This window comes from Anolis carolinensis, chromosome 3 (assembly GCF_035594765.1).
Source record: "Anolis carolinensis isolate JA03-04 chromosome 3, rAnoCar3.1.pri, whole genome shotgun sequence".
NCBI lineage: Eukaryota > Metazoa > Chordata > Lepidosauria > Squamata > Dactyloidae > Anolis > Anolis carolinensis.
Genome location: NC_085843.1, coordinates 257,804,332 through 257,948,510, shown reverse-complemented (window position 1 = coordinate 257,948,510; position 144,179 = coordinate 257,804,332). Strand labels below are relative to the sequence as shown.

Here is a 144,179-nt window from a genome sequence, read left to right as displayed (position 1 = left end):
GGCAGCCATAGGCCAGCAGGATGCTGAAATATTTGAAACAGTGGAAATGATATAGGGAGAAAATAAATCAAAATATTATGTCAAATTCATAAAATATACATATCCTTTATTTTATTTAACACATTTCTTAGATGCTGTCTTTCCAGATTATCATCTTAAAATGTAAATATCAGTATAACAAGTGAATAGTCATAAATCAAACAAAAGCAAGCCAAATCCAAATGGTGCATGCAACTAAAAGAAATGTATATCATAAAAACCTTTAAATTAAAAGCAACCCCCCCTCCCCCCAAAAAAAAAGTTTTGGGGAGAAAATCTCTTATAAAGAGTAATAGATAGAACTACCCCTGGGATGGAAATTTAGTCTGGTGGGCCCAGCACAGCTTAGAATTTATCAATTGCACACAAGAGCTGTCTACAACCATCTATTTTCTATGATAAAAAGAGTGTAATAAAATCATGTCCTAAAAAGTAACGCAACCACTTGGAACAACACTATTTTACTAATATAATAAACCTAGGCTGGCATCCTATTGAGCAATTATGAATACTAGGATATATTCATTACTGTTTGGTTTCACATTTATGATCGTAGCATTATTGCCATCACCACAAATGCCCCCCTACCTACCTTAACAGCCAGCGACTGCACCAGTGTAGGACGTCTGATTTGCTGGTGATTTGGGTGCAGCAGGATGACATTTCCAGCCCCTCCTGCCAGTGAATTGTGGTGCGACTCTCAGAAGCAGGCCTCTGTCACAACAGCTGTTACTCTGCAGATTGCTGGTGGGAGTGGGCTGGAAACCTCATCCTTCTGTGCCTCAGTCACCAGCAGAACAGGTCTATGTTGTTCAGTGTGACTACTGGGTGTTAGGGCATGTTTATCTATGATGTAGAATCTCAGCCAGTGTTTTTAGTTACCTTTAAAGGTGACATTTAAAGGTCTTTTTAGAGGCATTTATAATGGAATTGTTATATCTATATATACAGTATATCCACAGTAAAACCACTGTATCTGTGGGGATGTGTTCCAAGACCCCTGTGGATGCCTGAAATTGTAGATAATGCTTTAGGGCACTTCTCTATCATCTCCTCAGTTTTTTGCATTTTGATTTCCAGTGTCTGTCCAGGTGTGACTTTCTCAATTTCAAGGCATTATTGCTTATATCAAGTACCTTTTCTGCCATGTGAACTTAATTCTCACCATATTTCTTCCGTAATGGGTGTCTGTTTAGTACATATCATAAATAACAATACTTTTGCACAGCAGGAGTGTAGCGAACAGCTAGCTTTAATGATGCAGGTCAGAAGAAATCCTGCATCATTAAAGCAATCCTTAGTTTCCATTGTGTTTGGTGACAAAGGGTGTATAAGGGAAGTGACCCGTCCTCCAAGTATATATCTTAAATCAGGAAAAGCAAATACAAATCTCAGCATACACGCACAAAGCAGATAACAGAATGTTATTTTCCTAAGTGATTCAGCCAGCCATTGAATCAGAAAGAACACAGTATGATTTCTACATGCGTAGCTAAATACACAGGATATTTTGAATGATCTGTTAGTACTGACGTTTGTTGCTGTGTTGGCACTTAGTGGTATAAGGTAGGCACAGGAAGAATACTTTTGACTGCTTTGGATTCTGTGGGTTTAAATTTATGCTAGCCTCAAAGTTGCATAGGAATGTTAATCAGGTAGAATGGAAAACAAGTTTGTTCTCAGCTGTATAACAAAATAGGAAGAGCCTGGCTTGACCAGACTAAGGACCTGCCTTGTCTAACATCCTGTTTTGCATGCAGTCAGCCAGATACTTATGGGGATCACAAAGCTCCCCTACTTAACATGAAAATGTTATAGTCATAATGGGCACAATCTGTCAAAAGAATACACATTTTTCAATTTAAACATTGATCTAGCACATACTTAATGCTCTTGTTGAAGTCAACATTAAAAAGCAACAATCAGCATTAAAACTTTCATTCTTATGTGCATTTGCTTGGTAGTAAATCTGAATGAAACTACAGACTCATGTATAAATCAACTTCACATATAATTGAAGGGCAGGTTTGGGGGCCAAAATTATAGATTTTGATATGATCCATGTATAAGTTGATTTCTTAATGTTTTGATATGATCCATGGATAAGTTGATTTCTTAATGTGTTGATATGATCCATGGATAAGTTGAGGGTCATTCTATGAAGAGAGGAAAGCACCGGTTCCACCTGACGGAGGCAGTCACCGTCATAAATGACACCCATGCATTCAAAAAGAACATCAGCAGCACCATGGTGGAGACCTTTAGGAGTTGATGCTTCTTTTAGATTCTCCATAGATGGACCAATCTATTGCCTTTTTGCCACTCTACTCAGAGAAGGGAATGGTTTCTTTTAAATATATATAAAGACTTAAGGTACATTACTCACATTAACCTGTGGATAAGTCAATACAGTTTTTCAGGTTGACTTTTTGACTAATATTTCTAGAGGTATAGATGACTATATAGGTCACCTTCAGCACTGATGGGGAGCTCCAAATGTTGCTGAACTACAACTCCCATAATTTTTTACTTTGCTGCCTATGCTGCATAGGACTAATAGGAAATGAACTCCAAGAGCATCTTAACACCTGCTCCACATCTAGTGGGATGTTATTACCTTCTTTCTGGAGACATTATAATGGAGACTGGAGAACTGTCAGTTGAGAATTCTCTAGCTCTTGATTTTCTGTTTCAAGCAGGGTTTTGGACTGAATTGTTTATAACAGTCTGTGAAGGGGAAATTTACAAGTGAAGATGCATAGAGCCAGACTGGATTATGCTTCATTTCCCTCTGGTTATTAAATGGGTTAATGTGGTCTAAGGGGCATGCATAAAATACCTAAGTACAAAGGTCTTTTACAATGAAAGAGGAGAAAGAATGAAGACCCTTCTGAAATCTGTTATTAGGAGAAATTGTTTGCATCTTGTTCATTTATTTGAAAAAAATTGAAAGATTTTATTTCACCTTGGAATCAATGTAAGTGTTCTCAGTGAATCCAAAAAGACCCCTCTTGTGTCACAGTAAGAACACGGCTATAAAGAGCAGGTAGGAAATAAAATGTCTCATAAAGATACAATAAAACAAGCTCCATCATTCTCCACCCTACTTTGTATATGTTATTTGCAAAAGGTCAGGGTAATCTTAACACTCTGGCTGCGAAATAGCTAGGATTATATATAAAGAGGAAGGATACAGTCTTCACACACCAGATAATAGTATGTTTGTGTTGGCAGTTATACATACGCAAATATGCGTGTTTATCAGCAATGTACATTATGACTAATTCATTTCTTCTCATAAGTAGTTTCACTGTGATCTCTGTAGTACAGGATTTTTTTTTGGCATGCCTTCAGCAGCAAATCATGCTGCATAATTTATAGATGACTTCATCACTGCAACAGAAGGTTAGATTTTAAAAAAAGAAAAGAAAAATAAATGGACTTCCTGAGTTTCTAACACTTTAGCCCTCGAAATTGTCACTTGCATTATGATGAATCTATTGAAGATAATGCTTAGCGTCTCTTTGTAATGAAGAAAATAACTCTGTGATGATTCAGGATTGAGGCTGGGAAGAGAAAGAAAAAAAAAGAAACGGGGTAAATGTAGATGATCATGTATCATCATTTATCAAGAAATTATCCAGCATAAAGGGACATTAAAGCACTGCGTAAGCCAGAGAGATGTAGAGCTGGGAAGTGTTATTTCTTTGGACTAGAACTCATACGACTTCATCAGACGGTGTGACTTTCAGCAGCATACACTGCTTCCTCTACAGTTTTATGACAGAGCCTGCCGGCTCCCATCCCACAACATTGAACTACTGTACTTCCAGCGGGGCTCCAACATAAGACTGCCACCACAGCAACATGGGAGGACTCCTGTGTTCAATGGCGATCAATGGGGGAAGCCAGGCAGCTGCTGCTCCCCCCCCTTGGGATGGGGCAACAAATGAGGTGTGGAGTGCAACAATGTGAGGTGTGGAGCGCCAGGTTCCCCCACCAGGCAGTGCCTGTTTCACCACAATGCGTGGCAATTCCGTCTGATGAGACCCTTGGAATCCCTTCCAGCCATCATGGCCACATAAAGTTTTTGTAATCCAGCAAAACTTTTCCAAGCTCCTGCCAAAAGTAATATCCCACCACATTTTGCCATATACACAGCTACATCCCAGCAGAAATCTAGAGTAGCGGGTCACGGGGGCACAACAGATTAAACCGCTATGCTGCAGGACTTGCTGACCAGAAAGCCAATGGTTCGAATCCACAGAATGGTGTAAGCTCTCGCTGTTAGCCCCAGCTTCTGCCAACCTAGCAGTTGAAAACATGCAAATGTGAGTAGATCAATAGGTACTGCCTTGATGGAAAGGTAACGGTGCTCCATACAATCATGCCAGTCACTTGACCTAGGAGGTGTCTATAGACAATGCAAGCTTTTCAGCTTAGAAATGGAGATGAGAACCACTCCATAGAGCTGGAAGGGGAAGTCTTTACCTTTATCTGTGTTATGGTTGTTTCTAGGCATTGAATGTCTGCCTTTGTGTTTGTGTATGCTGGAATCCGCCTTAAGTCCCCTCAGGTAGATAGGGCAGAATACAAATAAAGTGTTGTTGTTGTGAAGTCATGAAATCAGTTCCTTTCAAGGGAGTGCATTAGAGCTTTCTTGCTGGATATTCTACACAACTCACCAAACAATGGACCCCAGAATTCTGTAAGGTAGAACTGTGACAGAATCATATAAAATCGCCATTTCATGGACTTTCAGTGACTCTGTGCAGGGTGGTTTATCCCAGCATGTGTTCAATGAACATCTTCACCACTAGGCTGAATGCTGCATGCTGTATGTCACGATCTTATCAGATGCTTACCCCTATACATAATGTGGCAGGTAACAAGGTGGTAAACGCTTATTATAGCCACACCAGTTTCCTGCTGCCTTTTGAAAATTAAAATGTTGCCTTATTTTTTGGGCATCATAGTATATCAAATTAAAACATCAAACACTAAGTGGAACAATATTATCTCAATTTAATTTATTGCTTCCTTTTTAAATTGTGTCTGTATTCTGAACAACAAGCCACAGAAGTTGATTTGAGCTTGAAACTGGTTTGCTTTGATTACTAGCATGTTGACTGGAAGATTTTGGAAGACGCAGTACAGAAATGTAATTTTGCGACATCCTGCCCTGAAGTGCAAAAGATATTCAGCACCCATTGCTAATCATCTTAACTGAGCTTAACTGGCTATACACTCTTTCTAAAAAGTGCAGACAGTAGTTATCCATTATTTAGCTAAGACAATTAGGGTGGTAGAATTTGTGCAGCCATCCAAATGTCACTCTTCTCTGACTTGCTCTATATTCATTAAGACACTTATAGCTTCTAAGGCAAACTCTACTTCCTAAAACGAGTGCTTAAAGACAGTGTGAATTCCAGGGGCTTCTTACAACACTGCACAATTATAGCAGTTTGGTATTAATTGCTATGGCTACATCCTATGGAATCCTAGAAAACATAGTTTCAAAAATTTTCCAAATATTGGGATTCTATACAATAGATCCGCAGCAATAAAAATAGTGTCAAAGTGCTATGATTGTTATTGTGTGAAGGAGGACACATCTCGGCTGGGGAATCTGAGAGCTATAGGCCAAAACGAAGTTTGCCAAACATCTCTCAATTTTTGAGTAGAAGGCACAAATATATGTAGTTCACTAGATATTTTGTGTCCTTGACTCATAACACGAGAGAGGAACTAGATCTCAAATAAGCAAATTAGTCAACTGCTTAGATTGCCAAATTTCCAGAATATTGCCAGAATAAATAATGTTCCCATTGGTTACTTTTGGTGTGCAGTGTTCAGAACCTTTTGGCAGCTTAGATAAAGGAGCTACATTAGTTATGATGTGTAAATTCCATGACTGGGAGTGCCAAGTGCCATTTTCTGTTCCAAGAATGACTGCAAAGCTCGTGGTCCATATACCATTTTTCATTGTGCTGTTTTCCAGTTAACAATCACCAGTTAATCTGCTATTTGCTGCAAAAATATACCACGGTGGCCTGTATAGCTGGGGAAAATAAACTAATCCAGATACATGGAATCACTGTTCCAGGCCTCCTATTTCCATTTTACAGCAGCTAACACTAAGTCATCTTTGAAACTACTTGCTCAGGATCCTACACTGATTCAGAGGTGAGTTGTTTTAGACCATGGGTGTTCCTTTGAGCTTAACTACCGAGATTCATTGTGTAATGAACCATATCAGTTAGTCTTCAAGGTGCAATATATTGTAAAAGATTGATAGGTCTATCTCATTATAATTTGTTAACATGTTATATCAGCTTCTATCATAGGAATGGAATTTTTTTAAATATATAGTAAGAAATGTTTTGTTTCTTCATCTGAAGAAACAGCCTATAGGATGTTCATAGCATCTTAGTTTCATTCTAGAGAAGCATGCTTAGCTGCTAAAAGAGAAAGAAACAAAATATGCACCTACACTGCAGAATTAATGTAGTTTGATGCCACTTTAACTTCCATGACTCAATGTATGAAATCTTGTGAGTTGTACTTTAGTAAGGCACAAGCACTCTTTGACAGAGAGGGCTAAAAACTGTGTAAAATTACAGCTCCCATGATTCTATATGATTGATCTATAGCAGTGAAAGTGATGTCCACCTGCATTAATTTTACAGAATAGATGCAATCTGAAACATATTGAGGATGTTATCACATCTACCTATAATCTGTCTCTGACAGTCCTTGCCAACTGCTTTCTATGGGTCTTATTACATGGCATAAGATCTATTTCATCAGGCACGCATGGGCAAAGAATCTGCTGCAAGTATTTTTTGGAAAACAGGAAACAATCGACTTCAATTGTCCCTTATTTTGCTACGCACATCAGAAGTGGATTTGTGTGTGAGAGAGATGGGTAGACCCACCTGCACTTCATCCTCTGTGACAGTCATGTGTCTTTTGAGGCAGTCTTTCCATCCCACTCAAATTGGTCTGCACAAAAGGTTAAAAATGGCATATGAAAGGTTAAAAATGGCAGCCACAAAAATGAAGTTTTTGGAGCATGACAACTACTTTCAAAGTAAGTACTGCAAAATTAAACAGGAAATACCACTTTCAAACTAGGAACCATTTTTTTTTTCAAATTTTGTTATATAGTGTAATTGATGACTCTAGGACAGCATACATTCTCCACCTTAGTTTTCAGATATTTATACACAGGTATATGTTTTAAATGAATTTTTAATTAATTCTATAAAGAGTTGAATTACATTTTTGGTAACTCTTTATGGTTTTGTGTAAGATTTATCCCTTTTAATTGCTGTAAGTTTCCCTGAGTCTCAGATTTTGATATAAAGCAAGAACTCAATAAATAAATAAGGTAGGAAAGGGCTCGTAATGTGATGACGATCTTAACAGTGATCAATTGGTTGGTTCATTGAAAGACCTCCCAGTTCACAGCTATTGTTATAAAATGAAGTGTACCATGAAATCTTTAGTGTTATTTTTGTGTGGGTGAGCGGGTGGAGATCTTGAATGTCACCCAGTTCATCCACTGTTACTTGTGCAATGCCCTTTTTGTAGCAAAGGGTGAGCTCACTTGCAGAGAGTGCAGTTTTCACCACTTATGGCCACTTTCCCACTGCTGATAGAGATCCTGTTGTACAAGCTCAGACACTACAGCTCTGAGTAATCTCGAAAGAGCATGTCCTTCTTCACATTCATTTGTTCCAGAAGCAATGTGGTTCGGTGAGAATGCAGAGGCACCGAGTCAGATGTATGTATGAGACTGCTTCCAAATGGAGAGTTTGCAGCTTTGTGCCTAAACTCAGACATAAATGCACCAGAAGATTGTAAACAATGCATTAACATGCCCTAAACTATTGTTGTTTGATGATATTCCTATTATAGAGTTTTCATGGCAAGATGGAGATTTGAGTCCTGGTCTCCCATAGTCTCAGGTAGAATCTCATAACTCTGTCCATATCCCACTGTGGGGTAACCCTGTTGGACTTCAACTCCGTTACAGTAATACACTAACCAAAATTGGGAAGGAAAGTCAAACATGAACCTCCATCATGCAACTACATAGGGTCAAAGGGATGTATCTACTGTGGCCATGCGTTGTCTGTATGTCTATCGATGTTTCTGTGATGGCTACACATTATTGTGATGGATTTACCTTTGTCTTTCTCAGGCCCTAAGAGAGCATAACTAGCCCAAGGTCACCCAGTGTGTTCCCATGGCTGAACAGGAATTTGAAGTCTGATTGCTACAATACTAGTCCAACACTCAGACCACTACACCACACCACATTGGCACTTGTAAAGAGAGGGCTACACTAAGTCTGGATCTACACTGCTTATATACCAGGATCTCATCCCAGATTATCTGATTTGAATTGGATTAGATGAGTCTCCACTGCCAGATAATCCAGATTAAAAAGATAATCTGGGATCAGATACTGGGATATAGGGCAGTGTAAGGAGCCTAAATTAAAAGCCCTCTGTAGCGACCAGGACTTTGCTTCTTGTGCAGGTTTGTAGATTGTCTGTGATACATATTCATTCCGTGCAATGATGGCACAACTAAAAACTATGGTGTAGTGATGCAGGTATTCATGAAAGCCCCCCTGACCATGTCATCTTTCAGCTGCAAGTAAAATGCATTCAGTTGTATAGATCCATCTCAACAAACCTTCAGATGTTTGCAGGTAAACAGCTCCATCCCACTGAAGAAAAAAATTCAATTACCAGTCCAGTCAGTTTCCGTTTATTCCTCTCCCCAAGCTCACTCCCCATTTTATTTTGCCCTCCAACTTCAGGTAGTCTTGGATATCACACACTTCCTTGACCAATTTCAAACCAGCTTTAGAGCAGGATACAGAGCTGAGATTGTTATGATCGCCTTAGTGGATGATCTCTTGTTTTAACACTGACAAGAGGTTTATGTCTCTGTTGGTGCTTTCAGATTTTTCAGCAGCTTTCAACACCATCATCCATGGTATCCTTCTGGAACACCTGGGGGGTTTGGGAATCGGAGGCACTGTGTGTTCCGGTCACACATCTCAGTCCAACAGAGATTACATAGGGATGAGAACCACGCTTATGCTGACTGAGCAAAAATCTTATAACATCAGTAATTGGACTCTGGCTAGCATGATCCCAAGAGTTGGAACATTCTCTAGAAGAGAGCTGTAAACGCCTGTCCAAATAACAGCTCTCTATAAATTCTGGCAGTGATGATGTCAGAGAGTTTCAACACAACTGGCCCTATGGGTCTTTCTGTATTTTACTTTTACTGCAATTCATACTTCCCTGGGGTTGGCTCAAACTTGGCTTAATTCTCTTTTGTATAGGATTATCTAAAATTGCAGCTGAATAATAGGGAAACCATGGGCTAAATCCATCATTTGGAGTGTGTGTGTTTGTGTAATAACCAGGTTATGAGGATAGCCTCATCCCAGTTCTGCTATTACTTATCATTTCATCAGCCATTGTTAGCTACTACCCCATGTTAACAAAGTTATGGGACTGTCCATAAATATAATTTCTTTGGGTTACCCAAGCTTTGGCTTGCTTGTAAAAACAGTACAGTCACCCCTCCATATGCATGGTTTCTACATCCATGGATTGAACCATGGCTCAAAAATATTTGAAAAACAAAATCCCAAAATCAAACCTTGATTTTGCTGCATGCCAAGCAATAAACTGATGTGTCATGCTGTAGCCTTCCACCATCTTAGAGGCTCTCTCTGGCATTCATTTCAATTGTTTGCCATTTTATGTAAGTGATGCCATTTTACTATGCCATCGTATGTAATGGGACTTGAACAGTCCTGTATGTTGGTATCCCCAAGGAGTCTTGGAATCAAACCCCAAAGGATAATGGAGGCACACTCTATATAAATGTAGAATGCCTCCAAAATGGGATAGGATGAGCAGATAAATGTAATGATAGCTGGTAGCCTCCTATTGTCAGTGAAAGTTGCATGTGTGAATCCACTTTGGGTTTTAGCCCAAACTTTAAGGTGCTATCCAAAATGATGAGCTCTATCTTCTCCAATAGGTTGAGAACCTTGGATAGCTCCTCCAAACAAACTCTGTTTCCTGCGGACATGGAAGCTACCAGTTCCCACTGGGTAGAAGGGCCTGTGATGTGTTTTGTCTCCTCTTAAATTTAACCAATTTTCTAATTGTCAGGGTTTTTAATGCAGGGTGGACTAACTACAGGGTTGCAATTTCATTTTGTTTAGTTTTCTCTTTTCTTTGGATACATCCCAATGACTGTGTAGAATAAAATATGGGCTTATGAGATCCAGCTATGAAATTTTGAAATCTTCAAGAGTCTACTCCTGAGCAACTTCCATTTTTTATTAAATACTTTCAACATAGTATCCAAAAAAACAACACGAACATTTAATGAAGTATTTCAATCCATGATGAAACATAGTGATACATTATCAAATATAGAGCCAAATAATGATTGCAGAATCACAAAAGAGCATTGGGATAGACAGAGGTTGAAATACCTTTTTATTTTATTTTACTTGCATGTTTAGTTATTTGCTGTTGTATGATATGATATTATCTTTTTAATCTAATGAATTACAAACATTGTCTAGGTGGATTTAGAAATATGGCTGTAGTCATATCAGTTCTGGCGGCCAAGTCTAGGAGTTTACGTGTATAGACACATGTTAGGGGACATACCATATAAAACAAATCATATGTACATTGTGAAATGCTTCTGTCCAATGAACCATGAGCTTTAGGGCATTTCAAGACATATGTTGAGTATTCCTCAGCTGGAAATCCAAAATCTAAAATACTCCAAAATCAAAAATTATCCACACAGGTAGCTGAGATAGTGATACCTTTGCTTTTTGGTGGTTCGGTGTACAGAAACTTAGTTTCATGCACAACATTTATATAAGTTATATATACCATAAATGAAATTTGTAGATTTGGGTCCCATCTCCAAGATATCTTATTATGTCCATGCAAAATCTGGGAAAAAAAGTCTTACATTTTCGATGAGAGATATTCAACCTGTTTTAACTTTAAAATCCAATCCATAAAATTGATGTTCAGTTGCAGACAGGAAAGCTGTTGCAATATTGTTTACTCACACCTGAACTGTATTACTACTCCCTACTTGAATCAATAGGATTTACTAGTTGACTCACTTGTTAACAATTGGTTCAGTAGTCTACTCTTGTCAAGAGTAACCAGTAGGATTTAGGGCTCCGAATCTTTAGTAGACAGGTATGCAGTTGAGCTGCGGTAAGGAAGTTCCCAAACTGGTAAGAATCAGTCAGGCACTGCCTACTTTGCTTTGGCCTGCATACTTCACCCTGCCATGTTTGTTAACCACTATTGAAATGCACTCATTGAGACCTTTCTGCAATTGGAGTTTAATTCTTGGGCCAAAAACGTCCTCCATGGCTGATGTGTAGGTCTATAGTCTCAATAAAATAACTTGCTCTGTGTCTTCAGCACAATCCTGTCTTACGGCAAACTTATTACAAGGTTTTCTTGATAAGATTTCTTCAATTGAGGTTTGCCATTGCTTTCCTTTGAGGCTAAGGGAGAGCATGACTTGCCCAAGACCATCCAGTGGATTTCCATGGCTGAGCAGGGATCTGAATCCTAGTCCAATGCCCAAACCATTACACCACACTGACTCCTCTAAAGGATAGCTGCACTAACTAAATATACTATGATTAACAGGTACTATATTCTAAATAGCTAGATTTGTTTAAATTACTGGTAAGTTGAATATGATGGTGTAGACCATGTCATAAATCTTTTTTTTCTTATTTAACTTGGGCTGTGACTTTTAAAAGCAAGAATTTTACATACCGTTCTGAAAAAATGGAAAACAGATAAAATTATGATGTTCACAAATTATATTGCAACCAGAAGAGGACAATTATAGAGAAAGAGAACAAGAAAAAGGCAAGTGGTTTGTTTCTTGGCAGCTGTTAACGAGAAACATGTAACATATGAAGAAGTGGGTTATAGTCCACAAAAGCTTGTGCTAAAATAAACTGAGATTCCCAGTAGTTGTAAAAAAAAAAAACCCTTTCCCCCTTCCTCTTTTTGCAGTGAAACAGATTTGTGGAGAATTTCTCGCTTGCAATTGGAGTGTGTGAAATCACAAACAAATGTACATTTTGTGTCCAGAATTGTGCTTTGCAAGGAATAACTTCTCAAACCACAAGGGTTGCGGCAATGCCAACCTAGCAAGGGTTATAATAAACTCTTCCTACTTTCACCATTCAGCACGATTCTTTGAACTCTACTCTTGATGTGTCACTCGTTCCATGTGACAGGAAATATGACTGTGAAGTTGGCAGGGCTTTTCTCTCTGTGTTAATACTCACTGCGGCTGCAAGGAAGGATAATCTGCTCGCTGGCACACGTCTCGGGCAACAGTCATCGCTGGAATGAAAGACATTCTTTCATTTCCTGTGTCTGTATGATAAGAAACAGAGACAGTTCAGATACTAGCAGACACGCCTACTTTCTGCTGTCATGACTTTTAAAGTACACCTGCATGCTTCAAATCCCCTACAGGGCAACCACATAGATGGGAGCAAACGCAATTGGTTCTCTGCTGTTCCAGAAGGCAGAGCTAGATCTAATGGAAGACAGATTTAGGTTGAGAATTAGGAGAAACATGTTAATTATAAGAGCCGTACAACAACAGAACCAATTACCTAGACTGTAGGTAATTAGTTCTAGGTAATTTAGGCCCTAGGGGGATGGTGAGCAACTTGTAACACTTCAAATGCTGTGGGACAGGACTTCAAGGGATTATGGGAGCTGCATTCCAACAATATTTGTTGCTTATTCATGACCTAGAGTAATGATTCCCAACCTCAGGTTTTGCAAAAAAATTGGATTTCAACTCCTAGAATGCTTCATTATTGACCAAACTCACTGGGGCTTCTGGAAGTTGAAGTCCAAAACATCTGGAGGGCCAAAGGTTGGCAATCATTGCCTTCATGCAAAATTTGAGCACGTTGTTCTTAAGGAAGTACATTTCCAAAAATTTCCCAGTTAGTATGGCAACTAGCCACACTGGCTGGGAGATTCTGGAAATTTTCAGCCAGAAAAGTATAGTAACCAGCATAAAGGAGGGATGGGTTAATAATATTAATAACAACATAATAGTAATAATAATTTTATTTCTTACCTGCCTCTCCTCATGGTTCGAAGCAGGTCACAGTACAGTCAAAACACGCAACCATTGCAAAAATTCTATAAACACACATATTAAAATGTAGTATCCCTCACTGGATAACATGCTAGACATCTGCTGATGACATTCTATCTGAGAATTACCTACATCAAGAGGAATTCAAACTAGAGGGAGCCTAAATTCCTCCAAGGTGGCTCTAAGATGATATGATTCAATGGTGATGAATATGAATGAATTAAAATGATAGCTTTAATAATATGAATATTTACACTTTAAAGAAATAATCAGAATTCCTATTGATTTAGTTATGCATTTAACACATTTTACTATCTTCTTCAGCAAAGTATGGCTCCCAGAGTAGCATTCTATGACTAATTGTTGAATCATAGACCGGGAAGAAATCTATTGGTATACCAAGTATTGTTCCCTGCTCAATGCAGGATCTCTAGCTAGACCAGTGGTTCTCAACCTGTGGGACCCAGGTGTTTTCACCTTCAACTCCCAGAAATCTAATAGCTGGTAAACTGGCTGGGATTTTTAGGAGTTGTTGGCCAAAACACCTGGGGAACCACAGGTGTTTTGAGAACCACTGAGTTAGACCATCCCTAGCAGGCAGCTGTTAGCTGTCCAGCCTCCTTGTGAAGTTGTCCAGAGAAGAAGACCCTACCATCTCTGGCAATTGGTTTCATTGCTGAACTGCTCTCAATGTGACAGCATTTTTTTTCTAATGTTCAATCAAAAGTTACCCTCTTATAACTTAAAACTATTAGACCTAGTTCTCCCCTCTGAGGCAGCAGAGAAAAACCCTGCACCCCTGTTTTTGTAGGAGGCCTTAAAGTATTTAAAGTGTGTGTTCATGTCACCCTCAGCCTTCTCTTCATCAAGTGGAACATGCCCAGCTCCTTCAACTTCTCCTCATGTTTTGTCATTCATACTTTTGCAAGACCTTGTTAGTGGACGGAAGCTTTGCCAATAGACAGCCTCCAACTGTCCCAGTGGCCTTGTTCTGACTGTATAAAATTCAGTTTTGGCACCATGCAGGATGCACTGAATTAGGGAATTACAAGAGATAGAAGGATGGAAGTGGCTTTTGATCTGTGGAATCCAAAGTCTTACAGCATATTGTTCAACATTTTGTAGATAAAAATCAGGCCACGCTACTTCAGACTATGATCAACATAGCTGACTATATTAATGAGGAAGGACGCACAAGCTAGGAGAGGCTGCAGCTGTTTGAGTTTTCCTAAGTCTTCAGGGAAGGGCAAGGTTCTGCCCTTTCTCTCTGTTTTTCCTGCGGAGGTAATCGAGTATAAACTTATTTTGCACTTCGAACTCAGTTTGAAGCATTTGACACTGGGGACAAAAAGGGAAAGGGTTGGGAGGAGGAGAAGAGGGAAACTGGGATATTTTAAAAGTATCTGAAAAGTGGTATGATAAAGGGTTAATTGAGACTATCCTTGTTGGAAATTTTGCTATGTATCTCCTGAGAGTACTTGAAACTGGCATCACAAATAAACATCCCTCCCCTTGGAAGATTTGCCTTTTTGGATTACATCTTCCCAAATTTTCCACCCACATTAGGGCTCTGCTGCTTCCTAATTCACATTGGGTTGCTATGTCATGTTTTGTTTCTACTTCTTGGCAAATAAGAATGAATACTGGGTGTGCTTGCTTGTTAAAGGTATATCCACATCCTTCCTTCATACAGTCAAGTCAAGTTTTGACCCTCAGATGAAAGTTAGTGACACATACAAATTGGGCACTTTCACTCCAGGTCAATGAAGGAAGCACAATGTCTGCTATTATGAAGAGCAACCAAGGAAACTGCAGATTTTGTGCATTATATGAAGTTTGTCAGTAAGCTTAAGGGAACACAGGCAGAGCCCATTTTTGGCTGGTGTCAGTCCATCTCCACTGGCAAAAAAAGCTTTCTGGCAAGTCTCTGCCTCATTATTTTCTGATGCATCTTGGGAGGAGAAGTGACCAAATTGGCCTTTTGTAGCTAAAGGCAGAGGAATTAAACTGGGAAGCAGGGAGGGGAAGGGACTGTGATTCAGCTGGTGTGTGGCTTCGACCGAAGGCAGTAGCAGTATGATTAATTTCATATTGCTAGTACAAATCCATTCATCTGGATTCAATCTGTTTACTCATGCACTGATGCACAACATTCATGGAAGGAAGAACCATATTTTGTTATTTTTTTTCTTTCCTCCACCCCCATTTTGTCTAAATATAGAGAATTTATTAATTAGCCATGTGGCCAAGACTGCAGGGAACAAGAACTCAAATGTGTCAGTACCATACCCTCCAGCTGTCCCAATTTCACATGGACAGTGCCAGTTAATCCTCTGCCATCTCAAGAGTTCAGCTGCTTTTAAAATGTCCCAGCTTCTCACTCCTCCTCCCACCCTTCTTCTTCTTCGTGCTTGGGGACAGGGGCGGATGACACACATAATCTTGCTCTTCCCTGTAAATGTAGGCACAAGCAAACTATTGTGGCCTCTCCTAACATTTCCTAAACTGACTTCCCCAGCCCACCTTAAAAGCCAGCAGCTGGATCTGATGAAGGAGGTTCATTCAGCTTTCAACAGGATGCAAGGATGTCATTTCCACCTCTCAAACTAGTGAGTGAGGCTGCAACAAGAACTTGAAACAGAGCTACTGCTTTTGATTGTTGTAGTTTTGCTCACCAGTGGTAAAGCAAAGTAAAAGCCCTATTCTCTCACCTGATCCAGTTGCTGACTCTGAAGGTGAACTGGAGTGGCATATACATAGTCTTACTGAATACTGATCAGTTATGAATCTGTAACTTTGCACTATGAATTTGAAACTGCAAGACTGAAATACGTAGCAGGGTTTTTGAATGTTAGACCTGTACCTTGTGATCCACAATGTATTTTAAAAATGAATTACAGCTTGTGGGAGATTCTAGGAGAGACAATTCACATCTCTCACTTATTTTAACCAGAAAAAGGGTGGTCCAGAGAGTAAGCAGGGATAATTGACTGCAAAAACCCACCGGAAATTATTTCACCCAATGCTGACATGGATAGGTATACTTCACACTTATAAAACGGTAAAGGAAAAAATTCTTGCAAAATGTCTAGTGTGAGTGAGGTTGAAGCAGTGCTAAAAAGATGTTCACCAGGCATGGACCCCTGGTTCTGGAGCTGAGAAGTGTGTTGGACCCTGGTAGCTAGAGCCAATGTTGTATGTTGGCACTGGGTCCTCTTGAAGACTTCAGTTGTGAGCAGTGGCCTGACAGTACCAATCCTTGATTTCAGGCATGATTTCACACATCCTGGGACATATAGTGCACCAAGTACCCAATTTGGTAACACATGGGGATTGGCAGTTTAGGGCAGAGTCAAGTCTCATGTTCTCTGTACAATTATAGCATTATAAGTCCAATGTTAACAACTACCATGGTTCAATTGAATTGAATCCTTGGAATTATAGTTTGGTGAGGCACTAGAGCAGTGGTTCTTAACCTGGGGTCCCCAGATGTTTTTGGCTTACAACTCCCAGAAATCCCAACCAGTTTACCGGCGTTTAGGATTTCTGGGAGTTGAAGGCCAGGTTGAGGACCCCAGGTTGAGAACGACTGCAGTAGAGCTCTCTGGCAGGGAATTCTAAATACTTCATGAAACTACAAATTGAAGGATTCTGTAGAATGGAGCCTTCGATGTTAAAATGGAATTGAGGCACTACAATTGCACAGGGTGAAAACCCTCTGCTACATCCTCCCAGAGAGAAGTGGAGCTTGCCGGATGACTTCCTTGCAATCTCTTTCCATTCCAATTCATCTTCAGGCACTAGCTGTGCTGCAGTTTCCCAGCTCAGGTGAGGCCAACATCTGGTTCACTGGGTACACTGACATCCGAGAGTGACTTCGTTTACTTGTCCTTGATGTATCTACACTCCCTTTTCACTAAAAACTCCTATGGTGTCATAGAATACAATTATAAACATAGTAAATCTATAAAACATGACAAGAAGAAAAGAGCAGAAGCAGCAGTTAAAACAAGCCCATAAAATTCAGTGGATCAGATAAAACCATAATCAAAGCAGTTGACACTATATGATGAATTGCCTCCCCAGGTTTAGCTGTGCAAACCTTTGAACAGGGACCAGGCTCATGCTCCCTTTCACTTTAGCCTAAGCAAAGGAGAACTAAGTCCTCCCTGAAATTGTATGGCAAAATTGGAGAGCAAGACCCCTATGTAATTGAGCCCTTCCAGGCATTACAAATCAGAAGCACACCAAATGATCAAGCAGTAGGAAATATTACATAAACTATTGTCATGGAGTTCTCTCAGGAATAGTAGAGTTTGTTTGCAATCTGTCCTATGCACACTTGCTTGAAGAGTAACTTACACTGGCTGAGCTGGTGTGATGCTGGTTTTTAGTGTGAACTGGTTTGAACAAACGGTATGTCTACATGGGCAAAAATATTAAACATATCTTGTATCTGGATGGCATAACATACAACCTCCTTGAATATTAGAATCTAAAACAGTCTTTCTCCCTTCCTGTTTAAATTATTGACTCTTACCCACACTTTTCTAGAAATATTTCCTCACTGGAGAGTTGGGGGGATTTAAGGCAAAATACAGGGAGCTTTGGATGAAAGGGGGAATCGTCCCAAATCAGACTTGGATTAGAAGAAAGTTTCTTAATTCTGCAAATATGCATATACACACTGATGTGCAAGCAGAACTGAGGGAAAATTCCAGTGAAAGAAATGAAGATATTGCATAAACAAGAGAATATGCAGTATTTTGGAATATACAGGAGACAGAGCTCTGATTAGATGGAAGCCACAAGTAAGAAATTACTGGATATATCCTGCTCTTCAGTCATAAGATGAAGAGTTGTAAAACTAAGGAACAGGAAGTCATCTTTTCAAATGTCAACAAATATGTAAAGGCAGCTCAGAACAATCAATAAAACAAAAGTAAAAATACAATTTAAAAACCCAACTGCACAAATCAAGAGCAGAAGAGGAAATCCAGATGCATCCGATAAAACAAGAGAGGGAAATCTATTTGTATCTAAAAGTTCAATTTCAGATTACTTTTCAGGAACTATATTCCAAAGGTGGTTTGGGAAATGGGGAAGTAAAGATACTGCCATGCTTTAGTTCATAACTCTTCCTATCACAAACTAAGCCCTGGGACAGGCATTTCAACCATGTATGTATGGAATTGATATTCCACTTTTCTCCCTGCACAGTAATCAAGGCAGTTTACAACTATTTAAAACAAAGCATAACTAACAACTCTTAATGTTTATGTGGGTGTGGGTGTGTGACTTCAACTCACTTCTTGACTTATGGCAATCGTATGAATTTCATAGGGTTTTCTTACATGGCTTGGTGATCCTTGGAAGTCTGCCACCCAAGTACTAACTGGGGCTGATCCTGTTTAGCTTCCAAGATCAGAAGAGATCTTGTGCCTTTAGACAAGACTAACAACTATAATACAAAATTTGAAAAACAAACCACAACTGAGAGGGACATGATAGCCATGTATAAATTTGTGAAAGGGTGTCATAAGGAAGAGGGAGCAGACCCGTTTTCTGTTGCCCTTGAAACTAGAACAATGGTTCAAATTACAGGAAAGGGTATTCCACCTGAACATTAGGAAGAACTTCCTGACCGTATGAGCTGTTCAACAGTGGAACTCTCTGCCTCGGAGTGTGGTAAGGCTCCTCCTGCCTTACATAGCAGGAGGTTGGGCTGGATGGCCCCTTTTCCGACTCTATGGTTCTATTTAAAAATATAAACACAGTTTAAAAACACAGACACAAACACACACCCATTAAAAGCACTGCAACAGAGTTAAATATCAGAAGCCAGTTGAAAAAAACAGATCCTTGCCTGCTGGGAAGGTGCTAACCAGATTTCCCAAAGAAGCCATTTCCATAATTTGGGAGCAACCATCAAGATGGCTGTCTCTCATGTCACACTCAAATGTGTAATAGTGGGACTAAAAGCCTTCTCCTGAAGAGCTCAAAATGTGGACAGGCTCATATAAAGAGATACAGTTTTTCAGATAATCTTTCAAAAACCCAGGCAAAAGAAGAGAAACTATCCAAAGATGATGTCATGGGAAACCCAGAAGACCAGATTCAGCATCAGAGCCTGAAGGTCTCTGCACCTTCAATGCAGCAATTGAAACCACTTTCAGAAGAATTAAAAGCATCCCTTCCTAAAACAAAAGCTCTTTAGAATGTATCAAAAGGCCATTAAAAAAGAAGCAAGATGAAATTCCAATCTGAAGGAATTCAAAGCCTGAGTTCTCATCAGATGTATTTTAGAAGTTGTGGAAACATACAAAAATACCTCTTTTGATCATTATATCATGCATAACAGGCTTATTTGGAAATGGAGCAACCTCACATATTCTGGAGGGACATTTGATTTACTGGTCTGCCTTAGACAGTAAACTGCTTTTGGTTGGTCCCATGGAGCCCCCGGTGGCACTGTGGGTTAAACCCTTGTGCCGGCAAGACTGATGACTTGAAGCTTGGGTCGCTGACCTGAAGGTTGCCGGTTCAAATCCAACCTGGGGAGAGCGCGGATGAGCTCCCTCTATCAGCTCCAGCTCCATGCAGAGACATGAGAGAAGCCTCCCACAAGGATGGTAAAAACACCTGGGCATCCCCTGGGCAACGTCCTTGCAGACAGCCAATTCTCACACACCAGAAGCGACTTGCAATTTCTCAAGTCGCTCCTGTCACGAAAAAAAGGGAGAATATGCTGTCTATTGTGCGTATACTTCTATGACAGCAGAAGTACAGGTAAAATAGTCTAACATAATATTTTCTGGGAATATCCACTGATTTCTGTTTCCAAAGAAGCTTTATTGTCCTATCATGCTTTATTTACATTTCTACAGTTGAAGAATATTAATTAGATTTTTTACATTATTAATAGCCATAACTATCTATTTAGCTAATCTCTTTTCCTTTGGGCTGCAAACCTCAGAAGGAAGTCAAATCATGGTGAAGTTCATTTCCAGAAAAGAATCATTTGATGCGTTTGTTCCACTACATAAGAATACACAATTATTTTATAAAGTATGCAGGATACAGCTGTGCTGTACGGAAAGGAGGAGTCAGATATTTCTATTATAGTAACACAGCTCCCCCTTCCCCTCCATGAACCTGTGAGCTCTGCTTCTATGGATTTTACCATTGTGCTGATCAGGCCCTTGGAAAGAGAAAGAGGGAGAGGAGAAATTAAACATTTATATTTCAGAGATAATAAAGAACGCCGAGGAAGCAAGCATACATTGAGTAAAAAATAAAATATAACAAGGACCAAAGTAAACAATTGTTCCATTGGGGATATATTGTATTAGCTCATTCAGAATTGAAGCCACTTTGTTTCCAGGTGTCTTGAAATCCAGGAGAAAACATATTGAGTCCATTACAATAAAACATTATTGGACAAGGAACTGTTGCACACTATACAGGCATAAACATGCTTTTTTATGTATGCCTGGGCTATGTTATACATAATTTATTTTTAATTCTTAGATGCTTAATGGCTTTCATTTTTCTCTGAATCAGCATCCTGAAGCAGCTGTAATGAGAGAAAATGTTTGAATGTTCTTAGTTCTTACACTGGATGTGAAGGGCTTGAGGTCTACAACAGCAGCAAATAAAGTTAGCTTGCACACTACTCTGGGAAAGCCACTCAAAGATGACGAGAACGGAGAGAAAATTCTAATCATTTGAAATAAATACCGGCTGTGCATTTCTCCTTCTAAGTGTGTTATCTGGACTTGAAAATTTACTGCTGGCTGCAAGCATTTCTGGAATCTATTAAGAGAAAATGTTATTTATCTGTGTTGCACACAGTCTGGATGAATTCACAGCTGTGTATAAAAGCTGCCAATTCTGCCCAAGCAAGAATTTTTTCAAATTCAACATACACCCACATCCCATATTCATGTTTGGTAATAACACTAATTTGATACAATGAGGGTACCAGCAGGAATACGGGGCATGAGAAATAAAATAAAACAAAAATATGTAGCTCTTTAAAAACATAACACTGTCCTGGAAAGTAAGCAATGGCACCTCTTCCTCATTTTACAGTGTGGTTTTTATGCACAATATTTGTAACAAGACCAGGGGATTTATCACTCCAATCTGTTGTCTTGCAGCAATTGAGTTGTTTAAGCAAACAGAAACATGGAAACAATCCAGTGATTGTATGGAAATAATCACTTCCAAACCTTCTTTCCAATACTACTATGGTGCCACTTGATGATGCACATTTTCACAATCAGTCTTCCACACTGCCTCACTTGGTCCCACCTCCCTACCCACATATGCTCTCTGTTTAACTTTTTTAATGCTGCAAATTAGTAATTGCACAGTTTTGAGGCATCCTGCAAATGTAATTGCCCATTCACAGCATTACTGCTGAGATATTGGAATTGCATTGGAATGAAATCATCACAATAGAAATAATAGTTGAAAAGTAGTGATAGTGTCCCCTTGGTGCAACAGGTTAAACTGTTGAGCTGCTGAACTTGCTGAACAAAAAGTCAATGGTTCAAATCCGAGGAGCGGAGTGAGCTCCAGCTGTTAGCCCCAGCTTCTGCCAACCTAGCAGTTTGAAAACATGCAAATGTGAGTAGATCAATAGGTACCACTCCAGTAGGAAGGTAACAGCGCTCCATGCAGTCATGCCGGCCACATGACCTTGGAGGTGTCTATGGACAACACCAGCTCTTCGGCTTAGAAATGAAGATGAGCACCAACTCCCAGAGTCGGACACAACTAGACTTAATGTCAGGGGAAAACCTTTACTTTTACCTAGTGATATTGGAGCCGTAAATTATTTTTTTACCCTCAGTGAAAAATAATGACTGAAATGTAATGTGACCGCAGTAAAGCCACAATATCATGTGATGAGGAAAAGTCAAATATGGAACTATTGTGTAAGTTCTAAGATGCAAAGCATGACTTATTCAGAGATCTTGTTGCTATCCTTAGCAATAAGAATCAACTGTGGTCACAGATTTAATACTCATATGAAGGCAGAGTGGACATAGGTATAAATATTGAAGTATGAGTATTCATTCTTGCACGATCTACTTTGTTTTGAACTAGAACGCTGAGCTCCAACTAGTATAAAAGACACACCCCATTTAGGATTGCAGAGAAGGAATAATTTTGTTGTGCATGTTGTTAAATTAGAAATCCTTGCTAGTTTATTGCAGATCATTCCCCTTGAATAAATCTTGCCAAGAATGTTCCAGATAGGATTGCCTTAGGGTTATCATAAGTTGGAAACAACCGAAAGGCACATAACTAAGCAAGTCAGGAGGAGATCAGAAGAAGATCAAATCCTGGAAATGCACATATGAATGAACTAGATAAGATCCTCACAAGGAAAAATATATCTCTTAATAGGCAGAAACATCAGTGCCATTGTATTTCTTTTCTCTACAGTGAAGAAAGCTAACAGGAAGATCAACCCATAGAGTTCTACAAGATGCCATGGACAGTGGATAAGATAAATAAGTCCAAAAGCAAATCATGCCCAAATTCCCTCTAAAAGTCATAATGACTAAACTGAGCCTATCCTAATTTGGACAAATCATAAGTCAACATGTCAATGGGGCTATGCATCTGTTTGGATTCAGCTCCTTTGGTAAGACTCATAAATCCCAAAGCAGATTTTACACACCCGGTAACGTACAAGCAATTGCCACAATTCCCGTTCCAAAGAATAAAAAGACTCACTTTGGAAACTGGGATCCATTTATGAAAACAATGCAGAGAATTTTAGGAAGTTACTAGCTGTGCCCAGCCACGCGTTGCTGTGGCAAAGTGGTGGTGGTATTGGTTAAAAATTGTTGTGGAATTTTTATTTGATGTTATTTGTATTTTTTAATTAATTTTATTGTAACTTATCTTTTTTATTTAATATATTTTATTATTTTCTTGTATTATTGTTAGTTATTTTGTGTTATTATAGTATTTTATTGTATTATTTTTTAGTGTTTTTAATTATTTTTTAGTGTTTTTTATTATTATTGTACTATTTGTATTTATTTTATTTTTATTCTTTCATTATTATTTGTGTTTTTATTATTTTATTTTATTATTTGTATGTATTATATTTTATTATTTGATTATATTATTTTTATTTATGTTTTTTTAATTGTATTATTTTATTTTGTTTTTTGTATTTATTTTATTATTTTTGTTTCTCTTTGTATTGGGTTGCTCTGAGTTCTGTGGTCTGCCTGGTCATGTTCCAAACGTATTCTCTCCCAATGTTTCGCAGGCATCCTCAGAGGTTGTGAAATGTGTTGTAACGAAAGGAAGTGGGGTTTATATATCTGGAATGACCAGGGTGGAAGAATGAGCTGTTGTCTGCTTTGGGCAAGTGTGAATGTTGGAATTGGCACTGGATAGCCTTGTAGCTTCAAAGCCTGGATGGTTCCTGCCTGCCTGGAATGAACAAAATGTGGCTCCCAGTATTAAAAAAATCTGTGAAATCAGGACAGTTAACTAAAGAACAGCACTGAGCAATCAGGGAATTCCAGACATGATGCACTGAGGGCCAGCTAACATCTCCCAACAAAGGATTCCTCTCTGAAGCAGGAAGCAGGCAGGCCTTGAAGGTGCAAGGGCATTCAATGGTAATCAAGGTGGCCAAGGGGAATATTCACAGTCGCCTGAGACAGATCAGAGTTGTCCCATCCTGGATATCATTGCTGAGATAGAAATAAACATCCCACTTGTCTGTTTTCAAACAGATCTTATAATCTCTGAGGATGCCTGGCATAGACATGGATGGCCGTTTGGCAGCAGATAGGGTCATGAGGGAATGGGAGGTTTAATAGGCTTTTCCTGAATCCCTTCTTATTATCCAACATATTCAGTTATCCAATGTTCTGCCAGGGTGTTTATGTTGGATAAGTTAGACTCTACTGTATATTTATAATCTTATATTATCTGCTTAGAACTGGATTATATGAGGCTCTTTCTACAGAGCTGAATAAAATGCACACTGAAGTGGATTATATGGCAGTGTGGACCCAAGATAATCCAGTTCAAAGCAGATAATATAAGATTATAAATTGGTTATATAGCTGTGTGGAAGGGCCTTGAGTCTACAATGCCATATAATCCAGTGCAAATTAGATAATCTGTATTTTATAGGCAGTGTGGAAGAGAGAGTGAGGCCTGAGTAGGTTGCTAGGAGACCAAGTGGGCGGGGCTTAGTCTTCTAACTGGCAGCAATTGGCTAAAGACAATTATTCCTCCTGAGCTCCTGAGTTCTCCAAATCAAAATAAATATAAATGAGAAAAGAATAACTTGTTATGCAAAAGATGAAAGGTTCAATTCCTACAATGACCCTACCATTTTCAGTATCAGACTAGTGATAACCTTACAATTCCTGGCTCTTATATGGATCTTATAAGGTTATTGATTTAATTTAAACTTTGTTTCATACTTGCATGGCCATTTTTTCACTACATTTATTACATTTAACATTTTAATTTTAAATGTTTTAAATAACATTTTAAAACAAAGCGAACTTCTGAAGAGAGGAATGGACCTTCACTTGCCAGGGAAACATCTGGATATTGAAGGGAAAGGTCAAAGGTAGACTATAATGTTCAAGTAAAGTATTCTTAATCAAGGAAGAACGTAGAACCTGTAGAGTTAATAAGTTTTTGGAAATAAGAGTCCTTTACAAGCTGCTTACGGCATTCAGTCTTTGTTCCAAGAACAACTAGGTAGGACTCCCATGAGATGTTCATTCATGTTTGCTGTATTCCAAAGGTACTTTGTGAAATTCATGCCTGTTTCTTGAAAGGGATGTAGCCATTTTCAGAAAGCTGTCATGAAATCATATCAAACCATCTTGTGTAGGTGGTGCGACTAAAAGTGAAAAACAGCTTTAGAAGTATGCATTTTCATATCACTGTCAAAAGTAGCAATACATAGAGAAGGGCTATACTGAGGATTCTGGTTTAGGTTTGATATGCAGAAGTTACCTATGCTGAAACAGACTATTGATCCACTTACTCAATTTTGTCAATTGAGAGTGGTTATCCAAGATTTCATCCAGATTTCCCATTCCTAGTCCTATCTAGGCTAACTATCCCTATGATGCCTTGTGAAAATCAGTCCTTTTTCTTGAGGAAGGATCCCAAGTATTATCTTGCCTCCAATCCAGGTATGAATCAGGCTTTGGCCACCCATTGAAGTACTCTTGTTTAGTTCTGAAATAAAAAATCAAATATGTTCATGACATTATGGTGGTATACAAGTCTTTAGACATCCCTTATAGATCATGGCCTCTGACTACAAAGTGACTTGGGATCCATTTCAAGTCTGTAACTCTTGGGTCATATGATTTCCTAAAACACAGCTGAGATAAAGATCTGAGAACAGACAGTTTATGGCCAATGACATTCTGATGATATGTATCAATGGGTACTGAGAGAATGGCCCAATAAGGCATACGTGATAGGCAGACATGACTCACCTTTTCTCCCCAATCCCTATGGAATGTGATAATTGAACTGGGAGTGAGAGTAATAGAAGCAGAATGGAACTGGGATTGGAAGAGCAGACAGATGAACTTTGGTCTCCATAAATCATGTTATACTATAGATGTCCTCTATACATCTCATGGAAAACAGGAGTCTGTCCAAATGCTGATGCTGTGAAGCCCCATCTTGCGTTCAGTCTCTATATTTGTGTATCATGATTGTATTAGAGATATGGCATGAGTCTCCAAAGACCTAATTCCAAAGAAACTCCATCTGCTCTTGAAAAGTCCTGATGCTAGGAAGTGGTGTGCACACATTTCACAATATTATACACAACATTATACATTTCTAAACAAAGAGGTTTTTAACCATTTAAATAATTACTTTTTTCAGTAATTACTTTTTATGATAAGGTATATGTAAATCTGTCTCTCTCACACAGACACCTAATAAAAACACTAAATAAAAAGAAAGAAAACAGCATTGTAAAACTATGCCAGAAAACAAGCAATAAAAGTTATCATCACTCTAATTTTAAAATGCCTGCCAGAATGAAACAGTCTCGAAATAATTTTGAAGCAGAAAAAGTGTAAGGCATTCCACAAGCAGGGCATCACCACAGTGAAAATCCAGCCCCATGTCCTTTCACAGTCTTTTCCCATCTTAAATGCACCAGATTCTATCAGATCATGGAAGCTAAGCAAAGTCAGGCTGGGTTAATACTAGGATGGGAGAACACAAATGATATTGATGTGCGGTGGATTATATTTCAGAGGAAGGAACTAACGAAACCAACTCTGAGTATTCCTTGGCTAGAGAATGCTATAAAATCAATGGAGTCTCAATCACTTGACAGTGCTTTTATTTCCTTGACCAAGTTCCAGGTTTGTTTACTTGAACAAGTTTAGTTTGTAGAAAAGAAGACTGAGAGGGGTGCATGATAGTCATGTTTAAATATTTAAAAGGATGTGACATTGAGGAGGGGGCAAGCTTGTTTTCTGTTGTTCTAGAGACTACGACTCAAGGCAATGGATTCAAACTGCAGAAAAAGAGATTTCACCAGAACATTAGGAAGAAGTTCCTGACAGTTAATACTGTCCAGAAGTGGAACATGCTGTCTTGGAATGTGGTAGAGTCTCCTTCTCTGAAGGCTTTTAAGCAGAGGTTGGGTGGCCATCTGTCAGGGGGAGCTTTGATTCTGTGTCCCTGCATGGTTGGGGGTTGGACTGGTGGCCCTTGTGGTCTCTTCTAACTCTAGGATTCTATGACTTGATGTACACATACATAAGTATTTCTGTGCTGTAAAATAACATTTCAGTTACTTCTGTTTGGTGTCATGATATTCTTTTGTTTTTTAAACTATGACTAGTTCTTTGGATTCTTCTCTTTGGGATTTCCTAGCTAGCATTTGATTCTACTTGGACTGCTTTTGGTCTTTAGACCTAGATGGGTTTGACCATGTTTCTTCTCACATGGCACCTCTATGTATGACCCTGGACTGGCTTGGTTTCTCTACTGTTTCCTTGAATAAGAAACACTTAATTCAGACCTTCTTATCCTGAAATAGAACAGGCCGGACAAATGTCATGTCTCTCAAGATCTAATGGATATCCCCCTTTTATGCTTCGTTTTGCATTAGGATCTAGAACAGTGGTTCCCAACCTTTGGTCCTCCAGTTGTTTTGTATTTCTGGTCCCAATAATCCCAACCAGTTTACCAGCTGTTAGGAATTGTGGGAGCTGAAGTTTAAAACAGCTGGAGGACCAAGGTTTGGGAACCACTGATCTAAATGAATCCTAGTGGATTGTCCCCACATCCATACAGAGAACATTCCTTCCCCCAATTTTTTTTTTATATTTTAAAAAATCAGAAGTGGGTGTGATATGGTGTCTGTCTCTCCAATATCCATGGAGGTGGGGGAATGCCAACTAGTGATGCCAGGTTTTCAAAATGATAAAAAGTCAGAGTATAAATTAATGCCATGTAGGGTTGACAATTAGAAAACAAATGTTAAAAATGTTATATTGAAACACCAAGTGAAAAGTGTTGATTTCCTATTTATATGTTCATCTCTATGTCTATATGGACAAATTACATGATGCAAACATTTCTGTCTTTATGAATAACCCACACCACAACATTGTAGGTGGTTTTGGTATCTTGTTCAGTCCATATAAAAACTTTCCAAGCATCAGATATAGGACATTTCTTCTAATAAAGGACCTAACAGTCCTATTAGGGACGAATTTTCTCACCCTCAAACAAGGAGAACCCTTCATAATCAGGACACCTGGCAACCCTAGTCATATCCCCTGACCACTCCACAGCCTGCTATAAAATACACAGTAGATACAAGTCCTACTCTTCTACTAAATAGCAAACTGAAGTGACACAAGTGAGTTCTGTAAAAGCTTGGAAAAGTTGTGTGGTTTTTTGTTTGTTTTTTTGGACTAGGGCTCCTAAAAGTCCAATCAACACATCTGGGAAATGTCTAGGCAGGCACCTTCCCTCATTGTCTACATATTGATCCTGTCTCCAGGTAAGGTCCGGCCCAGTTATGCCTTCGATATGCTTGAGATGTTTTTAAAGGTTTTGGTACTTAGGTTATGCCAACAAGATCGTTGCTTGGATACCCAAATTGAATGACAACCAAAAGCAACGTACAGAAACCCATGCCTCACAACCTCTGAGGATGCCTGCCATAGATGTGGGCGAAACGTCAGGAGAGAATACTTCTGGAACATGGCCAAACAGACCGAAAGACATACAACAACCCTCCAATCAATGACCTGTTTGGAAGCCTTTGGTCATTTGGAGAAAATTGCCCAAACAGGCCAGCTATGATATCTGGTTTGGATTTGAGTTGTCCGGGTCATCCAGTTTACAACGATAGGTGTGGAAACAGCATTTATGCATGTCACAGACAGAGTAAATTGAGTATAGCATCTCACCCACTCAAATTCTCTTTGTAATGTGGGTTATTTTGCAACCTTGTCTACTGCTATCCTCAGACGTCATGGTGACATTTGCCATCTCATATAATATGTATGTTTCTTAACGTTAACCCAGATAACAAGGGTGTGTCTCCAACTAATTTAATGAATATATTAAACAACTATTTATAGTCTCTAGATTAGGTTCATGGAAGACACATCCCTGTTATTTGTATTGGTCCTAAGGAACATACTGAATCATTTCAGATTGTCTACCTCATATCCACTGATCTTGAATACTTTTGAAGGTTTTGTTCTGAGGATGCCAACCCAATGTCAGTCCTATCTAGAGTAGGACCATTTTAAATAAATGGGACTTGCTAGTTACAGATAAATTAAGTGTCATTGATTTCAATGGGTCTACCCTAGCTCAGGCTAATGTTGGATTTAGCCCCAGGAAAGGAATTATTTCCTAAAACTAAAACATGTGAAGTTCATAAATAACGTTATAACTGTGCAGTGAATGGAACAAGATTAAAAAAGAGATGCCCTTTTAAAATATTTATATCCCGATCACTATTTGCTTTTGAACTTTTTGGGTATATATGCCAGCAGAGTTCTTGATAATTCAATTCTTCCAAGCAGCTCCTCATAACACCATACAACAGGTTTTTTAAAAAAAAAACAACAACAAAAAAACGATAGTCATTTCAAAGTAAGTTGAGACAACTTTTTAATATTGCGCATGTATAGGAAATCATGAAATTGCTGACATTCACTGATCAAAACAGCGTTGCAAATGTCTTACCAAGGTAGTAATTTAGAGGAAGGTATTTCAGATGCATCCAAAGTGATTCAGGGAAAAATAATGACTCATCAGACAGGGAACTAGCCAAATACCTGAGAGTTCATTCTGAGGAGCACAGAGACGGTGGCTCCACCACTGAATCATCACCATCTATCATAACCACGCAATGAGTGTGGACCACTCAAACTATTATCATTCATTTTATTTGAAAAACTGATCATCCCTCCTGCTTTTTGGAAACACATCATTGGTTCAAGTGGGCTTTGCCTAAGAATAAAATGAAATTTCAAAAACCAATTATAAAATCCTTAAAAGGTAATGAAATAACAGCAAGCAAGCAAGAAAAATGAAAGCCTGTTTCCTATGATGGCGTGGGCAATGTGTAGTCCTCTAGAAGTGTTGTTGGACTGCAATTCCCATAAACTCTAGCCAACATATCCAATAACAAGAGTTCATAGAAGTTACAGTCTAACAAGTCTGGAGGACTACCATATATACTCAGTATAAGTTGACCAAATATAAGTTTGGGGTAGATTCTGGCGACAGTATTGTGGATTTTGATATAACCCATGGATAAGTCGAGAATCATTCTATTGTGAGAAGAAAGCGTCAAGGTCAGCTGTCCTGCCTGCTACAGCCATTTCCCTGTGTAGACATCAAAAGGCCAGAAGCAAAACCATGTTGGAGAGAGTAGGAGGAAATTGGTATTTCTTTTTGGTTCTCCTAGGATGGACTGAGCTTTTGCCTTTCACTACTCTACTCAAAGAAGGGAATGATTTCTTTTTCGGTAAGAGTTAAGGTACAATACTACTTACACTGACCCATAGATACATCACTTCAGAGTGTTTTGGGTCAATTTTTTGACCAAAATTTTTAGACTTGTCCATGACGATACATATTTTTCTTCCCCATTACTATGCAACCTCTTCCATTTATGACCATCAAAAGCATTCATCAAAAACAATTGAAGGAGATGGAAAATGATTTTTTTTAATTATCCATCCCACAACTTCAATATTTAACCAGGAAATGTGACTGTATGTACTTTTGAAGTTATTTGAATTATCAGATAACCAGTGTCCAATTTTGTGCAATTTTAGGGCCAAAACATGAGACTAGGGCATGGCCCCTCATTATGTCCTTGGGAAGCTCATTGTCAATCAATAGGGAGTTTGTTTCCAGGCTTTGTTTTGCTGCTAGCACTTGTGAAACAAGAAGATTAATTAAGACTGGCATCCTGTTGGTGCCTTACATATGCATAAACTCCCATGTTGTTATACTTTTTTGCCAATGCATATTGTCTATATTCAGTTGAAGGTTATGAAAGTGGAGTTATGCATGTCGTATCATTGTACTTCATTATTTTTGCATGCTAAACTTTACACAATATTATGAAGTGATTGCATAGCTAGACACTGGTTTGCATAACATTGCGATTCTCTAACAAGGTGGTCTAGAGTAGTGATCCCCAGCCTTTGATGCTTCAGGTGGTAAGGAACTGAATCACTGGTCTAAAGCAGCAGCTCTTGAACTGTGCTCCACGGAGCCCTTAGGGCTTTGTGAAGAAAATTGAGGGGTTCTGCACTTCTCCCTTCTGACCTCCAAGCACGCCCAGTTGATAGTCCCTACCACCAAAGCCCCAGTTGCTGAAAGTGACAGGTGCATTGTGTCTCCATGCACCTTCATGAAGACTGCAGTCTTCATGAAGGTGCATGGAGACACAGTGTTTTGGCAGCACGGAGAGGGTTAAGTCCCAGAAGGGTGGCTTGTCGCTAGACCCTTTTCCCTTTGCCCCCATGCCACCAGGCCCTATTTCCTTCACCCACACGCCACTCATACCTCTCTTTCCCTTTGCCCCACAATGCCCAGACTCCTTTCCCTTCGCTCCCCATGCTGTCCAGACCCTTTTCCCTGCACCTCACACCACACAGACCCATAGCTCCTGGCTTTTCAGGGTGCCAATATACTCATAAAAACACCCTAATCCTAAGCAAAACAACTAGTAAGGTGTAGCCAGGTTTTAAAACCACTTTATATACAAAACTAAAGAGTGCTCCTTTTCCAGCATTGCTCACCCTGAGATTTGTACATTTGCCTAGTGATTTTGGCTCATGCTCTAAAAGCCAACCGTACATTCTTCTTTCTGAAACAGAAGAACTCACTACAAGTTCGCATATTCAATAGGATCAAAGTTTATAGGGGAAACATGGTCACATCAAGCATCCAGGACACAGAATAGGTTAGGACGTATATCTAAAGAACTGCTTTGAAACATTTTTAAGACCTTAGTTTCTAGAAGCCTTCAGTTAGTCTCTACTGGGAGCCTAATTTTTTTTGTACTTCAGAAATTGTAACTTTCCCAAATGCTAATTTCAAGTGAAACTAGTCTTACCATGAAGCAATGTTGTGGCTCCTTCCAGATGGCTTGGATTATAACGACTATATTATGTTGTTATTAGCTATACTGTTCCATAGTCCAGAACATCTGGAGACGACTGGTCTAAATGAAAATATATCTCTATTTTAAGAGATTTTTTCCTGAGCCAATTTTTGCAAAGTTTCAAACTGATGCAATAGAAAGTCATTTTTTGTTTTCGAATAAAAAATTATAAAACTGGCACTTGTGTTGAGAGAAGTGAAAGTAATGAAGTGTTAGTTCTGAGTCTACAAGGAACAGGGGATCACCCCAATGTATAAGAAATACAAGCATGAACACAAGCAGAAGGAAATGGGAAATAAAATACCAAGTGAATGAGGTAAAATAAATTAAAATTGCATCTACAAAAATATTTGTCCAAGTGAAATTTGGAAAGCCTTACTAAAGATACAATTTAGCATTAGTAACAGGCTGATTATGTGATTTTAGCTCAAGCAGGGTATGAGAGAGAGCAAGAGAATGGATATACACTTGACATGTATATGGTAGTGAGTATTGGATTAAGATTAGTGGGTCAGTGATGGTGCATCTGCACTGTAGAACGAATGCAGTCTGACACCACTTTGCCTCAGTTCAATGCTGTGGATTCACAGTTTTAGATTTTCAAGGTCTTGAGCCTTCTCTGCCAAAGCATGTTGGTTCCTCACCAAACTACAACTCCCATGATTCCATAGCATTGAGCCATGGCAGTTTTTTTCATGTCAGAAGTGACTTGAGAAACTGAAAGTCGCTTCTGGTGTGAGAGAATTGGCCATCTGCAAGGACGTTGCCCAGGGGACACCCAGATGTTTTACTATCCTGTGGGAGGCTTCTCTCATGTCCCTGCATGGGAAATTGGAGCTGACAGATGGGAGCTCACCCCACTCCCTGGATTCAAACCACCAACCTTTCAGTCAGCAGTCCTGCCGGCACAAAAGTTTAACTCATTACGTCATCGGGGGGTGGGATATAAATGCATTGCAGCACTGCAATCCTGAGCTCAGAAAAGAGTTTATGATGAGCTCATCAGAGGTGTCAAGCCGTAGCAGCTAAAATGGTGTCAAAGTGCACTAATTTTGCATCGTAGATGCACCCTGAGTGGTTCTAGGTCAGCCACTATAGATGCCTGTGAAGCTTCTGAGGATGAGGATGGGGGTTTTCTGGTTGAGCCTGGTGTTTCTGTGGGGGAAAGCGAAAGTGTTTTTCGAGACGATGGGAATGTTTTGGGTAGATCCGATGTCAGGGAAATAGACAGTGATTGTCATGAGAATCGGCCTGGGATTGATTCTGAAAGGAATGTGAAGGAGACAGGTGGGTTACTGATAACCCAGTGGTTACAGATCCAAAGGGATAGAGCGAAACAGAGACAAATCCTGTGTTCCCAGAAACTAAAAGATAAACAAAGGGAACCCAGGTGTGAGAAAGAGTGATGTTATGGGCAAGAGGCAGTATTAATAAGGAACTGGAGTCAATGTTTGGTGGGGAGATCAACGTTGGATTTTCATGTGTCAAGTTGCTTGTCTTGGGAGCTCCGAGTTAGGAGTTCTGTTCTTGGGTCTGGATCTTGTTTTCCTGCTTAAATTCAATGCCTTCTGTTTGGATTACAAATCTTGTTTCAAGTTTCAAGCCTTTGGGATTATAGTCAAGTTCAAGTAGCAAGCCTTTGGATTATGATCATGTTCATGCTTTCAAGTTTTTGGATATAATTCTAGTTTAAGTGCAACAACCCTTGGGTTTCAGTTTCTTGCTTTTGCCTTAAGTGATTTTTGATTTCTATTCAGAGTAGGTCATTGCTTGCTGGAAACTAGCTCATGGATTTATTTTGAAACTGTTTATATAGATACTCTTTTCTTAATAAGCGTACTCTTCTTGTTCATCTGTGTGATGTTTGGGTGAAAAGGGGCTCAAGTAGGCGGCTGGGCTGCAACAGCCACATACTTTCAATCTAACCTACTTCATAAGATTGATGTGAGAGCAGAATGAGATAGGACCATGTAAGATGTCTTAAGCTCCTTGAAACGAAAGTAGGATATTTAATCACTTCCTGGAAAATTTTTACTATTTGGATTGTAGTTTCTAGTGACTATACTTGCTGGGTAATTCTGACTATAGTTGTCACAAAGGTAATATTTCCAAATTCTTATAATTATATCCACAACAAGCATTAAAAGTATCTTAATCCAGAGTAAGAAACCAATTGTAATGACAAACAAGTCTAATTTGGTGCATAAATCTACACAGTACTTGAAGGTGACCCCTCAATATTATGTAGTAATAGTACTTATTCAGGGCCGTAGTCAGAGGTGGAGAGTTTAAGGGTTCAACACACACACACCCCGAAATGTGTCAGGATAAAAAAAAAACTGGTTTACTTATGAATTGGTTAACCAGTAAAATTCATGAGTAAACCAGGGGTTTTTTTTTTAACTTGACACATTTTGGGGGTGGGGGTGTTGAACCCTTAACCCCCCCCCCTCTCCCCACCCCGTCTACACCCTTGTACTATTTGCATGTGGGTGACTGGCCTAAGGTCACCCAATTGATCTGCTATAATAAGTAAAGGTAAAGGTTTCCTCTTGACATTCAGTCTAGTCGAGTCCGACTCTGGGGGTTGGTGCTCATCTCCATTTCTAAGCCGAAGAGCCAGCGTTGTCCGTAGACACCTCCAAGGTCATGTGGCCGGCATGACTGCATGGAGCACTGTTACCTCACATTTACATGTTTTCAAACTGCTAGGTTGGCAGAAGCTGAGGCTAACTACCAGAGCTCACCCCAACCCGTGGATTCAAACTGCTGACTTTCTGGTCTGCTAAGCTGAAAAACTTGGGCCAGTTCTGCAGCTTAGCAGTTTAACTTGCTGCGCCACTGCGTCCCCAGTGTCATAATAAATATCAATTATCATAATGGGAAGGATCAAAAGTTCTGGAAAGATGCAGTAGCAGGTTATGTGAGGGTTTGGGGTGAGTCCCCCCTTGAAGATGCTGGGTACATCAGTTTTTAATGATATAAAACACGTCTGTAAACAAGGTAACTAAAATACCCTGCTGGTATGCTAATAGCCTTCTGTTTCCCTCTCTTTGTATTCAGTAAAAGTGAATGCTGGATATAGTAGAAGTCACTTGTACTCACCTTGCCTCCAAGGAGCCCAAAGTGATGTATACTAGAGACAGATGAGAAGATAGATCAGGTTTTGCTGGTAGATCACTGGATAATTAGCATTAGATCACCAAGGTTTTTCTCACTTTCTATTTTGTAACAATAGCAGCAACAAAAAGGCCCTTTCCTCTACAGAAAGTTTGGCATTAGAATCACTGATCTGTAATTAATTATAGATTTATATAGACACTCATTATGGTTATCTCAGCATATGGCTCATGAGGCATGGTATGCAATAGGCACCACACATGATAAACAATTTTGCCTCTGGCTCTAGCTGGTGGATCTCAGAGTACTCATAAAAATCAAAGTAGATCTTGCATGTCTGAAGTCAAACTGGAGCCTGGGCTCATTAAAATTGTTATTATCACTAATTTGGGTGAGTAAGAAGGGGCAACTGTATTAACCTTTTTACAGACCTCTGAGTGGAATAAGAGCAGCTATTTCTTGGTTATTAACCATATGTGTTCTGTTCATTAAAAATTATGCTACATCTGGAATATTCCTGGGCTGGAATATCTTATTAAGAGATTAGAAAGATACTATAGGCTCTTCAGATAGTATGTACCAATTGTTTCCATATTCCTGGACTGTTGTAGTGTTTTGGGAGGAAAGATACAGGGTCCTACTTCTCCCTGAGTGATGTGGGACCTTTATTTTCAAATTAAAAATAGAACAGAGCACACACAGTGCACCTTAAATAAGTAAAGGTAATTGACAACAACAGAACCTTTTAATGAGAAGCATGGCAATGTAAAGAGGTATTTCTGGAATACAGAGAATGGTATTGACTGAAGCAGAAAATGAGTAGTGCACAAAGTCACTTTTGAAAATGAATGTTCCATGTACTAAATCTGCTCCTGGTGTACATAATTTTCTCCTCCACTTTGTTTTATATGAACAGTTTTGAGAGGTAAGAAAGGGGGAATCTACATTGTAACATTAATGCGGTTTGACAGCACTTTAAGTTAATGCCATGGAATCATGGGAGCTAAACTTTTACGGTCTTTAGCCATCTCTAACTAATAGTGTTGGTGCCTCACTTAACTACAAATCCAAAGAATCCATAGAATTGAGCCATGGTAGTTAAAGGGATGTCAAACTGCATTCATTCCTCAGTGTAGAAGAATCTGAAGCATCTTCATTTCTGTATAACATATTCTTGACACAGATTAGACTTGAAATATGATCAAATGAACCTATTGGCGACTCCAAATCAAAGCTGATTCAGTGAATCAACTGAGTCTACTAATGGCAAATCACTTGATAGGTCAATCCCATTGATTCAATTGTCTTCTCTACAGTATTTGGGGATTAAGAATAGGATTGAGGCAGTTGCTTATTTGATATATATATGAGCCCCCCGGTGGCACAGTGGCTTAAACCACTGAGCTGCTGAACTTGCTGACTTGCGGGGTTCATGATGAGCTGCCGCTGTTAGCTCCAACTTCTGCCAACCTGGCAGTTCAAAAACATGCAAATGTGAGTAGACCAATAGGTACCCCTCCAGCAGGAAGGTAATGGCACTCCATGCAGTCATGCCAGCCACATGACCTTAGAGGTGTCTACGGACAACGCCAGCTCTTCAGCTAAGAAATGGAGATAAGCACTCCCGCCCAAGAGTCGGACAGGACTAGACTTAAAGTCAGGGGAAAACCTTTACATATTTGATTGCAATAAGGTCTATTTGACTGTGTGTCATCTTTCCTCAAAGTGTCAATTCTTGCAGTGTTTCAGAATGTTCTACTTTCTTGTAATAAAAGTGAAGCAATAATTGTGATTTATTTATCTGAAAGTGGTACAATTGCTCCCTGTTGGTTTGATTCATATGTCTAACTCATTGAAAGTGAGTGGGAAGGAAAACTGGGTGGTAGTTCCATTTTATAAATAAGCAGCTTAATCTAAAGCCAGACAAGTTAAATTTCAGAATGTAAAAATAGCTCTGTACAAATAATCTAGAAACTATAGAAAAGAAGGTGGTGACATTGTACTTGTCTGTTAGTGGAAATCCACAATGCATTTAACAGCAATAGTTATGTTTTCATGGTCTCGTAATTTACTATAGTCCTGAAATGAGATGTGCCAGACCTTCTTTTCCTTACTAGTGGCTTTCCTAGCAGTCTTCTGGGACCCAGTTTAGCCTACAGCAAGACTTTTGGGATATATCTACATCACATGGTGGATAACAAAGTTTGATACAACTTTGTCATAATTCTGTCCAATTGAATTCATGAATTTGTAGTTTGGTGAGGGACCTAAAATCCTCTCTCTGTGTAGACAGACATTTGAGTGCTCTAGAAGAGTTCTTGAAATCCCTTATAAGGCCACAAATCACATGATTCAATTGCGTAATGCACCTGCACCTTTTGTTGCATGAAACAAAGGATAAAATGCCCATTCTTCATTCTGATACAGAAATTACTGGAATTTGAATCTAACTTCAGTTAGAACATTTCCTACACGATACATATAGACAACAAGTAGTTCAGTGGTGCAGAAATAATATGAGACTCAGTAGACCTTGAACCTTGATGGTCTAGAGTACTCATGGGGGACAGCTGTAGCATTGCCCACAATGCATTTACAACTACAGTAGAGTCTCACTTATCCAAGCTTCTGGATTATCCAAGCCATTTTTGTAGTCAATGTTTTCAATATATCATGATATTTTGGTGCTAAATTCGTAAATACAGTAATTACAACATAACATTACTGCGTATTGAACTACTTTTTCTGTCAAATTTGTTGTATAACATGATGTTTTGGTGCTTAATTTGTAAAATCATAACCTAATTTGATGTTTAATAGGCTTTTCCTTAATCCCTCCTTATTATCCAAGATATTCGCTTATCCAAACATCTGCCGGCCTGTTTAGCTTGGATAAGTGAGACTCTCCTGTACTTGAGATAATTTCCTCATTCTGCCTAATGGTAAGTCAGATCTGGTTCATCTCCCTGATTGCTCACTGGAAGGAAGGCTGTTAGAGGCAAAGATGAAGTACTTTGGCCATATAATGAGAACACAGGAAAGCTTGGAGAAGATAATGATGCTGGGGAAAATGGAAGGAAAAAGGAAGAGGGGCCAACCAAGGACAAGATGGATGGGTGGTATCCTTGAAGTGACTGGCTTCACCTTGAAGGAGCTGGGCGTGGTGACGGCCGACAGGGAGCTCTGATATGGGTTGGTCCATGAGGCCAGAAGCAACTGAATGAATAAACAACAACACGATTAGTTTCATTTTTGCACTCTTCTATCTCAGCTGTGTGGCATGAGTTACTGTACACAAAAATAAAGCCTTCAGATCCTCAACCACTCCCACCATAATCTTCCATTTTGCTTGCGTTTTGGACCCAGTCCAAAATTTCATAATAGCAGTGATAAATATTTAAGGTGGACCATTTTCAAGTTCAAATCTAGGACTCTATCTCATCAAAAGTGGCTTTGGCAATAATTTAGTTTGCATGGAATCATTTTAATTTTGTAAAAAATGTTAATTACTGTTATTCAATTTGTCAGTTCAATGTTTGGTTAGCAGTACTATCATATGCACATTTGCTCAGAAAAAAGACAGTTCAATGATTTACTCCCATGTACGTTTATATTAATGCCTGAAAACAATCCTTTACAAATTTACTGAGAGTTAAGTCTAAATTATCCAATATGGTATAGTGGTTTGACTGATGGACTATGATTCTGAAGCCTGATATCCTACTTGACCGTGGAAACTCATTAGTTGACGTTGGATGAGCTACATATTCTCAGTCCCAGGGATCCTCTCCCTTAGTAGTATCACCTTAGGGTCACCATAAGTCAGAAAGGTCCTGAAGGCACATAACAATAACAAATACTTTAATACTTGTCTGATATTGGGAAGCTAAGCAGGATCACTCCTGGTTAGTACTTGGATGGGGGACCACCAATGTATATGAAGTGCTGGTAGGCTATATTTCAGAGGAAGACACTAGCAAAACCATCTCCATAAGACATCAGAGAACTTGAAGGCATATACACATGATGAGCTTCACTGCAAACAATACAACTTACTTCCAAGTAGACATGTATAGATTGTACTTAGATGTATTTACTTTTACAATTGGATAATAATTATCCATATGAATGGAATCATATATTTTTCCTTCATCAAATATTGGAAATAACATTTAATAGAATTTGATGAAGTAGACATAAATCTAAAAGAGCTTAATGCTACCCACCTCTCAGTGAGCGTCAAAGGTGATCCAAGATCCCTTGGAAGATAATAGCAAAGGAAGACTATTTTTCACATGTAAAGTATGTTAGTATCACAGTGGACATGCTGTGCAAAATATAGTATCTTTTTTTCTTTTGCCTGCTCCTAATATTCAAATTTTATTTTTTATGCTGATGATGCTTTTTTTCAAATTATTTTCAAGAGCTGTTAATCTGTTTCACACAGATTTACATTTTTACTTTTTAAAACTATACATTCATTATGACTTCATTATAACAGTAGTGATTTCAATGCATAATAATTAATAATCTATATTCATCAAATAATGAGGTAACTACTTTATTACCGCCTGGCATAGTTTAGAAAACTGTGCAATATTACTGATTTGTTATTGATAAAGAGTTAATTTAGCTAATAATATTGTGCCCCTTATCTTTATGAGCCAGTCTATTTTCCTGTGTCTTGTATTAAATTTCCATTGCCTTCAAAATTGATTCTTGCCATAATTTGTGCAGTTGTTAAATACATAATGGGTATTTGAAGTTAACATTTTTCCATAATTTGATAGACATAATTTTGATTGAAACTTTGAATTGTGGTTTGTGTGTTTCATTTGTAATAGTTATAAATACCATATCTCCATTTTTCTTACTGGTTTGCTAATCCAACACGTACAGATAAATTCTATTTTTTCTACTGTGCAGTGCCAACAATCACTTTCCATTTGTCCATATATTTTACTAATTTTCAATGGTAAAAGACATCATTGAATGAATATGTCTCATGCCTCACTGTTTTCATCTTGCTTAATAAAACAGAGAATCATTCTTCAGATTATAAATTCAGAAAAAGTCTAGCTTCTGGAATCTTTCTTTGGTGATGCTGGTTCTATTTGTTATAACAAAATGCAAAATATTATAAATTACTTGGAAAAAAACTTGGAAAGGAAAAGGATTCTTGGGACTGCCGTTTTTATTGTTAGAGTGTTCTCACAGTACGATACTTCAATTTTTGGAGGCAACTTTGTGCCATCAAGTCCATAAACATGCTAAAACAGAATAGTAGCTTTTAAGAACACAAATACATAATAATGGAAAGCATGTTTCATCAAGAATGTGTTGTGAAGTTGTCTGTATTTACACAACATCTTTGCCTAGACTTGTGTGTCTGTATTTGTTACATGGAAATTGCTGACAGAACTGGAATCTTGTCTAGATGATGTACAAAGACAGGGCGAGTTGATGAAAAGAAATCTTCTCCGGGAAAAAATCACAGGAGTCTAACTCCTAAATAATAGTAGCTAAATAAATACCCACAGGACATTAAGCATTAGAACTGTGCAGTTAATGAGTTGTGTCTCCCAACATGTCATCCTGGAGTTGGCAAACAATGCTTTGTAGACAAGGAAATCTAACTGATAGGGAAGGTCACCTTTGGGGCAGAAACGCAGCTCAAAGTTTTTCTTTTATTAGATGAAACATGGCCATAATTCTTCCCATCTTGACTAGATTGCAAGATTATCAGTGATGCAAGATTATCAGACAATGCAATTGTGAAATATGCTAACTTGAGGAAGGTGAACAAGGTTAAGGGTTCTGTCTGTGTCCATCACATAACTCCAAAGCTATTTTGTTCTGGAAGGAAGAGAGTGCAGATATGTGTGTTGCTTTTATTTTTTACAAAAAGCTTTTGTCACCAAACTACAAACCCCATGATTCCATAGAACTGAGCCATGCCAGTTAAATTGGTGTCAAACTGCAGCAGTTCTGCAGTATAGATGCACTTTAGGTTTACTTGAAACTGCTATTTGGACCCTCCAAAATCCAGGATTTTAGCACAAACACCTTGGGCCCCTTCTACACAGAGGCATAAAATCCACATTATCTGCTTTGAACTGGAATATATGGCAATGTAAACTAAGATAATCCAGTTCAAATCAGATAATGTGGATTTTCTGTGTGGATAACCTGGATTATCAGGCAGTGTTGCAGGAGCCTTGCTAGGCCCCTTCCACACAGCTGTATACAATCCACACTGAACAGAATTATAAGGTAGTGTGAATTCAGATAATCCAGTTTAAAGCAGATATTGTGGATTATCCATCTTGATATGCTGGGTTATATGGAAGGGCCCATAATAAGTATTTCTATTCTAAAGAGTACAATGTTTCCCAGGAAACACTAGGAGTGGGACTGCTCAGTGTGTAATTTTTGCTCTCCTCCACCTCCCAACTACTCTGTGGGATGCACCAGGCTTGTTGGGTGCACGAGAAGTGGCATTGCATCATTTCTGGACCCTCTGAAAGTAGGACAAAAGTTTTGGACGTGTACTTAAACACAGAAATATGGCATTAAATATAGTTTTCAAATCTTCAGAAAGGAAATGACATGGAATAAATATTGGAGCCTGGTTCATAGACCCCCTCAAACTGTTACCCATTTGAGTTCACTCTTTGGAAAGATCAAGCTGGTTCACACTGCCAACAACCCAAAGCCTCGTGTGTACTACATTGTACACACTGTACTGATTGTGTTTCTATTTTAATAATCCCTCATAAGTTAAAGTCACCCAAATATATGCTAAGATTATTTTCCAATTTTTTTTTGTAGAATTTATGTTCTTCCACTGCCAAGCACATACCTTTAAAATTCTGTTTAAAACTTGTTTGTTGTGGCATGCTTATGGAAGGTTTCAATATGTTTTGTACTTCAGGTTTAGTAAGGGTTTTTTAAAAATCACATATTTTATTATTTTAGGGCAGAAAATAAGTCTATACAGAGTTCCCTCGCTTACCGCTGGGGTTAGGTTCCAGGAAAATCCGTGAAGTAGGGATGCTATATTTATTTTAATATTTATACATTATTTTAGTAGTTACACACTATTTTAAGTCTTTATCAACCAATTGTGTGTTGATAAATCGCCTCTTTCTCCTCTCGTTGCCGTTGGGCTCCTTTTCCCTCCCATTGGCTTCTCCTTCCTCCCTTCCTTAGGCTGTAAATTGTAATTTTAATGATTTATAATAGTCTTCTAGAATTAATTGAAAAACCGCGAAACAGCAAACCCGCGAAAAGTAAACCACGAAGTAATGAGGGAACACTGTTGTTGTAAGGTGACTACAGTGATGGATGTGTTATCTGAAAATACACCCAGGACAAGATGAGGCATCTTTGCTGGTCCCAGGACTCCCATCTGGATTTGGGCTTCAAAGGGTGTGGGTTCATGAAAGATGGATTATATACACTATATCAAGGCCCCCATTACTAGCCCTTAAAATGCAATTAATCTCTTCAGTGTTGTTGCAATAGACAAATTCATCTACACTTCTGGAACCTTTTAAATTATGACAGCATGTGCATGGCATATATCAATGGTCACATGGGTAAACTTGTGTATGAAACGTGAGTATGACTGATAGGTTTTTTGGATTTCTAGCCCTGTGATCTGGTCACAATACTCTCCTTCCTTCCTTGTACTAATTGCAATAATGGGAATATAAGGAAGACATGTTTTGCATTTTTGAATGTAGAACCATTTTGAATTCATCATCTGTGTCATCATCAGCAATTCTAGAGTAACAAAGCTTCCAGTAAATAATTTGATTCACACTGTTATTCCAGGAATCATTACTGAAATGTACTTCTCTTTTACATCTCACACTAGAAGGGCGGGGGGGGGGGGGGGGAGTGAGATACCAGTATATACATATAGTCAGATGCACACTTACATACATGCATTGAGATAGTACCCTCCTTAGCAAACAATGAATAAGCTAACAGACATTACATTCTACTCTTTCCAAATATATGGGAATATCCTTGAAGTCATGAGACAGGTAAAGGTTTGCCAGCCTGGCTTACCTGCCCAACAGGTAGGGCATGATTATAAATAGTTGACATTTTGACAGGCAAGAGTCATGGGGCTTTGGCATCAGCATGTTCTCCTTTTCCAAAGGCTGATTAAAGTATCATTACCTGTCATACTTCCTCAAAAGTGACCAAGGTCATGACTAGGGTGGCTAAAGTCCAGCCCTCCGGGAGGCCCTTTCACGCCACCCATTTAGAGTGCTATGATTCCATTTTAACTGTATGGCTACATCCTGTGGTATCCTAAGGCTTGTAGTTTTGTGAAACATGAGAACTTCATGGCTGAGAGTTGTAAATAGCCTTCTCTTGGTACTGCAGATCCCAAGTTTCATAGGATGTTATGACAGTTAAAATGGAATCATAGTGCTATAACTATGCAGGGTGAAAGATACTGCTGAATTGCTTCTCTCCGCAGCCCTAACACAACCTCTGATCACAGCCAGTGGTAAGATACGAACAGAGTTGTAACTCTAGCAGTATCTGTAATGCTTTACTATTCCCTTCCTTGGATAATGTCAGTTGGGTATTTCCAAGTGAAAATTCAGATATTAGGCTCTAAACTGGAATGGTAAAATAAAGCAAACAGAAAACCTCTTGTGCAGCAATCTAGTATGCACATGCAAAGATGCCAAAGTAAATGCTAAGATGGCGATAGATAAGGCACAGAGAAATCTATTTTTAGATCTGTTTCTTTTCCTCCTAAATACCCTAAATACACATTTATATATGTAAAGTGTCACCCCGCAAGTTCTTTTCAAAACTTGCACAACTGTCGTGGCTTCCCTCAAAAACTTCTGGAAATTGTATAAGGAGTAAGGTAAAAATGATCTGTTCATTGCTTAGGCGTTTTAGCTCCATATTTCTGATTTCTATGCATGGTTTAGGAAATTGGAGAGTGAAGAAAGCCGACAAGATGTGAATCAGCTCATTTGAAATGCGGCACTGGAGGAGAGTTCTACAAATACCAAACGTTTAATACATATTTCTGAAAATGGATCAAGGCTAAACTATCCTCAGAAGCTAAAATGACTAAATTGAGGCCGTAGTAATTTGGACATATCAGAAGGCAACATAACTTGTTAGAAAAGGCATAAATGCTTGGTCAAGTGGCAGGTAGTAAGAAAAGAGGAAGACTGCATTACAAGGAAATAGATTCAACGAAGGAAGTCACATTCAAGAATTTGAAAAAAGTCATGAGTTGAGCAGCAGAATTTATGACAAGGGGTCTTGGAGCTCTCTAGGATCACCACAAGTCAAAACTGTCTTGATGGCAATTAACAACAAACAATACCAAAAAGTGATATTTCCAAGTTCTGGAAACCCTTTACCTAGTCCATCTGTAGAGAAGAAATAACTATTACGTATTTCTAAGGCTTCTGTGTACAAATGTCTGTACTGTAGCTTCCACTGAAGTTATTGTTTCATTCCATATTTTGTGTCTTAGAATGAATCCAACTTCCATGTTGTCTAATGCCTTCCATCTGGAAATAAATGTGCTCACTGTGATAAACCATGCGGATCCAGAATAGGTCTCTACAGTCTCTTACAGACCCACTGCCAAGACTCTACTTCTGGAAGACAATAAATCTTGGCCATGAGGGATTGCCTAAGATGATGACGACACCACTTTAGCTGTCATAGCTCAATACTATGGAATTTTAGGACTGTAGTTTGGTGAGATACCAGCTCTATTGGCAGAGAGTCTAAAAACGTTGTAAAAAGGGTTTTAGACTCTCTGCCAATAGTGCTGTTATCTCACCAAACTACAGCTCCCTGGATTCCAAAGCTTTGAGCCATGGCAGTTTAAATGGTATCAAACTGCATTAATTCTATAGTGTTGATACACCCTTCGTCTGTGTGGGTATAATAGCATTACTTTATGTGAAAATGTTACCATAGATGAAACCCAATTTATGCATTGTGTCATATGCATGCTGTCAAAGTAGGACTGTGAGGTTTGAGTTTTGTTTAAATGTTGAATCTTACATTTATCTCTGTTGAATTTCTCTTTGTTGATTGCTGATCACTACTAGCCCAATGACTGGTGGATGTAAAAGCTAAGAAACTGCCTGCCTAATGAATCAGGAAGTTTCTCCTTTGATCTTGCCTCTGCTTTGCATCTCACTTGAGGTCCTTAGACCAATCTTTCATATCCTCAATAGAAGGGAATGATATTACTGACCTACTTTGTAAGACTAAGCAACCTATGATTTCCCAAAAGCTGACAAGCTACCATTTCCTCATTCCCTAGCCCTGTTGTAAGGATTACAAATAGGCAATGCATGTGAAGTGCCTTGGACACTTGGAAGCTCTTCTCAAACATTAAACATTCCTATTGCTCAATGGCACAAAATAACGAAAGAAACCAGAACAAGTGGGACAAATCAAAGAGAAATAGAGACTATTGTAGGAGGAGGGAATGTAGTTCTTCCTTTCATCTCCTTAATTTTTGTCCTTTCTTAGTCCACAGATTTGGATTAATTTTGATATGAAAAAATCAATCATGTGAAAATATTTCATCTTTGTCAGTGGTTCTCAACCTGGGGTCCCCAGATGCTTTTGGCCTACAACTCCCATGGGAGTTGAAGGCCAAAAACATCTGGGGACCCCAGGTTGAGAACCACTAATCTGGGTGGACCTTAGGATGTGGATAAATTGAACCTACAGCTTATAAAATGGGACCATGACTTGGGATTGTTTTATTGAAAAGGCATCACACTATTTTAGTCTTTGTTTTTCAAAGATGACATCTGAGTAATGAGTAGCTTTGCAATTTAGTCACATGATACTCATTATTATTTTCTTTTTGTGGAAAATGCAGCTTATCTCCCCAAATACTACAGTAACATATGATGAGAAAACATGACTCATTGCTCAAAAATTCTAACATTAATGGCCTTGTCGTCAAAACACTAAAAGCAATGATGTTGCCCTTTGACATACAAAAAAGAACAGTAACAAGCAATGGTGTTACTTTGACATACTCTCCAACTACCCCAATATGGGAGCTAAAGTCCCAGTTAATCCCATGTTGGTCCACTTTTTCAGTTGCTTTTAAAATGTCCTAGCTTCTTTCTCTTCCTCCTTTATTTCCCACTATGTCCTCGGTTTACTTCCAAGTGCCCAAATCCTTTTAACTATCATATTAATAACTTTTGTTATTTTGACCACACACTAATCTCAGTTGGCTCAGTTTTCATCTGGGAAGTCACGTTTTCAGTGTGTTACAGTAGAGTCTCACTTATCCAACATAAATGGGCCGGCAGAATGTTGGATAAGCGAATACGTTGGATAATGAGGAGAATTTAAGAAGAAGCCTATTAAACACCAAATTAGGTTATGATTTTACAAATTAAGCACCAAAACATCATGTTATACAACAAATTTGACAGAAAAAGTAGTTCAATACACAGTAATGCTATGTAGTAATTACTATATTTACGAATTTAGCACCAAAATATCATGATGTATTGAAAACATTGACTACAAAAATGCATTGGATAATCCAGAACGTTGGATAAGCGAGTGTTGGATAAGTGAGACTCTACTGTACTTCTAAGCTCTGAATTGGGGGGGGGGGGAGCAACACCAATTGTCATGAGTGGTCTTAAAAAGCATTTCCCCTGATTCGGACTTAGTTGAACTAATTCCAGTCTTTTCATTGCACGTTCCCCTATAATTTAAGTGTGGTATTAGTAGAGCTGACCCGTGATATTTTGTTGCCTGAAGCAGAACATGAAGTGCTTTCCTTTATATCACCCTCTAAGTCAAAATGCACAATAGTCTTAGCTGGTCAAATTAGATTATGCAACAAAAATTGAAAAAAATCTATTCCTGGTTTGAAAGTGTTATTCCTGTTTAATTATGCAGTACCTTGAAAGTAGTTGTTATACTCCAGAAACTTTGTTTTGTGGTTGCCAGATTATGTTGAATTCGTTGAGCCTTGGTGAGATATTCATTGAAAAACGATAGCAAAATGTACTGCAGGATGTCCCACAAAAACAATGTTTTTGCAGTTTAATAAATTTTTTCCATGTTTTTTATGATAGAACCAATTAGGAAATGACATTTATGACCCAGGAACAAAAATTATGTTACACAGTGTTATTTTTGCATCAGAGGCAGAAATTTTTACAAGCACCTCTTCATTTCCTGACATTATGATCTCAGTAAGTAATAAATGTGCTCTCTTTTTTCCCTCATGCAGTATCTGCTACTGGAGGCAGCCACCTCACTCTCCCTAATGGTAGAGCTGGCCCTGGGTACGAGGCCAGGCAGGAAGGCCAAACTGTCGAAAGCTTCCAACAGGTTGCTCTTGCCCTTGTTCTTCATCCTTCAGAAGCCTATGTTCAGAGTTCCTTACAAGGAATCAAACATTCATTTCATATTCTATAGATAATCAAATCCAAATGTGCCATGCACCAAATGTATGTTTGACAGGGATTCGCAACCATTTCTGGAAACTGTAGCTGTGCAATAATAATAATAATAATAATAATAATAATAATAATAATAATAACAACAACAACAACAACAACAACAACTTTATTTTTATACCCCGCCCCATCTCCCCGGAGGGACTCGGAGCGGCTTACATGGGGCCTTGCCCTACACAACAATATAATAACAGCAATAAAACAACAAAACAAACATCCCAACAATAAAACATCAGCATCAATAAAACAGTCATAAAAATCAACATACAGCATAAAATGTTAAAAACAGGAGACTAAAACACAGATCTGGGCCAAAGTGCAGAGTATTTCAAAATGGGAAAGGTAGTTTCACAGCTAAAATAGTCAATAAAGTGCAAGGTAATAATGGCACAGCATCCTATTGTTGATAACACTATATAACACTATATAACATGATTTCTGTTCCTGGGTTATAAGTGTCATCTCCTAATCAGTTCTATCATAAAAAAACATGGAAAGGTTTATTAAACTGCAAAAACATTGTTTTTGTTTTGTTTTGTTTTTTCGGGAGGGACATTTTGCAACACATTTTGCAATAGTTTTTCAATGAATATCTGATAGAGACTCAACTAATTCAACATGTTCGTGGCAGCCACAGAAACAAAGTTTCTGGGATATAACAACTACTTTCAAAGTAAGTACTGCCCAAATAAACAGGAAATAATACTTTCAAACCAGGAACAGATTTTTTTTTCCAAGTTTTGTTACATGCTATTTGACATTTATAAATTTCACGGTATATCTGAACACTACATGTTGTGAATGCACCTTTTGACACTACATGTGCAAAAGAGCTTCCAAACACCTACAATATACTGCATTTCAAACTTTTCTTTTAAACAGATTTTCATATCAGCTAGCTTGAACTCCCCTGTCACCTCCAGTCCTATTTCTTTTTCCACAAGCAAAGTAACATTGAAGCCATGCACATCCCAATTCACATGGTAAAGTACAAGTAAAGGAGCTTATAGTCGAAGAGCCAACTAAACTAACATCCTAATCTTATATTTTTCTCCAAGTCAAAACCAAGGTATTGCAGCCATGAGACTTTTAAATGTCATTTTAAGATATAAGTAGTCAGTTTATAATTGTTACAGCAATGACTAAGCTGTGACACTTGCTAACACTTTACTAAGAAGGACCAAAGAAGAATTAAAAGATTTACATGGTATTTCTGAAACATTATACATAATTAAGTATAAAAGTATATATATACTTTTACGGCAACACCAGAACTTAATGCACTAGATGACTGTAAAGGGTCACTACTGAAATCAAATTGGCCTACTTACAATGTGAGCTGTAAGTATAAATAAATCTTGCTTGGTACCAGGGTTAAGAATATGATTCCTGACATATAATATAAGGCTGACTAATTGATCTGAGGTACTATTTAAAGCAGCGTTAATCCTTTTCAGCATAAAAAAAGCTATAACTGCATTCTGGAGCACCTCTACAGCCAAGAAAAACAAATTTCTAGCATAAGTTTTATGGACTCCAATCAGCACACTTCATAATCAATGTTATTGCTGTAAGGACAGAAAAGAAAGTGCCAATATGATGTAATGTTAGAACAGGATTCTGCAGACCAAGATTCAAATTCCTGCTTGGTCATGAAACCCATTGGCTGATCTTGGGCGAGTCACACTCTCTCAGCCTCAGAGGAATGTAAACTCCTCTGAACTAATCTTGCCAAGAAAACCGTATGATAGGTTTACCTTAGGTTCATCATAAATCCAGCACAACTTGAAGGAACATAACAACCACAAATCCTCTTACCTATTCCAGGTATGTAGAGGTAGCTTGGTACAGTGGTTTGAGTGTTGGACCAGGATTTCAGGGAGAGCAAGTTTCAAATCCTCATATCCACGGAAACCCATTGGGGGCACTCTTTTATCTTCAGAGGAAAGTGATGGCAAACTCTTATCTGAACAAATTCTCCAAGAAAAACCCATGAAACCCACTTTAGAGTTTCCATAGACATCCACATACAGATATGGATGTAGAATATCCACTGATGTAGAGCCCTGGTGGCGAAGTGTGTTAAAGCACTGAGCTGCTGAACTTGCAGACCGAAAGGTCCCAGGTTCAAATGCCAGGAGCGGAGTGAGTGCCCACTGTTAGCTCCAGCTTCTGCCAACCTAGCAGTTCGAAAACATGCCAATGTGAGTAGATCAATAGGTACCGCTCCGGCAGGAAGGTAACGGCGCTCCATGCAGTCATGCCGGCCACATGACCTTGGAGGTGTCTACGGACAACGCCGGCTCTTCGGCTTAGAAATTGAGATGCTTTAACACACTTCGCCACCGGGGCTCCAATGTTGTAATTAATCATCTTGATTAGCATTAATGGCCTTGCCAGCTTCATGTCCTGGCTTCTTCCTGCCTGGGAGAATCCTTTGTTCCCCCAGGCAAGGAACATGGCCACACAGCCTGGAAAACTCACAACAACCCTGTGATTCCGGCCATGAAAGCCTTCGACAAGACAAGATAACCATGGATGAGAGATAGCTGTCTCTCCTCTAAATTTCACCATTGTTGAAAGGAGGAGGAAGGACTGAGATGGATTTTTTTCTTTTTTTGGAAACCAGATTCTTCAAGCTGAAAGCTTTATTTAAAGGTTAGTAGCACGCATCATAAAACCGGACCTTGGGGAGTTACCTTTTTCTGTTTTACTGCAGCTCCCATCATCCCCTTGCAAGCACGCCGGAGGTTCACATCTTAAGAGAAGTCTGAACAGGGGATTGTGGGAGCTGCAATGCCTAGGAAGCTCTGATGCTCGCCAGGGAGCAAAGGGAAGGTGGGGTGTGTTTATCCTCCATGCGCCTTCCTTATTGCGAATTCAAGAGCCGTCCCTTGCAAGGCTGCAGCCCGCGGCTACCCTACCGCTCTGCTCTCCGGTTACCATAGAAATAGTGGCTGAACTAGCGCGGGATTGGTCCGTGCGGACAGTCCAGGAGGGACAGAGAGTCAAGGAGGGGGGAATGTATTCATTACAGGGAGGAAGGGAGCAAGAGCAGATCTGGGCTGCAGCCGAAACAAAGGAAAAAGCGGCACTAATCACCCTTTAGGACCCCGCCTCCTCTCCGGGAGACGAAAGCTTCCTTTAAAAAGTCCTTTTGGAAATTTCGACTGAGTCTGCCTTGGGTTTAACTCCAGCTTTCCCGCTGCACTGATAAGGTCTCCGCTACTCGACACCTAGCGACAGGTTGAGGTATTGCACCCTGCTCTGAGTAGAATGGAAGAGGGGAAAGGCGAAGGGTTTCACACTAAGGGTTCATGTAGAATTAATGCAGTTAGACATATGTGAGTGTGGAAAAGAGCAAACCACAGACCACCTATTACAATGCAGTCTGAGCCCTGCCACATGCACAATGGAGGACCTCCTTATAGAGGCACTCCAAGTGGCTAGCTACTGGTCAAGGGACATTTAGTATAATGCCAAGTTTTTAACATTGTTTGTCTTTTCAAATACATTACAACTATACCCTCGGTTTACTTCTGACACGATAAATAAATAAATGCAGTTAGACTCCACTTTGGCCCGTTCCACACAGCTGAATAAAATCTCACATTATCTGCTTTGAACTGGAATGTATGGCAGTATGGAATCAAATAACCCAGTTCAAAGCAGATATTGTGAATTATTTGCCTTGATATTCTGGGTTATATGGCTGTGTGGAAGGGCCCTTTGACTGCCATGGCTCAATGTGTTGGAATACTGGTATTTGTCATTTGGTGAAGCACTGGTATAATTGACTAAAGGCCTTGCAAAACTGCAGTTCCCTATTATTCTGTAGCACCAAGCCAACTAAATTAAAGCTGTGTCAAACTGCATTAATTCTACAGTGTAGACAAGGCATGGGTAAACTTTGGCCCTCCAGGTGTTTTGGACTTCAACTCCCACAATTCCTAACACCAGGCATGGGTAAACTTTGGCCCTCCAGGTGTTTTGGACTTCAACTCCCACAATTCCTAACAGCCTACCGGCTGTGTTGTCGAAGGCTTTCATGGCCGGGATCCCAGGGTTGTTGTATGTCTTTCGGGCTGTGTGGCCATGTTCCAGAAGCATTCTCTCCTGACGTTTCGCCCACATCTATGGCAGGCATCCTCAGAGGAACATCCTACCGGCTGTTAGGAATTGTGGGAGTTGAAGTCCAAAACACCTGGAGGGCCAAAGTTTACCCATGCCTGGTGTAGAAGTATTTTAAGAGCCAGGAGCAGAGCTTAGCCACGTTACTTTTTGGACTACAACTCCCAGAAGCCCCAATGCAAGGATATGGCAGCAGGGTTGTGTGCAAAAATGTGGCCATTGCCCCTCTCAAATAAAAAATTTGCCCTACCCCCTGTAATTTACTTCAGACACCAAATTTCATGAATTGCAGAGAGGGAGACATTTATTAAGAGCCAGGAAAGTTCTTCGAGTGGCTTCAAAAGGTTCATTTGACATTTCCTTGTCCCAAGGTTTCCAATCTAACTAAGGCACAAAGAGGAAAAGAGGGTGTCAGTGCGAAAGGGAATTAAGTCCAGCAGATGTAGTAAGACCTCTGTATCCACAGATTCTGCATCCATGGATTCAACCATCCATAGCTAGAAAATATTCCACCACCACCACCAAGCAAATCTTGATTTTCTCATTGGATATAATGGGCGCCATTTTACTATGCCCTTGCTTGTGTATAATGGAGTGGTTCTCAACCTGTGAGTCCCCAGATGTTTTGGCCTACAACTCCCAGAAATCACAGCCAGTTTACCAGCTGTTGGGATTTTTGGGAGTTGAAGGCCAAAACATCTGGGGCTCCACAGGTTGAGAACTACTGATATAATGGGATTTCAGTATCCATAGGATTCCTAGATACCAAAGGACTACTGTGCTACTGCTTCTCTCTTTTCCTCCAAGGCCAGGGCAGTGGCAGTTGGGATGGAGGGAGGATCTTTCATCCGCTTCTGGACATTGACATGATCCACTGCAAATATTCACACCCAGAAATGTGACATCTGCTGTGCTCACAGTCCCCAGGTAGCTTTGCCCCTTGTTGCTTTTTGTGTGCCTTCAGGTTGTTTCCAACATATGGTGACCTTAAAGCTGCATTTCAAAGGAAGGCACAGGCAAAACCACTTCTAAGTATCCCTTGCCTAAGAAAACCCTAACAAATTTATTGGGTTGCCACAAATCAACATGAAGATATGTCAACACAATGTCCTTATTTTGCTTTCCCTCCATATCCACAAGGCATTTTCAACAAAGGATGCTCAGTTATCCCCTGCAAAAAATTTTTTCCAAGCTACTTATCAGTCTTTGTGTTCAGGGGTGGATGGGAGATTTATATCTCTGGAAATGTCGAACTGCAAGTCCTAGCAACCGAAGCCAATGGTGAAGAATGTTTTGAACTGCAATGAAACAACAATTCAGTGGGCCTTCTCAGTGGCTACGCCCATACTCTGAGGCTAGCTTCTTCTTTCTTATCCTTCAAGTTGTTCGCAAAAATGAGAAGGTATCAGCTTGCTTATCCTGATGGAGTAGTGAGTAACACTTGTTGGAAGCAGGCCAATTAAAATGGCAGCAAAGGGAGAGCCTCCTTCCCTCCTCCTCCTCCTCCTCCGGTTGATCCCAAGGGCCATCTAGTCTAACCCCCTTCTTTCTGCCATATAGCAAAAGCACAATCAAAGCACCCTCAACAGTTGGCCATCCTGCCTCTGAATAACAACAACAACAACAACAACAACAACAAACTACAAACTAGAGCTGACAGCTGACACAAATTGAAGGAAAAGCTGATAAGAAGACCTGACTATGGCTCACGAATGGGACACTGAAGAAGGAGACAGAAGGCCTGATCTTTGTAGCCCAGGAGCAAGCCATCAGAACAAATGCAACTAAGGCCAAGATCAAAAAATCCGCTGATGACCCAAAATGCAGACTATGCAAGGAAACGACAAAACCATTGATCATATCCTCAGCTGCTGTAAGAAAATCGCACAGACAGACTACAAACAGAGGCATAACTATGTGGCCCAAATGATTCATTGGAACTTATGCCTCAAGTACCACCTTCCAGCAGCAAAGAACTGGTGGGATCACAAACCTGCAAAAGTATTGGAAAATGAGCACACAAAGATACTGTGGGACTTCCGAATCCAGACTGACAAAGTTCTGGAACACAACACACCAGACAGCACAGTTGTGGAAAAGAAAAAGGTTTGGATCATTGATGTTGCCATCCCAGGTGACAGTCGCATTGACGAAAAATAACAGGAAGAACTCAGCCGCTATCAGGACCTCAAAATTGAACTTCAAAGACTCTGGCAGAAACCAGTACAGGTGGTCCCGGTGGTGATAGGCACACTGGGTGCCGTGCCAAAAGATCTCAGCTGGCGTTTGGAAACAATAGACATTGACAAAATTACGATCTGCCAACTGCAAAAGGCCACCCTACTGGGATTTGCACGCATCATCCGAAAATACACCACACAGTCCTAGACACTTGGAAAGTGTTCAACTTGTGATTTTATGAAACGAAATCCAGCATATCTATCTTGTTTGCTGTGTCATAATAAAATAATAATTTTTAAACTTTGCGTTTTCAGATACATTACAACTTTCACTCTCGGTTTGCTTCTGACACAATAAATAAAATAATATGGATAATTTGTGAAAAAGTCACTTGCCAACCAGCTTAGATAGCATCTGAAAAGATAACCCTTTTCAACCCTTTTTAAACCCTACACTTGAAGCTTACGTCATGTGATGAACACAGTAGGTTGCTGTTTCTTAAGTGGGTGGCTCGGTAGTATTTAATGAATGTGATGAAGTGGCAAGTCTAATGGGACTATATCTATGATGAGATGCTACTAGTAGGCAGTGAATTGAAATTAGGTGGCATTTCATTTGCTCAAGAAAAGACCAGGGTGGAGGAGGCATAGTGAATCTCAGTTTGGCTGGTTTGAGAAGATCTTCTGGTAGTTTGATCATCTAGTTCTCTTGCCCTTAATGGTTGTAGATAGACTCCTTCTCAACCTTCTCACCACCTAGAGAAGAGACTTCAAACAGGGAAAGCAAAATGACAGACTTAATGCATTTAAATTTCTTCTAGAAATCTGTTTTTCTACATGGAATAGTTAGCCATGTAAGCTTCAATCTACATGATGAAATAAAAAGCCTGAGACAGCCTCAGTGACAAAGAAGTTGTAGCATATATATTATTTCCCCCCAAAATATACTGATTAACCTTCAATCACATGAACCAGAATCATAGAATAATAGAATCATAGAATCATAGAATAGTAGAGTTGGAAGAGACCTCATGGGCCATCCAGTCCAACCCCACGCCAAGAAGCAGGAAATCGCATTCAAAGCACCCCCGACAGATGGCCATCCAGCCTCTGCTTAAAAGCCTCCAAAGAAGGAGCCTCCACCACAGTCTGGAGGAGAGAGTTCCACTGCCGAACAGCTCTCACAGTCAGGAAGTTCTTCCTGATGTTCAGGTGGAATCTCCTTTCCTGTAGTTTGAAGCCATTGTTCCGCATCCTAGTCTGCAGGGCAGCAGAAAACAAGCTTGCTCCCTCCTCCCTATGACTTCCCTTCACATATTTGTACATGGCTATCATGTCTCCTCTCAGCCTTCTCTTCTGCAGGCTAAACATGCTCAGTTCTTTAAACCTCTCCTCATAGGGCTTGTTCTCCAGACCTTTGATAATTTTAATTGCCCTCCTCTGGACGCTTTCCAGCTTGTCAACATCTCCCTTCAACTGTGGTGCCCAGAATGGGACACAGTATTCCAGGTGTGGTCTGACCAAGGCAGAATAGAGGGGGAGCAGGACTTCCCTGGATCTAGACGCTATACCCCTATTGATGCAGGCCAAAATCCCATTGGCTTTCTTAGCAGCCGCATCACATTGCTGGCTCATGTTTAACTTGTTGTCCACAAGGACTCCAAGATCTTTTTCTCATGTACTGCTGTCAAGCCAGGCGTCCCCCATTCTGAATTAGAATCTTCACTAATACAACAAGATACAGCGTAATCATCTCAGATTCAGATTCAACGCATTTGCACCAACTTGTTTTAGTCAGAAGGTCCCATTTTGGAATGAATCAGTCTCCCACAACATGCTTATCTATCTTTTTTCAAATTATGCCAGCTTTTCTTAAAACTATCCTGTAACATTCATATACTTGTATACTTTAATGTCACCTGTCAACTTATGGAGAGGAGCCCCCAGTGGTGCAATGGGTTAAGCCCTTGTGCTGGCAGGACTGCTGACTGACAAGTTGGTAGTTCTAATCTGGGGAGAGTGAGTGAGCTCCCTCTGTTAGCTCCAGCTCCCCATGCGGGGACATGAGAGAAGCCTCCCACAAGGGTGGTAAAACATCAAACATCTGGGCGTCCCCTGAGCAATGTTCTTGCAGACGGACAATTCTCTCACACCGGAAGTGACTTACAGTTTCTCAAGTCACTCTTGACACAGGAAGAAAAACGTATGTCAACCCCATGAATTTTACCAAATGTTGTCAGGTAAGGAATACTCAGAGGTAGTTTTGCTAGTTCCGTCTTCTGAAATATAGCCCGTAGTACCTGTGATTCATTGGTGATCTCCCAAATGACTCTCCTTAGTTCCAAGATCAGATAGGCTGAGAAGCCTGCAGAGTGTTTAGGTCCTTTCTTCACATGCCTACCTGAACCAATTAGCACTTGCTGGCCATGAATCACACTGAGAGATATAGGTAACCACAGATGATGTTCTCTGCATGTAGCAGCAGCCATTTTCACTTTTTCTGCCTAGAGTTGCCTGTGGCAAACCTCTCTGTTCTGTTGTAGCTCAGTACTGCCTCTTAGAGCAGCTGACAAATTGGATCTCTGAAGGGAAGCCTGAACAGTTCACATCCAATGTTTTATCTCTGAATATGTGTATGTGTATGTGACAGACTTGACGCTGTCTGTCAATCCTATGCAGTTCTGAGATTTTTTTTTAGACAAGGAGTACTTGGAGTTGCTTTGCCGGTTCATTCCCCTGAAATTCATCACCTGGTATTCTATACATCCAGAATTAAAGCTATTTTTCCCCTCAAGAAGAGTAAAACTGATTGGGGAAATGCTGCTCTTTTGAGATGGAAATGTATACTCATTAAGAAGGTAGGCTCTGTCACAAAGTGAATTTCTGGTTTTCTGGGTCGATTGCTCGTCTTAGAAAAAGAACATATTTTCAAAGCAACAATCAGTCTGCACAAAGGAGATGGCTCTCACTAATTTCAGATTCCTAGAAATATAGGATGCTTCTAGGATGCTTCATTTCCCATTTGTCTCCTGAAATCATCTGAATTGAGAGTGAAAGGCACTCCTCAGCTGATTGTCTGGTTCTTCAAAACTAAACTGTAGTTAACCAATGCTACCCTGCACCTGGATTGAAGACAGAAAGGAGAAGCCTGGAATGCATGAACCCAAGGATCCTATGCTTATTTCCTCCATGATTTATTCCTCCATGATATCCAAAAACAGCCAGTGTATGCTGTGGAATCTGCAGAGATCAGAGTCCAAAGAAAAAGCATGCAAACATCCCCTCCTATTTTAAGTGGGTGGCTCGTAACTACCTTAAGTATAAGAAACTCTTAAAAGCAACCGTTAAATAAGTGGTATGCCATCTACTCTTCAAATATTTGTTTTAAAACTATGGTCTCTTGAAAACATATTCTGTGCATTAAATTTACAGCTCTGTCTCACTTTAATTTTATTGGGGGAGGGAGTAGGAAAACCACTGCAGAATGGCTGCTTTTTATGCAAGGATAAACTAAAAAGCATATTTGGCAGTAATCCATACTGTAGCTTCTGTTAGCATTGTCCTTCTCAAAAGCTAGGGCAACACCAGAGTTTCAAAAAGTTAATGCTTAGGAAATAAAACTTCCACAACCTCCAGCCAACTTGGCCAAGTAGCCAGCAATTATATTAGTTGGCCGTGGATTCTGGATACTAATGGTGTGGGATAAAGGTCTATGTATATATTCCCTTGTCAGAAATATAGCAAGTACTTAAAATTTTTGTTACAGATCTTGTCCATAGTCTATCCAAGATATGTCTACATAGTTGATGCAAACATGTTAATTAATCAGTGATCATTTACACTGTTTCTGTTTAAAAAGTTGATAACTTTGTTTTCAGTCATCATAATCCCCAACCCCAAATATCATTCCTATCTTTCTTTTTCAGGCTTCATTATTTCATCTCTTTTTCTCTCTCCATGCAATTGCCAATTTAGGAAGTGCCTACAGAGGACAGTAAACCTCCTACACCCTTAGTGTAAGCTTCTGATATTTTGACAGAACTTTAGAATGAGGAAGATCAAAATATTGACTGCAGTGCACTGTAGGAGGATGAAACATGGCACAGTTTTTGTGTGCTTTTGGAAGAAACACTGAAAGGCAGAGTCTATTTTTGGTTACAGCTGAAATTAATAGGATAAATTTAATATTTCTCTGCGTATGTAATTTTCCTTGAAATCTTAGCTCATTCCTCTGTTACTGTAAATGCAGCACAGGGATTATTTGGAGACAAAGTTGAAATCTCAACCCTGTTCATTATGATCCATGGAAGATTTCCTTCATAGCTGCTCTATTGTGTGATATTCTCTCTGTGTGAATGTTTTATCACACATATAAGATTTCATGGGAACCCTCTTCATGGGAACCCATTCATCCCTTGAAAGCACTCTGCCACCAATTGTTAAGTTGGGTGAGTCCCATTGTCTTATTTTGGCCAGGCAGGAATGGAGTCATTAGCACCCATTATCTCAAACTCTACCACATTCCTTTCCTCCTGCACCCAAATGGGGAAATGACAATGTATTAAAGTTCCTGCCAGACCAAGAAACCAATCAGCGATAATATGCCTTAGCCAACCAACGCATGGATCCTAGCTGGCCCAGGGTTGGGCCAATCAACACTCAGGGCAGCAAAAGTCCTTTGTTTCAAACTTCTGTCAAAGTCCTATAAATATTGCTATAGATTTGCCTTGGGGTATGTCAATTTTTAGAGTGCAGACTGTGCTGGCATCAGCTTTGGCCAAGGTGAATAAAGCCTCTCTTCCTTTGCCTTTAACCCATCCATGTTTCATTTGATCTTTGGAGCTTGACATGCTGGGTCCCAAGCCCACGGTTCTTGTGGTAGTTGAAATCACTCAACACAATCATCCCAATTTGCTCTCAAATGTATGTTAAGCATCCCATAGTTTACCTGAGCTGAATGAAAACTGCTTCTTTCCTAGTTAATGCACCTAGCCAGCCACGCAAATGCTAACAATTTTCTATGCTGACCTAATTCTGTGGCATACGTCTTGCGACCCTTTGAAACAAACAGCCAGATTAAATTGCCCTATCTAATTCTTCTGTCTTTTCTTATATTTAGGTTAAACTTCTTTTAACATTAATTAAGTTCTTGTTGCTATGGATGTATGAAAAATCACTGCCTAAGGCTATGTCTGCATGGATTTTTCCTCAAAAGCAAGATGTGTCTTCAGTCTGCATTAGCTCACCTGCACTTTAAAACAGTTGCTGTGCAGTGCAGATGTCTGAGAGAGAAAGGGAAGCAGTTGGACTAACTTGGAAGCATGAACACATCATGATAAATATTCCTTAGGTCACATGTGTCAAACTCAAGGCCCACGAGCCGAATCTATCCCTCCATGTCGTTTTATGTGGGCATCCAAATGGTGGACTACAACTGCTGTATTCCTCATCATGAGACATAATGACCAAAGTTGATGGGAGTTGTGATACAGTGAGATCTGTTCTGTCTCATCGGGAGAGTGGGGTTTTAATTTAGATACAATGCTTGTGGTTATGATGCCTGACTTTAAAATGTTCTTTAGCCTTCCCCCAACCTCAGAGCCACAAGTGCTGCTAGGTTGCAATTACCACTATACCCAGATAGTTAAAAGTGATGAGATTTGTTGTTCCATAACATCTGGGGATCCAAACCAGATAAAAACTAAAGAGCAAATTATAGTTCTCTCTCTGTCTCCAAGGATTTTCTTTACATGGACTGAACGGCCCTTTGAAGGCAACCATAAGGTTGATATGGCCCTTGATGAAAATGAGTTTGATATCCCTTCCTTGGGTATATCTGATCTAGTTTACTGTGATAAATTGTTAACTGCATTTTATGGCAGTGTATGGGGCCACAAGCTGGTCATAGGGTGGACATGACTCCCTTGTGACAATAGCTCCACTAGGCACCAATCTGTTCCCAAGCACAATTCAGAGTGCTGGTGAAGACCTACAAAATCCTATATAGTTTGAGTCCCTATATCCAAAGCAACATGCAATACAACCCCCATATCTGCAGAACCAATATGTGGAGTTTTACTTATTCACTTCTTTACATAGGGCTTCCTGCACAAACTGCTCTCTTCTCAATACCTACTTTGTTCATCCCCTTAAAAACAATATGTCTTCCAAATATCTGCCAAATGAAATCTGGTAACATATTCTCCCATGGGTGCGGGGGTCATTCTGTATTCTCCCATATCTGTCTGGACCATTCTTGTAAAAAGCCCTTCTCTCGCCACCCTACCACCTTTTCAGGCACACCTGATGGGAGCTCAGAAGATGCCTTTTCATGCATATTTTGAAATGGCTTCAATTTTATTGAATGAAAGGGCTTTTTACTCCTTTTGAACTATTTTTAAATATTACTTTATCTACTTGTGTTTTCTTTGTCCTTATTTGACAAATAATACTTCCATTCCACTTTTGAGGGAATATTAAAATGATCAATCAGTCTGGACACTGAGAGAAATCATGGTGACTAATATGGAATTCCTCATTGCCACATTGTTCTCGCATTTTGAGTGGGAAATGGCTTCACTTAAGTGTGTTGGGTAGGAACGTAAGTGTCCTTGCCATATGCTCTTTAATTCACTGCATTCTCTTAGTTTTCCAGGTGCTTTGTGTTGTTGCAAAAGAGTGATCAATAGGTGCTACAGACGGATGGCATCAATGGGATTTTTTAGTATTGGAATTTGATCTTGAATATTTTCCCTCTGAGGCTGAAAATGTGCAAATTGTATGTTTGTGTTTCTCTGTCTGTGTAAGTGTGAATGGATGGATGGATGGCGAGTGCCTTCTCCTCCAGAATCCATCTGTTCAGCACATGCTCTTTTCGGAGAGAAATGCAGGGAATGCATTGCTGCAGAGTCAGCCTCCTGTCCTTCTGTCATCTCCTTCTCAGGATCAGCTGTCAAATTGACGGTGTGCTCCAAAAAAGAAACAGCTTTATCTGGTAAGTTGAAAACTCCATCTGTGCCACATAATTAACACTTTGTGACTGCTGGTTTGCTGTGAACTTTGTACAGACAGGCATGAATTCAGGGCAATGTTAAGGCAAGTTGCTATGCATATGAATGGTCTGTTGCTGCTGCTGCCAAGGGCTGTTGCTTAAAACAGTTTGTAATTGCTTGGTGGGCAAATCAGTTACATCAACTTCCTTGAAATTCAGGATATATTCAAGCACACGGATGAATCAAGACATTCACCTCATTTAGGCAAAACACTAAAATACGGCTTAGCATTACCTGAATGAGCCTTGGGAGAATGTGATCCCTGCCCACCCCGGCTGCAAGGAAAAGACTGGAAGTTTTCATTTCCACTTGTAGCTAATCACAGTTTAGCATTACAATCATACCAATGTATTAACTGTGGTTAGGTGCACAGGACCCCTTTAAAAGTGGGGAAAATGTGAATAAAAAGCACTATATTTAAATTGAGAAAATACCATTCTAGGAACCTCTAGGTCAGTAGTTCTCAACCTGGGCTCCCCACATGTTTTTGGCCTACAAATCCCAGAAATCCCAGCCAGTTTACCAGCTGTCAGGAGTTCTGGGAGTTGAAGGCCAAATCATTCTGGGGACCCACAGGTTAAGAACCACTGCTCTAGGTCCTCCATCTCTAGGTCCCTTGGTCAACTTCTGACTGTGTTTACCATAGAGTCATGTTAGAGGATATACAAATGCCTAGAGAAGTGCTCTCTCTCTCTCTTATAGCATCACTCTGTAATGGAAAGTGACTTGCTTGAGAATCTGCAAATTTTAATCAAATCCATGAATAAACACATCTGCAAAAGTGAAACCCACAAATGTACAGGGTCGACTTTATAACTTACACAACCTGTGGTCAAGCCTCTCTCTGATTTAGAGCAAATCAGCTTCAAACCATTTTTTTAAAAAATGAAGCTGTCTTCTTTTAATAAGTGTTCATTAAGACTATCATTCATTAAAACAAGCCAGTTTGATTGAAAATAATAAGAAAATAATAGTAATAATAATAAATGATAGTTAAGACTAATCATCGTGAGACAGTGTGAAGTAGTGGTCTAAGCATTGGACTATGGTTCTGGAGACTAGGATTTGAGTTCCTGCTTAGCCTTAGAAACCCTTGGAGAGCCTTGAGCAAAGCACATTATCTCAGCTTCAGATAATGGCAAAGGCACCCCCCTCTAAACAAATCTTGCCAAGAAAACCCCAAGATAGGGTTGCCTTAGGGTTACCATCAATCAGAAGTGACATGAAGGCTCAGAATATTAAGCTATAGAGCAGTGGTTCTCAACCTGGGATCCCCAGAAATCCTAACAGTTGGTAAACTGGCTGGGATTTCTGGGAGTTGTGGGCCAAAAATATCTGGGGACCCCAGGTTGAGAACCACTGCTGTAAAGGTTCACACTATAATGTACTGGAAAGAGGAATGGGATAGGAGACTGTGTAGGCACCTTTGCATTCATTTTATATGGCCTTATATAATTCTCCCTTCCTTGATATATTAATTGCATTTTTTATTTAGTTTGATAACATTGCATTTAAAATGCCATTATATTCATGGTAGTCCTATTCCCTTCTTGAGTTGGTTGTTGTTTTTTCAATGCAAGGCATTCTGTGTTTAACTGATTTATTAAAAGGCACCTAGCAATAGGCCAAATTAATTAACAACTGCTTGGCAATGTTCAGCTGCCACACCTTTAAAAATAGTTCGAGGTCCCTTACTGAAACATCTGAAAGGCCTCTGTAGGTCCACCCCTGGTTTAGTGTAAGAACAGATTGTATCAATTCTTATCTAGGATCAAACTCAAAAGAAACCAGTTTTTCCAGCTTCCTACAGAAGATAGTCATGAATGGTATTGCCTAGTTAGTGTAAGTAAGGCAGGGTTGTGAATCATGTGTTCCCCAGATGTTGTTAGACTGTTTCTCCTCACCACTAAGAGTCCCAATTTGGAATCGTCCCAAGTTTGAGGCCAAAATCTGAGACCCCTCATGACTCAGGCCTCATCTACACTGCCACAGAATGCAGTTTAACTGCATTGAACTGCATTATATGGTAGATTACTCATATAATCCAGTTCATTTCAGTTTAACTGCATTCTGAAACTACATTCTATAGGAGGGTAGATGGGCCCATAGTTAAGCATTAAGTGCCAACCACAGTGTCTCACAGCTTGTCATTCAAAAACACAGAAAATATATTTTCCTTCCTGGAAATCAAGATATTTCCTAGCTAAAGAAGCTGTTCCCAGATCAAGATAAAATGATAATATTATTCCTTCTACTTACATAGGGAGATGGAATTTGTTGTTGCCAACTACCTTCAAGTCATCCTATCCTCTTTCAAACCCAGGGCTGTGGCTTTCTTGATTGAGTCTATCCATCTGAGCGTGATTTTCCTCTTTTCCTACTGCCCTCTACTTTACAAAGTATGATCGCCTTTTATAGAGAGGCCTTCTCATGATATGGCCAAAGCACAACAGCCTCTGACTAGTCAATTTGGTTTCTAGATAGAGGTCAGGCCTGATTTGTTCTAGGACCCATTTATTTGCCTGTTAATAGTTCATTGTCTTAGCAGAACCAGCCTCCACCACCACATCTCAAATGAGTTGGTTTTTTCCCTATTAGCTTTTGTCATTGACCAGCCTTTACAACCATACAAAGAAATGGGAAATATGATGGCATGGACTGTCCTGACTTCAGTATTCAATGACATATTTTTCCTCATCAAGATCTTCTCTAGTATCTTCACAGATGCCCTTGCAAATCCAAGTCTTCTTCTGATTTCTTGACTGCAGTCTACACTCTGGTTAATGATTGAAGCAAGGTATGGGAAACTATTTCAATGCGTTCCTCACCCACTTTAAAGTTATGTAAATTGATTGTGGTCATTATTACATTTATTCTAGCCTACGGGCTTGTTGCTAGAAGGTGGACACAAAACAGTAGAGTGTGAACCTTGACACTACAATGACTGGGAGGAAGAGACCTGTCCCCTAAAAGGTCTTGGTAGCACCAACAAAATTCAAGCTTTACAAACTGTTGCAGATCTGGCAATCTGCCATCTGGAAATGAACCTATACAAACTGGAGAATTTGCATCTCCATCTCCTGCTGGAGAGGATTCAAAAGAGGTAGACACTCAAGGCCAGGCTTTGTGCTTCATTGAAACCGCTGGATGAGATGAGCTGTGGTGGAGCAGGGGGTCCTCAAAAGGCAATCTGAGGCACTTGAAAGGAATCCTTCTATTAATGATAGGCAAATTCTGGATCCAATCCATGGTCTTTTGGAAATCTTTAATCAAAGACTGGAATGTGACACACTTAACTATTCAATATCTGATAATATTTTCCTCCGCTTCCCTTCTATAAAACCTTTAAACCCAAACAGGTTGTCTCTGCTCAGAAGTGATTGTGACACATCTGGAAATCCTGAACCATCATTTGAAGACACAGTACTGGGTCCAGTATTTAATGTCTCAGCCTGTGCTGGAGATGAGATTTTAATTGGAAAACAGCTTGTGTAGCAGACACATCAAAGTGTCAGAGTAGCTCTGGAGTAATTCTAAATAATTCAAAACCCAGCATAGGTCATAGAATATAATTCCCCATCTGTAAGAGTGTACCTATGAGATCCTAAATAATGCAACTTGACACCTGACTGCTGCCTAATTAGAATTAATTTTAATGTTGTTTAAAAGTAAAAGAGGCTTCACGCTTGCAAGAGGGAACAGGTTTTCACCGGTAAATTTGATTTAATATTCACAGTTAAAACATCTGACATGACTTGCAACTACTTCATTTGCAAGTGGCATTTCATAAGTTTCTTTTGCTTTCTTTTTATGTTACAGCACTAAGTGCCCTGCTGGAAAGGGGCAAGTTATTTGTCCTTGAAACAAAAAAATCTCTAGTTTATGTTCCTCTCCCTTCTAATGTTCCTCCTCTCAATTGCCCTCCAGTTTACAATCTCTAACCCTTTTCTGCATGGTTGAACTTGGAAAATCATTTAGAATGGAAATTGGCTGAACCAGTTAGCAAACATCAGGTAATTATACCTTGGAGGCTTGTTGGTAGATCAGATATTTGAGAGTAATGTTTCAGGCTAGTTTCTCAAGGTTTGTAACCATTAAAACTTAAATATCTTGCTCTGCAAAGGAATGTGAGAGAGGCACAAAAGGTGGTTGTTCAAAAGATTGAAGGAGAGGGGATGGGGTTCAAAAAGGAAAAGATACAACTAAGGAACAAGAGCGATCCTCTCTTAGGGTGAGGGGCTATAAACTGAGGAAAGAGACTTCCTTGGGCATGATACAGAATAAGGGTGTCAACGGTAAGTCAAGCTAAATAAAGAATGGGATGGATTTAGACAGTGGTTCCTAACCTATGGCCCTCTAAATGTTTGGATCTCACCTTCTAGAATTTCTAGCAGTTGACCAAATTGGCTGAAGCTTCCGTGATTTAAAATCCAAATCATCTGGAGGATCAAAGATTGGGAATTATTGATTTAGACACTAAGAACAAAAATACTTTGGTTGCGTTTGTACCAGTATATCTTGCATAATATGCTGAGATAGAGACCAATATTCTGTTCTGCAGCTCCTCTAATTCTCCTGTGAAGTAAAAAATAATGCAGGACGTTTTTAACATGTCTTATATTTTTATATGAATTGGAGGACTATTCAGACTGGAATAAAACAAGGATTTCAAACAACTGTTTGAATTTGGTTTAATATCTTTGCTTTTCCCAAAGCTGACATGCATAGTTCCAGGTACAGATAAAAAGAGGAACCATGGCTAATTAGATACTTCCTGCTTGGTTGGTCTGTGTTGTAGAGAGGAAACCAACAAGCAATGTATACACACAAAGGATACATTTCTGTCTTAATATAAAAAATTGAGATATCATCACCTGAACTGGCTATGATTTTTTGTATTTTCTGATGTTTGAGTTTCTTTCCATTTTGTTCTTTTTTTAAAGTTCAGAGGTGGTTAAAGTGTGGCCTTTCATATAGTTATATGGCCTTACCATAACTTTGAATCACCATAGCCAAGAGTGAGAAATGTTGGGAGTTGCAATCAGAAAACTTCTGTATATCAACTCTTTGCCCAGTTCTGGTCTCATTAGATTGGAAACGTGAGAGAACAAAAATCTTACCTTTACATAAAAGGCATGGCTAAAAATGAGGTGTATATCTATTTTGTGCAGGTAACTGAGCTTTTTGGATGACAAGTTAATTGTCCAGAAATATTAGTGTTTAGATCTTCTACAATTATATGTTTGGTGGGAGGAAATGACACAATGGACTCTGCCTATAAAGTAGGTAAAAAGCAACCTCCCTTTTTCCCTAAAACTAGAACATCAGGTGGCCTTAGGTTAATGTATTTCTCATATCATGCTAGAACTCTATAGGTGGAGAGAGTTTAATGTAAACATACTTTCAAATATTTGGAGCTGAGCAACTTGTGGAAAGGTAGATGGTTGAAGCCAAGTTTTCTTCCTCATGAGCAACTTTTCTGCATTATTTCAGAGCTGCGGTCATTAATATTATTGGGGTCTAGTGACTAATATTCAGTATTCTGTATGTATTTTACAAAGTTAGTAATATGTACAGGCTGAAATGTTGTATGCCTCCTGGTGAAAACTTAACATACACATACTTACTATCATGGTTTTCTATAAAATTTCCTACAGGATGAAAGTACCATTAATATATTTTACTGCAAAATATCTGTTTTTAAACTATTTCTACATGAAATAATGGCTTGATGGATAAGAAGAGGAAAGAAATGTGGCCCTGTGTAATCTTGTTTGTAATGGTATGTCGTTCTGGAGTAACTTCACCTACATACTTAGCTCATGTTTACACTGGTTAAATAAAGGTGACCCTCTTGCTTGCAGGCTTTCAGCTAGTTTTTAAAAATCCAGTTCATCCACATTGCTCCAAGTTACCTGCAAAACCACAAATGGAGTGGTTGATGATATCGCGGTTCTTAAACCTCAAGAAATTTGTACAGGCTGGAATAGGCAGTATTTAGCAGCCAAAATATACTGTTGGAATTGCTTGGGAGGAGTTCTGTTCTTCTTATCTTTGTTGTTTTGGAGTAATTCAAAAGGTTGCTTGTTTGGGTTCTCATGGAGAAAAATCTGGAAAAAGTCCTTGGTGTATAAACAGCATTTTCAGTATATTGGTTTAATTCTCTTCTTCTGCTGACTAACCGTCCTGATTTGGCAAGAATATCCCAGTTAGTTTTCTGTCGCCTCATATTTTACGCTGGTTTCTAAATGTCCTTTTCTCTCCTCTTCCCTTTATCCTTAGCTTGTTCCAGCTGCTCAAAATGAGCTAAAATACAAAATTAGTCAGTATCCCATTGCATCCAATTAACTCAAGATGGAGGGAGTGGAAGGGACTGAATGTTGCCTTCCTCGTAGACTGATGCAATCTCTCTTAGCTTGTATTCTTCCTCATTAATAACTTTTGCCAACCACACTTTGCTGTTGCTTGGTTATATGTAACCCAGTTTTCACCTGTAAAAAGTTGGAATGTATTTGTACCTATTGGGGGTCTTCAGCATCATCTGATCCATTATTCTTTTCCAATGAAAAAGGATGCAGAGGGTGAAACCAAGAAATTTGTGCCAAGTTGCCAACACAATATTTGCTCTATTACTGATCTATATCCAGAGTGCCTCTGGTGTTACTATAAGAAGGTCCTCCATTGTGCATGTGGCAAGACTCAGACTACATTGCAGTAGATGGTCTGTGGTTTGCTCTTCTCCACATTCGCATTTCATAGACTCCACTTTATAGTCTTATTTCTTAAGATTAGCTCTGCATCTCGTGGTGTCAGAACACAGTCTGTTTAGCGTTTTCCAAGTCGCCCAGTCTTCTGTGTGTCCAGGAGGGAGTCTCTCATTTCAGCCACTGATTGAGGTTCCAGGTTCTAACCTGCCACTTTTGGACTCTCCTTTGCTGTGGTGTTGCTGCGAGTATCTCTGTAGATCTTAGAAAACTGTTCCTTGATTTAAGGCATTGGCATGCTGGCTGATATGTGAACAGAGGATGGGCCGGAGATGTCACTGCCTTGGTCCTTTCATTATTGGCTGCTGCTTCCCGCAGATGTCAGGTGGAGCAGTACCAGCTAAACAGTATAATTTCTACTGCCCTCATCCTCCGCCAGTCTGAGTCAGGAGCTGAAAGGAAAGAAAAGGAAAGGAAAGAAAAGAGATTAGGAAGGAGATAGGCAGTGACATTGGGCAGCTGCACTCTGCCTTGGTGCTTATGTGTACTTGGCAATGGAGGGAAAGGCCAAAATATCAATTCACTAGACATTTTTGAACAGAATGTGAAGTTTTACTTCACTCTAAGGAATAGTTTGCCACATCCATTTATATTTGTTTCATTTGCATATGTATAAACAGAGTATCGTGGAACCACCTCTCTGACAGTCACAACTTCATCTATGAAAACAACTCTCTGACAGTCACTACCAAAACTGTTAACCCTACATCTGATTTCCCTAGAGAACTCTAAAGTTTTTCTACTGTTATACAACTGAAAGTTTTAGATAGATGTAGGCATCTCACTTCAAACTGTAAACCTGGCTGTAAACTCTCTGTCTGTCCTTTCCCAATTGCTAAATTCTGTATTACAGGCCATCAGAAAAAGATTGTCCGTAGGCATAATAGACCATTAAAATTAGTTTGTTGGCCTCTCTGTTTGCATTCACAAAGAACAAGCTAGCCAAACTGGTCACACTAAATGCCTCTCTTGGCTTCCCTAACAAGTTCTTCATAATATGTAGCAGCTTTTGCTGAAAAAGGCCAACAAATAGACATGTTAACAAAATATCAACATTTTAAAAAACCTCAAAAAGGTATGTTAGCTCCTTTTAAATGTATTTTTTTTCTTCTTTCAGTGATGTATTTCACTGCAACCCATTTCTGAGCACCAACCACATTTCTCCTCTAGGCAAACTTATTAGATGATATTCATTGTTAACAAAAATAAGAAGAATAGACCTGTTTTCTGTTATTGAAATAATATTTAGATTTTGACTTTGATCATTATGCCTTCATATGGCAATACCTGGCTGTTGCCACATGAAGACAAGTGGTCATGTGATTTCTGGCTCTAGCTTGGGGAAACTGTGAAGTTTTATTTCCTGGTTTGGACATTATGGAAAATAATGGTTGAAGCAAACCACAATATTAGCTCCAAGGCCAGATGTTCAGGGGGCAAAGTGAAGATGGAGCATGAAATGGCTTATTCCAGGGTCAATAAATTATCAGGTCAAGATAGGAACAGCTATCAGAGTAGTGTTTTTTATCCTTCTGTAGTAGTAGTATTCCTCTTCCACATTGTGGATCTACCTTCCCAGTCCAGCAAATTCCATTTGGTTACTCTGCACAAAGCCTTCGAAGCTACTTTTCCTCTTAAAGCAAAACTTTGACCACTTGGTATTAAGAATCTTGGGTCAGCAGGAGCTTTGTTTTGTGGCAGTGAATGAAGAAAGAGCTGGAAATTCCTGTTGTATGAAGCACTGAGAACCAAATGTGCATTTTCTCCCCTTTCCCAATTACAGCCTGCTTTCAGGTTCGTTCAGAATTCTTTCAAGTCCTTCTCGATAAGGTCATTCCAACTTCTACTACGAACTTAACTGCTATTCCTTTTATCATGGGTCAGTTGCATCAGCTCACACTTTCTGTTCAAGGCATCAATATTTCAGTATTAATGACACTTCTGGACAAAGGCACAGCAACCCTGTAGAATTAATGCAGTCTCTCACCACTCTAACTGCCATGGCTCAAGGCTATGGACTCCTGGGAATTGTAGTTTTGCAAGTTCTTTATTTAACCTTCTCTGCCAAAGAGTTCTGGTGCCTCACTTAACTACTATTCCAATAATTTCATAGCATTGAGTCATAGCAGTTAAAGTATTGTTAAATTACATGAATTCTATGAACACAAAGAACCTCTTCACATGGCCCTTTTGGTCCATGCCATTGCACTGCCAATCACAGACAAAAGGGAAGGTGTGTGGAGAGCCCTGCGGATCCTCCCTCCTCCCCTCATTATACGGTGGGGGTGGGAGAAGGTATTTTGGCAGATGACAGAAAGTATGGCAATGAGTATTGCCCCGCCGCCCTTTCTGCCATCAGGGTAAAAAGGGGAGGAAAGTGCAGGTAGCTACATCGTAGCTATCCAAACTACACTTTCCTCCCTGTAGTGGAGGAGAAAACACCTTTCTCTGCTTTGGGAGGAATGGGGGGGGTCTGCCATATGTCGTGTGATGGTGCATGACAGGCCCTGTCCTTGCCATGCATAAAAATGGCAAAACAGAGCAAAATGCCCCATGTGAAGAGGTCCTAAGAGAGAAGTGGTGGAACTGCACTGATTCCCATATACAGGCTCTGCACTTTGAAGTGCTTCACTTTCAGCCATCTCGTGCCTTTCTGCTTCCAACTCAGATCAAACTATAAATCTGTGCCCTGTTTCCCTGTCCCTGGAAGTATCAGTTCTGTTGTTAGATCCCTACCCATTAAGAAAAGCACCTCCCAGTCATTTAGGACCAGTATGATTCCTTTAATAAAATCCCTCTGCCTGGCCTCTTAATCACCATGATCAAATCGTCCAGATTCATGATGGTATCATTAGTTTTTCATAAACACAGCAAAACACATGCGGGGAAAGAAGCCGAATTCAGTCAAAGTTCTGCTTATTGTGAAAAAGAAGCTGAGGTCATATGAAAAGCCATGTTTCAGATTATGAAATTCTGTCCATAATTGCCATGAAATGTATTTCTAGCCTGTTCCTGCCCTTAATTAGAAGCAGTAGAATGGGCTCATTACATTTTTAATAATGCCACTATGTTTTGCTATGGACCTAAGATGTTGCAATGCTTTCACTACAGCACAAACAAGCTGTGCTTTATTTGTATTTTTGAAACACTATGTTGCATGATCTCATGGTCTCTGTTTTCTTCAGGCCTTTTTATTTGCTGAGGTAATACAACAACCCCTTTTAATTGCAGTATTAATTTAGGCAGTAATGATGCATGTGAGGGATGGTGGGATTTATGGCCATCCAGATGTTTTTGGTATACAAGGCCAAAACTTCTATGCCACATAAGCAGTGGTGATAACATATGGAAATGAAGTCCAAAACCCTCTGGAGGGCTACAATTGACCACCCCAACATAAACAGATCTCCTTAAAACTTATATGGACCTCAAATCATCTCCATATGCATTGCTTCACATGGGATGATTTCCCTACAGATATCAAAGCCATGTACTAGGAAACAGCATGCAATATACTGGTAATCATTATATTTCATGTGTACGTATATGCTTAATCATTTGTACATGATCTGTGAAACCACAGTTAGATAGAGGCTACAACCACTTGTAGTCATGCTGCATGTTGTAACCCCAACAGTCACTTTCTTGAGCTCTGCATGGCTTCCAAACACATTCATTCATGATGCCCATACTGTTTCCTATACAAGAGAGATATCCATGTGAAGGAATCGATCTGTGTACAGTGTCCCTTATAAGTTAAGAATCATTGAATTGTTGGGTAAGAAAAGACCACAAGGGAAATTCAATCCAAATCCACAACCAGATCACTGCTGACAGGTGGCCATTCTGTCTCTGTTTTAGAGAAGGACAAACCACCACACTCTGCAGCAGCATATTCCACTGTCAAACAGCTTTTACTAAGTGAGCGAAGTAGTAATTTAATGAAATTGGATAGACCTCTTTGGTGGCTTCAATTTTGCAAAATGTGAAGGTTTTGGATATGTATATGGCTCCCTCCTTGGCAGGCCTTAAAATCCTGGTAACAATTTAATTTAGTGGCAAAATGTCACAGAGTTGTAAAGAAACTACACAGTAGTGCCAAGCTCCTCACCATAGTGAATGTTGAACAAAATTGAAGAAAAAAGGGGGGGGGGGGGGCGGTCCTTAGGTTTGAAGTTTTCCTCCCACAAAGTTTGCTGTTTGTTAATCCTTGCATGGAATGCAACAATATGTATGCAGATGAATTTATATGGAGATAAGATTGACTAGATACTAATGACTTCAAAAGCATTATTGGGAGACAGAAATGCAAATACTTGCCCCACTCCAATTTTTCAAACATATAAAAGAGACTATTCACTTCTTTTTCTTCACCGTTCTAAAACAAGTTCTTGTGTCCAGAGAAGGGTAACCAAAACGATTAAAGTTTTGGACTCCAAGCCGTATAAAAAACGGCTGAGAGAGCTGTTTAGCCTGGATAAAGGAAGGCTAAGAAGGAACATGATAGTAAATATTTGAAAGGATGTCACATTGAGGAGGGGGCAGGTTTGTCCTCTACTGCTCTGGAGACTAGGACATGGAGAATGGATTCAAATTTCAGGAAAAGGAATTCCTCCTAAACATTAGGAAGAACTTCCTGGTGGCAAGAGCTGTTTGGCAGTGGAATATGCTGCCTCGGAGCCTCCTTCTCTGGAGGTTTTTAAGCAGAGGCTGGATGGCCATCTGTCGAGGTGCTTTGATTGTTTTTTCCTGCCTGGCAGGAGTTGGACTGGATGGCCCCTGTGGTCTCTTCCTATTATGCTAGATAAACAAAAGAACCAATTCCCTTGACAGGTGCCTTGGTCTCCTTGGTTTTGGACATCTTGGTTTTGGACATCTTCAGAAAGCGTCTGGACAGCTATCCAAATATCCTACTCTGTGCAGAAGACTGGATAGCCCAAGAGTCTTCTTCCAGCTTGGTGATTTGATTTTTCTGTAAAAATAACATCTTGGCTACATTAATAAATTACTTAATGCATATATTTCCATCTTTTTGAAGGAAGCACACACAAAATACATGGTATTTTGTTCAGTTTGTACAAAAGGAAATTTGCCAGCCCCCAAATAGGGGAAATCTTTTATAAGAAACACCTGCCAATTGGGTAAGAGAAGAGTTTCCTGTCTTTCCAATGAGGGACATTCCTTATAATTAGTTTCACCTGACAACCCTATTCATGGACTGACCAAAATCTTTAGGATTTTGTAACAAAGAATCTTGTTTTCCTTGAAATTCCCCAGTTATATAATGGATGTTTAAAAAACCCCTTATAAATAATGACATTACACTAACAAAAAAGACAAAAAGTTATGCAATATAGTTTCAATGTCTGCCATCCACACTCCATTAATTGTCCCTGCAGCTCTTTGTAAGCCCATAAATCTAATACAAGTTATTATCTGGAATGCCTGAGATCAGAAGTGTTTTGGATTTTGGAATACCTGGATTGGCATATACTGTATTTGCATAATGAGATCTCTTGCAAATAGGACCCAAGTCTAAACACAAAAATCATTTGTGTTTTGTATAGGTTTTATAGGAGCCCCCGATGGCGCAGTGTGTTAAAGCGCTGAACTGCTGAACTTGCAGACCGAACGGTCATATGTTCGAATCCGGGCAGCGGAGTGAGCGCCCGCTGTTAGCTCCAGCTTCTGCCAACCTAGCAGTTCGAAAACATGCAAATTTGAGTAGAAGGTAATGGCACTCCATGCAGTCATGCCGGCCACATGACCTTGGAGGTGTCTATGGACAACGCCGACTCTTCGGCTTAGAAATGGAGATGAGCACCAACCCCCAGAGTCGGACACGACTGGATTTAACGTCAAGGGGAACCTTTATCTCTACCTATAGGCTTTATACACACAGTCTGAAAGTATTTTATAAACAATTATTTTTAATAATGTTATGCATGAAACAAAGTTTATGTGCACTAAATCACTAAAAACAAAGGTGTTATTACCTCCACCACTCATTGGAAAATTGCAGATTTTGGAATTGCAGATCAGGAATGATCGTCTTGTACAGTATAACATTTCTCTATTGATTCTCTGGCACATTCTCCAACACTGTCTGAGCCCCTCTTTTTATGATTCTGTGTCCCTTTGAAAGGGTTTAGCAGTGAGTAGCATTTTTTTTCTTTTCAGAAGACAAGTTTGCTTTTATTTTATTTCTTTCTAGCTTTGTATTTTATGCCTTTCAACTTAGCAATCTAAAAATACTTTTATCTAAAAGATGAGAAGCAGATATTTAAATCAAATAGGAACCTGAAGTGAAATAAAAGGCTACAGATTTTCCCACTGTGCTCTGATATTTCAGAAGCTGCTTACCAAGGTACTAGAAGGGCACATCTGAAAAACAAAACCCGTGATGTGTATCTGTTTTTTGCACAGCTTCAGCAGCAGCCTTAGATTATGGTGCTTGGGGCATATTTTAACCTCATTAGATCCTTTTGCACAGAGTCTGCATTCCTCTTGTATTTAGATAAAATGTGAAACAAGAGTTCCTGTTGGAGATCTAAAATTCTGGGCAAGTTCATGCAGGAGGTGGTCTTTGAGACTTGTCTTAGCCCCTAGTTGTTTAGTGCTTTGAATGTTAAAACCAGCATCCTGGATTGAGCTCAGAAATCAAATCATAGGCCAGTACAGTTGATCCAAGCTCAGTAATATGTGATCTCTAAAGCATCCAGCAGCCAAATGTTGCCTTCTGGGCCAGCTATTGCTTTGAAACACTTTCTGAGGACAATCCCACATAAAATCGAAACACAGTGGTGGATGTGATTATGCTGTGTGTCACTGTAGCCTAATATATTTTATTTGTCTTTCTGCACCACTTAGCAGAGGGTCTGAACTATACTTAACTGTGCCAGGAAGTGCCTGGCATGTGCCTAAAACATAAATGGTTCTCCACCCAATACAACAAGAAGCCTTGGATTTGTGAACCCAAAAGTTAAGCTAAGAAGGATTTCTTGCACTGTTTGTCAGATTACTGCTTTATTGGATCTGTCTCTTTGTTATCCAGTTAGGTCAAAAGTGGCTGCACGTGGAATTGAAACCCAAAGCAATAGCACACATCTGAGATCCTACATCAGGACTGTATAGCAGAAACCTTTGCATGTGTTATGTACCCTTTGAGCAGAATGCCAATCTGGCACACGTGTAATGTGCAACCAAATGAGTACTACACTTGATCTTAGCCAAAAGGCCGAGAAGCGATATGAGTACATACATCTGCATGCACAGTGGCAACATTGGCACACATCCACTGCTGCAAACTTGAATTAAATACAGATGTTTTGCATTACAGTACCTAACCACTTCAGTTTGGGAACTAATACGTTTATATGATACTTATAGGATTTCAGGCCATATGTCTAGTTGGTTCCTATCTACTCTTTTATAACATCTAGTCAACTTAGTAATGTACATGATAAAAAAAAAAGATTTTACTGAAGATGTGGAAATTGTGTGATCCTGCTGATATTGTTGACCTTTACTTCCCATTATTCCTCACAATTGCTAGCAATGGCTAGGGCCATTGGGAGTTGTAGTTTACCAACACATAATAGTCACACAGCTGTCACCTGTAGGCTTATTCCTCTTACCACCATCCAACCCCATCCCGCAGACCTCCCTCTAAGGCAGGCATGGGCAAACTTTGGCTCTCCAGGTGTTTTGGACCTCAGCTCCCACAATTCCTATGAGTCTGTAAGATGGCTGGGATTTCTGGGAATTGAACACCTGGAAGGGCTGAAGTTTGCCCATGCCTGTTCCAAGGAGTAGTTAGCTCTTTGAGTTACACTATTTTAAAATGTTTTAAATTACTTTTAATGTTTTTCCTTTATTGGTCATCCTTAGGTGATTTTTAATGCTTCTTTGACACTTTTGTTTCTACACGGTGTGAAAGTGTGTTTCTAGGCCTTTGCATTTTGTATTTTAGCATTTTGTTATAATGTTATTATATTTTTGCATTTATGCTTGTACAGGCTGAGTATCCCTTGGAATCAGAAGTTTTTTGGATTTTGGAATATCTATATTTGCATATACAGACATGATGAGCTATCTTGGAAATGGGACCCAAGTGTAAAGAAAAAATCAATTTAGGTTACAAAGCATAAAGGCAATTTTATACTTTTCATAATTTTATGCATGAAGCAAGGTTTGTGTACATTGAAGCATCTGAAAACAAAGGTGTCACTAAGTATCTCAGACACCCATGTGGGCAATTTCAAATGTTGGAGTCTTTTGGATTTTTAAATTCTAGTTAAGGAATTCTCAACCTGCATTTTGATTGCCATGTTATGGAAATGTAGATGAGGAAGGTGGTTTATAAACACTGAAATAAACAAATGTATTTATTTATTTATTTATTTATTTACAGCATTTATATTCCGCCCTTCTCACCCCGAAGGGGACTCAGGGCGGATCACATTACACATATAGGCAAACATTCAATGCCTTTTAACATAGAACAAAGACAAACAAACATAGGCTCCGAGCGGGCCTCGAACTCATGACCTCCTGGTCAGAGTGATTCATTGCAGTTAATTGCAGCTGGCTTGCTCTCCCGCCTGCGCCACAGCCCGGGCCTGTGGATTAACACCACGTCACATAATCTGTCCACCTTTCCCATGTTGTCTACTCTGGCTGGCAGGATTTCTGGCAGTGGTCTTTCCCATCCTTTGCTATCTGATCTTTGGCATGGAGAAGCCAGGCACTGAATCAGGGAACTTCAGTAATTGGAGTATATGCCTCACTATTGTTCCATGATTGTGCCTGTGATGCTGTTTTCATGATCTAAAACAGCTTTTCCCCCACCATGAGTCCTCCAGGTGGATCACATTGTAACTCCCATCATCCACAGCAAACAGCTCCTTTTATCTGGTTTCGCAACCATGGGGTTCCTAAGGACCTGATGTTTCTGCAGTTTTCTCAGGCTACATCTCTGTGTCTCTGTTCCCTTTTGACGCAACAGTCTTTGTCATCAGACTCTGAATTCCATCATACACACACACACACACACACACACACACACACACACACACACATACAGGCTGCTGCCTCCTACCACACTGAGAATGAATAATGCATGACATAACTCTATGCTAATACCATAATTTGAATAATTTATTCAGAGCAGCATATTTGCTTTTTCTCTGCACAGAATTGGGATGCACAGCGCATTCCAGGTCTGATTAGAGTTTGCAGTCAAGGTGATTGTGGGAAAGGCACTGACTGGGAAAATAGACCTCTTCTGAGATTCCCCCTTTAATGTGCATGATTAGGATGAGATTTTTTTTAAAAAATAGATAAAGCAAGGAGAAAGAAGATATTGCACCTGTAGCAGAGCCCAATCAGGAGACAGATAGTACATAAATTATGCTTCTGTAAATTGGCAATGTGATAACAGAAGGGAGTTATGATCTGTTGCAGAGCATTCCAGCTCTTTCATTTGGGTTTTCCCCTCCCAAAATAGCTCAGCTGAAAATCTAATAAAGGCAGTAAATTCTGTCTACTACTTCAGTCTCTTTTAGTCTGGCAAGGCATGACAGTGTAAACATGAAAGTCTCTCTGCTATTGACTGTGTGGGCAGAGAACAAGGAACTCTACTTTAAAAGCCTCCTGTTTATTTATTGTGGATCCTTTTCCCTTTTTTGGGGAGAGAGGGAGAAGTGAGGAAAGAAAGGAAATGGGTGTGGAGAGGAGATTAGGGAAGAATGGTGATTTGCAGGCAGGTATTTTTCCTGCCTTTTAAGAGAGTGCATTGTTCCATGCAATTGGGGGGGGGAGCTATTCTTCTAGGCATTCTTCTTCTTTCCTCACCTTTTCTATAACAGGGAAGGAATTCCACAAAGGGCATGGATGCTGCCATTTAAAGCAGAACTCTGGGTTGGCCCTGCACTCAGCATAGGCTTGCCACCTTGCCACATCTCCACCTTTGGCCCAGACCTGAGACACATTGATTATTTCCGCCTTAGCTGATGTCATTATTCGTGAAGCATTAAACATCCATCACATTTACGCAGAATGTGTACTTTTAATAACAAACACCCTTCAAACAATAAACAACAATGAGAAAATATTTCTCTGGTTGGAAATTAAGTTGTGCAAGCTTTCCATTTAATAAATATTGCTAGCATTGCTTCTAAGAACACACAAGAGGTGTAGTCCAAGCAAAGAAAATTCCCCAAGCTCATCTCTGAGCAGAAAACAATGTACTCCAAAGCAGCCTCCAGCAGCAGTGCGTATATGAAAACGCAGAGATATGTACTTTGGAAAGCATGCTATCACCCTGAGATTCCCCTCCCGATCTCATCCCCAGGGCTGAAGAAGAGATACAAGCCTTAAGACTCCAAGAGTGCATCTACATTATAGAATTAATGCAGTTTGGTGTCACTTTAATTGCCATGGCTTAATGTTATGGAATCATGGGAATTGTATGCATAACTAGAATGCCCTGGTGTCAATGGAAAACAGAGGGAAACAGGAACCTAGGTTTTTAAATCAGCTCATGTATAAAATCTATTTTCCCCTTTTCGAGTGTTTCATGGGATTCTTTCAAGCCTGAGATTTTTCTGTTTGCCTGGAGACCCAGAAAAATACAGCAATTCTTTGAATCTTCAGCCAAAGCCCGGAGAGCTGAAAAACTAAGAAAGAACAGGGGAAAACTTTCAGTTTTTACTGCACTTTAATTCTGTTTCTCCCCTCAAGGAACTCATAGAATTCCTTCTTTCTTTCCTTTTTATCTTCCAACAGCTCTATAAGGCAACTGGAGAGAAATTGCAAAGGGGGGGGGGGACCCAGTAATCTTCATTGCGATTTGAATCCACACCTTCCTAGTTATTGTACTCCAGTTACTATGATATTCATATCCTTGTACAGATTTGTTGAGAGTTTTTAAAATGACAACTATGTGCCTGGCTTATGGGTCAGCTGAACTGGACCTCTTATTGCCATTGTATCCCTGTGCAAAGAGGCATTAGGCAGACTTGGCTTCCAAGCTGCCCATCGTAAGCCAGGAAGCTCTGGAAGTGGATTGTGGGGGACCAGAGTGTATCAAAAGCAGAGGCTTACCTGCAGGGTTTTTAGACAGAATTTGAGGCAGAAGCTTGTCGAATTGATCCAGATAGGATTTTGAGCTAATGCACACAGAGTTATGGATCTGAGGAGGAAAGGAGAATTACTAGGGCCAGCTTTAGCACAGCAGGTTAATCATCAGCTCGAGCTGTAGTAAATCTTGCCAAATGAAAGGTTGACAGTTTGAAGTTGGGTCAGGGTGAGCTCCTGAACTTCAGCCCCCGTGCACCTAGTGAATTGAAAACCGAAATGTGAGTAGATAAATAGGAACTGCATTAAAGCAGGAAGGTATTTTAGGCATGGCACAAAGGAAAGAAGTTTATGAACAAAGAAAGCTTTTCGGCAAGGAGATGGAGTGACAGCACCCCCTGTGGCCAGAACCGAGCACAGCCTCCAAAGATGCCAAAAAGATGGGGGAAAGCCTATAATACCTCTATCTGTTGTCTGTCTTGTCATTGTATAACCAGCATTGAATGTTTGCCATGTTTGTTTTCTGTGATCTGCGCTGACTCCCTTTCGGGTGAGAAGGGTGGAATATAAATGCTGCAAATAAATAAATACCTATGGTCCAAATAGAGAGTTTAATATAGTTTTTTATTATGTTTAACAAAATTGTTGTTATAAACTTGACTCTGACTCTCTAACAACCACAAGTCCATTTTAAAGGATCACCCTGAGACTCAATAACCCAGTCCAGGAAGGGAATAACTGGTGGAACAAGGGCAGGATAAATGGCAGAATTCCTAGGACCCCATCACATGGAGGTCTTTAAGCTGGGGGACAATGGGGAAAACCCTTTGGCAGCGCCCAGCATTGTCCCTTATCATCACACATACTTTCCCATCTGTTGGTGCTTTGGGGTTAACCTGGACAAGCGCATCTGTCACATGTGGGAAGCCAGTCCCAACTGGGATGCTCAATGGTTAGGCATTCTGGTAGCTGAAGTCCCTTTGGAAGGGCAAAGACTGAGAATTGCAAGTCTGAGCTGTAAAGGAACAAGTGTAAGAGGAGAAGGCCAGGGAGAAACCCAAGAGCAGCAACTTTGAGCAAATAATGACTAGGAGTTGAGTAGTTTCATGTAAGCAGCCAGATTTCAGCCTTCTAGTCTTTAGTTTAAAGGTAACGATCTAATGGTGTGCATCTACTTTGTAGAATTAATACAGTTTGACACAATTTGACAAGCGGATGTGGAGAGATATGGTTTTTCATATAGTTTGGACCTAAGGTGTATGGTTAAAGATTGAATTGTGATCAGAAACACAATTTTTGGTTTGATTCAGTTTTGCAAAATCTGTGCAGAAATTACCTGATCATAGTGTTGTCAAAATATTTTCATGCAAATCTATAAGAAGAATCGTGGCATATACAGAGGATTGAGGGAGAAGGGCAGAATAAAGAAAACCAGAGAAAAGGGGAGGACGCAAATGATGTGGAAGCTGGAGCTCCATCCTGCAGACTGTGTCTTTTAAAAAAAAAAAATCACCGACATGTTTCAGCTCTGCTTATTGAACTGTGTCTTTTGGCAACTGGATTACTTTGACAGGCTGAACACTCACACAACTCTTTTTCAATAGATGTCAATACCATTCTTCAGTGTTGCTTCACAGAATATCTAAAACAACTTTCTACTGGTATTCTTGTACAAATGAAGGCCTTAAATCTAAAACAGAAAAAACCTCAACCCAACTGGGATTTAATGATACAGAAACCAATTTTAGAGTTCTAGCAGGAATTGCAGGAACATACTGAAAAAGAAACTGAATAGCATTCCAGAAGGCAAACCACAATGACTGAATTTTTTTTTGAAAAAAATAATAAAATTAAATTATCTTTTTAATGGTTTTAGCACAGACTTCAGTACTGATTCACATATTCATCATGCGGCAGATTTATTCATGAAACATGGCACTATGAATAAGTGCAACTATCTCGTTTTTTAGAAAGAAAGAAAGAAAGAAAGAAAGAAAGAAAGAAAGAAAGAAGCATTGCAGAGAAACTTTAGACCACATAATTAAGTCATTCAGTGCAAAAAAAAATCTCACAACTGTGAGAGCAGCATTCAAGAACGATTTACCATATAACACAATTTTTGTTCAGGGATTATAATGTCATTTCCTAATTGGTTATATCAGAAAAATATAAAAAAGTTTATTAAATATCTTATAGAGTCCCAACCAATTCAAAATAGTTTGTGGCAGCCACAAAAATGAAGTTTCTAGAGTAAAACAACTACTTTTAAAGTAAGTACCACACAATCACACAGGAAATAACATTTTCAAACCAGAAACAAAAAAAAGTTCAGATTCTGTTACATAGTGTTATGGGACCATGGACACCCACTAATTCAGCCTGGATTGCATTCCCCATTAAGAAAGCTAATACTAAAGTAGCATGGGAATTGAAGTCTAAGGCTCTCTTACTTGAACCATTAGTCTCATAATGAGAATCTCGGGTTAAATTGTCAGAGGACCACAGTTCATCCTTCTCTTCAAGTTAATGATGGAGCTTTTTCTTTGACTGGTGGAATAGTTGTCAAAAGAGACCAAGGTGCAAAGTAATTTTAGTCAGATGCTGAAAGTATCAGATCTCAGGAATTAGGGAAAAATATTGAGAACATATGCATCAAGTAATATTTATTTATTTATTTACAGTATTTATATTCCGCCCTTCTCACCCTGAAGGGAACTCAGGGCAGATCACATTATACACACATAGGGCAAACATTCAATGCCCATAAACACATCAAACAGAGACCGAGACAGACAGACGCAGAGGCAATTTAACCTTTTCCTGAGGGGATGTTCGATTCTGGCCACAGGGGGGAGCAGCTGCTTCATCATCCACTCTGACGGCACTTCCTCATTCCAGGTCGTAAATTAGTTAAACTTGCCTCCCCACTTTTTTTAAATAAGTGGTACCTTATTTCCTACTTGATAGATGCAACTATCTTTCGGGTTGCCAGGTCATTAACAAGCAGGGGCTATTTTTTATTTTTGACGGGTGCTCACCCCGCCAAGGGCTGGCCTCAAACTCATGACCTCATGGTCAGAGTGATTTATTGCAGCTGCTCAACAGCCTGCGCCACAGCCCGGCCCCTTCTTCTAATAGAGGAAGAAGCTTAGATGAGAAACCCTCGGGGCCAGATTAGGGCCAAGAGCTGGAGATGCCTCTTTCCTGCTTTAGGCAGAGGGAGCTGGCAATCTAATCTCTGCTGATTTGGGATGCTACCAAATAATGTTAATAAAGCAGTATTGCAGCACATTAACACAACCAGACAAAGGGATCTCTGATGGCAGTAAGGAATTCAATAAAACTTGATGGGATTAAATCATTTGCTGATGAATTATGCGCTGGAGATATTTTCCTATTGCCCTCTGGAAACCTATCTGTCTTTTCTATCAGCTTGTTGACCTCTTTGCTGTTTTGAGATTAGCCCTTGGGTCATCATCCTTTCCAAATACAGCACAACCACTGTACCTGTGGGACTAGTTCTCACAGTTTCACCTTCCCACATCCAAAAATATATATCTTTTCTAGGAACTTTCTAGGTCCTCTAGTTTGATAGGTGGCTTTTTACTCAGTATCCAGTTTCAAATTTAAACTTCAAATAGGTTGAAGAGACCTCCAGAAACTGAACAAAACAAAACAAACAAAAACAGGGATAATCAGAGGCCTGTGAGCCAGCATGGTACAGTGATCTGAGAGCTGGGCTAAAAGTCTGGAAGATGGATTGGTAACCTTGGGCAAATCACACTCCCTCAGCCTAAAAGGATGTCAAGGGCAAATCTCTTCTGAATAAATATTTCCAATAAAAATCAAGAGAGTTGCCATAAATCAGATTAAACTTGAAGGCCTATAACAACAGTGTAACTCATCAGGAAATCGTGGTGGAGTGTTTTTGGTAGCTGCTCCCCTCCCTTGCTTCTTGCACTCTTTTGCTTGCATGGCTCACTCTCACTTCCCTCATGCCTGAAATTCCTGGGTGGACATGTTTCTTGCAAAACAATTTGATGGATGTGTGCCTACACATTTTGCTCCATTTCCCAGATCCCACAGAGGCTCGAGACCTATTTTTCTTTTTTTAGAGAATGAAAATCTGGAATCTGGGCTAAACCAAAGTGCAAATGGGCGCCATGCCTAGAATTGAGGTAAAACCTGGCTACGCATGTGACACAGCAAACTTAACCCAAAGCTCTTTAGGAGAGGATATCTCCAGATCTAAAATAAATACATTTCTTGCCTGGAGGCAAAGTCGAGTTTTCTGTTGCATCTTCAGAACAGATTATGTTAGCAATGTAAATATGGTGTGTGTTTACACAGAAGTCTCAGCCCTTCTGCCTGCATACACATCTTCTTGAGGACATGCCGACAGGAACAAAGCTAAATGAAGGGCAGTTGTGATGTCCAAGGACATCATGGCAGTTTGAAGAAAATTCAGTTCCAAGGGCAACAAGATTGATACAAACTGTATCAGGCAAGTCTTATTGATGGCACATGGCAAGGCTCAATGGATTTTGCCAAGAACACGACCTCACCTTTGGTTCTTTCATCAGCCTTAACAGTCATCAGAAAACCCCTTGCCAGAATCAGACTTCAAATTATTTTCTAAAACAGCAGCCTGCCAGTAATCTGATAAAAGGAACATCTTAATCCAGAAACCAGCAAAACCACAATATTTGGATTAAAGCCAGTTCTTATCCCCAAGACTAAACATGCCTGGAAATTAAGACCCCTTTGGTTTCAAAAGAATTTACTTCCAAACAGATATGATTATGGACACATACTTAGCCTACTGATCTCATGGTAATTTAAATGTTCGAAACAGCAAAGAAGCACACATTTTTTTCTAGCCTTTTTCACTTAAACCTCACTGTATGCATGTTTCAGTCTGAAAAGACTTTGGGAAATGTTCACATAGCCATTCATACAGCAAGGGGTAGTGACCCATTCAGAAATTAAAGGAAAATGACAGCATTCCACAGTAAAACGAGACAGGGATCATCATTAGACAATATAATTTGTAACGTTCATAGACTTCTGTTTAGATTCTATCTCACTGAAATTTTAGGTCATTGGTCCAAGTCATTGGACTGAAAGGCGTTTAATGGTTCTTTGGTGCTTAAAGGAGCCCCAGGTGGCACAGCGGGTTAAACTGGGAAGTGGAGTGAGCTCCTGCTGTTAGCCCCAGCTTCTGCCAACATAGCAGTTTGAAAACATGCAAATGTGAGTAGATCAATAGGTACTGCTCCAGCAGGAAGGTAACAGTACTCCATGCAGTCATGCTGGCCACATGACCATGGAGGTGAATGCCAGTGATTCCATACTGGACAAAGTCATCTACTTAATCTAATTCCTCTAACATTGCTTTAGGTTACATTTATTTTTATTTGTTTAAATATATATCTCACCAGTCAAATTTATTTGAACTGATAAAGTTCAAATAAAAGAAAAGTATATTATCAAAACCACATTAGAAATACATGGATATAAAGAAAAACATTCCTCCTCAACTACAAAGCAGTTAAGATGCCAAAGGCATGTCCAATTTTTTTAAGGATGCTATTTCACCAGAATGGCTTCTGTGTAATTATTTAGCTTGTTTGGGATCATTCTGTAGTGTATGAGTCACTGTCCAGGAATGATTTGGTATGAAAAGGAAAAGTGCCACATTCTTTCTTTACAGCTCTTGAGAATTTACCTATTTATTGAATGCATCCTTGTGCAATTTCAGAATTTGGGTACTGTGTTTTGTTTTCATGTGATTACTTCCAGCAATATCTCTCCCCTGCACCCCATATATGCCATAATCCTCATAATTATTCCCATATGTGGGATCAAAAACTCCAGAAATTTAATAATGCAACTTTGGAATCAAGAATTCAAAAGCATTCGTTCTGGAACACCTGGAGCCCAGGCATGATTCTGGGAAATCTGGAGTTTAAACAAACCTTCCTTCATAGGAGCTGGTGCAAGCTATGAATAGCATACACTATTGCTGAGAAAGTCCCAATTTCTAGCCTTTGCTAAAAAGCCTACATTAGCAAGTGGTCACAGACATGCTATTATGGCTTCATTCTCATGACACATTTGCAATATTCCCATCCAAATTAGATTTTGAGAATTAGAAATGTGCCACAGGGTTGCCAGTTCTCTGCTCTCCTCTCATTAATTCACTCCCACCTGTCTGCCTAAGTAATACTTTGCTATTGCATCTGATTTGAGCAAACTGCTACTCCCTGGCATTTCACAGATAAAAACAGAGGCACAAAAAGCCAAGAGACATCAGAGTGTGATGGGGATGGCAAAAGTTCTTGATGAGGATGAATACACATACTAGAAAGACCACAGCCGTTTGTGTGATTACTGGAAAGGGCCAGATCCTGCCCCTCCTCTCCTCTCCATCCTGCATTTGTACGTTGAACTAAGTTTGCAGCAACTTAAGTATGTTGAGAACAAAAGGAGACAGTGGGAGAAGGAGAGTGGAAACCGGGACACATTAAAGTGGGTGAAAAAATGGGGCAATAGAGGATTGACTGGGATGATTCCTGCCAAATGAAGACAGTTGGTGGTGGGCCCGTAGGTGACTTTGGAGACCTATACGTGAAAATACAAACATGAGAAACGATACTGTGACCCCATAATGATTTACAAATGTTATCATGGCATAGGTTTTCATGGACACTGTCCATTAAAATGACAGTTTTTAGTATGATGCCAGCGATTTGTGCAGTTCTGAATTTGTGGGATGTCTGGAGATATTCCACAATGCATAACCTGTGATCAGTTACCTGGAAACATTACTACAGTAGAGTCTCACTTATCCAACACTCGCTTATCCAATATTCTGGATTAGCCAACGCATTTTTGGAGTCAATGTTTTCAATATATCGTGATATTTTGGTGCTAAATTCATAAATACAGTAATTACTACATAGCATTACTGCGTATAGAACTACTTTTTCTGCCAAATTTGTTGTCTAATATGATGTTTTGGTGCTTCATTTGTAAAATCATAACCTAATTTGATGTTTAATAGGCTTTTCCTGAATGCCTCCTTATTATCCAACATATTTGCTTATCCAACATTCTACCGGCCTGTTTATGTTGGATAAGTGAGACTCTACTGTACTTCTAATTTGGAATACAGTTCCTAGTTGCTGGAAGATTCTGGAACTGGTAATCCAAAAGTTTTTATTCTTTCTTAGCTCTCTCTATGATAAAAAAAAAAACAGGGAAGCCTTTTGTGGGTTATGAGGTCATCTTTGCAAAACAGTTTTATCAGCACTGTTAGGCTGGCTCTCCTCAAATGAAATAAGCGCATGGCTGCATGGTATTATCATGATCCTTATTTTGTACTGAACTTTGACTATATCCCTTTATTTTTCTTCATACAAATGTGTCTCTCTGAACATTCTGTCCCCAATGTAAGAACTAGAAGACAAAGAACATGTTATAAGCGATATCCTTAATGTTGGGTTGCATTTTGTTATATCTCAAGAGCATATCAATAAAGTACCGGCAAGCCAAGACTTATCTGTCTTTTACAAATAATTTAAGCTTATGTTACATTGGAACAAAGGGTCCTATTGCTGTGAATAAATAAATATAAATAAACCTAGTGGGAATTTTATTTCCCTCCCCAAAACCTGTAGGTTCTACTTTGCATCTATCTTACTTCAGTTGGATTTGTTCAAGAAAAAAACTGGAGCACAGTATATAATTAAAACATGTTGAAAAGACTTGATTCAAGTCTGGGGCAGGCAATAATATGTTTTCACTAGCAGTAAAGTGAGATCATTTTGGCCCCTAGGCCTATTGGTCTTATGACAGAGGCCCTTCAGATGGCCATGTGAAACTCAGAATTAACATTTCTCTCTCCTCATCAATGCTTTACAACAAATCTGTTTCCAATCAGTTAAAATCAAAATATGGTTGGGGAGGAATGGGCCCTGTTTTCTAAAAGTGGTAAGAAAAAAATGCCCTTGGGACCCTATGGAAGCCATGGACCCTTAGTCTAAAGTTTAAGGCAGGGAACGGGTAAATGACCTTGGAGGGTTGCATCTGGCCTATAGGCTGTAGTTTGGGGAGTCCTGCCCTAGACATTTTCCAAAGATCCAGACTCAATAACACTACTGTTTTGCACTGCTCTGATTGCAAATATACTAGCAGAAATAGATATACCCTCTTCCAACTGTTCCAGTTTAGAAGGGAAAGTTCTGATCATCCACTTTTCAGCTGCTCCTAGAAGGGCGCATTTAGGCTGCTTCTACACAGCTGTATAAAACCCACATTATCTACTTTGAACTGGGTTATTTAGTTTGAACTAGACTAAGATGGTCCAGTTAAAATCAGATAATGTGGATTTTCAGCTTTGATTATTTATTTATTTATTTATTTATTTATTAAAAATTATATTCCACCCTTCTCACCCCGAAGGGGATTCAGAGCACAACATCTATACAGCAAACCTTCAATGCCAGAACATAAAACAAACCATAAATATACATAAACACTAAAAACAGTTATCTTCACATTAAAACCATTATTTAAATGGTTTTGATAACCAGGATTATCTGGTGGTGGGGAAATGGAGAGATAGGTATGTTGTTTTGTGGTGTGTCTAGGGAAGGCATGCAATTTTGTTGTGCAATAGCACAATGACAAATAAAGTTATTCTACTCTATTCTACTCTGACACTTATTGCTTTCAGTTGTTACTAATTTCAGTTGAAGAATGACGACGGGAATAATGGTGATTGTTGTAATGAAACTATTTTGTTTTCAGAGAACCAGTATAGTGTTGTGATTTGAGCATTAGGCTATGATTCTGGAGACCAGGGATCGTTTCCCCACTTGGCCATAGAAACCCATTGGGTGACCTTGGTCAAGTCACAGAAAACCTCATGATAACCTCATAAATTGACTTGAAGGCACACAACAACAAAAACAACAACTACGCTTTCATTGGTTTGGAAAAAAAAATACTTGCAAGTAGTCAGCAATGACCTGCTTGCTATGGTTGAACCTCCCTCTTAAAAACAGTGGTAGGGTCCCTCGTAAAGCCTTGCTCAGTACTAATTCACTATGACCCTCTTGTTCACTTTATGTAAGACAAGTGTGTGGGCTTCTGTGTTTATATGTATGCATGGAGAGAGAGAAAGAGAGCTCTCCTTTATGCCTTTTAAAAACACAGACCCCTTTGAGCTCATGTCAGTGTTGAGGTGAGATATTTGCACACACAGCTTCCAAAGGTATTACTGTAGTATGTCCTGTAGACCCAGCTGAGCCTGGACATGGGTGTTGGGTGTTTCATTGCTTCTGCTCCTGTGCCTTTAACAAGGATAGAAATTCACCAGGTGCCAGTTTCTCCACTGCTTTATCTCCATGCCAAGAAAAATTACACCTGCCAGATTTCTGTAAATCAGGCTGTGTCTGAAACTTAAGGGAGGGAGGGAAAGAGAAAACAACAGAAAGAGAACATGCAAGAAATAAGGAAGTGTTATAGTAGTTCTGGAATAGGATGAAATAAGAAGACCTTTCTGCTCTGGATTGGTCTGAGATTTACTGTCCAGTGTAGACATGGCCTAAGACTTGGAGTGCATTTTGACACCACTTTAATAACCATGGCTCAATGCTATTAGACCACTGGAGTTGTAGTTTTATCATGTCTTTAGCCTTCTCTGGCAGTGTTGGTGTCACACCAATCTATAACTCCTATAGTTTTATTGCATTGAGTCATAGCAGTTAAAGTGATGTCAAACTACCTTTATTTTACAGAGGAGTTTATTATTTATTGATTTGGGGTATTTCTATATCGCCTTTCTCCAAAGGCTCAAGGCGGTTTACAACAATAATTAAAACATAACAATATCTCAAGTTGGTTCTTGTCAGACATAATATTATCAAAAATAATTGAAATAATTGAAATAAATAGGTAAAATGTGATTATAAAGTGCAAGGTCCTAGGCTTCTGTCACCATTAGTTACAAGCTATTCCACACAGGAAAGTTTTCAAGTTTTTTCCAAAAGGCCCAAAGGATGGGGGCTCTTATCGCTTTTGGCAAAGCATTCCAAAGTTTTGGTGCCATGCCCGAGAATGTGCCATCTCTAGCCAATTTTAAGTGACGGCTGTCCCCGAGCTAAGTACGGAGGAACGTTTCATTGCTCAGTCTTAATAATCTACCCGGCTTGTATGATAGGACATGATGTCTCAAGCATAACCTTGTTGCACCTAGGAAAATCAGCCAGGTAAGATGTTCAAGTCTCAAAGTATTAATTAAACACCATAGTCAGAATCATCCAGACCATATTATTTCTAGTTGGGTTAGAAAGCTGGACAGTGAAGAAAGATAATGTTGCCATAAGACAGGGTTACCATAAGTTGCAGTTGACTTGAAGGCATATAATATCAACATGAGGTGAATGACAAAGTGGCATTTGTCTACTTCCTTGCTGAATTCCATGCACAAAATCCAAACACACTGGCAGTTGAAACTTTTATTGACACCAATGATGGAATAATTGGTGCTGCAGTTCTATGGATACCATGGACTGCCAAAATTACCAATCCTTCCCCTGATAAATAGGCTAAAGCACCTGGTATTCATCCAAATACTCCTGCTATTGTAAGCCACCTTGAGTGCCCATGGGGATAAGGTAGGGTAGAAATAAAGATAACAACAACACGGCTGACCCTGCTTAGCTTCTAAGATCAGTTGGGATCTGGTGCTTTTAGGAAAGCCTCTGCTAAGGAAGCCATGGTTGTTCATGTCAGGGTGTCTTGTAATCTGCCATTCATAGGGTTATACAGTAGAGTTTTGCTTATCCAACCTTCACTTATCTAACGTTCTGGATTATCTAACGCAATCTACCTCCCGCCCAGATCCACAACTGTTTCTCTAGGCAGCAAGGACTGAACTTTTTACGGATTTAACTTCCAACAATGCTATTACTGTAAGTTCGTTTTTTGCAATTCTATCTTTTTTAGTAGTCAATGTTTTTGTAGTCAATGTTTTCAATACATTGCGATGTTTTGGTGCTAAATTCGTAAATACAGTAATTACTACATAATGTTACCGTGTACTGAACTGCTTTTTCTGTCGATTTGTTGTAAAACATGATGTTTTAGTGCTTAATTTGTAAAATCATAATGTAATTTGACGTTTAATAGACTTTTCCTTAATCCCTCCTTATTATCCAACATTTTCGCTTATCCAACGTTCTCCCAGCCCGTTTATATTGGATAAGTGAGACTCTACTGTAAATGCAGTTTGACACCACTTTAATTGCCATGGTTCAATGTGATAGAAATGGGATTTATAGTTTGGTGAGGCACTGCCACTCTTTGGTTTAGGTTAGGTTAGGTTTTCTCCTGACGTTAAGTCCAGTCGTGACCGACTCTGGGGGTTGGTGCTCATCTCCATTTGAAAGCTAATGGGTTTACGAAACTAAAACTCTTATGATTACAAAGCCTCAAGCCATGAAAGTTAAAGTGGTATCAAACTGCATTAATACTTCAGAGCAGATGCACCCTAGGCCTTATTGTAGTTCTGACTCTATGCTTAATAGCAAATCAGTGCATTCACAGATCTTTTGAACATCCAAATTGTGCTTTTGAACATCAAAACTGAATGGATGCAACTTCACATGGGAACCAAAGTAGATAGTATTTATTCATTTATTTCTTGTTCAAACTCAGTGAAGTTAGGAGTATGTTTGTGACCTTCAAAACTGTATTTGATCCCTCCACTTAGCTGAATCAAAGACATTTATGGAAATATGAGACAACATCATTTTGTCTGCAAAACAAGACACATTGTTCCATTTTGAAATGTCAGGGCCAGCTGTGTTGGGGCTGCCTTTTTAAAAAATTCTCCTTTTGTAGCTAAGTAGTGCCGAACCTGACTAATTTATGAGATTGCGTCTTTGAGTTGTGGTTTTACAGAAATGGATGGGTATCAAAACTCCTGAGTCAGGGAGATTTCTGTTTCTGTATACATTCCTATAACAGAATGAAACTGCTGACTCAGCTCTTCAAACAATGGGCAAACTAAACTGAGAGGTTACACAAAAGCAAAATATATTTTAAAAAATTAAAACACCCTTCCCTTAATGATACAGAATATCATGAAGCAAAAACTCTGGGTCTGATTGCACGTATGTTCTCTAAGCTGTCTCTTCCCTCTCTTGTATTCCTTGCCCCAATTATTTCTCCGACACCACGATTTTTTAATTACTGTGGCTTCTCTGTTTTTTATTTAGCACACACACTGAGATGTGCATCAAAAATCTGGGAAAGTGAAAAACCTCACCAGAGAACTGTCAGAAAATCTCTCTGAGCTTTTGCAAAACCTACTGCAGGAAAACTCAAGGCTTGTGTCATCACAATGCCTTAGATCTCTGCATGATGCCCAGTCCCAGACTTGGCAGAGCGAAAGAAATAGCTGAAGACGGCAAATATGCCAAGACAACATCTTGCAGGAATCTTCACTCGTTATTTCATGGAGAGATGCAAAACTGTGATCATATTACCCAGGCCAAATATAGGGTATGGAGCCAGGGAAGAGCCGTTCCACCCCAAACAAATCCATTCAATGTAAGTTGTGTCAACATTGACTGAACAGAAATTGAAAAAGTAGCAGTGGAATTGCTTTCAGTTTGTGGACGCACCAAAGGCAAAAAAGAAAAAGAAAAAGTGGAGACAGAAAGCTGAATCAGAGAGATGGAGAAAGCCAGGATATGATTCACCCTAGTGCTCCCTGGACTTTAACCTAACATGAAATAAAGGCTCTACTAGGCATGAGTCTTGCAAAAGGTAGGAAATCTGAAAACCCAAACTGCTTAGCCGTACCTAATATTGAGTTGCTGTTCGTTTTCCAGGCTGTATGGCCATGTTCCAGAAGCATTCTCTCCTGACGTTTCTCCCACATCTTTGGCAGGCATCCTCAGAGGTTTTGAGGTCTGTTGGAAACTAGGCAAGTGGGGTTTATATATCTGTGGAAATTCCAGGTTGGAAGAAAGAACTCTTGTTTGATTGAGGCAAGTGTCAATGTTGCAAATGTCAGAAGAGAATGTTTCTGGAACATGACCATACAGCCCGGAAAACTCACAGCAACCTCGTGATTCCGGCCATGAAAGCCTACGAGTACCTAATATTGTTCCTAGTGCAAGAGACAGCAGATTTGGAGAGAAGAATCCCCCTCCTTCCAGCAGAACTGGAATTTAGCCTCCCTCCATTTCCCTTGGGCAGGAAGAAAGCAGGAAGATTTTTGAGCCCTATCTCATCTGTTTGCTCCCAGCCGCACCTATATGCAGGCAGGACATGGCTTTTAGCAGATTATCATTTTCCTCCCTTGATGCTTGTCATTCTCTCTACCTCTTTGACCTTCGTACCTCAGAGACACATGTGGCACTTTTAGTTTGAGTCACTCATTTCTGTATGAATCACTGGTGCTATAGTGCATCATCTGTACTGCTTTGAGAGTCATCTGTGATTCACATTTTGTAAAGAGAGCAACTAAAGCAGACAGGTAGAGGGGCTGCCCAAAAGAAAAGGTTCCAAGGCCCAGAAACAGTTTGAACTGAAATTTCCTGCCCTGGACTATATTGACTATATTACGCATGCGGAACATATTTAAAAATATATGACATTTGAATATACATGTATATATAGAGGGAAGCCTCCGGTGGCACAACGGATTAAACCGCTGAGCTGCTGAACTTGCAGATCAAAAGGTCAGCGGTTCAAATCCAGGGAGAGGGCTGAGCTCCTGCTGTTTAGCCCCAGCTTCTGCCAACCTAGCAGTTTGAAAACATGCAAATGTGAGTAGATCAATAGGTACTGCTCCGACAGGAAGATAACAGCGCTCCATGCAGTCGTGCCAGCCACATGGCCTTGGAGGTGTCTATGGACAATACTGGCTCTTTGGCTTAGAAATGGAGATGAGCACCAACCCCCAGAGTTGGACACAATTAGACTTAATGTCAGGGGAAAGCTTTTATCTTTATAGAGGGGAGGGAGGGAGATTAACATATTTTTATTTTAAATATATATACTATTTTAATACAAATAAATTACATATATCTATATACACATACACACACATACAGGTGACTTGAAGATTTGAAGGCACATACACAGACACTTATAGCTTAATAGATTTATATTAATTAAATCATAGACCTGAAATCATTGAATGAAATTACATAAATGCCCTTCACTATCTGCCCAGGAGATATAATTTCACAAAATAGAAGTAGACATCTGGCTGACTGAGCCTTCTTTAATTCTTCTTACTACAATCTAATTGCTGAAATGGGGAGGTAGGGGGACAGAGCTGAATGCAGCATAGTGGTTCATGGACAGAGAAAATTATCTATTATGTTCTAAGAGACATTGGCCAAGATCCTATGCAGGGCTGTATAATGTGAATGTCCTTATGTGGAGTTACTCATTGATAGCGCTACATAACCCTAAAGTAATAGAATCATAGAATAATAGAAGAGACCACATAGACCATATAGTCCAACTCCCTGCCATGCATGAAAGGCACAATCAAAGCATCCTCAACAGATGGCTATCCAACTTCTGTTTAAAAGCTTCCATAGAAGGAATTTCCGCCACACTCCGAGATAGTTAGTTCAACTACTGAGCATCTCTTATGGTCAGGAAGTTCTTCCTGATATCCAGGTGGAATCTCTTTCCCTGTAACCCATTGCTCTGTGTTCTGGTTTCCAGAGCAGCAGAAAACAAGCCTGTGCTCCCCTTTCCTTATGCCATCCTTTCAAATATTTATAATGAGTGGTAATGTTGTACAGCTGAACATGCAACGAAATGACAACTTAATACACAGTCAAATACACTGAAAGACTACTGCTAATGTTTTCAGAAAAGTTAAATCAAGGTGCATTGATCAAGAGTATTCATCCAATATATGTAATGGTGCTACATGTACTACTCTGCTCCAATGGCTTTGAGTTGAATTAGGACACTGGACAAAAATGTCCAACACCTTTGCATGTATAATATATTGGCCTGATTTTGGATATATGGTGGAATACCCATGCTCAATCAAATGTTTATACCTTTGAGTTGCTACAAATTAAAATTTTAGAAAAAAATTCCATACGTGGTCACAAAGATTTGGCTAAACCTAAGCAATCTGCACTCTTATTTTAGAAGTAACACATAGTGATGTGAAGAGAGAATTGGTTAGTGCAATACTAGTCATGACAGTGAAGTATTATTTGTTGTTGAGAGCCTTCAAGTCATTTCAAGCTGATGGTGACCCTAACATGAACCTGTTATGGGGTTTGTCTTTGCCTTTCTTTGAGACAGAGTTTGTAACTTGCCAAAGGTCATCCAGTATGTTTCCATGTGTGAGCAGGGTTTCAAACCCTGGTTTCGAGGGCCATAGTCCAGTCCTCAAGCCACTACTTCACACAGTTTTTAACTTACTCTTATGTTTATTTTATACTAGTTTGGGGACCCAACAGTGCCTGAGTTATTAGAAGAAGGCGTTGCTTGTTTTGAGATGTTAGGTAATATTACTGAAGTTTGTTCCAGATCCATTGTTGGCTGGGTTCAGTGCTGTCTGGATAAAGGTGAACTACAACACCAAGATTCCCAGGGCAATCACCCCCAAACCAGGCCTGTATGCACAGTTGGCCATGTTGGATCTGTGTGCCAAGTTTGGTCCAGATCTGACATCAGCTGAATTCAGTGCTTTCTGGATGCAGATGAACTACAACTCCAAAAATCAAGATCCATTTCCCTAAACCCCTGCAGTATGTCCAGTTGGTCATGGGGCTTCTCTGTGCCAAATTTGGTCCCAGTCCATTGTCGGTGGGGGTCACAGTATAAGTGAAGGTACTGCAAGTCCCATTATCCATGGCAAGTTTGGTTCAGATCCATCATTGGTTGGGTGCACAGTGCTCTCTGGATGTAGGTCAAGTACAACTCTTGTAAATCATGGTGAATTCCCCCCAAACCTCTTGTTCAGCAGCTGATCAATTCCTCTGTTAACTGTGTGCCATAGGAAAGGGTAGGAAAGGGTTAAGGGAAAGGAAGTGGGCGGGGTCATGCAAATTAAGGAACCCTGGGATGTCCATTCTGGCTATATGTTCATGGTGCTCACTATAACCTGCATGTCAGTGGAGGTAGGGCCACGGGTGTCTCCTGCTCAGCGGGCACTATAGCTGTTTGTGGAGGCGGGAGGCTGTCTGTGCAAGTGGACACTTCCTCCACATACACACTTACACATTTTTCACTTTTATTATGTGTATAGAAGATAGAAGATAGATGAACAAGGAGATGTCAATTCATCAATAGATCTACCAATAAATATTGGTCCACTCTTGTTTCCTGACCCCAAGTGGTGTCTCCTTAACTCTGTTGAAATCATGAAAATTCGGCAACAGAAAAAGGTTTCTGAATGCCACTTAGACATTTAGCAACCACATGCAGCATTTACAGTGAGCTCTGCAGAAAATGCTTCAGCCGTGCTTCATAAACCTTGCAAATGCTAATTTATTATCAGTAATGTTTGATTTTTATACCTATATCGCTGGAGTTGTGTAAACATATCTTGAGCAGAAAAGAGTAATGAAAAAAGGAGTCACAAGTGGAAAAAGTTTAAGTAGCCCTGCTTTATACAATCTTAGAGCTTGGAGAAGTTGCCTTTTGAACCACTATTCCCAGACACCATTAACCATAGTGCCTGACTGGAGTATTATAGGAAATTGAGTTGTAATCTCAAAGGTAACTTTCCCATCTTCAGTACCAAACACTATTGTGAATACTATTATCTGCTGCTGAATTCCTCATGGATTTGATGGATGGATTTGAAACGGAAGTGGTGACATGAGACCAGTGTTCCAAAGGTTTATACAGATCCAGCTCTTTTTATAATGCTTGGATAGCAGTGTTAGGAAGAAGAGGGGGAAGTGGTATCCAAGGAACATTTACATAAAGTGCCATTGATGTACTTTACAGACCCCCCACTTACGGCCAAGGGGAAAAGCAGTTGAGCAATGCAGCCAATGGGGTCACACATTTTACCAAACATTCCTAACAGTAGCAACTAGAGAGGAGAAAGCCGCTTGCTACAGGAAGAACTCTGGCAACAAAAAGGCCATTTGGCAGCTCTTCATATCTTCACTGTAAAAGAAAACTCGTATGCTCAGCACACAATAGCCAAGGCATTGTCTCTTGTTTTCTCAAGCATGAACCATTTTCATTTGGATCCTGCTGACACAGCTGTGGTACTGCTGTGGACAGGGTCAAAACCTAGCATGGCAATGCCATTGAGTCACACTGAATGCACACACTATATTTAGCAAGACAAGCCCAGCAACCCATAGCATCCCGATGGCTTTAACAGATGGGAAAAGTTTGAGTGCCTGTCAGATGCATCAAATTACATGCTACTCTATACCTCTTATTGCAAAGCTCTTTGTGCATGAACTTCCACTGAATCCCTGAATGGATGCACAAGTGTTTAGAGACATCAGCAGATTTTGATGTACAGCAAGAAAAAATGTTGTCTTTATGTGTGTATAATGAATAGTAGAAACAAATCCTTTATGTTGAAGTATATATAAAAGATTTGTGTTTTAAACGCCTAGTTGTTAAGTATAACTTTAAACTCTTGCAACTCTGCCAATTCATGTTGAAAATTAGAATTGATCATTATGCAAATGTAAAAATGTATTTTGTATTGTATTTAATTTGTTCTTGTGTCTAAGGGGGGAAAACCTTCTTGTTGCCACCAAGAAATAAAAAAATAACATGGAAAACTTGATCTTAGAATAAATTAATATCCTTCTCCCCATTGTTGTAGCGCCCAAACACATTTACAACAGGTGTTTAAATGAAAATCAAAGCTATGTTTTTGCAACTGTCCAGAACCATGTCTCTTCTTTGGCTTTTCCAAAAGTATTTAAAACTGGCAATTCCCCCCAAATTAATTTCAAATATATCCGAAAGGAAGCTTGGACTGGACTTTAGCACAATAGGTTAAACTACCAGCTGCAGTAAATCTTGTCAGTTGAGAGGTTGACAGTTTGAAGCCCAGGTCAGGGTGAGCTCCTGGCCTTTAGCCCAGCTTCTGCCCACCTAGCAGTTTGAAAGCAAAACATGAGTAGATAAATAGGTACCACTTAAAAGCAGAGAGGTATTTTAAGACACCCATAAGGAAATGCCAGAAAAATGCCGTAAATTTGATCAAAAGAGGAAGTTTACAAACAAAGCTCTTTGGCAGGAAGATGGAGCAACAGCATCCCCCATCCTCAATGGCCGGAATCAAGTACAAGCCTCCAAGATGGGAAAAGCCTATATAACTCTATCTATGTACAATTGTCTGTCTTGTCAGTGTATAAATGGCAGTGAATATGTGCCACATCTGTATGTACTGTGATCCGCCCTGAGTCCCCTTCGAGGTGAGACGGGTGGAATATAAATACTGTAAATAAACTACTGGGCAAAGTGCTGCTCTTCAGATATTCTTGGACTATCACTCTTGGGTTGTTCATTTTTTTGCAATACCGGCTACTGCTACTGGAAGGTTGTACTTTATCTCCCCCGTATAGGCATATATCTGTTAACAAAGCCTCTGAGAAAGACTTTTTTTTTTGTTGAAAAGCCAAAGTTTTATTCAAAAACGGATAAAATATATCCACTGAAGAGACTGAATTGGAAGATACAGCAGGACAAGTTTCAACCGGACCACAGTTACAAAGAATAAACATTATTCAGAAAAAATATCCAGTATGAGAAAGACCTTTTCAAAGTTTTTTATGGGATCCCAGTCCAGCCTCCCTCCTTTTATTCTCTTCTCTCTAGCTGCCATAGAAAGGATGGAGAAGGAGGGTTGAAGAAAGACAGACTTCCAATGTTGGCTTACAGCAGCATATCTGTAGTAAACAATGCAATAAATCTTAACCTGGGAGAGTATGGTATTTTACTCCAGGTGATCCTACTGTAGCTGTGTGTGCTTATGTACAACAGGCAAGGTAAACATTGTCTGTAAAATAATTTACTGAGCATGTAGGAAGGAAAGGGAAGAGCAGATTAGCCTGCCTAATCAGATCTATGCTGAAAATGCATAGATCTATAAGTTTCACTACCAGAATGGAAATCCTAAGAAACATGGAGAGTTGGGGGTGGAATCCATCCTGGGATGCAATTTGGAAAAAGCCTTTCAGTGGTCACTAAAGTTAAAAATGATTTTGTTTACTTGTGCAAGGCTTACTTGACTTTGTTGTTTCATTTCACATGTGTATATTTTTCACTTTCAATAAATACTGCTGATAAGTGTTGGACTATTATTCTTTTTTCATGACTCATGAGTCTTTGCCTCTGGGCTATTATTCTTTTTGTGGTGCAAGACCCTTGCCTCTGGTACCAGAGTTTCTGTTAAAGAAGGAATGTCCAGAAACACATTTATTTCCTTAATTAAGGTATGCTTGTAGTATATTTTGGAATCTTAGAAGTGGTGAATGAAAAATAAATTTTCATTAAAGACTTATGACCTGGAAATGCTAAAATCCATAGTGCGGTGGTATTTGAGCTTAAATATTTAAAGTTATCTTGTTAGATGGCAATGTGTGTTGCTTCATTCATTTCAAAATTGTTCACATGTTTGGTGCTGAACCATGACTAATGGTTATAAAACTGGAATAACTACTCTGGATTTTTTGAGTAATATGAAAAAGAAAAATTAAAAAGAGGAAAAAACATTGATTCTGTTTTAAGGCATCACTTTGAATTGAGTGCAGAATCCATGGCTTGGAGTGCATCTATCCTGTAGAATTAAGGCAGTTTTGACACCACTTTAACTGCCCTGGCACAATGCTATGAAATTCTGAGATTTGTAGGATGGTGATGTACCAGCATGCTTTGGCAGAGAATCCTGAAGATCGAGTAAGACCACAAATCCCATGATTTCACAGCATTCCACAGAAGTTAAAGTGGTGTCAAACTGCATTAATTCTACAGAGTATATGTTCCCTTGGTTAAACAAAAGTCATAAAGCTGTCTAGTTAGTGTGGTGGAGAAAGTTGCCCAACACCTATCTGAAGTATGTAATAATTCTCTTTGAGTTCCAAACTGAGGAAAAGGCAGAAAAGAAAGAAAGGTGTAAGAGTAGGCAAGGGAGGGAGTGGGTCAGCTTTCACACTGGTTGACTTCTGTATGTAGAATGGATGGTGCCATTAGTCTTTAGTAAGCATAGCAAGATTTGGGCTGAACCTGCCATATATATTTGACATTGCAGCCAGTGATGATTTTCTAATGCACATACACAAGGTTAAATATATCCTTGTGCAATCATCATACATGATGATGACAAGGATAAATATGTTTTTCTTCTAGAGACATGAAAAGATTTGTAATGTAGATACTACATAGTTTCTCCAGCATTTACTTAGTTCCTCTCCTGTAGTTCAAACTTGTCACAAATGAAAAACTTCCAACATCATTAAAGGTCAAGGCAGGTCAACAAACACAGGAGGTGAATTTTGCCAGGTGTAGAGTGCCTTAGAGGCATGTTTCTCCTTCTCTGGGAATGAAAGGCTGGGACATAATGTTCCTTTCTGGTTCCTCTTCTCCTTATGAAGACTGACATTATAAAGCTTCATATACTGGTTCGAAAGCCAAATTGACCTAGTCTGAACTATGGGCCAGTAGCAGCTAGGTCTCAACAAGCTCTCTGTTTGCCCTGAATTGGGTCACTCTCTTTACCTCCGGTGAACTATTCACCTAGATTGCAATATCAAAAGGGCCTTTCTAACATTTGGGATTAGACAATAGTGTTGAAAATATTGTTGTGGATATGACCCCAATTCCCAGAATGGTCAGAATTAACAGTGCATCCCCTGGATTTGGTTTCAGTTGGGATGAAATCACTGAAAGCCAGAATTTGGGGAGGTTCCTTCTTTTGGACCACAACTCCTTGAGTTGTTCGCTACTAGGAGGGCCATTCTGGGGGCTATAGCACAAAACAGTAGGTTTTCCCAGCTTTGCTAAAAGCCTTTGGATACTTTGCAATATTTGCATTTATTTTCAAATATACAGATTAAGCTTAGAAGGAAGTTCATTCTTTGAAACATCAGCCAACACATGGAAGTCAATTGCTTCCATTTAAAATATTCCAGAGCAGGTCTACCATCTGTGAAAAGCTTCCCAGCTCCTGCTAGGGATGTCATTATGGTGAGGGGTTGCAGAGAGTACAGACTGTATCACAGGCATGGGCAAACTTTGGCCCTCCAGGTGTTTTGGATTTCAACATCCACAATTCCTCACAGCCTACCATCTGTTAACCCAAAACATCTGGAGGGCCAAAGTTTGCCCATGCCTGCTGTATTGGGTGACACCATGAGAAATGGTGTCCCAAAATGACCCTGCAATTTTAAGCATAAGTGTATTATTTTTTAAAAGTAAAAAATATATGTATGTATACAAGGATATAGCCACAAAACCAATGTTCATAAGTCCAGCTCACATGTATCAGTATACCTACAAGGGTAAAACTCTATGACAATTTACTTTACTACGATGCACAAGCACTCTGGTCAGAGCTGTTATTGCTACTCAATTACTATGATGCTTAAAATAATAATAATAATAATAATAATAATAATAATAATAATAATAATAATAATAATAATATCAAATAAGAATTTTTAAAGGCCAAGTTGACTTCTAGTCATTTTAGAGTTTTTAATTTTTGTTTGCAGACATTTTTAACAGACCATGTTCACCACCACTTTGAGAATTTGAGTAGAAAATTGGCTTCAGGACCACCTAAGGCTGCCAAACTCTGTTTTATGATGTTATTGTAGATCAGTTAAGAGTTTGTACTAACAAGAAGCAGTATAGAAATATTTCAAGTAAATAAACACATAAATAATCACAGCTCCCAGTCCTGTCTTTTTTTCTAAAAGCAAAATTCAACAGTAATCTCAGTTTGATTTGCCTGCTATGTTTTTAAGGGGTTTTTTTGTAAGGTGTGTGGGAAGGATTTTAAAAAGTGATATAACCAACTGTTTAAAAAAGGGATGTACATTATCCAACATGATACATTTTTAATTTTTAAAAAATGCAATGGAATGCTATTTTTTTCTAAGTGATATAAACAACATGACACATCACTTGCTCTATTTGAAAGTTGTATATAAATCCAATACATCCCATATGTCTTTCCGCCCACAGTTGGGTGCAACATATTCAGTTCTACTGTTCAGTTGAAAGATGCTGCTGGAGTTGAATTAGAAAATGGGTACTGTTCAGTTGTTTGGAATATGCTTCTCTACAAACTGTTTTTCCCTCGTAGACTATTTCAGCCAGGAGATAAACAAAACCTACATTTTTCTTGAATGTTTGAAGCCCTATCCACATATTACTTCTGAAAAGTGATATGATTACAAAAGGTAGATTGAGAACTACTGATGGATGTCCAAATGATTTGCAGAAGAGTACCAAAGTTTTCTAACTTTCCACAGTTTAACAGAATCAACAACAAACAGCCCTTTTCTCCTTTTTAAAATTAGTCAGCTGAAATTAAGAAGGCTAGGTAAGGAGGGACAGAAGTGTGTCTCTATGTGAAAACAAACTCTTGTTCTGAAAACAAACTCCCAGGCTCAGCCTGTGCTCAAAAGCCCCTTGTTCTTTCATTTGATGTGTTCACCTTACTGAGCTTACTGTGCCTGGCTCTAGTTGGTGGAACTCAAGGTCCTAGTGGAAAAACAAGGGGGAGCTTCAAGCATCAGGCCTAAAGCTTGCCCAGTTTGGGATAGGATATCTGTGGCCTCTGACACCCCCACCCCAACATCCTGCTATTCCATTTCCTCCCACCATTGCTATTGCTTTCTATTGGTTCTTGTACCTACAGGCTTTCCTCTGTGCTTTAGAGCTCAGGTTATGCAGAGTGCTAAATTATTCCATGAGTAATTATTTGGTAGTTCAATAACATTGTCCCATCTTTCTTCCAATCAACACAAGTCAGTTTTCCTGAGTCCGTGGCCTGTCCTCTTTATCCTGACAACAACCTTGTGAGAGAGATGGGTCCAAAGTCACACTCAAGACTCAGGGGATCTACCAAGTCCCAGTCCATACATTGTGAAAAGGGCTATGATAACAATGGCAGAGATGTTTGAAACATCATAGCTCCATGGCACAACTCAATACATTGCCATCCTGTCCCTTTTGCCAAAAATACCTAGTAGAAAGAATGCTGGAATGTTTTAGGATTTCTGGATTAATGTGCTGAATAATGGAGGAAGCCAGGGAATTTCAGAAAAACATCTATTTCTGTTTTATTGACTATTCTAAAGCCTTCAACTGTGTGGATCATAATAAACTGTGGCAAGTTCTTGGTGGTATGGGGATACCAAGTCACCTTGTCTGTCTCCTGAGAAATCTGTATAAACACCAAGTAGCCACAGTAAGAACAGACCACGGAACAACAGACTAGTTCAAGATTGGGAAAGGAGTATGGCAGGGCTGTATACTTTCACCCTACCTTGTATGCAGAACACATCACGCAACGTGCAGGGCTTGATGAATCCAAGGCCAGAGTTAAAATTGCTGGAAGAAACATTAACAACCTTAGATATGCAGATGATACCACTCTGATGGCCGAAAGCGAGGAAGAGCTGAGGAGCCTTATCACCAAGGTGAAAGAAGAAAGTGCAAAAGCTGGGTTGCAGGGAAACATCAAGAAAACCAAGATTATGACAACCAGAATGACTGATAACTGGCAAATAAAGGGAGAAAACATGGAGGCAGTGACAGATTTTATATTTGTAGGTGTGAAGATTACTACAGATGCAGACTGCAGCCAGGAAATCAGAAGATGTTTACTTCTTGGGAGAAGAGCAATGATCAACCTCAAAAAAAATAGTGAAGAGTAGAGACATCACTTTTTTGGCAATGAAGCTCCACATAGTTAAAGCAATGGTATTTCCCATAGTAACCTATGGATGCGAGAGCTGGACCATAAGGAAGGCTGAGGGAAGGAAGATTGACGCTTTTGAACTTTGGTGCTGACGGAAAATCCTGAGAGTGCCTTGGACCGCAAGAAGATCCAACTAGTCCATCCTTCAGGAAATAATGCGCAACTGCTCACTGGAGGGAAGGATACTAGAGGCAAATACAGTAGAGTCTCACTTATCCAAGCTAAACGGGCCGGCAGAAGCTTGGATAAGTGAATATCTTGGATAATAAGGAAGGATTAAGGAAAAGCCTATTAAACATCAAATTAGGTTATGATTTTACAAATTAAGCACCAAAACGTCATGTTATACAACAAATTTGACAGAAAAGGTAGTTCAATACGCGGTAATGTTATGTTGTATTTACTGTATTTACGAATTTAGCACCAAAATATCACAATATATTGAAAACATTGACTACAAAAATGGCTTGGATTATCCAGAGGCTTGGATAAGCGAGGCTTGGATTAGTGAGACTCTACTGGTCTTCCCTTGAAGACGGCCCGGAAACTACAATTGGTCCAGCGCTCGGCTGCCAGGTTAATTACGGGGGCGAGTTACAGGGAGAGATCTACTCCCCTGTTCAAGGAGCTCCACTGGCTGCCTTTTATTTTCCGGTCCCAATTCAAGGTGTATACCATCACATATAAAGCCCTAAACGGTTTGGGACCCACCTACCTTCGTGACCGTATCTCCTACCACAAGCCTACACGATCCCTTCGCTCATCAGGGGAAGCTCTCCTGTCCCCACTCCCGATATCCCAGACCCGCCTTGTGGGAACAAGGGAGAGGGCCTTTTCTGCTGTGGCCCCCCGATTGTGGAATTCTCTGCCCGCGGAGATTAGGCAAGCCCCCACACTAGCAGCCTTCAAGAAAGACTTGAAAACATGGCTCTTTCGCTGCGCTTTTGGAGAGTAACCATTTTATATTTCTTTTCCGTTGCTCCCCCTAATATCTATCCTCCAGAATACCCCACTCCCTTATGACCCTGTTCGCTGTGGTTTTTATTTTTATGTCTTTCTCACCCCGAGTTTTAACTTAATGTTCATGTGGTCTGCCCTTGTTTTTATTGTCTCCTTGTTTTATTTTGTAATGGATATTATTTACTGTATTGTTTACTGTATTGTGGTGTGCTGTTCTTTTATATGCTGTTTACATTGTATTGTTTTGGGCGTGGCCCCATGTAAGCCGCCCCGAGTCCCCATTGGGGAGATGGTGGCGGGGTATAAATAAAGTTTTATTATTATTATTATTATTATTATTATTATTATTATTATTACTGTATGAAGTATTTTGGCCACATAATGAGAAGACAGGAAAGCTTGGAGAAGATTATGATGCTGGGGGGGGGGGGGGGGAGAAAAAGGAAGAGGGGCCGACCAAGGGCAAGATGGATGGATGGTCAAGTGACTGGCTTGACCTTGAAGGAGCTGGGGGTGGCAACAGCCGACAGGAAACTCTGGCGTGGGCTGGTCCATGAGATCATGAAGAGTTGGAAGTGACTGAACGAATAAACAACAAACAAGATCTGGATAGAATAATTGCATGGAGAGAGATTTGACGGCTGAGATAAGGTGAGCTGGTATTTGGAAGGGGGTGTCATCCTTGACATTAGAAAGTTTTTAAAAAATATTTGCCTTTGTGCTCTCTCTGATCATGTGGCCTAAGGAGATGGGGCTTCGGCAGGATAACTTCCTTGCTTGTGGGTGGAGTTATCAGTCAGTAGCTCTGTATAAGTTCTGCCTCAGTCTTTGGAGCTCAGTCTCAAAGGGTCGGTGGTATGTGCCTTGTGGAGTGCGCAACCAGATCAATAAGAATGATTATAGTCTGAACTGAATGAAATAAGTAATTGTAGGGGTGAAGGCAGACAGAGTAGTCCTTGTCTGTTGCAATGTGTGTGCAATGCTTGTCTTCCTCCCAGAAAACCTCACCAATTACACTTGCAGCAAGTGTAAACTAGTGCCTCTCCAGGAAGAGAAGGCCAATGCACTGCAGCTATATGTTGAATCTTTTTAGTGCATCAGAGAATATAAGGACATCTTGAATAGAACAGAAGCAGAATTGTTTCTAGAAAACCAATAGGAAGATACTGGCAATGAAAAAGAAAAAGGTTGTAACACTTTGGGAGCACCCTGAAGGAAGGACGCTCTCAGGAACAGAGATTTGGAAACACCCCAACTCAGGAATCACTTCCTACATCTTCCTGAGGATAACACTGGTGAAGAAGTGCAAACAGGAGACTGGCCAGAAGAGACACTCCATGCCAAAGAAGGAGGCAACCTAACTGCCAACTGTAGCAAAAAGAAAAGAAAGGTGCTGGTGTTAGCAGATTCATTGCTCAGGGCAATTGAAAGAACCCTGTACTAGTCGTCAAACAAGATGAGTCGGGAAGTGTGCAGTCTTCCAGGCCTGTGTCACTGGCAAGTTGCCAACGCTCACCAAAGAACACAGAGCCATACCCCGTTCTTCTGATTTATGTTGCCATTAAAAACACAGTGAAGAACACTTTTGAAAAGATCAGCTTGGACTATGGAGCCCTAGGCAAGAAAGTGGAGAGTTAGAGGCACAGGAGATATTCTTGCCAATTCTACCGGTGAAAGATAGAAGACCACACAGGGACAGGAGGATACTGCCAACAGGAGAGATTTGGCTTCCAACACTATAATACTATGGTACAGCCAGAAAGGGCTTTGAGAGATTATATGAAATGTTCCATTGGCTTTAAAAATAAACTCACTCTTTCTCTGAAATGTGTGTGTCCAGGTGTGCATATAAATGTAAAAGTATGTGTGACTCAGATGTGCAAAACGGATTGCACATAGGATCTTCTGTAACATAGTAATGCAAATGCTTCCCAAACCTCTTCAGCAATCCCAAACTGGCTTAAGTTTACTTTGTTTTTATGGAAAGGAGCTGCTGGCACCCCTTTCCATACAGATGTGCAGGACACTCTCCATTTGGATTTACAGTCCATGTCTTTAAATACTGCCTAAGAGGGATTCTTGCAATTTTCAAGACACAAACCAGGTTTTCACATAATCTCTTTTTCAGCTTGTTTGCTATAATGTCTCACATAAACAAGTTTTCCTTCCTGCAATTTAAATCCATTGCTTCTCGGGGGGGTTTTTCTGCCAGAGTGGTCAAGAGGAACAAGTGATCCTTGTCTTTTTTATTGCAACCTTTCAAAACTAGTCAGGAATCAGGTTTCCCATCCCACAGGAAATTCCAAACCTCTGACCTGAATTACATTTTTTCTTCTGAATCAGGAAGAAAACTTGACATGCCAACAGTACTCGGAAAAGGTTTTTTCCATGATGGATTCACTGTAGGCAAGGCCAAAGAATTGCTCCCATCCCAATAATGTCAGTTTCTACTCAGAAATGCGGGAATATCCCCAGATTTCTAGCTATGATAAAGAATTGGGGGGGGGGGGGTCAATAAAAATTATTTCCAATTGTAACATTCTGCTTGTGGGAAGGGGAGATCTTCTTTTCTGTCATAATACTGTCCTGCAGGAAAAAGTTATCTGTTTCATAATACTTTTGGGAAGAACTTTTAGGTTTACCTTCGCACTGAGAAGATTCCATTTTTAGTCCCTGAAATGTAGCAACCAACAAGAAGAAACATTAAAGGTTCTGCATTGGTTAAATACAGTTTATATAATACAGTGAGTCAAGGAGTAAATGACATTTTCACGCCTAGAGTTGCCAATTGAGGGTTGTCCCAGGCCTGAGGTTTCTGGACCAAATCCTGACACCCAAGAACAGCCTCTGGCAATGTGATTAAGCATTACATATTAAGCGTCAAGCACTGGTGCTCATAGTTTGTCATCAAATACAGTGAAATGCACAGAGAAGAGCTCTGGAAATTAAGATATGGGCTTTATTAAAGGGTCTGTTCTCACATCAAAAGGGGAGATGTGATAACAAATGCTTAATCTATCCTACTTGCTTCTAGCCAGAAGATGGAAGAGGAGCAGAGTGGAAGGTGAGCCCTGGTGCGATAACTTGGAGGAGGGGAGGAAACTAAGAACAGTAGAGTCTCACTTATCCAAGCTAAACGGGCCGGCAGAAGCTTGGATAAGCGAATATCTTGGATAATAAGGAGGGATTAAGGAAAAGCCTATTAAACATCAAATTAGGTTATGATTTTACAAATTAAGCGCCAAAACATCATGTTATACAACAAATTTGACAGAAAAAGTAGTTCGATACGCAGTAATGTTATGTTGTAATTACTGTATTTACGAATTTAGCACCAAAATATCATGATATATTGAAAAAATTGACTACAAAAATGGCTTGGATTATCCAGAAGCTTGGATAAGCGAGGCTTGGATAAGTGAGACTCTACTGTAAATACAAAGGATCTCTAGAGAATCTTGGAAGCTGCAGCAACAAATCAGTTAAGCTTTGCACATTGTAGCAAAGGTCTGCTTTGATAGCTGAGCTGGAGAGTTGCATACAATCCTTTTCTCTTGCCAAGAGATTGCCTTTAAAACTGGAGGCTCAGGGCAATTCTACCCACCTCTCCTAGTTTACAAAAAATATGGAAGAGCAGAGTTCTATGCAATGTTTGCCAAAACTGATGACATTGTCATTGTGCCCTCATCATGTGGTATCATTATCTGCTATCTCAGCCTTCCTTTGACAGCCTTGTGTCCTTGAGTTGTACTAGACTAAAATTCCCATCATTTCCAACTTGACAGTAGGCTGGAGAAGTCTGTGTTATACTGTTCTGAGCAATTAAGCATTTAGCGATTTCAACCTAGTATGTCTGTGGCCGTGTCTACATGGAAAAAAAAAACGATCATGCCTTGAATCTGGTGCTAACAGACATCACAATGTGCAGAGTTTTGAGGCCTTAACCAGACTTTACTCTGCTCTAAGCAAAGTCAGGTGATACTCTGGAGTTTTCAGGAAACCTCGGAGTATCTTTAGGAACCTGTGAGATATGGGCAGCTGGATCAGGTCCATTTAGGCCTGATCCGTTGTTCATATGCACACCACCACAATCACCCTTTCCTTGAGCTGATCAGCATGGTCGTGTCTGCTGAGGCCAGAATGGTACATACACAATCAGCAAGAAAGAGAGGCTTAACTCCACTCTTTGTTGATCACATAAACACCATGTTATGACTTCAACAGAAGCAATTGTGATCACCACATTTTTGCAGCAAGCTCTGTGGCCAACAGGGAGTGGAGGCAGTGACATGGAGGACAAGGGGTGGTCCAGTATAGTCTTAGCCTGGCTGAATCTCTGGATGCCAAAATGAAGCTGCAAAGGGTTCAATCAGGTATGTGGGGCCAACATCATGATCAATTTGGGGCCAGTCTGGAGCATAATGCTTTGAACTGGCCCCAGATTAAGTAGCCATTGTAGATGACATTCATATTTCCCAATTTACAGAGGACAGTTCTTGTCTGTGGTCATGTTCCAATAAAGTTTCCATCTATTTCTATTTGATAACTATCAATAATGATTTCGGTTGCTAAGACAGCATCTTTATTACATTACTTTGATCTGGCCCCCCGGTGGTGCAGCGGGTTAAACCACTGAGCTGCTGAACTTGCTGACCGAAAGGTCAGCAGTTCAAATCTGGGGAGCAGGGGGAGCTCCCACTGTTAGTCCCAACTTCTGCCAACTTAGCAGTTGGAAAACATGCAAATGTAGGTAGATCCATAGGTATCGCTCCAGCAAGAAGGTAACGGCGCTCCATGGAGTCACACTGGCCACATGACCTTGGAGGTGTCTACAGACAACGCCGGCACTTTGGCTTAGAAATGGAGATGAGCACCAACCCCCAGAGCTGAACACAACTAGACTTAATGTCAGGGGAAAACCTTTACCTTTGACCTGTACAGCTATAACTAGCCTCCACTCCCCTTTCACAACTGAATTTAACTCTCCTTTTAACTGTTTGTTTTAAGAGTTACAACAGCTTATGGCCAAAAAAATCATTTTAAAAGATCTGCCATGCTTATTTATTTCTCTGATTTGTTTGGTAGTAATAGGCAAACTGAAGCCCCATCTCTTAGTTCAGCATTTTCATTGAAATATCTTTTAAACACTTTCCTTGAGGCTGTAATGCTTTTTCCAGCCTGCTTCGTTTTCAAAGTCAGCTCACAGAACAATTTGTAATTCAGGCAATGTAAATGAAACTTTTGTTGGGACTGGGATCAATGATTCTATTTTGGAATCTTTCCCCTGAAACACTGCAGTAACACTATGAATAAGAGGCCTGGCTGCATTCAATATATTCTGCCATCCTGTCTTTCATTACTTGTGGCACTGTCTTCAAGCACTGTATATTGTAAAACCATTGCATTCTTGGAGTACTTAAAGTATAATATTTTATACTTAGAAAAAACGTATTGCTTCCATTATTAACACATTCCTTGCTGAATGTAAAGGCTTACAACGAGGATTTGGCTACCTGATCAATCAATGGCAACTAGAGTTCCTTTTCTCAATTTGCCTACGCTGGGTTTACCCAATACATTTTCTGGCTGAAGTACAGCAGCAAATTACACCCCCTCCATATCCTAAGGCAAAGTGCTTAGTATCAAAAGCTGAACAAATTATTTTGGCACAGGAGGCAGGGGAAAAATCGAAAACCTCTCCCCTTACATCATGCAGTCATGGAGCACAAAAATAACAAAGGAAATATAAGTGACATTGCTGTTTTTGCATCAATCTGAAAGCAAGAGTTTGGAAAAATTCATTTTGAGAATACAGTTCCCAAAATGGAGGTTCTGAGAATTGTAATACAAAAAGTAACTTTTCCAAGCAGTGCCCAACATCTGATGCCTGAAACAAACTCTTCAAACTGCCCAATGATATTGCTGGCCCTGTCGTTGAGAAAATTATTGAAACTCATCTAATAATTTCCGGAGACATTACCATATTTATTGCAAATCTTGTTTCAGACTGCACCCAAAATTTGAGGAAATGTATTGTTTGGACTGTGTGCTCCCCCATAGCCTCCAACTGTCCACATTTGGCTAGGAAAGTCCCAACTAAGTCCTTTGCCATTCAATTCTTGGGCTGTTTTAAAAATGTTCCAGTTTTGCTCTCCTTTCACTTTCCTTTTTTTGTCTGTAGCCTACTATATTTGCTGAAAATATTTCAAACTGCATAATTTATTAGCATTCAGTTAACTCAGTGAGGGAGAAAATTCCCTGTAGAACAAGGCAAAAGCAAATTGCTGCAGCCTCTCCTACTTTGTGTCCTCTTACATATTAACAGTTGTTGTCATCTTGACCACATTCTGGTGTTGTTTGGCCATACATGTTTTGGTTTTAATCTGTGATGTGTTGAGAGAATGCTTTCTTTCATACCAGAAAGTATATTTTCTCCTTCAAACTCTTCATCTTCCACTGGGCCTAACTTTAAAGGACATTCCAAAATACTATATCACAATTGAATCAACTGCTAAATGTTAAATCAACACTAATAAATCCCACTGATTCAATTAGTTTCTTCAGTTGAGATCAGCAATTAGATTTAGACTGTAATATTTATATATCTCCATGACTCTCAGGCTTTCATCAAGAGCTTTTCTAACACTTGTGCCCTCGAGATGCACTGGAATAGATGGTTGAAGTCGTAATCCAGTTCATCTAAATAGCATCAAGTTGGGGGATGCTTTTTCTGGATGTTACCTGATATCCATTTACCCAGTTTTTTTCTTCATGTTTTAGAAATCTCAACTTATTCTTTTCTGCATTTCACCCAGTGTTCTAGGTAATTTGTTGATTTTTCAAAGTATCCAGCAATATGCCACATCTCTTGTTTTGTAAAGAAACAACAACCCTGTTTTACTATCTTGTATCTTCATTGCAACTCCAAACATACATACCTTCCTCTGATTTTGGAAATTAATAGGCTTGGGTAATACTTAGAGAGCTGATGCCCAATGAATTCTAAGAATCTTCAAGCTGGGCAAGGATCTACATTTACCTAATTTCCAGCAGGTTTAGATATTCTAATAGTCTGACCCAATGTAAACCAAATTCCTGCATTACTGTGAGTATAATGTGATTTTTGTCTAGTGTTAGACTTTAGGTATACAAGGTACCAAACTTAAGTGACTGGAGGCAAGAGTCCAGTTCAAAAATCCTCAGCTTCTAATTGAGAATTATCAGCACTCCCTCTAGTGGAAACCATAAAATCTAAATCTCTGTAGGTACGCACACCAACAAAAGAAAACAAATCAGCATAATTTCATCAGTTTGGTCACATCTTTCAACACCAATACGAAAACCATGACAGAATTAAGATGTGTAAATGTATATGTTTGTGTAGATACAATGATGTTTAAAGAGGCTGTAAATATACAAAGATACCGAGATACTTGTTTATGAAGCAATTGTCCTTCCAACTTTAGTGTACACCTATGAAACATGGACCATCTACAAACGTCAGTCTCGGTTTCTGGAAATATTCTATTAGTGTTGACTTCAAAAATCCTGCAAATCTCTTGGAAAGACAGACAAATGTCTGCATTCTGGAAGAAGCAAAATTCACTAACACTGAAGTGATGATTCTTCATCATCAACTTTGCTGGACTGGCCACGTTGTCCGAATGTCCAGTTATCATCTCCCAAAGCAGTTACTTTATTCTCAGCTCAAGAACAGAAGAGGGAATGTCAGTGGACATCAAAAGAGATTTAAAGATAGACTGAAAGCTAACCTAAAAATGTGATATAAACACCAAAAACTGGGAAGACCTGGCCTTTGAACATTGTAACTAGAGGCTAACTGTTACCAATGGTACTATGGCTTTTGAAGAGGCACAAATAAAAAAAGAAAGAAAGAAATGCGCCAAGAAGAAAGCACCTTAAGAAAATCCTTGTCATGCCCACCTTCCATCTGGAAATCTATGGTCTCAATCTGAAAGACCATGCGGATCCAGAATAGGTCTCCACAGTCATTTATGGATCCATCGCCAAGACTACCTCTGAAAGACAATCATATTCGGCCATGAGTGATCACCTGGGATGAGTTGTCAAGTACAAAATATCATGGGGGAAATGGACTTCCACATTTGAGCCCCATCATGTGAATCTCTCAGTGCCAAGAGAAAGCATCTTCTGGTATGACACAGTGTTACATCCTGTCAAATGATGCCTGAACTTTCTGTGGTCCTAAATGAAACACCATTTAATGGGCTGTTAAGATAAAGTTGCATCTGAGAGCCACTTTGGAATATGAAAACTCCAACTTACAGAGGAATTAACCATTCCACCATATTTAGATCGTTTTGCAATACAGTAGAGTCTCACTTATCCAACATTCGCTTATCCAACATTCTGGATTATCCAACGCATTTTTGTAGTCAATGTTTTCAATATATTATGATTTTTTGGTGCTAAATTCATAAATACAGTAATTACTACATAGCATTACTGCATATTGAACTACTTTTTCTGTCAAATTTGTTGTATAACATGATGTTTTGGTGCTTAATTTGTAAAATCATAACCTATTTTGATGTTTAATAGGCTTCTCCTTCATCTCTCCTTATTATCTAACATATTCGCTTATCCAACGTTCTGCCGGCTCGTTTATGTTGGATAAGTGAGACTCTACTGTATATGCAGTTGTTTCAGTGAGCAATTTCATGCCTTTTTCATAAAGTGGACAGTGGGTTGGCTAGTTTGACATCTACACCACTATTTAGATATCACTTTACGCTGGCAAAATTAATTGCATAGTTATGGAGGGCTATCTTTCTTCTTTGGTGTAGCACATTGGTTCTCTGGAAATGTTGAACCTCGGTTTTCAGAATGCCTGTTCACTGGCCATGCTGGTTAGAGCTCCTTACATTTTTTGAAGTCCAGAAGGTTTGGGAGGCCAAAGTTAGAGAAATGTTGCTCTACCTTGAAATCAGTAAATGGTCTTGATGTCCTAATGACCTCCTTAGTCACATCATTTTGGAGAGGAGCCCATTCTAGTCTTCCAGGTGTGTTTTCACCAAACAGGATTAACTGTGTTGAGAATAGACCCAGAAATATCGTGTTTGGTATGAACACCTCCCAACTGACAAGACTGCTTTTGAAAAGACACCTTGATTACAAGGCTATTAGTGTTGATAGGTGTTAAACTTCCTGTGAGGCAAATTGGACTTACACAGCCTTTCCTATTAGGAACAGGTTTTGCAAACAAAAGATCTGGCTTGTACTCACTTGACAGATAAATATTACATTACAGAACAAGCTTAACCTATATACATAATAAACAAAAGTTTATTATATCAAAGCATCCACATAAGTTGCACAACTGGTTTCATGGTGGGTAGTAATAGAAATGATGGGTGGGATCCACAATTAGTCATACTTAGAGACTTAGACTGATTCATTGATTTCAATTATTAACAATTGATTTCAATAATCTATTCTAAAAACCAATAGGTCCGAATCTAACTCATTGTGTTCTTTCCTCACAGCCTTCATAATACCCATCGGCTTCACATCCCAATTGTTTTCATCTAAAACTGATCAAATATCTCGAGCTTATTCACAGCCTCTCTCCTTCTGTCTAACAGTAGGGCCCATACAATTCCCATAGAATTTGATGAGATTTACTCTCACATAAAATGTGATTTTAGTTTGCAGCCCATGTCATGAAAAGAAACTAGTGAGGTTGTGTATAAAACAGAGAGCAAACTATAATGTTTAAATATGCTGGGCAAAGGAGGCATTGCCTGTTCATTTTGACATATCGTTCTCATCACAGACTTCTGTTTGTTGGAATGTATAGCTCAGTGTTGCAAATTCCTTCTTGGCTGAAAGTTGGTTCATATGATACCAGTCTTGGGAGTTACTTTTCCGCCATTCACACTGAAAAATGTAAATCAGCTGCCTGTTTCTAAAATGTATGAAATTGGGAAAGAACAGTGAAAGATTGTCTTTAAATATTGGTGCTCTATCTTAGCAATGGAGAGTTTTCCTCACATTCAAACAAATGGGTAAATAGCAACAGTTTAATCTTACATCTGTTGGTGGGGGGAATCTAAAACTCTGTGCAGATGCATTTAAGATATAATCTCTTCTGGGGCCTGCAGAAGGCAGTGGAACTGAATTTGAATTCTTCTCATTCAGTCGGCAATGAATTAACTTAGCACAGCTGCACATACATTCAAATCCAAACTGGAACGGAATAAAAACTTTAGCCAGATGTTTCTATGCAGCTAAACATTCAAGGGGGGCTGAATTATTGATTTTATGTTTTCTGAACCCATAAAGACACCTGAAGTGTATGCATAGCGACAGTTTAGAAGAGTATTATTCCAATATTCACTGGGATTATTATGACCTGCGAGTCCATGGTATCTCTTGGCCTTTACACCTATTTTATCCTATTCCATCTGGAGGAAAAGATTTGGAGATCTCAAGCAAGAACCCAAAAATCCAGGCCGTGTAACTGGAAAGTTACAAATGACAGAGCCTGGGAAATCTTTTTTGGATCACAGCTTGTAGGACTCCCCAGCCAGCATGACTAGTGGTTAAGCTGGATGATGTATCTCGGGGGCTGCAGTGCATAAAATATTACCAAACTCTGTCAAATACAGCCAGCCCTTTATATCCAGAGATTCTGTATCCACAAGTCAACCAGTCATCATTTGAAAATGTTTTTTTAAAAAACAAAAAGCAAATCCTGATTTGGCCATTTTATACAATGGACAGTACACCACTTTACTATGCCATTGTATATAATGGCACTTCAGTATCCACAAATTTTGGTATCCAGGGGGTTCCTGGAACCAAACCACAGCAGATATCAAGGGTCTACTTCACTGAGCAATCTAGCCAACTTTGGCCAAGGTCTTCTGAAGTTCTAGACCAGCAGGATGGACCAGTTCTAGTACACCCTGTCTGCTCTTGACACATACCAGGATAAATATAAGGGCCAATGTTCTAAAGCATCTTGCTGCACAACTGAAACGTGAGTTTCTGCCTTTATATCTCATCATCTTCACGGACCCACTCAAGCCTAAAACACCTCAGCCTTCTGTATAATAGGAGGAGCCCTGTCTGTCATTCATGATTAACATGGTATGAGACAACAGATAAAAAGGAACTGACATTACAATAGATGTAAAGAAAAACAAGCATATAAAGACATAAATAAATATGGACTGATTCTGTGATTAATCCACTTTTAGGATGGTTGTGAAAGAACGATTAGTGTGTTGTCAAAGGCTTTCATGGCCAGGATCACTCAGTTGCTGTGAGTTTTCCGGGCTGTATGGCCACATCAGGAAAAAATGCTTCTGAAACACGGCCATACAGCCCGGAAAACTCACAGCAACCCAGAACTATTAGTGCTTTCACAAATGAACATGGATGGATTCAAAATTGTCCTCTCATCCTCCTCTCTAAGGGGCCCCATCTCAACTACCATATAATGCAGTTTCATAATGCAGTTTAACTGCATTGAAGTGCATTATATGAGTCTACACTGACATATAATGCAGTTCAATACAACTAAACTGCATTATGAAATCACATTATATGGCAGTGTAGATGGGGTCTAATAGATGCTTTAGACATCTGGACCTTTTACATGGAGGTAGGGCCTAGAAATTAGGGGTCTAATGAAAATCAGGTTCTCTGACTTTTTGTGAAGAGACATGAACCCTAATATGGCTGGATCTACACTGCTATATAGAAGCAGTCCCCAAGTTACAAACATCTGCCTTACAAATGACTCACAGTTAAGAATGAGAGTGAGACAACTGGAAGTGAAATAAATCTAGTCCTCTGAAGGGAAATTCGCTCCTTAAAGAATTATCATGGAAAAAAGTGTCTCCATTGAAGCTTTATCACCAATCTTTGTTTTCACAACAAGCCAAATTTTTCAAAATCCAATCATCACAGGGACAGAAAATGAAGTGAAATCTTCTCAACCTCAAAACAAACACCACAAGAGTGTCAACCCTTTCCTATGCTATCCAAAGCTTATATATATAGCTGCTTTGAGTCTCCTAGTTGCTTTGAGGTTTCTTCTACGCTGCCGTATAATTCAAAATATCACAGCAGATAATCCACATTATCTGCTTTGAACTGGATTATATGAGTCTACACTGCGATATAAAACAGTTCAAAGAAAATAATCTAGATCAGGGGTCCCCAAACTAAGGCCCGGGGGCCGAATGCGGCCCTCCAATGTCATTTACCTGGCCCCCGACCTCAGTTTTATAATATAATATTTTTATATCAGTTTTAATAATATAATATATTGTATATACATATAGTATTGATAATAATATTATTTTATACAATATAATACTAATAATAATACCATATAATAAAATTAATTATATGTTATATATTACATATTATATAATACTATAGTGGTATAGTTCAATATAGTAATATATAGTTCTAATATTGTGCTATGCTAATAATATAATATATTGTATGTACATACCGCTGCTCTGAGTCCCCTTCGGGGTGAGAAGGGTGGGATAGAAATGTAGTAAATAAATGCAGTAAATAAATAATTAATTTTAGACTTAGGCTCGCCCAAAGTCTGAAATGATTTGAAGGCACACAACAACAACAATCCTAAGTAACTTGCCTATCTCATTGGTCAGAAGCAGGCCCACACTTTCCATTGAAATCCTGATAGGTTTATGTTGGCTAAAATTGTTTTCATTTTTAAATATTGTATTGTTCTTTCGTCGTTGTTGTTGTTACACTACAAATAAGACATGTGCAGTATGCATAGGAATTTGTATTTTTTTTTGCAAATGATAATTCGGCCCCTCAACAGTCTGAAGATTGTGGAACGGCCCTCTGCTTCAAAAGTTTGAGGACCCCTGATCTAGATCTTATATGGCAGTGTAGATGGGGCCTATGTTTCATTAAAAAGTACAAATGATTCATGTAATGTAGAAAACTGAATTCCCATTTGGGTTACTGTGAGTTTGGCCACGTTGTCCATGAAAGCTTTGACAACATGAATTGGAATCCTTTTAGTTTATAAATCACTAATATTTCCTGTTACTCTCAGCATCTACTGCCTGGGGTGTTTAAACGTAGGGCCAGCCTTGAGTAAGCATTGGCAATTTATTCTCTGAGTGAGAAGAAATAGGTTGGGAGCTCTGTGCATCATACTTTTCTGATGTTTTTCACTTACACTTCTCATGAATCATTCAACCAGTCTCCTATTGTTTGCAAATGAGTTGCTTCCTAGATTATCTCTCCCTGATCTTCTATTCATTCTCTGTACCTTTGGTTTTGCAATGACAGCACGTATTACTGGTAATGCCACCTGCCTTTCTTTCATTGTAATGTACACTGGGGAAGGCACCTGCAATTTGACTAAAGGCTCATTGAGAACATCTGCAGTAGATGCAGCTTACACTAAGCCAGGGATTTGGTATAGTGAACTACGGGAAAAAGATGTTGAGACTATAAAAGCCATTTACAGGACTGAATCGAATAATCTAAATGAGACACTTTACACAAAGAAAGATGGTGTGATCACTAGGGATGGGAGGTGATGGGATTCAATTTTACACTGTGTTCTCACAAATCAGTACATTTTGTCATGGTGACAAATGTTCCTTTTTCAAAGGTACTGCTTTGCTTCATTTTAAACCATTACCGGTATAGCAATTCACATTAGTTATCATAAATGTTCTTCTCTTTGTTTTATCAGTGGTCACCTATATAACTACATACTCTATCAACTGAGTTAAAGAAGGAATGATATGGGGTGTGATTAATCTTGTATGATAGGCCTGCATATGTGCCATTATCCATGTTGCTCATCATTTCCCCTGAAGGTGTCATGACGTCTGAGCTGTACAATGCCTTACGAACCTAAGGTAATCCTTTCCATTAGAATAAAAACATTGCCTCTTCCATTTCACATTTGAGTGCTTATTTTTCAAAGACTGCTAGCCTTTTGAATTTTTATGCACTACAGTCCCAAGAAATCAATAGTAAACCCCATTGCCATAAATAGGACTTACTCTCAAGTAAATGTGTATATCCTGTTTCCCCGAAAATAAGACAGTGTCTTATATTAATTTTTGCTCCCAAAGATGCACTAGGTCTTATTTTCAGGGGATGTCTTATTTTTCCACAAAGAAGAATTCACATTTATGGTTGAATTTTTTTAAAAAAATGAAAATGTATTATCTACTGTACAGTAGTGGTCATCCCAAACCAGCGTAACCAAACTGTGAATCCTTTCAAGAATTTCTATATTATATTTTATTGCTATACTGTTTTTAAATTACTGTTTTAAATTTCTGTTCGTATGTAAATTTATGTTGTTGTTGGGCTTGTCCCTGTGTAAGCTGCCCTGAGTCCCTTCCGGGAGATGGAGGTGGGATACAAGAATAAAGTTATTATTGTATTATTATTATTTCTTGTTACAACCTTTATTTCCATGTACAACAATCTATGGTGTGTAGATTTACTGATTCTGCATGCTTCCAAACAAAAACTTTACTAGGTCTTACTTTCAGGGGAGGCCTTATATTTAGCAATTCAGCAAAACCTCTACTAGGTTTTATTTTCAGAGGATGTCTTATTTTCAGGGAAACAGGGTATTATGCAGCAAGGAGGGGAAGTTCAACCACCCTGGTGAGGACTTATGTGGGGCTGTCTCTTTGTTAACTCTATTCTTGCTTTTAAAATGTTTATTGAGACACAAACTGCCATATATCTACTCAGAAGTGGAACTTTCTACTTCCTGGATTCAGAAAATATCCCTTCTGGCCTCTACCCGTACTTAAGAAAGGGAGAAACTAAAATGGATTTTAGCATGGATGTACTGATTTTGGTATCAAAGAAAACCTGATCACAATAATGAACCTCCTAGCTGAGAAGAGAGAGAAAAGCAACGACAACATGCAAGTGAGTGGGTTATGATGAAAGAAACCAGGAACTATTGGCTTCCGTGTACTCATATGAGCAAGAAAATGGAGTCAACAATGAGAACAGATTAATGAGGCTGGCTCTACATTGCCATATAAAATCCAAATTATCTGCTTTGAACAGGATTATATGGCAGTGTAGACTCATATAGTAGCCCAGGTGGCAAAGTGCGTTAAAGCACTGAGCTGGAGACCGAAAGATCCCAGGTTCAAACTCCAGCTCCAGCTCCTGCCAACCTAGCAGTTCGAAAACATGCCAATGTGAGTAGATCAATAGGTACCGCTCTGGCGGGAAGGTAACGGCGCTCCATGCAGTCATGCTGGCCACATGATCTTGGAGGTGTCTTTGGACAACGGCAGCTCTTCAGCTTAGAAATGGAGAAGAGCACCACCCTCCAGAGTCGGACACACAACTAGACTTAATGTCAAAGGGAACCCTTTACCTTTACTATACATAGCTTTACGCAGTGAAGAGGATCTTCGCCTATGGGTACTACCTTTTCTTTCTTTCTTTTTTGACAATCTTGCAATCAAATGCTTCCGCTTTGAAGGTTGAATAGGAACTGGAGATAAAACTAACTAGTTACTTGCCATTTTCAAGTCAATCAGAGTTGACAACATTACCCTCAGCCATAAAGCAACAACACAAAAGCTTCCATGTCCCTGTTGTGAGCCGCCTCGAGTCCCTTCGGGGAGATGGGGCGGGATATAAAAAGAAAGTTTATTTATTTCTGATTTATTCCATAAGCAATCATTTGAACCATACGACATTCCTTTGCCATTGTTACATCCTTGCAATTATGTAACTACTACATCCTTGTAACTATAAAAAAGTAACTAAAAGGTCAATGTTACAAACAAAAAGAATGAAATTATCTCTCATTAAGTTCAAATGTTATGGTAGAGTAGTTATACCTTCATTACTGGAAAGAAAGTTAATTACAAATAATTTAGTTATTTGTAAGTCTTTGCTCTTATCAAAATTAATAAAGATAGAGAGCAAAATTAATCTGTATAGAAATGTAAGCCCCTCTCCACATAAAAATAACAAATGTAAGCAGCAGTTGATTTTTCTAACCTTAAAACAAAACAAAGTCAAAAAACCAAAAGAACATAGCTAGGTTGACCTTGGGTCAGAACAAAGGAACATGTCCATCAATGTGTTTGATGAGCCATCAGCTGCTTTTCTCCAGTAGAGGCTTAATGAACTTTGGCATTGAAATGTATACCCAGAGCTAAAATTACACACCATTCCTTCTTGGAAAGGCTTTGAAAATCAAGTATGACAACCCTCTTTGAAATAATTTAATCTGTTTGCAGAAAGAAAAGCCATTGGATATAGATTGACATGCCATCGATTAGCTCTGTGATCACCAAACTATATAGATTTACTAAATATAAACTTCACCCAACACTATTGTCAAGTTTATTTCCTTCCTGCAAGGCAGGTGTTGCCCAGAGAGAGGCAAGTTTCCTGTTTCTCTTTGTCACCACTTTCTCATGTGGTTCTTGCAGCTGCTGGAGATTAAAAAGCAGGACAATTTGGCTTATGTGGCACAATTGTGCAGTCAATTCACTGCAGTACATCCATAGGGACTGCCTGGACAGGCAGCTTTTCTGAACCCATCTGAACATTAGGGTAGAGAGGAGGGTGTTAAGAAAGTCAGGGAAGTGAAAATGTTGATTCCTAACATGACTAGCATAGCACATCGATTGCTAACAAGAACAGCACAGTACAGCAAAGAAATAGACTGCAGTTGACATTAATATCTACCATATAATTGAATTAAGTATTTATTTCTGGGACTAGGTAGATTTAAATAGATTTTAAGCTGCATTGTTTTCCTTAAGAGAGTTGAGTATGCGCATTCATTGCTTCCCCCAAGGCTGGCTGCATTCTTATTTCTTATACAGTAGAGTCTCGCTTATCCAACATAAACGGGATGGCAGAAGGTTGGATAAGCTAAAATGTTGGATAATAAGGAGGGATTAAGGAAAAGCCTATTAACCGTCAAATTATGTTATGATTTTACAAATTAAGCACCAAAACATCATGTTTTACAACAAATTGACAGAGAAAGCAGTTCAATAAATGGTAACGTTATGTAGTAATTATTTATGAGTTTAGCACCAAAACATCGCAATGTATTGAAAACATTGATTACAAAAACATTGGATACTAACAAATTGACTACTAATAAAGACAGAACTGCATAAAATGAACTTACAGTAACAACATTGTTGGAAATTAAATGCGTAAAAACTTCAGTCCTTGCTGCCTAGAGAAACCACTGTGGATCCGGGCGGGAGGCAGACTGTGTTGGATAATTCAGATAGTTGAATAAGCGAATGTTGGATAAGTGAGACTCTACTGTACTTATTGCCATATTTGTGATAACTAGGAAGGCAGGGAGAAATCAATACATTGCAAGAATGAAACAAAACAAACCCAAGAGAGTTGAATATAAGAGAGTTGTCTTTTTTCTAGATCACTACAAGTGGAAGTCAAGCTACCCAATGTCAAAATGTGGAGCAAAAGGGTGGAGCAAAAAAAAAAATCACTCAATGAAACTGCTAGATTTTCCTGGTATTTATTTATTGTGTCAAAAGCAAATTGAGAACACAGTTATAATGTGCAGAAAAACCACTAACAAAGTTAAAAACTTGGCATTATACTAAATTTCCTTTGACCTGAAGCTGGCCACTTTGAGTGCCTTTGGTGTCGCTGTGAGAAGGTCCTCCATTGTGCATGTGGCTGGGCTCAGACTGCAGTTGTAGTAAGTGGTCTGTGGTTTGCTCTTCTCCACACTCACATGTCGTGGACTCCACTTTGTAGCCCCATTTCTTAAGGTTAGCTTTGCATTTCGTGGTACCAGAGCACAAACTGTTTACTGCCTTCCAAGTTGCCCAGTCTTCTGTGTGCCCCAGGGGGAGTTTCTCATCTGGTATCAGACACTGCTTGAGGTTCCAGGTTTTAACCTGCCACCTTTGGACTCCCGCTTGATGAGATTTTTATGTGAGCATCTCTGTAGATCTTAGGAAGCTTCTTTTTTTTTTAATGTAAGGCGTTGGTTTGCTGGCTGATATCCGAACAGAGGATGGGTTGGAGATGTCAGTGCCTTGGTCCTTTCATTGCAGGCTGCTACTTCCCAACAAATGTTAAGTGGTGCTATACTGGCTAAACAGTATAATCATTCCCCTGGTGATTCTATGGTATATTTTCCCACAGAAGTCACCATAACATCAACTTAGAAGACCTAGCAAATTCCTAGTGAGGATACATTTCTAGACAATTCTAGATCCTTCAATGTAACTCTATCATATACTGGAAGTAAGCTAATTTAAAGGTACTCAGTCATATCAGTGGTTTTAAGCAATCATGGGCTAGCCAGAAATATATTCCTTAGGAATATGTAAAGATGACATATATCTATTGATACTCATTAGCTATGAAAATTAACAAAATCTGGCTACCAGTATTAAAAAACTCAAAAATCAGAACAGTAAATAAGAAGCAACACTCTGAAAACAGAGGAGTTGCAGACATGAATCAACCAGGGGCAGCTAACGACTCTGAACAAAGGATGCCCCTAGGCAGGAAGAAGCCAGGAGATGAAGCTATTCAATGCTAATTAAGATGATTAACTACAACATTCACATTGGCCTCCAACTGACAAGACCCTGGACTTTCCACAGATATATATAAACCTTACTTGCTTAGTTTCTCCATACCTCACAACCTCTGAGGATGCCTGCCATAGATGTGGGCGAAACATCAGGAGAGAATACTTCTGGAACATGGCCATACAGCCCGGGAAACATACAACAACCCTGTGAATCATTAGCTATGTTGGATGAGAAATTCAATATATTATTTTGCTTACTTGTAGGTTCAAAGACCACACATTCTGGATGTTCCCCAGACTTGAAAAAGTTGCTGTTTTGGGCCACAGCCTCCAGAATCATAGGAATCCCCAAGGTATTGTGAGAGTTGTCATTTAACAAGTAACTTTTCCAAGATTCTGATCTTCTAATAACAGTGTGGTAACAAGGTCTATGTGTAAGTTCATGCAGATGATATATTTGTCTATAGTGAAGTGTTGATTCTGATTTGATTTTGTCCAGTTTTAAAACCTTTACCATCTACCCTTCTATTAAGAGTACCCAAAGGGGAGAACAAAATAGCTTTGAAATGAGGGTGGTGAAAGAACTTACCTTCTTCTTCGGAAGGCATGAGCAGAATTTAAATTGGACTTAAATTGTTAAGTGGCCTAACATAGGCTCTTCTTTAAAAAAAAAAGGCTTGGGTGAGGGGGCTCCCCCCACCCCCAAGCCTGATCAGTAATTAGATCTTGTCTGTCCTGTCTGGGCCACAAGCTGTTGCTGTTGCCTCTGCTTCAGCTTCCTGGGGCTTGGAATCTATATGCCTGGCTACATGGCCATGACTCATTTGGAAGGAATGAGGGTAATCTAGGCACCGTTCATCTTCCCTCTCTCTCAAATGATCCTTAATGCTTGATGGTTCGGTATTCTTTCATAAGGGCTTGGTTCTTCTTCTTTTTTTTTAATATCTGGGCATATTATTATCTGTACCACCGAGTCACTTCTACACAGCTTTCTTTTCTATGTGTCCAGTTGCTCAGTTTTCATGGTCTAAAATTTAGTTGTGCTTTGCATACTTGAAAACTTCTCCACTGGGGCTTACTGCTGAATGGGCAAGCATTATTATTATTATTATTATTATTATTATTATTATTATTATTATTGGGGCCCCTTATGGCACAGTGTGTTAAAGCGCTGAGCTGCTGAACATGCGGACCAAAAGGTCCCAGGTTCAAATCCCGGGAGCGGAATGAGCGCCCGCTGTTAGCCCCAGCTCCTGCCAACCTAGCAGTTTGAAAACATGCAAATGTGAGTAGATCAATAGGTACCGCTCCGGCGGGAAGGTAACGACACTCCATGCAGTCATGCCAGCCACATGACCTGGAGATGTCTATGGACAACGCCGGCTCTTTGGCTTAGAAATGGAGATGAGCACCAACCCCCAGAGTCAGATTTGACTAGACTTAACATCAGGGGAAACCTTTACCTTTACCATTATTATTATTATTATTATTATTATTATTATTATTATTATTATTATCCCACTTTTTCTCTCCATGTGGAGACACAAAGCAGCTCACAGTAAAAAGCATTACAATACAACTTAAAATATACAAATATTAAAACAATATTTAACCTCAATATTAAACACAATTCAGGTTAAAACCATAAAAGGCATAGAATGGAACTGTGGCTGGTATATGTGGGAAGGAGGGGAAAGTGGTATGAATGACATTTGTCCTTACTTATCTTTGATCTGACCTCGCCAAACCAAATACTAATAAAATGCACTTCATAATTTGGTACTTATTTAGTCTGAAATAAGTACCATACCCTTGACTTAAACAAAGGTCTACAAGTGACTTTTATTCACTGAAGCAGTATACCACTTGATGCCAGCTACTGAAAGTAAGAACAAGAGAGGGCTCTCCTACTAGCTGTCTTGGCACAAACATCTGGTTGACTACTCTATGAAACTGTATGTTGGGGTATATGAATCAAGAATGTAGAATTTTCAAGTCCAAAAGTTGATCCTGTCTTCCTGGACTGGAAAGCCACCAGATAGCAATTCCAGCCCATTCTTCTACTGATATTGCCTCTCTCATCATGGCATGGTCTCACTATAGGTGAAGTTGCCTAGCTCATTGCCACTGCTGTTGTTTTCTTCTTTAAAGCATTTGCATATTTGACAGGGAGCTCTGGCGTGGGCTGGTCCAGGAGGTCACGAAGAGTGGGAAGCAGCTGAACGAATAAACAACAAAACAACATATTTGACCATGTTTAGAACAGCCTGGAAAGCAATTTGAAAACAAGAGACCTTGAGCTCTGGTTCCTTTGCAAAGCAGTGGAATATGGCTATAATGGTATAATGGTATAGCACTAAAATGGCACAAGAAAGTTGAAACACCTATAGGGACACCTAAATAGCATTACCTTATATGAAAAGAGCTTATGGTAGTCTCTATTCTGTCTGCAGGAGAAAGGAATAAAAATGGGAAGGGATTTTTTTAAAATTGTGCCAGAAGCGAGTTGAGAACATACTGCAAGTTGCTTCTGGTGTAAGAGAATTGGCCGTCTACAGAGAGATTGTCCAGGGGATGCCCAGATGTGTTACCATTCCCCTGAGAGGCTTCTCTCATTTTCCCCAAGCTAGAGCTGACAGATGGGAGCTCATCCCATCTCGCAGATTCAAACTCCATGGCTCCATGGGAAGGGATGACATGGCTGCTTTCTTTTCATCTCTAGTAAGAAAATATTTCAGTGCAGAAGGCTTGTAATGATGCCCTTTCCATTATATAGTAATGATGTTTTGGTGTTACTATGGCTTCTTTTTAAAAAGACTAGCTGTGCCCGGCCACGCGTTGCTGTTGTGTTGTCTGGTGGTGTTGGTGAGAAATTGTTGAGGTAGTGGTAGTATTGAATGTTTGTTGTATGGTTGTCTTTATGTTTAGTATGCACACTGAAGTGGATTATATGGCAGTGTGGAGTCAAGATAATCCAGTTCAGAGCAGATAATATAAGATTCTAAATGGGTTATATAGCTGTGTGGAAGGGCCTTGAATCTACATTGCCATATAATCCAGTTAAAATCTGATAATCTGTGGAAGAGGCCTAAGTGAGGCCTAACTGTGCCTGTCCCCTGGGCTGAGTAGGTTGCTAGGAGACCAAGTGGGCAGAGCTTAGCCTTCTAACTGGAGCAATTGGATAAAAACTATTGTTCCTCTCCCTCTAATTAGGACTTTATTTTTCTTTTCTTTTTGTTGTATCAACCTAGAGCCACGGATGATGGGTTGTGTTGTCAAATTTCGAGGTTGGCGGGCCTGTAGTTTTATTGTTTTGTCCGCTGCCCTGATGCCATCACTCTTTTATATATATAGATAAAGAAATCATGAAGTTAGGAGTCAGTAACGACACCATAAATGTGGAGAAAAATCATCATTGCTCAAAGGCAGGAAGAGTTCAATACAGCGCATTAAAAATCAGCTATTCTCATGAGAATAGTTGGAGCGGTTTTCAAACGGAATAATATAGCATAAAGTAGAGGTGTGATAAAGCCCTAAGACACTGTTTATAGCTTAGATTATTGCTGTACTGGTGAACTACATGTCTGTGACTGCTGTCAGTGTAGGTACTGATGACCTAAATTTTTGCACCCTAAATAAGATACATGGTTCATGCAATACTGTGTACTGTACATAGGTTATTCTTGCTTTCCTAGAATCATATTGTCTTGGTCTAGATCTACACTGCATTATATAGTCAGTGTGTAGGCACATATAATGCAGTTCAATACAGTTCAAACTACATTGGTCTACAAACTACAATGCATAGATTGGCCTTTTTTGCAATAAGCTGTTTTACTGACATAATGAATATTGCCTTCTCATTAATTTTCAAAACTAGTTCTTAAAGACACATTTTACACAGCTTGGGTGAAGAAATGGAGAAGTAACGAGCAATACAATGAAAGAGGCAATGAATTACTTTTCAATAGTGGAGTGAATAACAGCTATTTGTTACTTTTAGAACATTATGATGAAAAACAGTAACACACCACATTTAAAAATAATTTTCCATTTCTAGTGTAGCCTTTCCCCATTTAGTTTAGAGTCCAAGTTGAATTCCAGGGTGAGCAGGGGTCATGACAGTGGAAATGGCAGAAGGGTCTGGTCAAAGGAGGAGGGTGCAGTGCTTCATGGAATGAGACTGAACTCAGTATAAGAAAAAAGAATTGCTTTTTCAAATGGCACATTCCTGTACAATATCTGGCATTTCCTCCCTGACACATGCTAGATGTCACTAGGCACATAAATCTCAAATTCGTTTGGTGGGATTCTGTAGACCGAAAAAGGAAAGGGAGGGAGGTTGCTATGCAAACTAGACAGGCTGAAGCTGTTCTGTCTTGTCAGTTATAGCAGCAAAATGTCACCTCCACTCAGTTATCTCAACAAAGAATAAATACAGTTGATTTACGTTCTCCAGCTGACATGACAAGCTCACTAGGAGTGAATTCAAGAGGTTTACCTCTGAACTTGAACCTACTGGTAAGCACAATGGAGTACAAAATCTGCAATGCCAGGTCCAGCTCCAGGTTTGAGCCAACCTTTGGCTCCCAGCTATATTTTCTAAGAGAATCATGTTCCACAACCATTTTTGATTTTGCCAGCATCTGATGAACCAACACACACACAGACATACACAGAGGGAAAGGCACATACATACAGACCTGTGCCATGGAGCTCTGTAGTTGTCAAAGCCACTTCATTATAATTTTGATGCTAATAATATCTCTATTGTTGTTAAAGGTTAATGAAAATGGCCAGCGTGTGCTGTTAATAATTTCTATTGCAGTTCTTTCCACTTAGCTGTGTGCAGTTGAATCCTGAATACACCCAAGAGGGAGCCTTTAGATCATGCTAAAAATATTTCCATACCAACCCTGGTGAAATCTGAAATGGCATCACATCTGACTGCAGATGTGGGTTATAACACTCCAATGCCTTCATTGCACACAGTAGGGTGCTTCGGCTCACCACTCACATTGATCACTGCTGGGTCATCGACAAGCACAAAATCAGCCTGTGTAATGAATATGGGTGGTTCCTCAAAAGGAATATAATACTTGGTATCTTGTTATTGCTTTCTGTGGTGTGACATTATGCTTTGCTACACTGCTGTATTGGATCATGTCATTGTGTAGAGCCATGCACTCTCCAGGACTGCACTTAGAGAACCCCCTAGGAAGTACTCCTAGGCTTTCACAATGGTTTCCACAACTCTGAATAGGATGCTATCCTTTTACAACCTCTGAGAAAGTGCAGCCACTTGTGTAATGGCCTTCAGACCAGGATAAATAAAAAAATTCTGGCCAGAGGCTCATAGGCAGTATTCCATACAAGAGGAATGATCAGTCCTACTATTAAGCAGAATACGGTGGCCACCTAGGCAATTAGCTATGGATAACAAAATATTAATTATAGGTTGCTGTATCTACGTATACACCCAGGAAGAGATCCAGGTAGGATTGCCTTTGATGCTAAAATCAGTAGGACAGCTATGTTCACAATGCATCCTTAATTGTTGAAGAGAGAGCAATATGTCATTCTGCTTCAGATAGCAACTTGACTCCCTTCTTTCTCAAGACGCATTGCTATAACAAAGCTGTAGAGACCTGAAGCAGGGCAGCATACTAGCCTCTAGTTTCCTGCAATAGCCAACCAGATGCCATTGGGAAGATGTCCCAGTGAGCTTCATAGTTCAGTAGGGATTTGGATCAGGGATTTCCAATTACCACATCTTCTAAATACTACAGAACAATAATTTATAGTGAATTAATTAACATGCTTCTAAATCTATTCTAAGTGGCCACATTTTTGTCAGTCTTAGTGGTGGTAGCAAGTACAAACTAATCATTCAGTGTAAAAATTGAGGTCTAGGAACTTAGGTTTCTTTTTCTCCATAGAAAAGAAACTGTAGGGCAGCAGTGGCAGGCAAAGAGCATTTAGACATGCACACACCACCACATTCCCTCCCCAACCACAAACCTTGAGCTACTTTCATAGAAAATCTGTGTTTACACATCCAAACAAGACACAGCTGGAAAGAAAAATGCTCTTTTGATCTATTTTAGAAAATTCATCTCTAGAGAACTGCCGAGGTTGTTTGCTTTCTCTTTGTGAACCACAGAAAAGAAAAAGAAAATCCTGATTTCTGAAGACAGAACTGTATTGACTGCCTTAAAATACAATAGTGACAGATCAGTGCAGGGTTTGTTTAATGTATATAACAGCTGAACAAAATTAGCAATCAGGAAAGCCATAGTCTGCCCTCAATTTAATTCTGATTTGGAAAACTCTTGCTACAACCCTAAACACTATGCATCTTGCCCATTAGAACCGAAAAGGTTTTGTAAATGCAGGGAATAACTTTCCTTTGTATTCTGAAGTAATTCCTGGTGCCAGGCCAAGATGCCAGGCGTCAGTGTCTTCTCAGAAGCACATGAATCTTTCTGTCCTCTTATCTCTTTCTAAGCAAACGCCCCCAGAAGATTCTTTCCCAATTGGATACAGTTCATGTAGCATGAACTTCCACAAGACAAGTAGTTCTCCTTGGAGGCAGTTGCCAACAAATCATTCTTGGACACTGCGGTCTTATCTTTGCACAGGCATTTCTGCTATGAGAAATCTGCTGGGGATATATCTTGCTGACCCTGTGGGAAAACCAGCCTCCCATGTAAGCAAAAGAGGAGTGCTGCTTCTCTATAAGCACCTACATGTTTCTTTAATCACTGGATAGCTATGCCTTCATTTGCATGGTGATCATGTCATTGCTGATTCTTGCTGAATGCCAATAGGAATTCCCCAGCCAAACCTCATGGCGAAGATCTGAGCAGCAATTCAGCCCCCTTGATATTACATGCAGGTGAAAAGCACATGATGTCCTTGTTACCAGGAAACTGCTGGAAGAAAGAAATCACAACTCTGATTGGAATCAGTTAATAGGCTGCATCTCAAAGGCTCCTAATGTGATTCTGTTTCTAGCATTGAACACTTGCAGTTAAAGGGAATACAAACAGGCAAATGTAAACACACATGGTTATGCTGTAATTCGTGACAGCTTGGAGCATCCATGTCAGTAAACTGTGAACATACTCTGGATTTGAGTATGAATTATAAAGATGATTTGAGGAATATGGAACTGGCACCAATTATCATCATCATCATCATCATCTTCATCATCATCATCATTATTTATTCATTTCTGTCCTGCTTTTCTCCTGTGGGTGGGATTCAAAGTGGCATGCAACATATAAAATTCATACAAATACATCTGACCACAATACATAATCAGTCAAAACATCGTATCCCGATATAAAAACCCAATTACAGCTGTTTGCATCTAAGTACTGTACCAAGGACTGTAAACATACATGTCATGTATGTTGCCCAGGAAGAAGAGGAAGTATATAAAATATATCCTGTGTATTTCATTGAAGTAAAATAATTTTGCCTGCCAACTTATGAGACCATGAATTTCACAGGGCTTGCTTAGACAAGGAATAGTTAAAGTAAAGGTTTCCCCTTGACATTGTCTAGTAGTGTCCGACTCTGGGGGGGGTGTGCTCATCTCCATTTCTAAGCTGAAGAGCTGGCGTTGTCCATAGACGCCTCAAAGGTCATGTAGCCAGCATGACTGCATAGAGCACCATTACCTTCCCACTGGAGTGGTACCTATTGATGTACTCACATTTGCATGTTTTCGAACTGCTAGGTTGACAAAGCTGGGGCTAACAGCGGGAGCTCACCCTGCTCCCCAGATTTGAACCACCGACCTTTCAGTCAGCAAGTTCAGCAGCTCAGTGGTTTAATCCTCTGCACCATTGGGGGCTCCAGACAAGGATCAATTAGATGGTATTGCCAGGTTTTCCTCTGAAGTATAACCTGTAGCATCTGGTATTCATTAGTAGTCACCCATCCAAGAACTTACCAGGGCTGACTTTGTTTAGCATCTAAGATCAGACATGATCTGATGTCTTTAAAGTCATATAGCACAGTAATATTTGTACATAGCCAAGCTGTGTAAATCTTGCATCTCTAATAACTATTGCATCTTTATAAATATACAGAACTTATTTTTCCTACCAATCCAATTTAGCTATATTGGGAAGGAAAAGCAACAGAAAAAGGCTATAATCAATGTTCTGCTTGATTATTATTAATTAACACATGGATGTCAACCTTCCTGAGCTCTCTACTTTCCAGCAGCAGCCAGCATCTCTACAGAAATTAACTCTAACAGCCAGTTGACCACAGCTCTCTCATTGTTTTGTCAAAGGCTTTCATGGCTGGGATCACAGGGTTGTTGTATGTTTTCCGGGCTGTATGGCCATGTTCTAGAAGTATTCTCTCCTGATGTTTTGCCCACATCTATAGCAGGCATCCTCAGATGTTGTGAGTCCTCTCATTGTTTTTCCTGTGCCATCCAGCTGCTCCCAAGGAAGACCACTGAGTTACTCTGTATTCCACCATAGTATGGAATGCTAGGAAGAATAAATATGACAGCATTCGGAAGCAGTCCATAACTAAGGTGGTTCTGGCTCCCATATCATTAATCCATCTCTGTTCAATTATAGATGGCTCAACCAACCTGACAACATATTTATTCTCCCCAAAAGAAACCTTCCAAACTGTGTCTCCAGCAGATGACATCTCTGTTCCTGTTGAGAGTGCATTCTATGGCACTTACCCTCCATTACACCTCTGCTCCACTCCATGCATCTATCTATGCCTATGGTACTTCATCCTCTCAGTGTATCATAAATAATTGTCAGAAGACTTCTGTTATGCTTGTACTACAGAATCATGATGCTGAACACCACTGTAGCACAATGTAGGCGAAATAATAATAATAATAATAATAATAATAATAATAATAATAATAATAATAACTTTATTTTTATATCCCGCCCCATCTCCCCGAAGGGACTCGGAGCGGCTCACATGGGGCCATGCCCGATGTCAATACAGCAATCATAAAACAGTAAAACAAAATTCCACATCCATAAACATCAACATCAAAAAACATGCGTAAAAATCAGTGTACTACATTAAAATATTAAAAACAGGAGGCTAAAAACAGATCTGGGCCAAAGTACAAAAAACAACAAAAGGGAGAGGTAGTTTAATGGCAGAGTCACCAGTAAAAGTGCAAGTAACTTTGACCAGGCACACTATTAATGAGTGGGCAGATGAATCAACCTGCAAAAGATTGACCCTCGAAGGCCTTTTGGAAGAGCCAGGTTTTAAGGCTCTTCCGGAAGGAGAGGAGGGTGGGTGCCTGCCTGATCTCCCTAGGGAGCGAGTTCAAAAGCCGGGGGGCCACGACGGAGAAGGCCCTCTCTCTCGTCCCCACCAACCGCGACTGTGAAGGTGGTGGAAGCGAGAGGAGGGCCTCCCCCGAAGAGCGAAGAGGTCGTGCAGGTTCATAGGGGGAAATGCGGTCTCTAAGGTAGGCGGATCCCAAACCGTTTAGGGCTTTGTAAGTCAGAACCTGCACCTTGAATTGGGCCCGGAAAACAAACAAATAGTGAATGCACACAGTTGTCACTTCTATGTGGAGAGGCAGAACATAACGACCAATGTACATGGCACACTACTGTGCATGCAGTTTTGGGCCTCTGCAAGAGTTTCACATGTCGAACTCCAGTCCTGCCACCATCAGTTGGATATGTTCTTTCTGAATTGCCTAAAAAGGTCACTTTGCATGGTTAGTACAACTTACCCCTGTGTGTGTCACTAACAGGAATCTAGACTAGAGTCCATCCCCACGGTGTCATGATCCATTACTTTTTGGATTCAAGGTGAAATAAAACTAGCATATTTATACCAATTTTGCAGTTGGATAATTAGCAAGGTTTGCTCTGCCTTCACAAAACACTAGATGGCAGTCCCTTTTCATCTTTCTCTGCATCCATTAGTCAGATGGGATTAATTATGATGCCAACACCTGCTACCTCAGCTTCCTGCTCCGCTGGTCCCTTAAAGAATTCAATCCCTGGGGCTGTCGGCTTGACATATTCAATGTTGTTTTGCTCACTGCAAATTCCAAAGGAAAGATGTTGATCCGGAACATATTGTACATGTCCTCTGATTGGATGTATTCCTGAAGGTGCTATGACATGGCGTAATGGCTTTAGGGACCAGGCTGCCGACTTTCGTTTAGCTTGCCAGTATTGAAAATAATGTGTCTCTGAGGAATTGTGGACCTGAGTAACTGGGACGTCAGTGAAGGAAGAACACATTCAGTCAAATGCTTTATTGAAAGGTTTTAGGCAAAGTCTTTCGGTTTTTCCTGTCTGGTTTCTCACAGCTGCAATACAATAACACCTCCATATCTACAGGGAATATGTTTCTGGGCAGATTACAGTCATGTGAAATCACCGATATGACTGCATGTCATGTATAATTACCTCACTTTCAATCCCAGCATAAAACACAGTTGTGTTGGAGGATCTCGAGATTCCTACAGTGGTATCGTCTTTAGGAATTTGCTAGGTCTTCCTATGCAACTCTGTGGTCACTCCTTGAGGATGTATATCATAGAATCACCTGGAAGAATTAGAAAACATGTATAGACACCATTTTCCTTCTGGGCACATATAAGTGGAATCATGGATTTGGGTCCCATGGGTATGTAGAGCTTATTAATATTTGTCTGCTGAAAATTCTGTATAATACTGGAGAAAAAATGTCTAATGCAATATGTTGTTATTTATATATCATGACTGTGCAAGAAAAAGGTTTCCTGCCCTCAGGCTTATAACCTAAAGATGCAGCACTCAAGGAAAGGAGATGGCAGTAGGGCAGTGGTTCTCAACTTGTGGATCGCCAGATGTGTTTGCCTTCAACTTCCAGAAATCCCAACAGCTGGTAAACTGGCTGAGATTTCTGGGAGTTGTAGGCCAAAATGCCTGGGGACCCACAGGTTGAGAACCACTGCAATAGGGGAAGAGAATACATTTGGAAGAAACTGCCTCTTCTTCTCTCCCTTTGAGACTAAGGCAGTGGCCCACAGTTGGGGTGGAGGGCAGGCCTTTCATTTTCGTCTGAACCAAAGCATGATAGAGCTGTCCCGCCTTCTTCTCTCCTCCCAAGGACATAGCAGTGCAGTTGAGATGGCGTGAGGGCCTTTATCTTCTTCTGATTTCAAAACAAAGGTGCGTTTGTTTATCTATAAACTTTCCATATATATCACACTCCCAGCCACTTACAACAAACTGAAATAAAAATGTCAATAAGACAAAAGCAATTCACAATCTCTGAGTATATATTCATAAAGTACAATGAATAATCTATCATAAGACACTAGTATCAAGATATTACATGCTAATAAACTATTAAACAAGTCAATGAAATGACTTCTAAAAGCATTGAAACCAATCATATGACAAGGTCATAAGATTGTTTTTCAAAATGAATGACTTTGCTCTTGATCCATCAAAAGTTTTTATTTTCATTTAGCAAATTTCCACCATACTTGAACTTTTTCAAAGAAGGTTATTTATGGCCTGTAGCAGTGAGCTAGGTTTTAGTCCAAACTTAAAGGGATCTGTCCAGACCTATTTAGGTGGATACGTTTCAGCACCACGGATAGCTCATTTGAAATGTACACTTTAACCCTGAGACGAAGTCACGGTGTATCAGTTTTCAAAGAATTAGCCATCCTAGTCTCTCACAACATAACAAGAAGAAAGGGAGGAGGAGAATAAAAGGAATGTGGCAACACCTTTAGGACTTTATTGTTTTTATTCATGCTCAAGCTTCCACTCCTTCAGATGTACTACAGAATGATGATAAATGCTAGGATATAAAGCATATTCACACAGGTGTGGGAGTGGTATGGAATGCAACAGAATAAAAGAAGATGCAAATCATGCCCCCTTCACTAAATTTTCAAAGGGCTGAGTGAAATGATACAGGCTTTTCAGATATTTACAGTAAATGTTGATATATGAAAGCAAGATATCTGTTTACCAAAATCAATGTACCTTGGTTCAAAACTTTCTCTGGGTATATTCTTTTGTTACCATGATGAGAATCCTTGGAATAATATATGTAGTGAAAACCATTGTCTTTGTTCATACCTCTTTTAATGGATTGGGATTTTTGAATATAATTCAGTTCAGCTGTTTCTCTTTTAAGTCTTCCTTTGTAATTTCTTGATGCACTGTGTAGGACTATGGCTTGATGGCTGTCCTATCTTTTTTTGGATTCTGTCTCTTTGTCACATAATGAATGGCCAAGGTTATGACATCATAGAGTTGTAAGAGACCCCAAGAGCCATACAGACCAACCCGATTCTCCTATGCACAGTCAAAGCACTCCTGACAGATGGTCATCTAGCTTCTGTTTCCAAACCTCCAGGAAAGGAGACTTCACTACACTCCAAGGCAGCATATTCCATTGGCGAATAGCTCTTACCATCAGAAAGTTCTTACTAATATTTAGATGGAATCTATTTTCCTGCAAATTGAATCCATTGCTCTATGTCCTAGTCTCTACAGCAGCAGAAAACAACCTTTCAAATATTTGAGCATAGGCATCGTGTCCCCTCTCAGCCTTCTTTTCCCCAAGATAAACATGACTATCTCCCTAAGTCACTCATCATAGGACTTGGCTTCCAATCCGTTGACCATTTTGGTCTCAGTTTTCAGTGTTCTATTGGAGGTTAAACTAGATGAGACATATTAGATCTGGTATTAAGATTTCCCAGTTTTATTCTGTAGTTAAAACATTGTTAGGCAACATGGCAGGGGGGGGAGAGCTAACTTGGATTTTGACTGTTGATTAACCCTTTACGCATCTGTTATTTCTCTAATTGAACACACCCAGCCACCAATATTTGTTCCCCAATACAAAACATATAGGTACCCATCTGATTAAAATTCAATTTTATGTACATCTTCTGATATAAGGCACATAGCATCTTGTGCTGCTGGTTCTTATTTTATTTATTAGAACACCTGTATTCTATATACGCACTGAAAAATCTCTCAAGGCAACTCACAGTGGCAAAGGATGTTTCCAGCTCTTCACACTACCAGTTAAAAGGACTCATGCAGCAACCACATCCTTTCTTCCTTAATAAATTCTCTGTGGAAGTGGAGGACAGAGAAGAATGAGAAAACATGGGAGGATTACAAATGGAAAACATCCATTGAGAGAGAGAAGAAAACCGGTATCATTTTGTTGCTGTTAAATACTGTCAAGTTGACTTTGACAGAGGTTCGAACTACAGTGCCCTATATCCCAGGATTTGATCCCAGATTATCTGCTTTGAACTGGATAATATGAGTTTACATTGCCAGATAATCTGGGATAAGCAGAAATCTGGGATCAGATCCTGGGATATAGAGCAGTGTAGATGAAATAAGTGCAGTTAGACTGAAATTCTCCTGTACTATGATTTTGGATCTGTGTGATTTTAATATTTGATTTTAACGTATTGATGTTGATTTTAATTTTTATACATTTTAAGGTATATATTTATTGTATTTGTATGTTTGTTTGTATGGCATTTAATTGTTGCCAGGTTGGAAGCCACTCTGAGTCTCTTTCGGGGTGAGATAGAGCAGGGCATAAATGTAGTAAACAAATACTAAATAAATAGATCCAGCCTTAAAGTGACCCTATGAATGAGAGACCTTCAAGTCAAAAATCCTGCTCAGGTTTTGCAGACTTGGGACTGTTGCTCACCTGATTGAATCTATCCATCTGGAGAGTAGTCTTCCTCTTTTCCTATTGCCCTCCACTTTACCAGTCATTATTGTCTTTTCTAGTGGGTCAATAGCCTCTAATACAGTGGTTCTCAACCTGGGGGGATCCCCAGATGTTTTTGGCCTACAATTCCCAGAAATCCCAGCCAGTTTACCAGCTGTTAGGATTCCTGGGAGTTGAAGGCCAAAACATCTGGGGACCCACAGGTTGAGAATCACTGCTCTAGTAGGAGCCGCGGTGGCGCAATCGGTTAAACCCTTGTGCCTGCTGAACTGCAAACCTGAAGATCTGAAGGTCGGCAGTTCGAATCTGCAAGAGACAGGGTGAGCTCCCTTCTGTCAACCCCAGCTTCCATGCGGGGACATGAGAGAAGCCTCCCACAGGATTTTAACACATCCGGGCATCCTCTGGGCAATATCTCTGTAGACAGCCGATTCTCGCACACCAGAAGCGACTTGCAGTATATTCTAATTTCGCTTCTAACATGATAAAAATAGCCTCTAATCACACCACAATCCTGGGACTTATCTCATGCAATGAGGTGCATGCACTTTTGTGGGGCAGCATCCAATGCGGAAAAAAATAAGACTTTTGTATACAGCACTTTGCAATCAAAAATGAAGTGCCTTTACAAAAATAAATTAAAAAACAGATCTTGGGGAGTGGCACAACACTCAGGCAGAGTTACCCCTCCCACCCAGAAGTGCAGCTTCACACTCCCAAGGCATCATAGTTGGTGATACCAGCAGCCATGAGATGTCTCTCATCGCAATTTTGCTAAGTATGCACTATCCCACATCATGGAAATATCGTAACATAGCGACTCCCAGGCAACAATGCTCCAAGGCTCTCGCTTTCAAAACAAAAGGTGGGCAGTGCTCCACATGCTCACTTTAAATTACAGCCTGCCCTACTCCAATGAAAAGGTTCAGCTCTTTGAGTTTCATCATATCCTAGCAAGCTAGGGAACGTCCCATATTTCCCAGATCAGTTTTAAATAATTAGCGGCCCCAGGGAATTAAGCATTTATTCCACGGCACATGGAAGAGATGCCACCCAAGAAGTGGGATTATATGCCTGAAACAAATAGTGCTGACAAGACTGTAGCTGCTTCATTCTGGCTGCATGTAAGATGAAAAGCAAATTGAAGGCATCAGTATTTCCTGGGATTTTTTTACACAGAAAGAATGGGAGCCATGAAAACCACAGAGAACCCCTTAAACTGTATTTTGTGGGAGGGGGTTGACCTCTACCAGAATAAAGCCCAACAGATGGCCTAAGATACTACTAGTGAGAATGATAAAGCCATTTACAAGGTTGTGCCAAGATGACTGATGTCAGTAAAGCGTTAAAAGAGTAAATGAGAAGCTTAAAAAGCAACTTATGAGGCAGGAATTCCTCCTACAAGTGCTTTAGCTTCAAAAGTCTCTCTAGAGTTAAGAGTTGGAGGGAAAGCAGGAACAAAAATAATCTGTTGCTAATTTAGTGCTTCCAGACAAAGATTTAAGTGGCAATCACAGTGACTCATTTGCAAAATTATTCGAGGGGGATTCAGATAACAGTTGTCTAGCGCTTGTAATCTTCCCATAATTTCCTACTGCTCCTGATGTTGTTGTGTGCCTGCAAGGTCTCTCCAGCTTACGGCAGCCCTAAGGCAAACCCATCACAGCATTTTCTAAGCAAGATTTCTTCCAAGCGGATTTGTTATTGATTCCCTCTGAGGATGAAAGAGTGGAAGGTCACCCAGTGGGTTTCCATGGCTAAGCTAAAATTAAAAGCCTGATCTCAGAGTCATAGGGCTCTTTCACACAGCCATATAACCGAGAATATCAAGGCAAATAATCCATTATATTTGCTTTGAACTGGATTATCTGAGTCCACACTGCTATATACAGTGTTCCCTCACTTATCGTGGGAGTTACGTTCCAGGACCACCCGCAATAAATGAAAATCCATGAAGTAGGGACACTATATTTATTCTATGTGTGAAGGAGAGCAAACCACAGACCACTTACTACAATGCAGCCTGTACTTTATTTTAGAAGTTACAATATACAGTACATTGGCAAAGAAGAAGAATGGAAGCTAAATAACCCTTTTTTATTTCCAACCCCTCCTTTCCCTCCCCCCTCCCTTCCAAAACCCTTTGCACACTGCAAAAACCTGCGAAACAGTGAAAATACCGCAATAAATGTGTACATTAATATCAATTGAAAACCTGTGAAACAGTGACGGAGCGAAAAGTGAACCACAAAGTAGTGAGGGAACACTGTAATCCAGTTCAACGTGGATTTTATACAGCTGTGTGGAAGGGACCGTAGTCCAACTCTGAAAGAACTATTCAAGCTCTCTTCCTACTGCTACTCTTTCATCAGGGGAAAATAAACCAATCTTTTAGGAAAAGAAATGTGAGATAAATGCATAATCACTTGTCATTGGTAAAGTTTGGAGCCCTCTGTTTGGGATGCTCATATTGCTCATCACTGAGATTTTAGGGTAGGCCTTTTTTCTCAGTTCCATCACCATCAGAAACACATTTTGCAGATATATGGGAGAGGGCCTTTTCAATGGCCACTCTGAGCCTCTAGAATTCCCTTTCCAAGAAAGTTGGATTGGGACCCTTCCCCACTGTCAGGCAAATACATTTTATTCAGGTGAGCGCTAGGCAATTCATTGACTAATAAGGAAAATAATTTTAATGGGAGGGTTCTGTCTGTCGTTTTTAAATTTTCTTCCAATTTGGTTGTGTCGCAATATAAAAATATGCTTCATCGTATTTTAATGACATTACTAAAAGGACACAGGCTGCTACTAAGTCACAGAGTTGTCCCCTTTCCCTGACCATCATCCATTTTACCTTTTAACATTTCATTCAACACAACAGATGTCCTAAGGAACATTATATCATCCTACAGTATATTATAATACTCTGCCTCACGTTATGAATGGTTAGCAACAAGATTGTGAAATGTAATTCTATGTTACAACTGTGTGAAACCAGACATGCTGTGTAGAAGGGCCCCAAGAAATACCATCATGGGATGATATTGGGAAAGAAACACAAAACAGGCAGTTCCTTGTCTCAGAGAGAGAGGGGAAAATGTTGGACCAAAACGTAATGATCTGGCTGGTATTTCTTGGGGCCCTTCTACACAGGCCCTAAAATCCAAGATAAATCAGGATAAAAGGTGGGGTGGCTATATTATGTTTTCCGAAAATGCTCGCAGAATCGCATCATCAGCTGCAAAACACAGATTTAAAAAGTCCACTTAAAATCCGAGATTGGCTGAAAAATGTATATATTTGCATCACTGTATATCCTTGAACAACACAGGACTTCATACACTGATGTGGATTGCTCCAGCATACATGCACATTTTAAAATCCTGAAACAGCTGATGAGGGCTGTAAACAAATGGAGCCATGGACACACAGGTGGCTAAATGGAGGCACAAATGGAAAGCATTTCCAATGAGAACTCTCGGCAAACATTTCTTTGTTCTCATATTTATGAGATTAAACAGAGCTTGAATTTACAAAGTGGGCGCCAGCATGGCAGGCAAGTGACTCAAAGGGAAGCGGAGTTAAAGAGGGTAAACGTAGAGGCAGCAGGAAGGTGAGGAGAGATAATGACAAGAAATCTGCTTGTGTACTCGTTTGTATATCTGCACCAATGCTTATGAGATCCAGCATATCTTGGAGAGTCAATTAAAAAATTAAAACAAAACTTTTAGCAAATGTTCTGCATCCATTTTGCAGATTTCTAAAATCTATTACAAACAAACCTTTCTTGATGCCAGGGGACTATTTGCTGGGATGGAGAGCTCCATGTTTGGACTTGCTTTCAGGTACTGTGATTTTTTACCCCACTTCTTTGTCCCTGATTATGAGGCTGTCTGGAAGGGCCTTTAATGGCATATATTGGTGTAATTGAGGGTTATGATGTCATAAATATATATTCATGCATTGAACAAGGAAGTATCCAGTATCACCTTGCACAGTGACATTTTCTGGTTATATAATCACATCCAGGTTGTAATGGGATGCAAATCAGTGGCTGTGGATGGGACTGAAAATAGCATGAGTGAAAGGGTTAAATATTATCTTCTCTTACCCTGTTACCCCAATCCAATTCCACACTTCCTTGTGCAGAATTTTATCTGCTGGTTTCTGAAAATCAGGACATCCTGTTATAGATTTCCAACAGTATGTCTGCTTGTACCACTATTTATCTATTAGTATTATCTATCTATTTATCTATTATGAAAGGGGGAAAAGATGCTTACATATATCCATAAGATCCATCATTGTTACTGTAAGCATAAGGAGTTCAGATAGATGTGTCAGCCAGAATAGAAGGGATGATTCACAGCCCTCTTTCTAAGCAGAGTTCTTCACTCTAATTTGGAGAACTGACAGAAGATAATGAACTCAGATCAGTCTGAAGATAAAGAGGCAAAAGGAAAAAAGAGACACTTCATGGCAAATTCACAGGCAGTGCACAGCCACAGCCTGGGGAAAGGTAATTTTTTGGATGACAGCTTCCAGCCAGCACGGCTGGGAGATTCTGCAGCAAGTCATCCAAAAAAGTAACTTCTCCCAGTTCTGAACACAGCACACAGGGTTCTTCACCGCAATGTGCAACATAATACATACAGAATCAAATAGTCAGTCTAGCTCACTTTTTATGCAATGAGTGGCAATAACTCTTCAAGCTGACCAACAGGAATCTTGCCAAGCCTACCTAAAGATGCCCTCCAGATATTTTGGACTACAGTTACGGTACTATCATTCTTAGTTGCTGGTTAGGCAAGGTACCATGTGAAGATATCAGGAAATGATCCTAAACCTTCTGCATGCAAAAAAAAATGGGGTTGTGGACTTTTATACAGGACCTACTTCTAGACATCCCTGGAGCATCATTTCTTTATCAGTGTCAATTTCTTGTCTTCACTGAATTGGGACTCACTGAGAAGTAGAACTCGCTTTGATGAAGATGTCACTTCACTGAGAATCAAGTCCAGCAAGGCAATAATTGGGGAGCACATAATCCTTAATCTTTGGGGCTATAACTTCCAGACTCCCAGGCCAGCATTGCCACTGGTCACTACTTGGAAAAGTAACTTTAACAAGCACTGAACAGTTGCTAGTGCCATCAGTATCAGTAGTTCCTAGAATACATTTGGTATGATAAAGCTTGCTCGTCCAGGACACATTTACCTGGCAACTAGTCACATAAAATGGAGATTAGAATTAAGTGATTATCTGTCCCATCATGCCCAACTGCACTTCCTAAGGGCTAAATTAGACTATCCACACTTAATCTGGTGCCCTCCACATGTTTTGGTCTCCTGTTGTATTTGACTATTGGCTTTGTTGATTTGACTGATGGGAATTGCAGGAGAAAGTTGACAAAATATTGGCTGGCACCAGATAGGTGAACAAGATGATGTTTGAAAGACAAAAGCTAACAGATATGTTTGCCTAACACTAAACAGAGTCTCAGTCTTATCAGTATCTTTTAACTGAACTGATGACATGGTCTAGGTTGAATTAGATGTTAATATTTATGATGTTGTTCTTCAATTAAATGTATATTAGTATGTTCCTCCCTCTGAAAAACAGCCTGAAGGCTGAACCAAACATCTGTCACAGCTATAAATAAAATAAAATGGTGTACAATTTTGTGAATTGCATACTTCTCATGATTGGTCGTATTGGATATTAAGAGGCATAATTTTATTCTAGGTGTCAAAAAAATGGATTGCTTCTGAGAGAATGGAACAATACAATTTGCCAAGACAGGGACAGATGAAGGGGAAACGTGAAATATCTAAAGGAGAGTGATTTAGGCAAATGCATACATTTGGTTTCTAAAGCATGTGCTATGTTAAAAGGGAATGATCTATTATTTACTGACTTATGTTTCTTGTTTAAACAATTAAACTGCTTGATTTCTTTTGCTATGGTGACTGGTGTTTTGAATGTCATAGTCTTAATCATAACTGACAAAAAAAGTACATGGCAATAATGTGCACTTTGTATCAATAGTCCTATATTGCAACATGTTTCAGATGATACACATTAATTCAAGATGGTTTGCGTTTTGGCTGTTGTATTTTAGAGGGACTTATTTTAGATCTCTAAATTGTTCTGATGGAAAAGGACATTACTTCAGCGTTCAGAACGTCATCCGTTCTTACTTTGAGTTCTCAAAAAGGTACCGCAACCAACAAAGTGGTCCTTTAAAAGGAATTTCAAGGAACACTAAAGCTTTTTAATGTGTATTGATAGTAATTTGACACTGAAGCTATGAAACTTCAAGTTTATGTACGTATAAAGAAAAAATCCATTTCAAGCCACATGTCGGTAGAGGATGGGAAATAAATCCTCTTCTGCTAATTTCAGAAATACTGCTTGAACCAGGCTGGTGCCTTTACACTGTTGGATTAATGCAGTTTGATGCTACAGTAGAGTCTCACTTATCCAAGCTTCTGGATTATCCAATGCATTTTTGTAGTCAATGTTTTCAATACATCATGATATTTTGGTGCTAAATTCGTAAATACAGTAATTACTACATAGCATTACTGCGTATTGAACTACTTTTTCTGTCAAATTTGTTGTATAACATGATGTTTTGGTGCTTAATTTGTAAAATCATAACCTAATTTGATGTTTAATAGGCTTTTCCTTAATCTCTCCTTATTATCCAACATATTTGCTTATCCAACATTCTGCCGGCCCGTTTACGTTGGATAAGTGAGACTCTACTGTACTTCAATTGCTATGGCTCAATGCTATGGATTCATGGGAGCTGTAGTTTTACAAGGTCTTTAGCTTTCTCTGCCGAAACTTATGGTGCCTCATCAGACTACAAAGACAGGGATTCTACAGCATTGAGCCATGGCAGTTAATGTGGAAATCAAACTGCATTAATTCTACAGTGTAGATGCATCCTAAGACTCTTGGAGACCAGGGACCATTTCACACTATTTATTTATTTATTTACAGTATTTATATTCCGCCCTTCTCACCCCGAAGGGGACTCAGGGCGGATCACATTATAACACACATAGGGCAAACATTCAATGCCCATAAACACATCAAACAGAGACAGAGAGAGACACGCAGAGGCAAGTTAACCTTCTTCTGAGGGGATGTTCGATTCTGGCCACAGGGGGGAGCAGCTGCTTCATCATCCACACTGACGGCACTTCCTCATTCCAGGTCGTAAATTAGTTAATCTTGCCTCCCCACTTTTTATAAGTGGTACCTTATCTCCTACTTGATAGATGCAACTATCTTTCGGGTTGCTAGGTTAGCAACGAGCAGGGGCTATTTTTTATTTTTAATTGACGGGTGCTCACCCCGCCACGGGCTGGCCTCGAACTCATGACCTCATGGTCAGAGTGATTTAAGGCAGCTGCTCAACAGCTGCGCCACAGCCCGGCCACTACACACTACTACACACTACTACACACTACACTACACACTACTACACAGCACAGCCACTACACAATTATAGTCACTTCACTTCCCATTATAACATCCTATAGAATCCAGGAGTGTATATTTTAGAAGGGCTCTCTGTAAGTCACAACCAGAGAGTTTTCATGCCTCAGCAAACTACAGACCCAAGGAGTGTTACCATGCCAGTTAAAATGGAATTACAGTGCTATGATTGCGTAGTGATAAAAGACCCCAGGTATAAATACTGCCAATAAAACAATATATAAATTAGAAACTATTGCTATGTGCCTCTTCTGCAACACATCAGGAATTTGCTTTGATTGCTTTGAGTGAAATACTGTACTTTGTTCAAAGTGTAACAGTAACCAGGCTATTCTTCATTGTACCTCTCGGCACAAAAACACAACCCAGAAGTAAGTGGCTCCTGATTTATTGCCTCTACCCTAAGCCCTTTGACTGATGCTGAGTGAATGCTGCCTGATTTCAACTAATTAGAACCATGTCTGTGAGGAGGATATATGAATCTCTTACACTCCCACATAATTATTTGAGATTTTCCAGAGGAAAGGGAGTACCTTT

At 39.6% G+C, this 144,179-nt stretch overlaps 1 long non-coding RNA gene across 1 annotated transcript; it reads right to left on the bottom strand.

Annotated features, from left to right (window-relative positions):
* Positions 1-64,684: 64,684 nt before the first annotated feature.
* On the bottom strand, positions 64,685-123,144 carry LOC134297870 (uncharacterized). Its single transcript, XR_010004765.1, has 2 exons — positions 122,965-123,144; positions 64,685-68,141 (listed from the first exon to the last, which is right to left on the bottom strand). It is a non-coding gene; the product is annotated as an uncharacterized LOC134297870 (long non-coding RNA).
* Positions 123,145-144,179: the final 21,035 nt, after the last annotated feature.